At 43.5% G+C, this 144,179-nt stretch overlaps 4 protein-coding genes and 1 long non-coding RNA gene across 5 annotated transcripts; 2 read left to right on the top strand and 3 right to left on the bottom strand.

The window, feature by feature from the left end:
* The first annotated feature begins 3,887 nt into the window (after window positions 1-3,887).
* LOC139550168 (Krueppel-like factor 2) lies at window positions 3,888-6,370 on the top strand. Its single transcript, XM_071360856.1, has 3 exons — window positions 3,888-4,247; window positions 4,373-5,366; window positions 5,530-6,370. Exons 1-3 carry the CDS (start codon window positions 4,179-4,181, stop codon window positions 5,703-5,705), a joined length of 1,239 nt encoding a protein of 412 aa, XP_071216957.1. The 5' UTR covers window positions 3,888-4,178; the 3' UTR covers window positions 5,706-6,370.
* A 1,032-nt stretch (window positions 6,371-7,402) lies between these two features.
* Window positions 7,403-71,162, bottom strand: LOC139550186 (epidermal growth factor receptor substrate 15-like 1). Its single transcript, XM_071360888.1, has 23 exons — window positions 71,057-71,162; window positions 70,635-70,723; window positions 69,855-69,896; window positions 67,652-67,741; window positions 67,429-67,476; window positions 67,242-67,337; window positions 66,076-66,147; window positions 64,060-64,185; window positions 63,793-63,852; window positions 63,080-63,433; window positions 51,457-51,620; window positions 47,639-47,798; window positions 40,964-41,049; window positions 39,771-39,843; window positions 38,747-38,908; window positions 38,022-38,219; window positions 35,371-35,550; window positions 34,266-34,383; window positions 33,822-33,955; window positions 33,267-33,339; window positions 24,554-24,639; window positions 24,219-24,279; window positions 7,403-9,494 (listed from the first exon to the last, which is right to left on the bottom strand). Exons 2-23 carry the CDS (start codon window positions 70,659-70,661, stop codon window positions 9,484-9,486), a joined length of 2,421 nt encoding a protein of 806 aa, XP_071216989.1. The 5' UTR covers window positions 70,662-70,723; window positions 71,057-71,162; the 3' UTR covers window positions 7,403-9,483.
* Window positions 71,163-72,664: 1,502 nt separating this feature from the next.
* LOC139550189 (uncharacterized) lies at window positions 72,665-74,314 on the top strand. The gene is made up of 2 exons (XR_011669989.1): window positions 72,665-72,780; window positions 73,945-74,314. It is a non-coding gene; the product is annotated as an uncharacterized lncRNA (long non-coding RNA).
* A 7,684-nt stretch (window positions 74,315-81,998) lies between these two features.
* calr3b (calreticulin 3b) lies at window positions 81,999-92,087 on the bottom strand. The gene is made up of 9 exons (XM_071360889.1): window positions 91,863-92,087; window positions 91,187-91,288; window positions 90,640-90,843; window positions 89,352-89,446; window positions 89,037-89,246; window positions 85,404-85,517; window positions 84,152-84,295; window positions 83,426-83,518; window positions 81,999-83,151 (listed from the first exon to the last, which is right to left on the bottom strand). Exons 1-9 carry the CDS (start codon window positions 91,948-91,950, stop codon window positions 82,966-82,968), a joined length of 1,236 nt encoding a protein of 411 aa, XP_071216990.1. The 5' UTR covers window positions 91,951-92,087; the 3' UTR covers window positions 81,999-82,965.
* A 10,247-nt stretch (window positions 92,088-102,334) lies between these two features.
* Window positions 102,335-111,779, bottom strand: LOC139550169 (retinal homeobox protein Rx1-like). The gene is made up of 4 exons (XM_071360858.1): window positions 111,559-111,779; window positions 109,818-110,277; window positions 105,979-106,235; window positions 102,335-103,686 (listed from the first exon to the last, which is right to left on the bottom strand). The coding sequence occupies exons 2-4, from the start codon at window positions 110,110-110,112 to the stop codon at window positions 103,192-103,194; spliced, it is 1,047 nt and encodes a 348-aa protein (XP_071216959.1). The 5' UTR covers window positions 110,113-110,277; window positions 111,559-111,779; the 3' UTR covers window positions 102,335-103,191.
* Window positions 111,780-144,179: the final 32,400 nt, after the last annotated feature.

Below are 144,179 nucleotides of genomic sequence, written 5' to 3' on the forward strand. Positions count from 1 at the left end.
GTCGTTTGTCTCCCGCTCAGAGAGCCGTTTGTCTCCCGCTCAGAGAGCCGTTTGTCTCCCGCTCAGAGAGCCGTTTGTCTCCCGTTCAGAGAGTCGTTTGTCTCCCGTTCAGAGAGCCGTTTGTCTCCCCCTCAGAGAGCCGTTTGTCTCCCGCTCAGAGAGCCTTTTGTCTCCCGTTCAGAGAGTCGTTTGTCTCCCGTTCAGAGAGTCGTTTGTCTCCCGTTCAGAGAGCCGCTTGTCTCCCGTTCAGAGAGTCGTTTGTCTCCCGTTCAGAGAGCCGCTTGTCTCCCGCTCAGAGAGCCGTTTGTCTCCCGTTCAGAGAGCCGTTTGTCTCCCGTTCAGAGAGCCGTTTGTCTCCCGTTCAGAGAGCCGTTTGTCTCCCGTTCAGAGAGCCTTTTGTCTCCCGCACAGAGAGCCATTTGTCTCCCGCTCAGAGAGCCGTTTGTCTCCCGTTCAGAGAGTCGTTTGTCTCCCGTTCAGAGAGCCGTTTGTCTCCCGCTCAGAGAGCCGTTTGTCTCCCGCTCAGAGAGTCGTTTGTCTCCCGTTCAGAGAGCCGTTTGTCTCCCATCCCAAATGGTACCCACTCCCTATTCCATTACTGTTGAAAAGAGCCCATACCGCTCTGGTCACAAGAAGTGCACTATGTAGGGAATAGGGTGGAATTTGCAACGGAGATGTCTGATTCACACTCTGAGAGAAGGTGGTCCGACAGCAGAACACTCTCATTGGTGGTTGGTCGGGAAGAAGTGGTGGTGTGAGAGTTAGGGCCACGGGTCAGGTGGTCACACACATGCTCACACACGCACACACACACGCACACACACACACGCTCACACACACACTTCCTCTTCCTTTCCAGGACTACTGGAACTCTGTAGGATGACACACGTTCCACAGAACAGACTCCAGCACAACAAAGAAAGTTCACTTTGACCTTCTGGCAAGCCGTAAAGCTGTTCAGAGAGATTGTATAATACCCGAGCACATTTTTATACATTATAATGTTTGAATTAATTATATAATGTAAATGTTATCAATGGATTTTTTGGTAGAATGAGCTTAATTCCAGATGCCATCCCTATCAGTTTAGGGAACTGGTAACATCAAAGTTTTACTTTATGTTGCTCTTATGCCTGTGTAGTAACATTGTAATAACAATATTATTACAAAGTATAATATTATTATTATTATTACAAAGTAATTAGCTATTGCAATGACAGTTAGCCCAAACATGTACAATCAATGCATAGGCTATGTGTCAGTTGGGCCTAACTGATTATTTATGAGATAATATTATGATTATGTAATCATGTCCTTCACGAGGCAATAGCATGAGCTAGATACTCATTTAGATTCTGCATTTTATTTTCTACAATAACATGAGCGAGATACTAATTTAGATTCTGCATTTTATTTTCTACAATAACATGGAGTGTGTGTGTCACAATAACAAGATATCTGAGATAAGAATGAGTGATAAGTATGGCTGTTGCAATAGGACGACTCATTAGACTAGTCTATTGCTCTTAAAAGCAGAATAGGCTTGGTGTTAGACTTCTGGTTACAAAACACAGGGAAACAAAACAATTTACCTTGTACAAGGTAAGGTAGGGTCAGGTAAGGTAGGGTAGAGTAAGGTAGGGTAAGGTAGGGTAGAGTAGGGTAAGGTAAGGTAGGGTAGCGTAGGGTAAGGTAGGGTAGGGTAAGGTAGAGTAGAGTAGAGTAGGGTAGAGTAGGGTAGGGTAAGGTAGAGCGGGAGGTAGGGTAAGGTAGGGTAAGGTAAGGTAAGGTAAGGTAGGGTAGGGTAGGGTAGGTAAGGTAAGGTAAGGTAGGGTAGGGTAGGGTAGGTAGGGTAGGGTAAGGTAAGGTAGGGTAGGTAGGGTAAGGTAAGGTAGCGTCAGATAAGGTATGGTAAGGAAGGTAAGGTAAGGTAGGGTAGGGTAGGTAAAGTAGGTTAGGATAAGGTAAGGTATGGTAAGGTAGGTAAGGTAAGGTAGGGTATGGTATGGTAAGGTAGGGGAAGGTAAGGTAGGGGAAGGTAAGGTAGGGTAAGGTAGGGTAAGGTAAGGTAAGGTAGGGTCAGGTAGGGTAGGGTAGGGTAAGGTAGGGTAAGGTAGGGTAGGGTAAGGTAAGGTAAGGTAAGGTAAGGTAAGGTAAGGTAGGGTAAGGTAAGGTAAGGTAAGGTAAGGTAGGGTATGGTAAGGTAAGGTAAGGTAAGGTAAGGTAGGGTAAGGTAGGGTAAGGTAAGGTAGGGTCAGGTAAGGTAAGGTAGGATCAGGTAAGGTAGGGTAAACGTCATCAACCCCATCAACATTCCAACCACCGTTTGTTATTTACACCTGAATAGGATCGCTCATAGGAGAGTTAGATCATGTTAACATCACGTGTCTAAAAGCAGTTAAAATCTGTGAAAACATCAGTGAAAACATCAGTGAAAACAACTGTGAAAACAACTGTGAAAACAGGTGAAAACATCAGTGAAAACATCAGTGAAAACAACTGTGAAAACATCTGTGAAAACATCTGTGATAACAACTGTGAAAACAACTGTAAAAACATCTGTGAAAACAACTGTGAAAACAACTGTGAAAACATCTGTGAAAACAACTGTGAAAACAACTGTGAAAACAACTGTAAAAACATCTGTGAAAACAACTGTGAAAACAACTGTGAAAACATCTGTGAAAACATCTGTGAAAACATCTGTGAAAACATCTGTGATAACAACTGTGAAAACAACTGTAAAAACAACTGTGAAAACAACTGTGAAAACAACTGTGAAAACATCTGTGAAAACAACTGTGAAAACATCTGTGAAAACAACTGTGAAAACAACTGTGATAACAACTGTGAAAACAACTGTGAAAACAACTGTGAAAACAACTGTAAAAACAACTGTGAAAACAACTGTGAAAACATCTGCGAAAACATCAGTGAAAACAACTGAAAACATCAGTGATAACAACTGTGAAAACAACTGTGATAACAACTGTGAAAACAACTGTGATAACAACTGTGAAAACAACTGTGAAAATAACTGTGAAAACAACTGTAAAAACAACTGTGAAAACAACTGTGAAAATAACTGTGAAAACATCAGTGATAACAACTGTGAAAACAACTGTGAAAACAACTGTGAAAACAACTGTAAAAACAACTGTGAAAACAACTGTGAAAACATCTGCGAAAACATCAGTGAAAACAACTGAAAACATCAGTGATAACAACTGTGAAAACAACTGTGATAACAACTGTGAAAACAACTGTGAAAATAACTGTGAAAACAACTGTGAAAATAACTGTGAAAACAACTGTAAAAACAACTGTGAAAACAACTGTGAAAACAACTGTGAAAACAGTTTCCAAGCGCCTGGTATAGTTGCATTTAGACACGCATGCTGAGGGGACAATAGTCTTCTAGTAGGGTTAAACAGGTTTAAGATAAATTAGCTCACTGAGCACGGAAACTTTCAATAGTCCTACAATAAATTAGATGTAAACATGTTTAACATGTAATAAGATATCTAATGTAGCATCGTTACATATATGTTCTGAATGTTTATCTCTATCCCAAACCCTATTTTAAATATTTGTTTAATAGTAATTCAAGGTTCAGTGTAAATTGTGAGTTGAATTTAGATTTAAATTATTGACAAAGTACAACTAAATTGTAAGAAATTAAATGGGCTAATCAAACATTTGGCCTTTTCTCAGATGTAACTTAATTCCTTTGGCCACATTATGTACGTGTAATGATGACATATTGTATGTTTTTGACAAGTACGCGCCACGCTCGCACTCCCTCCGCCTCCAGGTGGGTTGGTCTATCAATCGCCCGCGTGGAGGGAGGTTCCCCAATGCTTTATAGGCTCGGCTGAACAGCGGAGTGGAGAGAGACAGAGAGAGACAGAGCGGAGTAACTTAGCTCACCGGAGGACAGCTTTATATACCGGAGCTAAATTTACCATCATCCTGAACGTATTTCCTCGCTGGCGCACAATTGGTCCAGCTACTCGGCTACCATATTTATAAGCTTGGACGACCTACTGCTTGGCTGGTATCTTTCAAGCGCAGCTTTGGAACAGTTAGATAGAACTGTGGAAGGTGTGCTCAAAAGGGCACTCACTCACTGAATCAACTTTGACAAGAAACAAATAAGCATTTATTGTATCTTTTAAATGGCTTTATCCGGTGTGATTTTGCCACCCATCTCGACATTCGCAAACCAAACCAAAAGTTTAGAAGATGTAAGTACAGACCTCAAACTTGTATGATCATGTGTGTGTTTCGGTGTCGCCTTCTGCTTGGAGATTCACCTCTGTGTGTATTGTGTCATATATCTAATGTCTTTTTTTCCTATTGGTTGTTGCAGAGGTGGAAAAGCGACATGGACAAACCGATGTCTTCCAACTGCTCCATGCTTGATATGGTACAGAACATGGACTGTCGGAGCATCGAAAGGACAGACGACGAAGATCTGAGTAACTATTTAGATTTGGACTTCATTCTGGCAAACACCACTGGATCAGACAGCATGCCTACCGCTGCGCTGGGAGCAGGTGTAGCGTTGTATAACATGCCCTCGGTGGATTATCCAGGCAACCTGTTCACCACCGGGAGCCCTATGCCATCCTACCCGTCCAGCGAGCATAGCTCCCCGCCTCCCCCCTACAGCACCAGCCTGATGGCGGAGCTTCTCAGGTCCGACGGAGAGAACAACTACGGAGTCGATATTACGCGTAATACCTATAGCGTCCAAGGACGGTTTTATGTCAACTCTGCACTTATTCCCATCAGACAGGACATTATTGATAACATCAAAGTGGAGCCGTCCATGGACGGTTATGGACCAGTTATGAGCATGGGCCCCCAGAGCTGTACAAAAATCAAGCAAGAGGGAAACGTGTCGTGCATGATGTCCTTTGAGCAGCCGAGAGTAGCCGTCTCTCCGCGGACAGCCAGTAACATGACGCCACCGCTCAGCCCCAACGACCAGGGGAGCTCCGAGTGCCACCAGCAGGTACCGATGTGTCACTCCATGAGCTTTCCACAGAACTACCACTCCTCCGCGACGTACACACACCAACGCCCCGGTGCGCCTCCAGCCGCACAGATGCAGCTTGGACCATACCAAGGCGCTCACCAGTTCGGCATGTACGAGGAGGGACTGAGCATGCAGCCGAACACACAGAGGGTACTGCTGACGCCCCCGTCCTCTCCGCTGGAACTGCTGGAGACCAAGCCCAAGAGAGGTCGCCGCACCTGGCCGCGGAAGCGCACGGCTACGCACACCTGCACATTCGCTGGGTGCGGTAAGACTTACACCAAGAGTTCACATCTGAAGGCGCATCACAGAACGCACACTGGTAAGGAATATATATCGTAGTGTTTTGTTGATGAATTACGCAACATTACGTCTAACATTGGGCATATATGCTATTACACAGCCGTATACATATAGTTGCTTGACTGTTGACGTTATCCCAACGGAAACTTATGCTGACGTTTCTCTCTTCTTTGTCTCTGCAGGTGAAAAGCCATACCATTGCAGTTGGGACGGTTGCGGCTGGAAATTCGCTCGCTCCGACGAACTGACACGGCATTTCCGCAAACACACCGGTCACCGGCCCTTCCAGTGCCACCTGTGCGAGCGCGCATTCTCCCGGTCCGACCACCTTGCGCTTCACATGAAGCGACACATGTGAATGTGATGTACACGACTTGGAGTGATGATGGGTTGTTATTAAAGGGAGGACCTTCAGGCCTATTTTGTTTATCTGTTTTTTATATTTAAGATGTTTTACAACGTTTTAATTTTTTTACAAATATTTTTTAAATATGTATATTGATAAATGTTTTGTGTGATTTATTTTCTAGTAATGTAGCTGGTACTACCTTGGTTATTGTTATATTAAAGCTTTAGAAACGCTTGGTAGGGTGTTTGGTTGTATGTGGGGCTGGCCCTGCATTTCTTCTCTGTCCTTGGAAAGAGGGCTGTGTTCAAAACAAAAGTGTCTTTCTTTTATTCTACCTGTAAAAGTGTCCACTGCAGAACTAGAAGGGCACCAAAATAACACACGTTTACATAGTCTGCTATTAGTGAAATACGTTTTGTTATTGAAAACTGCCTCAATGATTTGAACGGCCCAAATACTGTAGCTTACCTTACCCTCAACTGTTTTCTGTTCTCATGGAAATCTTTTGGATGAAATTGTGTGGTATGATTTTGGGTGCAAAAAGATGGGTCCAGACTCATTGTACACTACCAGGGCTAGATGTCTTGTGTGTCCTTATTTTTGACTGAAGTCTGTATCCATTTTATACTGTAAATGGTGTATTTATTGTAAATATTAAAATACATTGAAATATATTATTGATTTTGTATTTCATTCTTGACTGATATCACGATGTGTGCAATGATGCATTTAGTCCGATAGTCAGCAGACATCTTCCTTGTTTTGAGAAAGTTGTTCAGACATTGTACTTGTTTAATAAACCACATCCAGCCCTAAATATGGGCTTTATATTTACACTGTAGATGGATGTAGTAGGACAGACCTAAAATCCTACATACAATCTATCACACAGTTCATTAGACTATAAGCGTATACACACTGCTACTCTATACACCTCTTCTCAACCTCAAAGACTTGGTTAAATTGAAACAATGTCTGCCAGCTGTTACTCTGACAAGGCCAGTATCTTTTTGTGGGTTCAGCCTATAAATACAAAACATATTTTCATAATTAGATGTTGACTGGGCTGGGGAGATGTCTGGAAGGGACAGGGGGACACAGCAGTCCCAAATAGCACTGTCTTTATTCTCTTATTTGGTGGACTACTTTTGTTATGTTATGGAATAGGGCTCCATATCTCCGAGGGCTAAATTACACATGGACGTCGGAGGTCCTTACATTCACCCGAAATGATACACACTCCTTCAAAACATATTACCTGAGCTGCTAACTGATCACGCCTCCCATTAGAAGTGACACTACTCTGTCGCTGAAAGAGACAGGCTAGACAGGTAGGAGCAGGCAGCTGCACTTGGTACCTCTCACTCAATATCTGCATCTAGCTACACTGCATTGACTATTGGTCCATTTGAGAGGATTTGACCATTTGCAGAGGAAAAAGGTTAATCACAGATTTCAGTTCAAGAGGAGGAGAAAAGAGGAGAGAGATGAGAGAGGGAGAGATGAGAGGAGAAAGGAGAGAGGAGAGGAGAAAGAGGAGGTAGAGGAGAAATAGGAGAGAGGGAGAGGAGAAAAGAGGAGAGAGATGAGAGAGGGAGAGAGGAGAGAGGAGAAAGAGGAGAGAGGAGAAAAGAGGAGAGGAGAAAAGAGGGAAAGAAGTGAAAAGAGGTAGAGAGTGTTTCTCTTTGAAACAAGACACCAACCACTTCCTGGAATGTTACATGACGTTTTATTTATATTCAAAGATATACACAGGATTACAATTATTTCTACCTTGAAGGAATATTTATAATCATATATACCGTTACACATGAAATTAGCCATTTTGGTTGTGGATAAGTAAGACAGACATCATTGTGGACATTACTTCTTAATGCATCTCAGTGTGACCAATACAATACTCCTTCAGGTCAACACTGGAGAATGAGCTGCAGCACAGAGTTCCTTGAATATACACACAGACACTGTGTATGTGGCCCAAATGGCACCCTATTCCCTATATAGTGCACTACTTTTAATCAGGGGCCCCCATAGGGAATAGGGGTGCAATTTGAGACAACCATAGGAGGTCATAAACACACATTGTATGTGCCAAACAACCCATATCATCAGTGAATTACAAGGCATTAGGATAGCACATCCTTGCGCCAGGTAGTGGCCAGGATCAAACTGAGTTATTATTGAGCGTGGTGCTTATGAGTGTAACAAGAAATTGTCTTCTGAAAATGAATTAAATATAAAAGATACATAGTAATTCTAATGCCCTAGTTGAATAAATCAATAACAGCCGAAACACTTCAAAATCAACCCACTAAATGCATTATAGAGTTTAGCATTAAGAGATTACAACAAAAATACAATCTAAATGTTGACAGTGAGAGGTGAAAGGTCAACCCCCCCCCCCCCTCATATCCTTTAAGGCAGGAGAGTTTTTGAATTTGTCATTCTTCTGTTGTGGTGGAAGGCAATAAAAGTAGAGAACCCAGAGACAAGAAAATAACAAAGAATATCGGTATTTCCATCATCTAAACATTTCCTTACCAAAAAGAGACTTTCACCAGAAATCAGGAACACAAGCACACTCACTGACAGAGAAAGAGTACGCTATAACTTTAGACTTTTAGCATGAATGTTTTGAAGCAGTTCTTTAAGGGTATATTATACAGTTATAACAGCGCGTTGTACAGATACTTCATAAACCGTAAGTGCATGACTTTTCCCCTATATAAATAATAAAAATTAAATAAAATGTTAAAATCTTGGCTATTTCCTCACAACAAACGATGAAGAAAAAAACAAAGTTAAGCACCCAGAGTCTCCCCATAGAAGAACTACGGGGTCTCCTAGAGTCAGAACGACCCCTGACCTTAGCCAAGTCAGAGGTAAGTCACTCTTGATTTAGGCTGTCAGGTCAGTCAAGTCGGACTAAAGTCGGGCTAAAAAAAGGAGCTGAGCTGTAGCTGATTTTAGTTGTGATGCAGCTAACTGGAATGAACCATTGAGGCTGACGATGACTAAGAGGTTAAAGAGGCTTTGGTAGGTTAGTGTTGATAAAGTCCGGCTTCAGTGGAGCTGGATCGGTAGAGGGGCTGCCATCCCATCCTCAAGTCCTAGGCCCAATCCCAAATCCACCCCTAAACCCTACACCATATGCACTTGTAGAGATCGGAGAGGATTTGATCGGTATAAGCAGTATAGTGAAACTTCCACCTAGCCTATCAGAGAGCACGCTGGAGCTATTGCCAGATTACTTACACCTGTCAAATCCTCTCAGATTAGCACAGGGTTTAGGGGCCGATTCGGGCACAGGGTTTAGGGGCCGATTTGGGCACAGGGTTTAGGAGATGATTGGGCCACAGTCTAGAGGGGCTGTTGTCAGAACGTCACAGAGCCGAAGCGGGAGGCTGTTGTCAGGGTGAAGTTGTAGTTGTCGTTAGGGTGTACTCTGGTTTATATTGGGGGGTGTATAAGCGTTGTAGTCTAGTCTGAAGACACACTGTCCCTCAGGCTCTAGTCAGACGGTAGTATTTGGGCTGTTAAGGAACTGTTGCTCGTGGTGAAGCTGTATGTTGTGCTGTACTGTATGATATCAGTCAGTTGCATTGTTTCATTCAGCTTGTAACAGGACTGTGGTTATTGTCGTGAGTCTAATAGGGTTTTTAGTTTTCATCCTTGCTGAGGGCGATGGCCAGGTCCGGGTCCTTCTGTTCCTGTGGGCGGAGTCTCCTCAGTCTCTCCTGTTCCTGTGGGCGGAGTCTTCCTCTTCGCCCACGCCAGCTGCTCTGACTCACTTCCTGACTACAGGAAGGTAGAGGGACAAGTTACACACTGGATACAAGGGGAGAGATACCCACAGACACCTGAAGCCCACGTGTCAAAGGGTCTCATACTCAACTTTTACATTTGGAGACAATAGTGAGCGACAAAAACATTTGAGATCAAATGATGGTTTTTGAACTCAGAAGTTGAATTTGAGTAAATATGAACAAAAAAATTAAACAGTGAGTTCCAACTGTGGTAAAACCAGCTCATGGTGATTTATTTAATTAATGCTGATTGATAAAATATTGAATTCTTCAAATCAGTGAGGAAAGAAATAATAATAAATGATACATTTCAGAGGATTTCTGGTGCTACCAACTGTAACGTACCTCCATTTCCTATTCAGTGTGTAAAGACACCTTTATAGAAGATGTTAATAGTGATCACCAATCAGAGTGCTCATCCCTTCAGGATGTTAATAGTGACCACCAATCAGAGTGCTCATCCCTTCAGGATGTCAATAGTGACCACCAATCAGAGTGCTCATCCCTTCAGGATGTCAATAGTGATCACCAATCAGAGTGCTCATCCCTTCAAGATGTTAATAGTGACCACCAATCAGAGTGCTCATCCCTTCAGGATGTCAATAGTGATCACCAATCAGAGTGCCCATCCATTCAGGATGTTAATAGTGATCACCAATCAGAGTGCTCATCCATTCAGGATGTTAATAGTGATCACCAATCAGAGTGCTCATCCCTTCAGGATGTCAATAGTGATCACCAATCAGAGTGCTCATCCATTCAGGATGTTAATAGTGATCACCAATCAGAGTGCTCATCCCTTCAGGATGTTAATAGTGATCACCAATCAGAGTGCTCATCCCTTCAGGATGTCAATAGTGATCACCAATCAGAGTGCTCATCCATTCAGGATGTCAATAGTGATCACCAATCAGAGTGCTCATCCATTCAGGATGTTAATAGTGATCACCAATCAGAGTGCTCATCCATTCAGGATGTCAATAGTGATCACCAATCAGAGTGCTCATCCATTCAGGATGTCAATAGTGATCACCAATCAGAGTGCTCATCCATTCAGGATGTTAATAGTGATCACCAATCAGAGCGCTCATCCATTCAGGATGTTAATAGTGATCACCAATCAGAGTGCTCATCCATTCAGGATGTTAATAGTGATCACCAATCAGAGTGCTGATCCATTCAGGATGTCAATAGTGATCACCAATCAGAATGCTCATCCATTCAGGATGTTAATAGTGATCACCAATCAGAGTGCTCATCCCTTCAGGATGTTAATAGTGATCACCAATCAGAGTGCTCATCCCTTCAGGATGTTAATAGTGATCACCAATCAGAGTGCTCATCCATTCAGGATGTCAATAGTGACCACCAATCAGCGCTCATCCATTCAGGATGTCAATAGTGATCACCAATCAGTGTGCTCATCCCTTCAGGATGTTAATAGTGATCACCAATCAGTGTGCTGATCCATTCAGGATGTCAATAGTGATCACCAATCAGAATGCTCATCCATTCAGGATGTTAATAGTGATCACCAATCAGAGTGCTCATCCCTTCAGGATGTTAATAGTGATCACCAATCAGAGTGCTCATCCCTTCAGGATGTTAATAGTGATCACCAATCAGAGTGCTCATCCATTCAGGATGTCAATAGTGACCACCAATCAGCGCTCATCCATTCAGGATGTCAATAGTGATCACCAATCAGTGTGCTCATCCCTTCAGGATGTTAATAGTGATCACCAATCAGTGTGCTCATCCATTCAGGATGTTAATAGTGATCACCAATCAGAATGCTCATCCCTTCAGGATGTCAATAGTGATCACCAATCAGAGTGCTCATCCATTCAGGATGTTAATAGTGATCACCAATCAGTGCGCTGATCCATTCAGGATGTCAATAGTGATCACCAATCAGAGTGCTCATCCATTCAGGATGTTAATAGTGATCACCAATCAGAGTGCTCATCCATTCAGGATGTCAATAGTGATCACCAATCAGTGTGCTCATCCATTCAGGATGTCAATAGTGATCACCAATCAGAGTGCTCATCCATTCAGGATGTTAATAGTGATCACCAATCAGAGTGCTCATCCATTTAGAGAGTGGAATTTAGAAAAGGTTCTTTGTATGCAAAGAATTCCATTTGATCATCACACCCTTCTCTAGTAACCTTACCGTGACACTTTCCAGTCCTGGGAGAAAAACACATTACAATACAACGCTAAACATACAAATGATTTAAAAAATAACAAGCACCTACGCAAATAACGCAGGGCAGATCTCACACACACAACACACACACACACACACACACACACACACACACACACACACACACACACACACACACACACACACACACACACACACACACACACACACACACACACACACACACACACACACACACACACACACACACACACACACACACACACACACACACACACACACACACACACACACACACACACACGTTGGCACCAGGACCTAGGTAAACAGTATCAACAAAAAAAGGTAGTAGAATGCAACAAGAAACGCTAAAGAAAATGCAAAACATCAGATGTACCAGACAGCGTGGAGACTAAAAAACAGAGATTCTGACAAGACTACTTACTGTACGTCTTGACAGAGAGTCACACGGTACGATGCGCAAGCAGAACACCGACTGAGGGAGCGAAAGCCACCACAGAACTATTACACAATAGATGATTGACATTTGTGTCGCGTTGAACTTTATGAACAATCAACCGTGCTCTAGACACGTTTTTTATTTGATTTTTAAGTTTGTTTAGCCAGATGTCAGAGACGTCGCAGGAACAGCTAGCAACCAGCCTCCTATTGCTCGACGACGCAATAGGGGAGAGACTGGCAGGGTTGGGGTCAATTCCAATTCAATTCAGAAAGTAAAACAACTTTCAAATCCTAAACTTTCCGCATTGAAAAGTATTGATGAGAATTGGAATTTCAAGTGTCCTTCAGTGAATTATCTGGAATTTGAGCCTAAAACTGGAGACTGGCGACTAGAGGAGGAACAGGAACTGATAATTTAAACAAGACGAAGGCGGGTATTCTGATGTCTGCTGAGCTTTCTCAAGAGGTTTCCTCGTCAACACCAGGGTACAGGTGATCCCATTGTTACATTCTCAAGAGGTTTCCTCGTCAACACCAGGGTACAGGTGATCCCATTGGTACATTCACATCATCTCTTGGATGGTGAAAGGTTGCATAGCAACAGCTACTCCATCTTCGAGGTGCTGAATGATTTGCAGAAGAAAACAACAACTTGAATTCTGCTCTAGATGTTCTGAGATGACCACTACAAGCAGGAAGCAGAAAGGAGCAACGGCAGAGACTGGACAGTAGGAGAACCATTGAGCTCAAACTTACAGAACAAAACCCTCTAGAAGTAGCTTTGCTGGAGAGGAAGGAAGAGCAAAACTATATTTTCTGCTGCCAAGTGAATCTCCAAAGGTGTTTTGAATTTGCAAAGGGTCCCTTGGCTTTACCAAAGTACTAGCACCGTCACCACCCAACCCAAGTCATGAGATAACTCTTGACAGGTTTGAAGAAGTCAAAGCAATACAGGAATGTTGCTGTAAAGAGTACAGATCCTACATACAGGAATGTTGCTGTACAGAGTACAGATCCTACATACAGGAATGTTGCTGTACAGAGTACAGATCCTACATACAGGAATGTTGCTGTACAGAGTACAGATCCTACATACAGGAATGTTGCTGTACAGAGTACAGATCCTACATACAGGAATGTTGATGTACAGAATACAGATCCTACATACAGGAATGTTGCTGTACAGAGTACAGATCCTACATACAGGAATGTTGCTGTACAGAGTACAGATCCTACATACAGGAATGTTGCTGTACAGAGTACAGATCCTACATACAGGAATGTTGCTGTACAGAGTACAGATCCTACATACAGGAATGTTGCTGTACAGAGTACAGATCCTACATACAGGAATGTTGCTGTACAGAGTACAGATCCTACATACAGGAATGTTGCTGTACAGAGTACAGATCCTACATACAGGAATGTTGCTGTACAGAGTACAGATCCTACATACAGGAATGTTGCTGTACAGAGTACAGATCCTACATACAGGAATGTTGCTGTACAGAGTACAGATCCTACATACAGGAATGTTGCTGTACAGAGTACAGATCCTACATACAGGAATGTTGCTGTACAGAGTACAGATCCTACATACAGGAATGTTGCTGTACAGAGTACAGATCCTACATACAGGAATGTTGCTGTACAGAGTACAGATCCTACATACAGGAATGTTGCTGTACAGAGTACAGATCCTACATACAGGAATGTTGCTGTACAGAGTACAGATCCTACATACAGGAATGTTGCTGTAAAGAGTACAGATCCTACATACAGGAATGTTGCTGTACAGAGTACAGATCCTACATACAGGAATGTTGCTGTACAGAGTACAGATCCTACATACAGGAATGTTGCTGTACAGTACATCTAAAGTGCCGTGAACAAATATTTGCCCCCTTTCTGATTTTCTTTATTTTTTTGCATATTTTTGATAATGTTATCAGATCTTCAAGGAAAATATTAATATTAGATAAAGGGAATCTGAGTTTACAAATACCCCCCCCCAAAAAAAGATACTTATTTTATTTATTTAATTAACAAAGTTATACAACACCCAGTTCTGCATGGAAGAGTTGGCCAAAATTCGTGAGTGACTGATCAACAGGAAGTGTTTGGTTTGAATCATTGCAGCTGAAGGTGGCACAACCAGTTATTGAGGAGTGAAAGGGGACAATTACTTTTTCACATGGGGGCACTGTGTGTTGCATAACTTTGTTTATGAAATAAGTGTGTAATGGTTGTGTTATTTGTACACTCAGGTTCCCTTTATCTAATATTAGGTTTTGATTAAAGATCTGATTAACATTCAGTATCAAAAACAATGTATATTTTTCACAGCACTGTGCTTCTTGAATATGTTTAAAGAGTACAGTACTTGAATGACATAACATTGTCACATTAGTTCCAGGCTACCGTTAAACATTTTGTGCCAGAAATGTATTCGTTACAAGCACTACACAAATAATATTTGTTGGAACTTAAATTGATTGATAATTGACTGACGTTACAAAATTAAATTGTGTCTCGTTATATACAGAAACCACGGCATCAAAAAAGTGTGTAGATTAAAATGTCTCAACTACATTGAGCCACATTAGGAGAAGTAACGTGTTGCAGTAACGTTATGAAAGTAGTAGAAGGAAGCCTAGAGATGCCTGAGTGAGCGCCTGGCACTGAGACACTGGTTGTGTGTGTGTGTGTGTGTGTGTGTGTGTGTGTGTGTGTGTGTGTGTGTGTTCGTGACTGAGACACTGGTTGTGTGTGTGTGTGTGTGTGTGTGTGTGTGTGTGTGTGTGTGTGTGTGTGTGTGAGAGAGACTGAGCCACTGGTACTAGGGCAGTAGGCATTGTGGGGGGAGTACTGGTTACATAAGGTGTTAACCACAAAGTAGCGAGGAAACATACTGAGGATCTGCCTCCAGTATGTCTCAAATGGCACCCTATTCCCTATAAAGTGCACTACGTAGGGATTAGAGTGGTGCCATTTTGGACACCGACAGACTCCATCACTTACTCTCAGTACTGACAGTAGCAGCAATACACCCTGTAGTTGTCTACAGTTGAATTACTATACACATTAACACAACGACAGAGAGATCATCCACCCACTGTTTTCTCTCATTTAAAATGACCTTGAAAATGTACAAAATAACATATGTCTGGAAAACGGAGGGATGTCCATTAATTGTGCAAATAAAAACAGCTTCATTGTCCAACCTAGTATTTGTGTGTTTTTATATTGTTGTAATGATCAGACTGGGTCTCTCTGTTCCCTCAGTCCTGACATACAACACTTAACACCTGATCACTAACGACATCAACACAGACGGAGCCTTGACTCAACATCAGATAAATACTGAAGCTGAACATTGCTGTCAGTCAGAATTGTGGCCTTAGAAAGAAACCTAGAAAACCATCAGACTACTACCATCATGCTAGCTACTGTGTTAAACAACGACACTGTTGTTGTGGGCTTTTGTAGTCAGCTTTTCTATGCATCAAGCCCTATAAAGTGTGTTGATACCCATGTGAAATGCATGAGTACAATTTTAGATGGATAGAAGTCCATTTGTAACACGCTGAAGGTACAGCTGGGTGACCGAAGGAGCAGCTGTAAAGACTAGCTATACTCCACCCCCTCCTCTCAGAGATAAGAGGTTGAATAGTTGACTCCACCGGTCTGTCGTCCTCACTCGCTTCAAGATGGCCACCGTTGTTCCTGTACCCAGGACAAGCTAAAAGGTAACTGAACTGTCTATCTGCCCAGTAGCACACGAGTACTCACTTCTGTCATCATCAAGTGCTTTGAAAAGACTCGTCAAGGACCACATCAGCTCCACCGTACCCGATACCCTAGACCCACAACAATGTTGTATACCGCCCCAACAGGCAGCATGGAGGACAGGCAGCATGCTCCTGATGATGTGTTGGTCTAACCGCATCACCCTCTGGTGTGCCTTGTGGTTGAGGGCAGTGCAGTCGCACAACGCCCTATCCCACCTGGACAACAGGACTACCTACGTGAGAACGCTGTTCATCGACTATAGCTCAGCTTTTAACACCATAGTGCCCTCCAAGCTCGTCACTAAGCTCAGGGTTCTGGTTCTGAACTCCTCTCTGTGCAACTGGGTCATGGACTTCCTGACGGGCCGACCCCAAGCAGTGAAGGTAGGCAACACCTCCGCCACGCTGATCCTCAACACTGGGGCCCCACAGGGGTGCGTGCTCAGCCCCGTCCTGTACTTCCTGTTCACCCACGACGGCGTGGTCACGCATGACTCCAACTCAATCATCAAGTTTGCTGACGACGCTACAGTGGTAGGCCTGATTACCAACAACGACGAGACAGCCTACAGGGAGGAGGTGAGAGCCCTGGTGGAGTGGTGGCAGGAAACTAACCTGTGCCTCAACGTCAACAAAACAAAGGAGCTGATGGTGGACTACAGGAGACACAAGAGGGAGCACGCCCCGATCCTCATTGAAGGGGCACCAGTAGATAGGGTCAAAAGCTTCAAGTTCCTCGGCATACACATAACTGAGGACCTGACATCAAACAGTGCCTCTATAACCTCAGGCGGCTGAAGAAATTTGGCATGGCCCCTAAGACCCTGACAAAACTTCTACAGATGCACCACCGAGAGCATTCTGTCGGGTATGCATCACCGCCTGGTACGCCGGACTGCACTGCCCTCAACCACAAGGCACACCAGAGGGTGATGCGGTCAGACCAACACATCATCAGGAGCATGCTGCCTGTCCTCCAGGACATTTACAGCACTCTGTGTCACAGGAAGGCCAAGAAGATCATTAAGGACCTCAGTCACCCGAGCCAAGGAGTGTTTACTCAGCTACTTAATCGGTGTTATTTGGTTTTTTAATTGGAGTCGCTGTACTTTTTTTAAACATTTTAATTATTTGTGTACTTGTTTGACATTTTATTGAGCGAGAGGTGTGAGATAGCGAGAGACAGAGAGAGAGGTGAGATCGATAGAACGAGATGTGCGAGAGAGCGAGATGCTAGAGGAGAGAGAGAGGCGAGGGAGACAGAGAGAGAGGCGAGAGAGAGCGAGAGACAGAGAGGCGAGAGAGAGAGAGACAGAGAGAGACGAGAGAGACAGAGGGAGAGGCGAGAGGGAGAGGCGAGAGAGACAGAGAGGTGAGAGAGACAGAGAAGGGAGAGACAGAGAGGCGAGAGAGACAGAGAGGCGAGAGGGAGAGGCGAGAGACACAGAGAGCGGCGAGAGAGCGAGAGGGACAGAGGCGAGAGAGACAGAGAGAGGCGAGGCGAGAGAGAGGCGAAAGAGACAGAGAGGTGAGAGAGAGGTGAGACGAGAAGTGAGATAATGTAGCGAGGGTGAATAGTTGACACCATCACCACATCTGAACTGTGGCTTCTGCTATGAGAGTCACACAGGAAGAGAAACACAGGGCACACACACACCCACCGTGGGAGATGTGGGCAGAACACACACCCACCGTGGGAGATGTGGGCAGAACACACACACACACACACACACACACACACACACACACACACACACACACACACACACACACACACACACACACACACACACACACACACACACACACACACACACACACAGGGAGATGTGGGCAGTAGAGGTTGACACGGGTCTTGCAGGAATATGGCAGGAATGTGAGTCAAGTTATGGACAGGATAAACAATCTACAGGTACGGGCAGTACAGGACAGGATCAACAGTCTACAGGACAGGATCAACAGTCTACAGGACAGGATAAACAGTCTACAGGACAGGATCAACAGTCTACAGGAACGTGCAGGACAGGATCAACAGTCTACAGGACAGGATCAACAGTCTACAGGACAGGATCAACAGTCTACAGGACAGGATCAACAGTCTACAGGACAGGATCAACAGTCTACAGGACAGGATCAACAGTCTACAGGACAGGACCAACAGTCTACAGCACAGCTGTCAAACTCATTCCACGGAGGGCCGAGTGTCTGTGGGTTTTCGCTCCACCCTTGTACTTGATTGATGAATTCAGGTCACTAATTAGTAAGGAACTCCCATCACCTGGTTGTCTAGGTCTTAACTGAAAGGAAAAGAAAAAAAAACAGCAGACACTAGGCCCTCCATGGAATGAGTTTGACACCCCTGGTCTACAGGAACGGCAGTACAGGACAGGATCAACAGTCTACAGGACAGGATCAACAGTCTACAGGAACGGCAGTACAGGACAGGATCAACAGTCTACAGGACAGGATCAACAGTCTACAGGACAGGATCAAAAGTCTACAGGACAGGATCAACAGTCTACAGGACAGAAACAACAGTCTACAGGACAGGATCAACAATCTACAGGAACGGGCAGTACAGGACAGGATCAACAGTCTACAGGACAGGATCAACAGTCTACAGGACAGGATCAACAGTCTACAGGAATGGCAGTACAGGACAGGATCAACAGTCTACAGGACAGGACCAACAGTCTACAGGAACGGCAGTACAGGACAGGATCAACAGTCTACAGGACAGGATCAACAGTCTACAGGACAGGACCAAAAGTCTACAGGACAGGACCAACAGTCTACAGGAACGGGCAGTACAGGACAGGATCAACAGTCTACAGGACAGGACCAAAAGTCTACAGGACAGGACCAACAGTCTACAGGAACGGGCAGTACAGGACAGGATCAACAGTCTACAGGACAGGATCAACAGTCTACAGGACAGGACCAACAGTCTACAGGACAGGACCAACAGTCTACAGGACAGGACCAACAGCCTACAGGAATAGTTTGAGTTTAAGGTGAGTTTTCTGGGGCGGAAATACGTCATTTGTGGAGCATTTCATAAAAACAACTGTGTCCTAATACAGTTTAAATAAATAATAAATGGTGACTTCCCTCACTCGCGCCTCGCTCCAGTTGTTGCCAGTCATTAGGCTACCTCAGTCAGATGCCAACCTACGTCAGTGTACAAGGAAGAAACCGAGTACACGGCTTGTAAAAAAATGCTGCGGTTTAACCAAATAGTTTACCAACCAGAGAGTGGGACAAGTGTCCTAAAGCGGCACAGCTTCTCCACACCTAACAATCTTACCGCCCAATCGTTTGTTTATTTAACTAAACCCGTGATAACTTTTTTTTCACCTTCATTTAACCAGGTAGGCCAGTTGAGAACAAGTTCTCATTTACAACTGTGACCTGGCCAAGATAAAGCAAAGCAGTGCGACAAAAACAACAACACAGAGTTACACATGGAATAAACAAACGTACAGTCAATAACACAATAGAACAATCTATATTGTGTGTGCAAATGGAGTAAGGAGATAAGGCAATAAATAGGCCATAGTAGCGAAGTAATTACAATTTAGCAGATTAACACTGGAGTGATAGATGTGCAGATGATGATGTGCAAGTAGAAATACTGGTGTGCAAAAGAGCAAAAAAGTAAATAAAAACAATATGGGGATGAGGTAGGTAGTTGGATGGGCTATTTACAGATGGGCTATGTACAGCTGCAGCGATCGGTGAGCTGCTCAGATAACTGATGTTTAAAGTTAGTGAGGGAGATATAAGTCTCCAACTTCAGCGATTCTTGCAAGTCGTTCCAGTCATTGGCAGCAGAGAACTGGAAGGAAAGGTGGCCAAATGGGGTGTTGGCTTTGGGGATGACCAGTGAGATATACCTGCGGGAGCGCGTGCTACGGGTGGGTGTTACTATGGTGACCAGTGAGCTGAGATAAGGCGGAGCTTTACCTAGCAAAGGCTTATAGATGACCTGGAGCCAGTGGGGTGAAGAGGTGAAGAGTGAAATTAAAATAGGTTGACAGACTATGCAGTCCCGCCGCTCAGGCTTTTCTAAATATGTTGTAAATGTTAATGTGCTGTAAAATGTTCCTATGTGCTCAGCCGTAGGCTACAGTTTAATGTGCTCAGCCGTAGGCTACAGTTTAATGTGCTCAGCCGTAGGCTACAGTTTAATGTGCTCAGCCGTAGGCTACAGTTTAATGTGCTCAGCCGTAGGCTACAGTTTAATGTGCTCAGTGCTCAGCCGTAGGCTACAGTTTAATGTGCTCAGTGCTCAGCCGTAGGCTACAGTTTAATGTGCTCAGTGCTCAGCCGTAGGCTACAGTTTAATGTGCTCAGTGCTCAGCCGTAGGCTACAGTTTAATGTGCTCAGTGCTCAGCTGTAAGCTACAGTTTAGTGTGCTCAGTGCTCAGCCGTAGGCTACAGTTTAATGTGCTCAGTGCTCAGCCGTAGGCTACAGTTTAATGTGCTCAGTGCTCAGCCGTAGGCTACAGTTTAATGTGCTCAGTGCTCAGCTGTAGGCTACAGTTTAATGTGCTCAGCTGTAAGCTACAGTTTAATGTGCTCAGTGCTCAGCCGTAGGCTACAGTTTAATGTACTCAGCTGTAAGCTACAGTTTAATGTGCTCAGCTGTAAGCTACAGTTTAATGTGCTCAGTGCTCAGCCGTAGGCTACAGTGTAATGTGCTCAGTGCTCAGCTGTAGGTTACAGTTTAATGTGCTCAGTGCTCAGCCGTAGGCTACAGTTTAATGTGCTCAGTGCTCAGCCGTAGGCTACAGTTTAATGTGCTCAGCCGTAGGCTACAGTTTAATGTGCTCAGTGCTCAGCCGTAGACTACAGTTTAATGTGCTCAGTGCTCAGCCGTAGGCTACGGTTTAATGTGCTCAGTGCTCAGCTGTAAGCTACAGTTTAATGTGCTCAGTGGTCAGCTGTAAGCTACAGTTTAATGTGCTCAACCGTAGGCTACAGTTTAATGTGCTCAGTGCTCAGCCGTAGGCTACAGTTTAATGTGCTCAGCGCTCAGCTGTAAGCTACAGTTTAATGTGCTCAGCGCTCAGCTGTAAGCTACAGTTTAATGTGCTCAGCCGTAGGCTACAGTTTAATGTGCTCAGCTGTAGGCTACAGTTTAGTGTGCTCAGTGCTCAGCCGTAGACTACAGTTTAATGTGCTCAGTGCTCAGCCGTAGGCTACAGTTTAATGTGCTCAGTATCAGCCGTAGACTACAGTTTAATGTGCTCAGTGCTCAGCCGTAGGCTACAGTTTAATGTGCTCAGTGCTCAGCCGTAGGCTACAGTTTAATGTGCTCAGTGCTCAGCCGTAGGCTACAGTTTAATGTGCTCAGTGCTCAGCCGTAGACTACAGTTTAGTGTGCTCAGCCGTAGGCTACAGTTTAATGTGCTCAGTTGTAGGCTACAGTTTAATGTGCTCAGCGCTCAGCCATAGACTACAGTTTAATGTGCTCGGTGCTCAGCTGTAAGCTACAGTTTGATGCCAGTGCTGTGCTGAGCAGACCATCCTGCTGTGGTCTCTGTCCTCATCCTCCAGCCTTAATGATCTACATCCAGGTCATATAGAATACACTCTCATCCAGAGAGACGGCCCACATTCAGTACATTTAACTAAAATAGGTAAGACAACCACATATCACAGTCGTATATTGCATTACTGAAATGATTTTCAATACGTCCTAAACAAACACAATAGCCTACATATTTGTGTGTGCAAAAATGAGGACGGGACGGAGTGATTTTTCTCAGGAAGGGACAGGAAAATTCCGGGGTTATAGAAAGGACTGAATTTTCACTCCCGTGTCAACCTCTAATAGGCAGAACACACACTGAGGTAGAGGTGGTCAGACCGCACACTGAGGTAGATGTGGGTAGACCACACACTGAGGTAGAGGTGGGCAGACCACACACTGAGGTAGACCTGGGCAGAACACACACTGAGGTAGAGGTGGGCAGACCACACACTGAGGTAGACCTGGGCAGAACACACACTGAGGTAGAGGTGGGCAGACCACACACTGAGGTAGAGGTGGGCAGACCGCACACTGAGGTAGAGGTGGGCAGACCACACACTGAGGTAGAGGTGGTCAGACCACACACTGAGGTAGAGGTGGTCAGACCGCACACTGAGGTAGAGGTGGTCAGACCACACACTGAGGTAGAGGTGGTCAGACCGCACACTGAGGTAGAGGTGGGCAGACCGCACACTGAGGTAGAGGTGGTCAGACCGCACACTGAGGTAGAGGTGGTCAGACCACACACTGAGGTAGAGGTGGGCAGACCACACACCTTCAGATTCTCACACCTTTCTGTTGACCTGCTGGCAGCCTAACTTTGACCTGCCGGCAGCCTAACTTTGACCTGCCGGCAGCCTAACTTTAACCTGCTGGTCATCCATTCTAGCCACTGGTTAATTCCTATCTTAATCTGGACACTGGGTTTGGATGGTAAACTATACAATCCGTATCAGTAATCAGTCTGTGCTCAAGCAAAAACAGACCTTATCTGTTCCAACAGCTTTCCTGTTTACCAGCTCCTTCGAAAGGAGAAGAAACTGAGGGCCCCGCACCCTCACAAGACGACCACACTGAGCAGGAGAGAAAAAGGGGAAGTACTAACATGACACACACACACACTCACATACACACACACACACGGGCACTCACACAAGTTTAATAAGACAGTGTTAGACCACAAATGAATCGTTCTGAAAAACTGATGCTACAAACTGTTACTTACCTCAATCTCTAATCCTTCTAACTAACTAACTCCTCCTCCTTCTAACCAACTAACTCCTCCTAACTAAATATCTAACTAACTCCTCCTCCTTCCAACTAACTAACTCCTCCTAACTAAATATCTAACTAACTCCTCCTCCTTCTAACTAACTAACTCCTAACTAACTAACTAACTAACTAACTACTAACTAACTAATTCTTCCAAACTAACTCCTGGCACTGCGTAGGGAATAGGTGGTACTGCGTAGGGAATAGGTGGCACTGCGTAGGGAATAGGTGGCACTGCGTAGAGAATAGGTGGCACTGCGTAGGGAATAGGTGGCACTGCGTAGGGAATAGGTGGCACTGCGTAGGGAATAGGTGGCACTGCGTAGGGAATAGGTGGCACTGCGTAGGGAATAGGTGGCACTGCGTAGGGAATAGGTGGCACTGCGTAGAGAATAGGTGGCACTGCGTAGGGAATAGGTGGCACTGCGTAGGGAATAGGTGGCACTGCGTAGGGAATAGGTGGCACTGCGTAGAGAATAGGTGGCACTGCGTAGGGAATAGGTGGCACTGCGTAGGGAATAGGTGGCACTGCGTAGGGAATAGGTGGCACTGCGTCGAGAATAGGTGGCACTGCGTAGGGAATAGGTGGCACTGCGTAGGGAATAGGTGGCACTGCGTAGGGAATAGGTGGCACTGCGTAGGGAATAGGTGGTACTGCGTAGAGAATAGGTGGCTCTGCGTAGGGAATAGGTGGCACTGCGTAGGGAATAGGTGGCACTGCGTAGGGAATAGGTGGCACTGCGTAGGGAATAGGTGGCACTGCGTCGAGAATAGGTGGCACTGCGTCGAGAATAGGTGGCACTGCGTAGGGAATAGGTGGCACTGCGTAGGGAATCGGTGGCACTGCGTAGGGAATAGGTGGTACTGCGTAGAGAATAGGTGGCACTGCGTAGGGAATAGGTGGCACTGCGTAGGGAATAGGTGGCACTGCGTAGGGATTAGGTGGCACTGCGTAGGGAATAGGTGGCACTGCGTAGGGAATAGGTGGCACTGCGTAGGGAATAGTTGGCACTGCGTAGAGAATAGGTGGCACTGCGTAGGGAATAGGTGGCACTGCGTAGGGAATAGGTGGCACTGCGTAGGGAATAGGTGGCACTGCGTAGAGAATAGGGTGCCATTGAAGACACAGCCACAATAAACAAGAGACTGACTACAGAACTTGGATTCGTTTTTTAAAGAAAATGAATTCGATAAACCGATTTAATAATAGAAGCGTCTATTTTAGTCTTGTGGTATTACCCTAGAAAGGTGTTTTAAACCTAGCTTCTTCGCCTACGTTTTTACAGTTTATTTTCTGTTCCTTTGATTTAACTAAGAGTATCACTTGTTTTGTTTTTTGCTAACTAAAGGAAGAACTGTGTTTTATAAGTACCATCACATTGACTTCCTTCTCATATTAGTGTGAGCACAGAAACACGTGCATGACTGCTCACACACACACGCACTCACGCACACGCACAAACACGCACACCTACCATAAGGAGGCGCAGGCCTGTTAGGTGTGTTCTTCGGTGGCAGCACAGGGTTGATTGGTTTCTGCTCACAACGACCAGAATAAAGACAACAAAAAAAAACATCCAAAATTAAGTTTTTTTTACAACAGAGGTACTATATTATACACAAGCTTTTAGTTAAGAGCCTACATCTCGTTGCCTTGACAGTCATACGGTGGGTTTACTGCAAGGCCTCGCTGGATTCAGGTGGAAAATAACATCATATCAATGGCAGTTATTTTATTTATATGGGAATATATTGATATAAAGCAGGACTTATATAGTATTTACATCCACAAAGCTTCCCGGTAACCTACCTTTTTAGACATTTCACTGAAGTCTGCAAATTCACTCTTTCCTCCAAAAGTGTTGCCACCGAAAGGGTCCACTGTTCTGAAGCCATCTACAACAGAACAACAACCATAAAAACACTTAATATGGAAACCTCCAGGAAACAAACTAGCTACTGAAGCTGCCTGGGAAACCACACAGAGAGCATCCAGAGAAAAGGGTATGCAGTATTTACTAGGACTTTCCAAACCGAAATATTAGAGCTTGAAGACTGATGTACGCATCTGATTAACTAATTACAGAACTAAGCGGCGTTACTGTGAGCAGCACTGAGCTGGGTTACTGTGAGCAGCACTGAGCTGGGTTACTGTGAGCAGCACTGAGCTGGGTTACTGTGAGCAGCACTGAGCTGGGTTACTGTGAGCAGCACTGTGGTGGGTTACTGTGAGCAGCACTGAGCTGGGTTACTGTGAGCAGCACTGAGCTGGGTTACTGTGAGCAGCACTGTGGGGGGTTACTGTGAGCAGCACTGAGCTGGGTTACTGTGAGCAGCACTGAGCTGGGTTACTGTGAGAAGCACTGTGGTGGGTTACTGTGAGCAGCACTGTGGTGGGTTACTGTGAGCAGCACTGAGCTGGGTTATTGTGAGCAGCACTGTGGTGGGTTACTGTGAGAAGCACTGTGGTGGGTCACTGTGAGCAGCACTGAGCTGGGTTACTGTGAGCAGCACTGAGCTGGGTTACTGTGAGCAGCACTGAGCTGGGTTACTGTGAGCAGCACTGTGGTGGGTTACTGTGAGCAGCACTGAGCTGGGTTACTGTGAGCAGCACTGTGGTGGGTTACTGTGAGCAGCACTGAGCTGGGTTACTGTGAGCAGCACTGTGGTGGGTTACTGTGAGCAGCACTGAGCTGGGTTACTGTGAGCAGCACTGAGCTGGGTTACTGTGAGCAGCACTGTGGTGGGTTACTGTGAGCAGCACTGAGCTGGGTTACTGTGAGCAGCACTGTGGTGGGTTACTGTGAGCAGCACTGAGCTGGGTTACTGTGAGCAGCACTGAGCTGGGTTACTGTGAGCAGCACTGAGCTGGGTTACTGTGAGCAGCACTGTGGTGGGTTACTGTGAGCAGCACTGAGCTGGGTTACTGTGAGCAGCACTGAGCTGGGTTACTGTGAGCAGCACTGTGGTGGGTTACTGTGAGCAGCACTGAGCTGGGTTACTGTGAGCAGCACTGAGCTGGGTTACTGTGAGAAGCACTGTGGTGGGTTACTGTGAGCAGCACTGTGGTGGGTTACTGTGAGCAGCACTGAGCTGGGTTATTGTGAGCAGCACTGTGGTGGGTTACTGTGAGAAGCACTGTGGTGGGTCACTGTGAGCAGCACTGAGCTGGGTTACTGTGAGCAGCACTGAGCTGGGTTACTGTGAGCAGCACTGAGCTGGGTTACTGTGAGCAGCACTGTGGTGGGTTACTGTGAGCAGCACTGAGCTGGGTTACTGTGAGCAGCACTGAGCTGGGTTACTGTGAGCAGCACTGAGCTGGGTTACTGTGAGCAGCACTGAGCTGGGTTACTGTGAGCAGCACTGAGCTGGGTTACTGTGAGCAGCACTGAGCTGGGTTACTGTGAGCAGCACTGTGGTGGGTTACTGTGAGCAGCACTGAGCTGGGTTACTGTGAGCAGCACTGAGCTGGGTTACTGTGAGAAGCACTGTGGTGGGTTACTGTGAGCAGCACTGTGGTGGGTTACTGTGAGCAGCACTGAGCTGGGTTACTGTGAGCAGCACTGAGCTGGGTTACTGTGAGCAGCACTGAGCTGGGTTACTGTGAGCAGCACTTAGCTGGGTTACTGTGAGCAGCACTGAGCTGGGTTACTGTGAGCAGCACTGAGCTGGGTTACTGTGAGCAGCACTGAGCTGGGTTACTGTGAGCAGCACTGAGCTGGGTTACTGTGAGCAGCACTGAGCTGGGTTACTGTGAGCAGCACTGAGCTGGGTTACTGTGAGCAGCACTGTGGTGGGTTACTGTGAGCAGCACTGTGGTGGGTTACTGTGAGCAGCACTGAGCTGGGTTACTGTGAGCAGCACTGAGCTGGGTTACTGTGAGCAGCACTGTGGTGGGTTACTGTGAGCAGCACTGAGCTGGGTTACTGTGAGCAGCACTGAGCTGGGTTACTGTGAGAAGCACTGTGGTGGGTTACTGTGAGCAGCACTGTGGTGGGTTACTGTGAGCAGCACTGAGCTGGGTTATTGTGAGCAGCACTGTGGTGGGTTACTGTGAGAAGCACTGTGGTGGGTCACTGTGAGCAGCACTGAGCTGGGTTACTGTGAGCAGCACTGAGCTGGGTTACTGTGAGCAGCACTGAGCTGGGTTACTGTGAGCAGCACTGTGGTGGGTTACTGTGAGCAGCACTGTGGTGGGTTACTGTGAGCAGCACTGTGGTGGGTTACTGTGAGCAGCACTGTGGTGGGTTACTGTGAGCAGCACTGTGGTGGGTTACTGTGAGCAGCACTGTGGTGGGTTACTGTGAGCAGCACTGAGCTGGGTTACTGTGAGCAGCACTGAGCTGGGTTACTGTGAGCAGCACTGAGCTGGGTTACTGTGAGCAGCACTGAGCTGGGTTACTGTGAGCAGCACTTAGCTGGGTTACTGTGAGCAGCACTGAGCTGGGTTACTGTGAGCAGCACTGAGCTGGGTTACTGTGAGCAGCACTGAGCTGGGTTACTGTGAGCAGCACTGAGCTGGGTTACTGTGAGCAGCACTGAGCTGGGTGAGCAGCACTTTGGTGGTTTTCAAACACTGCGGTATGCCTTTTTGACTGAACAAATACATTTCCAACTGTAGGTTTCAGAAAAATAAATAAACCATTTTAACAACATATTTGTTTGTTGGGTCGTTCCACCTCAAAAAGCACAAGAAAAAAGGACTGACACCCACCATCTCAGATTGGTGTTTTACTAACTACAGAAACGATTCCAGAACAGTCTCAACGTCAACAGTGAAGAGGCGACTCCGGGATGCTGGCCTTCAAAGAAAAAGCCATATCTCAGACTAGCAAATAAAAATAAAAGATTAAGACGGGCAAAAGAACAGACACTGGACAAAGAAATTCTGCCTAGAAGGCCAGCATCCCGGAGTCACCTCTTCACTGTTGACATTGAGACTGGTGTTTTGAGAGTACTATTTAATGAAAGTGCTAGTTGAGAACTTGTGAGGTGTCTGTTTCTCAAACTAAACACTCTAATGTACTTGTCCTCTTGCTCAGTTGTGCACCGGGGCCTCCCACTCCTCTTTCTATTCTGGTTAGAGCCAGTTTGCGCTGTTCTGTGAGGGGAGTACTACACAGCGTTGTACGAGATCTTCAGTTTCTTGGCAATTTCTCACATGTAATAGCCTTCATTTCTCAGAACAAGAATAGACTGACGAGTTTCAGAAGAAAGTACTTTGTTTCTGGCCATTTTGAGCCTTTTTGAACCCACAAATGCTGATGCTCCAGATACTCAACTAGTCTAAAGGACAGTTTTATTGCTTCTTTAAATCAGCACTACAGTTATCAGCTGTGCTAACATAATTGCAAAAGGGTTTTCTAACGATCAATTAGCCTTTTAAAATGATAAACTTGGATTAGCTAACACGACGTGCCATTGGAACACAGGAGTGATGGTTGCTGATAATGGACCTCTATACGCCTATGTAGATATTCCATAAAAAATCTGCTGTTTCCAGCTACAATAGTCATTTACAACATTAACACTGTTTTCCTGATCAATGTGATGTTATTTTAAACTGACAAAAAAAAAGAAGCAAAAACAAGGACATTTCTAAGTGGCCCCAAACTTTTGAACAGTAGTGTGTACACACAAAAAATATATATGGGGGATTGGAAGTGATGCAGACAATTACATTGATGGAAGCTACAATCTATCTGCAATATAAAAGCTGATCTACCCCCTAAAAGATGTTTAAATAATAAACTCCAAGCGAGCTGTCATGTGCCTTTTACTGAGGAGTGGTCATCTCCCTGACCAAGACCGAGGCCCTTCTCCCCCGATTGCTCGGTTTGGCCAGGCGGCCAGCTCTAGGAAGAGTCTTGGTGGTTCCAAACTTCTTCCATTTAAGAATGATGGAGTCCACTGTGTTCTTGGGGACCTTCCATGCTGCAGAAATTTGTTGGTACCCTTCCCCATATCTGTGCCTCGACAGAATCCTGTCTCGGAGCTCTACGGAAAATTCCTTCGACCTCATGGCTTGGTTTTTGCTCTGACATGCACTGTCAACTGTGGGACCTTTTATAGACAAGTGTGTGCCTTTCCAAATCATGTCTAATCAATTAAATTTACCACAGGTGGACTCCAATCAAGTTGTAGAAACATCTCAAGGAGGATCAATGGAAACAGGATGCACCTGAGCTCGATTTTAGTTCTCATAGCAAAGGATCTGAATACTTATGTAAATAAGGTATTTCTGTTTTTGAATTTTTTATAAATTTGCACAAATTTCAAAAAATCTGTTTTCGCTTTGTCATTATGGGGCATTGTGAGTAGATTGATGAGGAAAATGTTTATTTCATCAATTTTAGAATAAGGCTGTAAAAAAAGTCAATGGGTCTGAATACCTTCCGAATGCACTGTAATTTGATATTTGAAATTAAGTTAATTAACTGCACCCAAATTGGCCATTTTAAATTTACAGGATTCAGACAATATTCAAACAATATAGTACCCAACATCCGAGTTGGACCAAACTTCATCCTACCAATGAGTAAGACATGAGGTATCCCATTTTTTGGGGTCAAAAGCCACCCACGGACCATCCACATCCTATGCCAATCGCAAACCAACAACCAGTATACAGTATCAGTTCTCTATGAAGTAGTATAAAGCTGTGGCTTGGAGCATTGCTTCTCTATACTATGTAATGTATTCCATGTGAACCTGGTGACAACCCAAATAAAATAATTAATTGCATGACAGTCTTGTGTTTTTCAATAAAATTCTCAGGAAAAACCTATGTATATGTATTGTGATTAGTGACATTTACAATTAAACCCAACACGACCCAATACCATAACAATTGAAAAACCCTAAACAGTGTGTGTTTGAGACTTTGACCATTGAAGACCACAACAGTAGCTAATCCAGACCTTTCTGGAAGGGAATAAACCACACACAAAGGCAGTCGTTTCATGGACACTGATTAAGCGTAAAAGAAGGTCAAACTGAATTGCTTCATGAAGGAGTGGCTTGAATTGTGAGGATGACCACACAATTTATTTTCATCATGAGCCAAATCTATTGGTTTTCTACCCAAAATTGCTTAGAAAACGTTGTGATCTAGTTAATAAACACAAGAGACCAGCAAAATGGATAAAAGAGTGTACCGGTATATCAGGAACAGGGGCATCTAGCGGCCAAAACCTGGTACTTTCACACTACTTTATGGTAAATAATGCAAGCAACATAAATTACTAATTTCTCTGAACAGGGAAAAAAAACACATCACCAGATTCGAAGGGAATACATTACATATTATGAAGAAGCAATACTCCAAGCAGCAGCTTCATGCTACTTGTCAAACATAGAGAACTGATACTGTATACTGGTTGTTGGGGTGGGATTGGCATGGGGTGTGGGGGGTTCCGTGGGTGGTCTCTTGGAGATTCCTAATGTCTGATTCATTGGTAGGAAGAAGTTAGGTCCAAATCAGATTTTGGGTACTATATTTATGGAATATTATCTGAATCCTATACATTTGAATAGCCAATTTGGGTGCAATCAAATTAGCTTAATGTCAGAAATAAAATTACAACTGAAATAATGTTTTAGAAATGCCAATCTACCTGATTCTAACTACAGAAACAATTTCTGAATATTCTGAGATGGTGGGTGTCATGGCTTGCTGAAATGGCATGAAACGACTCTGTTGTGACTTGAGAATGTGTGTGACTCACGATAAAGGGGCAGTATGATGAGTGTTACACAGTGTTTTCCTTCTCGTGGCATAGCTCTAAGTTTCCCCCACAGTGTGTCCCTTATTCCTGTGGAGGGGTCTCGTTTCACTGGTGCGTAGGAGTGTTGGCCCAAACTTAAACCAACTTCCTCCTCTCTCAGTGACTGAGGCATAAAGGCCCGCAGTTCAATAGCGGAGGATGAAGGGAATGAACAGGGGATGGAGAGGAGGGGAGGAGGAGAGGAGGAGAGGAGGGGAGGAGGAGAGGAGGAGAGGAGGAGAGGAGGAGAGGAGGAGAGGAGGAGAGGAGGAGAGGGGGGAGGAGGAGAGGGGGGAGGAGGAGAGCTGAACTGGTTAAAGCAGGGGTGAGAGTGTTCTGGTTGTTCGTTTTCAAGTCACACACACACACGCGCAGACACAAACACAGACACACACACGCAGACACCCAGACACACGCAGACAAAAACACACGCAAACACACAGAGTTTCTGTTATGTTTGGCCTCCACTGCAACTCCTGTTTTTCCAAGGTTATTTTTAGTTGGCCAGCAGTTAAATGCGTAGGTAGCCTACTAAATATAGACCTCCGCCACAGGAAAATATGAAGTTACAGTGAGTTTTAAGTTGTATTCCACAAACTAATGCCCAGAAATAAAGTCTAAATGTGCAGGAACACGTCACCTGGGCAGCAGTGAATGAGGGCTTTTATTCAGAAGTCTAGCACAACTTTCCTTTTCTCTTAACGATATACAGATATATGTATCTTAGAGATATACAGATAGATGTATCTTAGCGATATACAGATAGATGTATCTTAGCGATATACAGATATATGTATCTTAGCGATATACAGATAGATGTATCTTAGCGATATACAGATAGATGTATCTTAGCGATATACAGATAGATGTATCTTAGCGATATACAGATAGATGTATCTTAGCGATATACAGATAGATGTATCTTAGCGATATACAGATAGATGTATCTTAGCGATATACAGATAGATGTATCTTAGCGATATACAGATAGATGTATCTTAGCGATATACAGATAGATGTATCTTAGCGATATACAGATAGATGTATCTTAGCGATATACAGATAGATGTATCTTAGCGATATACAGATAGATGTATCTCAGTGATATACAGATAGATGTATCTCAGTGATATACAGATAGATGTATCTCAGTGATATACAGATAGATGTATCTTAGCGTGTATCTTAGCGATATACAGATAGATGTATCTTAGCGTGTATCTTAGCGATATACAGATAGATGTATCTCAGTGATATACAGATAGATGTATCTTAGCGATATACAGATAGATGTATCTTAGCGATATACAGATAGATGTATCTCAGCGATATACAGATAGATGTATCTTAGCGATATACAGATAGATGTATCTCAGCGACATACAGATAGATGTATCTCAGTGATATACAGATAGATGTATCTTAGCGTGTATCTTAGTGATATACAGCTAGATGTATCTTAGTGATATACAGATAGATGTATCTCAGCGATATACAGATAGATGTATCTCAGCGATATACAGATAGATGTATCTTAGTGATATACAGATAGATGTATCTTAGTGATATACAGATAGATGTATCTTAGTGATATACAGATAGATGTATCTTAGTGATATACAGATAGATGTATCTTAGTGATATACAGATAGATGTATCTTAGCGATATACAGATAGATGTATCTTAGCGATATACAGATAGATGTATCTTAGCGTGTATCTTAGTGATATACAGATAGATGTATCTTAGCGATATACAGATAGATGTATCTTAGCGATATACAGATAGATCTTAGTGATATACAGATAGATGTATCTTAGCGTGTATCTTAGTGATATACAGCTAGATGTATCTTAGTGATATACAGATAGATGTATCTTAGAGATATACAGATAGATGTATCTTAGCGATATACAGATAGATGTATCTTAGAGATATACAGATAGATGTATCTTAGAGATATACAGATAGATGTATCTTAGCGATATACAGATAGATGTATCTTAGCGATATACAGATAGATGTATCTTAGCAATATACAGATAGATGTATCTTAGCGATATACAGATAGATGTATCTTAGCGATATACAGATAGATGTATCTTAGCGATATACAGATAGATGTATCTTAGTGATATACAAATAGATGTATCTTAGCGATATACAGATAGATCTTAGTGATATACAGATAGATGTATCTTAGCGTGTATCTTAGTGATATACAGATAGATGTATCTTAGCGATATACAGATAGATGTATCTTAGCGATATACAGATAGATCTTAGTGATATACAGATAGATGTATCTTAGCGTGTATCTTAGTGATATACAGATAGATGTATCTTAGTGATATACAGATAGGAGTTTGATTATCCTTTTCTGCTTCTAAATCTTGTGAAATTCAGAGTACTTAATGACCTGGTTGTAAATGTTCTCTGACATAGCAGAAAACAGCGTTAGAAAAACAGATATTTTGATAGCCGCTGCTTTTTGAAAGATACAGAACATTATCCTCATAACTGATAGGATGCTGAAAAGTCCGAAAAGTTTTATCTCGTCTTTTTGGTTGTTTTTTTTACTCTAAATGTCACTTGCAGCTAAAGTATCTGGAGTGCAACTACACTGACTAAAAACAGTCATTATAATGTAGATACAAAAATAGCAAGTGTGTGTGTGTGTGTGTGTGTGTGTGTGTGTGTGTGTGTGTGTGTGTGTGTGTGTGTAAAAGAGGTTGTGTATTGCAGAAGTGAGGTACCTGTAGGCTTGGGGCTGGGCCGGGGGCTGTGGGAGGTTAAGAGATTCCTGCTACCAGACAGACTGCCACCAGGCTGAGACAGAAACAGGAAGAGAAACACCACTAAGATCAACTCCATCAAGATACATTCCTTCAACTGAAAACAGGATGTCATTTCAATACCAATATATTCAATAAATATGAACAAAATTACATCCAATGTAATTTAAGCAATAAGGCCAATATACCACGGCTAAGGGCTGTTCTTAAGCACGACACAACGCAAAGTGCCTGGATACAGGCCTTAGCATATTGTCCATATACCACAAACCCTCGAGGTTCCTTATTGCTATTATAAACTGGTTACCAATGTAATTAGAGCAGTAAAAATAAATGTTTTGTCATACCCGTGGTATACGGTCTGATATACCACATTTGTCAGCCAATCAGCATTCAGGGCTCAAACCACCCAGCTTATAATTCAATATAAATGTATTCAAATATGACATACTGTAAATAAATTACCATAGAAAATAATACGTTAAATAATTCTGTCAGTAATTCAACATGTATTACCTTGATGGGGGGAGTAGGTTTTCTACTGAAGGGATCTGCTGAGGCAAACAGATCGGTTGTTTTCTTGAAGAAGTCTGAGGAAGCACCCTTGAATGGATCACTCTCTTTGAAGGGATCATCTGCTTCAAATGGATCTGAGAGGATTGAGACAAAATGTGACAAAGATCCTTGTGGATGGAAACATTTGTCATTAAAAAGGGTGGTAATATGGAGCATATACCACGTGGAGACCTTTCTGTTCTGTTCAGGTGTACTTCATTAGCCAAGCACATGTGCTTATAAACCACACACTTTTCTCTAAAGGAATAGAACCTCATAGCCTCTGGAACATACAGTCCAAGCCATGGAATTACAATCATTCCAGAATTCTTCCAACAATATGGTTCCGATAACACAACTATTTTGCATAAACATTCATTTGGTATAATACACTTATAACGTTACCGTTGAAGGGATCTGCTTTGAAGGGGTCCTCTGTCTGGAAGGGGTCTGCGGCAGGAAGAGGTTCTGGTGTCGATTTGTTGCTGCTGAACATGGCTATCCTCGATTTGAAAGAGTCCTCCTGATTTGGGGGGATTTTTTTTGGGGGGGGGGGGGGGGGACAAAATATTCAGATTGTTCAACCTCAAAAGATAAAAAAAAATCTTCTCCACTTCCATTCAAATCAACTGGATTGCCCAATGTTGGGACAACAACGCTTTACCAAGCGGAGCTGAGTGTAGACGCTTCTTAATCTCTAACATAATGAACATTGATTAAAAAGGTATCAAGTCTGTCAAGTGTGAGCAACAGGAAGTGAGGTCACACTAAACACAGTGAGAGCTCCAAATGAATAGCTGGGTATATAAATATACACTGAGTGTAGAAATCATTAAGAACACCTTCCCAATATTGAGTTGCACCCCCCCTACGTTTTTCCCCTCAGTAGAGCTTCAATTCATCGGGGTATGGTGTTGAAAGCGTTCCACATGGATGCTGGCCCATGTTGACAGCAATGCTTCCCACAATTGAGTCAAGTTGGTTGGATGTCCTTCGGGTGGTGGACCATTCTTGTTACACACAGGAAACTGTTGAGCGTGAGAAACCCAGCAACGTTGCAGTTCATGACACAAACCGGTACGCATGGCACCTACTACCATACCCCGTTCAAAGGCATTTCAATCTTTTGTCTTGCCCATTGACCCGCTGAATGGCACACATACACAATCCATGTCTCAATTGTCTGAAAGCTTAAAAATCCTTCTTTAACCTGTCTCCTCCCCTGATTGAAGTGGATTTAACAAGTGACATCAAAAAGGGATTGTAGTCTATGTCATGGAAAAAGCAAGTTAGATTATTCATGTTTTGTACTCTCAGTGTATATTCAAGTATAGGCAAGCTCTTTCCAGTCTTCGGTCGTCTTCATTAAGCCACTACTTAGCTAAATGTTTTGCAACGGAAAACAAAAATGAGCATTTCTTATTCAGGTAGTCACTCCCCGTTTCAAAACAGTTTTATTCCATTTGATGCCTAATGAACACGACCCTGGTATCATGACAACACTACTCACCCTGGCTCCAAATTCTCCGTTCTCCCTCTCTGAGAATCCTACTTCGCTCATGTCTGCCAGGTTGGTCATGCTGCCAGCATGAGTCTGGCTGTGGGTTCCGTTCAGAGCGTTGTTGTATTGCTCTATAGTCTTAGTCACCTCCTGTTGACTGTCCTGGATCTGAGAAAGCTTACTACGAGCCTAAAGGGATAAAGGGATGTCAGTGGGTCTCCAGTAACACCGGTTGTTCTAGTAAAAGAGAGTAAGTATATAGGGTTGTTACGGTGACCGTATTACCCGCCACACCGCCAGTCACGAGTCACAAAGGCAGTTAAATTCCACATGACTGTTTAGTCACGGTAACAAGGCTTCTTGCAAGCTCTGATGCTGCTGATGGTCATTAGAAACCTACCAAACTTGCCAACTGACTGGTACTCAGCACTCTATTGTCCCTCTAATCACTCTGACATCAATACAAATGTAATGGAACATCTAAATCAAACACTTCATGAGAGCCCATTGTGACGGCCCTGTCACACCATGAGCTCATGTTGCACAACATTTCTATTGGCTATGCAATTGTGGGAGAAAACAGAGTGATGGCATGTTAATGGTCCATTCTAAATCAAAATTAATTTCACACATATATTATTTAAACAAGATTAAATTAAAAATAGTTTGATAGGCTAATACTGTCACCCATCACTTGTGAATGGCGTATTATCACCTGTGAATGGTGTATTATCACTTGTGAATGGCGTATTATCACCTGTGAATGGTGTATTATCACTTGTGAATGGCGTATTATCACTTGTGAATGGTGTATTATCACTTGTGAATGGTGTATTATCACTTGTGAATGGTGTATTATCACTTGTGAATGGTGTATTATCACTTGTGAATGGTGTATTATCACTTGTGAATGGAGTATTATCACCTGTGAGTTATGTATTATCACTTGTGAATGGAGTATTATCACTTGTGAATGGCGTATTATCACTTGTGAATGGAGTATTATCACTTGTGAATGATGTATTATCACTTGTGAATGACGCCCAGCGTAAGACCAAGAACAGCGGATGCCTTTTCTTTTTTTTTTGCAACTATTTAAAATCATAGTGGCATACCTCATACCACAAGATTAGGGAGTATCATTTACACCATAAAATTGCACCTTTATAATAAAGCATTACATGCATAAATCGCATTTGCGGTCACTTGAGGAAGGTGTTTTCCAGCTAATTGATTGCATTTTGGAACATTTTAGTCATTTAGCAGATGCTCTTATCCCGAGCGATGTACAGGAGCAATTAGGGTTAAGTGCCTTGCTCAAGGGCACATCGGCAGATGTCCACCTAGTTGGCTCGGGGATTCGAACCAGCGACCTTTCGGTTACTGGCTCAAAGTTCTTAACCACTAGACCACCTGCCGCCCCTTAAATAAATATAAAATAGTTTGTCAACATTTTAAGCTAAATGCGCTAAATCGGTTGCGTAGAAATGGTTTTTTGATGCTAGTGGTTGTATTAATTTGGGATCTATCGCATCCCACAACTTTCCCAGACTATGCATGAAATATTTATTTCTCGCACAGAAGGACAAATTGACCAATAGAAAATGTCAACTTTTGTACTATGGTGCTTAATTTACTATAACTGTAAACTAAGCACGTAGGAATACCTCTTTCTTTGTTAACCGCTCAACACAGAAGAGCCACGTGTGCGCACTCCCTCCGAAAATCAGTTGAAAAAAATATCCTTTCTATTTTATTCAGCTTTGTTCAATTGTATTCTTCATACTATAAAATAACGCCATGGAATTCTAAGCAAATCTTGTCTGCTGAAAGCCCCAGCGTAGCCCACAGCCATATGACATAGCCAGTTAGGCAGATCAGGGACTAACATAAGGACAACTCAGAGCATTATAATAATTCACTGTATTAGACTACACTTTCTTCATACCATGTTTCTTTGGATATGTCTAAAATAAATCATGGATTTATTCAACTTTAAAAAAAAATATATATATGTAGATGTTCAAAAGGTCTGCATCAGTGGCTTGTAGGCTATACGTGGATGGCAGGAGATGCTAAACGTGTTTATGTTCATTAAATGGTCAATTACCGTTAGACCGACAGTTATTTTGCTTAACAATTACCGGCTGACAAAATGTGATGGCCGCCACAACCCTACATTTAAAACTTTATTAATAAAAGCCTGCAGGGACAATGGGTTGTCAGTCTACAAAAAATAATACTGTCTGTTCTTGTGAAAGTCCCATCCAAAAACAAGCCCTAGCCCGTACCCTTTAGTCCAGGGTTTTTTAAACTACGGGCAGGGGTCTCAATTTGGGCCCTGGGCATGTGAGAGGTGGGTAGCGAGTCATGAGAATACATCTAGAAATCACACACAGTTTCTTCTAAATTGGGGTCGTTGTAGGACGATTTGGGTCACGGGAGAAAGGTCAATTTCTCATTTGGTTCTTGAGCTGCAAAAGTTTAAGAACCCCACGCTAGATCTGAAAGCATCGGATAGGTAGAAGCAAAAAAGGGAACATTTTCATTTTCCAGATGGACATTAAAAAGTTACATTCTACTCCAAACGTGACGCCATCTTCATTTAATACAACATTTTGTCGATGATAATGAGCTATAGCATCTCTCTATCCACGTACCTGGTTGATCTCATCCTGGGTGGCCTTCAGTGACTTGATGATGGAGTCTAGCTGCATGCGTCCGGCCAGTAGGTTCTGCTCTAGCTGCTTCTCCTCCAACTGCAGTTTGTTCAGGTCAGACTTGGTACGGCTCAGCTCATTCTCCTGACTATGCAGGTCAGACTCCTGGCTGTGGATCTGGGTCTGTAAGGATGAGATCTGGAAGGAGGGAGAAGAGGAATCCTATGTAAATAAGATGCGATAAGCGCTAGTGACGGCCTGTAAATGGGGACAATCGTTTTGGACATTCAGATAAGCTTCTATAACTGGGATTAGGGGTGGCACATATACCATATAACCGTGTAACCAATGAAGATCACCATGGAACAAACAGCTGACTGAAGACGGGACAGTTGAGTCCGTTTCTGCTGTAACATGGACTCTACAACGTCCTTAACTTTGTGGCTCCTTGCTGAAACAAGCAAGGTGTTGTAGCAAATGAGTCTTCGGATGCCTAGGCAACACCCCGCTCCCTGCAGAAGCAGCACATGCAGTCAGGAGCGGAGGAGAGGAGAATAAAATAAAAAAGTACAACAAATGAATAATTGGCTAGTCGAAACGGTTATAACGGCGATCATTTGGTTGACCAATAACCGGCATCCAAAATTCTATGGCCGTCACAGCCCTAAGCGGGACAGAGTTGTTCCGGTCTAAACCATGATCGTATAGGTGTGTTGCTGACTGACCAGCGTGGACTGATCCTGACACTTCAGATGGACGTCTGTCAGCATGCCCTCCAGCTTGTTCCTCTGCTGGTCCATCTCCTCCAGCTGCTGCTGAGCATCCTGCTTCTGGGCCTCCAGGTCCTGCAGACCACCACTCTCCTGGTCCAGGTCCCCCTGCATCTCCTGTTAAAATACATACAGTAAATCAGACCAGACCACCACTCTCCTGGTCCTCCTGCATCTCCTGTTGAAATACATACAGTAATCAGACCAGACCACCACTCTCCTGGTCCAGGTCCCCCTGCATCTCCTGTTGAAATACATACAGTAATCAGACCAGACCACCGCTCTCCTGGTCCCCCTGCATCTCCTGTTAAAATACATACAGTAATCAGACCAGACCACCGCTCTCCTGGTCCTCCTGCATCTCCTGTTGAAATACATACAGTAATCAGACCAGACCACCGCTCTCCTGGTCCTCCTGCATCTCCTGTTGAAATACATACAGTAATCAGACCAGACCACCGCTCTCCTGGTCCTCCTGCATCTCCTGTTGAAATACATACAGTAATCAGACCAGACCACCACTCTCCTGGTCCCCCTGCATCTCCTGTTAAAATACATACAGTAATCAGACCAGACCACCGCTCTCCTGGTCCTCCTGCATCTCCTGTTGAAATACATACAGTAATCAGACCAGACCACCACTCTCCTGGTCCAGGTCCTCCTGCATCTCCTGAGGGAATGGTGGGAGGGAAGGAGAGCGGCGCAGACCTCAGCAATAGAGATATAGGCGCTTTCTCAATTTGTCTTTCCTTGATTCCTTGCATCTTCTCTCCTCACCTCCATCCCAAAAAGCATTGGAAGTTCAGGTTTGAGGGGAGATTTGGAGTCAGATATTTTCCTCCAATCTGTTTTGAGTAGTTGTGGTTGAACAAGCTGTGTAGTCCATGAGACACTTCAGGATGAGAGTTCCTTTCCCCTGGATTAGACCCATTAAGAATGATTCATCCATAAAATGGGTCCCTGACTCCCTGTGTCTCACCTGAATTTCCCTGTTCTTCTGTCTGATGGCTTCCTCTTTGTCCCTGATGTCCTGCTCCAGAGTGTACTTCTCTCTGCAACAGCACACACACACACACACACACACACACACACACACACACACACACACACACACACACACACACACACACACACACACACACACACACACACACACACACACACACACACACACACACACACACACACAGAGAGCTAGGTGAGAAGGTGATCATGTCAAATTGTACGTTATTACCGCCCCCAAGTGCTTGGAGATTAGTTGACTGTGCAGTGTCTGGGGGATCTGCGAGGTATGGATCGAGAAACACTCCCCTAGCCAATGCTAGACACGGCAACAAGGCCTTTGTGTCACCAGGTTACCTGAGTGTATCCCACTGTAAAATATAAGAGTGATGAGGAGGCAGTATGAAGAGGACACGGTTTACAGAACACACATCAGGGAAACCCACAAGGCACGACATAGAGGATCAGTAGGGAAACCAGAGAGACTGTCTGTCCCAAAACATAGCTTCCTATCCTCATCTCCTTGGCTGTGCTTCATAGTCATTGGGCAAGGATTCTGTACACAAAGTACATTTCTGTGAACAACAGACAATAAAAGTAGATTTAATCCAACGAAGATCTCCCCCTGGCTGTTAAAAGAAATTACAAACAAAGATGTCCTCCAGCCGAGCAATAGGGGTTAGGGTTAGTGATCTAGGCTTAGTGATCTAGGCTTAGAGTTCTAGGCTCAGTGTTCTAGGCTCAGTGATCTAGGCTTAGAGTTCTAGGGTTAGTGTTCTAGGCTTAGAGTTCTGGGCTTAGAGTTCTGGGCTCAGTGTTCTGGGCTCAGTGTTCTGGGCTCAGTGTTCTAGGCTCAGTGTTCTAGGCTCAGTGTTCTGGGCTTAGTGTTCTAGGGTTAGTGTTCTAGGGTTAGAGTTCTAGGCTTAGAGTTCTAGGCTTAGAGTTCTAGGCTTAGAGTTCTAGGCTTAGAGTTCTAGGCTTAGAGTTCTGGGCTTAGTGTTCTGGGCTTAGTGTTCTGGGCTCAGTGTTCTGGGCTCAGTGTTCTGGGCTCAGTGTTCTGGGCTCAGTGTTCTGGGCTCAGTGTTCTGGGCTCAGTGTTCTGGGCTCAGTGTTCTGGGCTCAGTGTTCTGGGCTTAGTGTTCTGGGCTTAGTGTTCTGGGAGGGGCTCACCTCTGCAGCTGGGCGATTTCCTGACTGATGCCATCCAGCTCTTTGATGCCTGTCAGGTCAGCTGACTCTGTAGAACTGCTGCTGTCCTGGGGAGGGGGGGGGCAGAGGATGAGGAAGAGAGGGGAGGGATGAACAGGGTGACAGAAGAGAGATAAGAGAAGGAAAGGCAAAAAAGGGGTAGAGAGTGGGGTGTGGAGAAACAGAGGAGAGAAGAAGAGTGTGTCAGAGAGATTCTGCTCTGAGGGAGAGAGAGGAGCTCCCTACCGCTGCATCACCACAACGTTAACACAGGAAGGAGCTCTGTCGCATGCTGGGTATGCAGTACATAGTCAACGGTAGGCTTCGGGGGGACTCCTACGGTAGGTACACCTATAGCTCATCTCTTCGCAGTAGTACTGTAGACTACTTTATCACCGACCTCAACCCAGGGTCTCTCAGAGTGTTTACAGTCAGCCGACTGACACCCCTATCAGTTCACAGCAAAATCACAATCTACTTGAACGGAGCACAATCTACTCAGTCAACCATGAGCCATCGAAGCCCAACAAACTGCATACTATTAAGGAATGTTATAGATAGACAGAGGGTATTGTAGAATCCTACCAAACCTGGCCAACAACAAATCTAATCCCTCCTCGACAACTTCCTGGACAAAATGTTTTCCTGCAATAGTGAAGATGTAAACTTAGCAGTAGGAAGCCTGAATAATATATTTTACCTATCAGCTAACATATCAAATTTAAATTCAGGCAGAAAACCTAAGACAACTAACATCAATGAGAAATGGTTTGATGTTGAATGTAAAACCCTAAGAATTTTTGGGGGAGAAACCTAATCCAACCAAAAACATAGAGAAGCAGAAAAGCTGAGCCTATGGCTTCACTATGCTGAATCACTAAAACTGTAACGGCTGTCGTCTTCCTCCTCCTCGGACGAGGAGAGGAGAGAAGGATCGGTGGACCAATACGCAGCGAGGTATGTTGACATAATGAATTTATTGAAAAAACGAAGACTGACACGAACTATACTTGACTTATACAAAATAACAAACAAACAACGTAGACAGACCTGATCATGGAACTTACATAAAACACGCAGAACTCACGAACACACTACAATAAACGAACCGAACAACCAAAACAGTCCCGTGTGGTGCGCAGACACAGACACGGAAGACAATCACCCACAAACAAACAGTGTGAACAGCCAACCTATATATGGTTCTCAATCAGAGGAAAACGTCAAACACCTGTCTCTGATTGAGAACCATATAAGGCTAATTTCAAGTGCTCTAAACATAGAAAACACAAAACATACAATGCCCACCCCAACTCACGCCCTGACCAACTAAACATATACAAAAATAACATAAAATAGGTCAGGAACGTGACAAACACCCAATTGCGATTCTGCATGCAGAAATCTGCAAAAATATACTTTGTGTACAATGCAAAATCCCGAACAATGCAGGCATGCAGAATTAGGACTATACCCACTAGTTATCAACATCCAGAGAAGAGCCGCTAAATTCTACAACCACCTAAAAAGGAAGCGATGCCCACACATTCCACCACAAAGCCATCACCTACAGAGAGATCAACCTATAGAAGAGTCCCCTCAGCCAGCTGGTTCTGGGGCTCTCTGTTCACAAACACAAACAGACCCCACAGAGCCCCAGGACAGAAACACATTTAGACCCAACCAAATTATGAGAAAGCGAAAAGATAATTACTTGACACACTGGACAGAATCAACCAAAAAACAGAGCAAACTAGAATGCTATTTGGCCCTAAACAGAGAGTACACAGTGGCAGAATACCTGACCACTGTGACTGACCCAAACTTAAGAAAATCCTTGACCATGTACAGACTCAGTGAGCATAGCCTTGCTATTGAGAGAGACCGCCATAGCCTGTCTTCTCTTGAGAGCCAGGCCTGCTTATGTGCACACTGCTCACAAAATGAGGTGGAAACTGAGCTACACTTCCTTACCACCAGCCAAATGTATGACCACATTAGAGAGACATATTTTTCACAGATTACACAGATCCACTAAGAATTTGAAAACAAATCAAACATTGATAAATTCCCATATCTGTTAGGCTACATACCGCAGTGTGAAATCACAGTTGCATGATTTGTGGGCCATTGTCATGAGAAAAGAGCAAAAAAGTGGAGCACAAACATTGCAAATACAACCTATATTTATCTGTTTATTTATTTCCAACTACTTACACATTGTTACAACACTGTACATAGCCAATAATATAACATTTGAAACATCTATAAACTTTTGTGAGTGTAATGTTCACTAATGTTTCCCTTGTTTGTCTATTCCATTTGCTTTGGCAATGTAAACATGTTTCCCATGCCAATAAAGCCCTTTGAATTGAGAGAGAGAGAAAGAGAAAGATTCCACAGTGAACTGAATCAGACAGTGGTGTTATCACTCTAGATCACCACAAGGTGGCAGTGTTCGCCTTGAAAACAGTAACATTCTGAGGTGAGGCTGGAAATACTAGAATGCATTCATCCCTTCCTTGGCATTGGTAATACATAAACAATAGGTCATGACACACCAAAGGAAATACATCTGTACAAATCTTGTGCATTACACTGTGAAACAAAGGACAGTGACACAACACCAGATAGTAACACGACACAGTAACACGACACAAGACCAGACAGTAACACGACAGAGTAACACGACACAACACCAGACAGTAACACGACACAGTAACACGACACAAGACCAGACAGTAACACGACACAGTAACACGACACAACACCAGACAGTAACACGACACAACACCAGACAGTAACACGACACCAGACAGTAACACGACCAGACAGTACCACGACACCAGACAGTACCACGACACGACACCAGACAGTAACACGACACGACACCAGACAGTAACACGACACCAGACAGTAACACGACACGACACCAGGCAGTAACACGACACCAGACAGTAACACGACACCAGACAGTAACACGACACCAGACAGTAACACGACACCAGGCAGTAACACGACACCAGACAGTAACACGACACCAGACAGTAACACGACACCAGACAGTAACACGACACCAGACAGTAACACAACACAACACCAGAGAGTAACACAACACAACACAGTAACACAACACAACACCAGACAGTAACACCAGACGGTAAAACAACACCAGACAGTAACACCAGACCAGTAACAGTAACACCAGACGGTAAAACAACACCAGACAGTAACACCAGACAGTAACACCAGACGGTAAAACAACACCAGACAGTAAAACAACACCAGACAGTAAGACAACACCAGACAGTAACACAACACCAGACAAATAAACAGTAACGTATGTGATGTGTCAAAAAAGTTTGTGCAAAAAAGGGTCAATGCAGAGAGTTAAATAGTTAACCAAATAGCTACCCAAACTGGCTTGGAGGTAAAAGCAGTTCAGGGTCCTGTTGGTTCCAGAGTTGGTGCATCCGTGCAGCTTGCCATGCAGTAGCAGAGAGAACGGTCTATGACTAGGGTGGCTGGAGTCTGAACATTTTTAGAGCATTCCTCTGACACCGCCTGGTATAGAGGTCCTGGATGTCAGGGAGCTTGGCCCCAGTGATGTACTGGGTTGTGGGTTGTAAGCAACACCCGTTGTAGCGCCTTGATGTCAGATGCCTTGCAGTTACCATACCAAGCGGTGATGCAGCCAGTCAAGATGCTCTCAATGGTGCAGCTGTAGAACTTGAGGATCTGAGGGCCCACGCCAAATATTTTCAGCCTCCTGAGGGGGAAGAGGCGTTGTGTTGCACCTCTTCACAACTGCGTTGGTGTGTGTGGACCATTCCTTAGTGATGTGGACAACGGGGGAACTTGAAGCTCTCAACCCGCTCCACGACATCCCTGTCGATGTGAATGGGGGCGTGCTCGACCTTCCATTTACTGTACTCCACGATCAGCTCCTTTGTCTTGCCGAAGTTGAGGGAGAGGTTGTTGTCCTGGCAACACACTGCCAGGTCTCTGACCTCCTCCCTATAGGCTGTCTCATCGTTGGTCACCGTTGGTGACCAGGCCTACCACCGTCGTGTCTTCAGCAAACTTATTGGCGGTGTTGGAGACGTGCGCGGCCACGCAGTCGTGGGTGAACAGGGAGCCACCCTGATGGGCCCCTGTGTTAAGGGTCAGCGTGGCAGATGTGTTGTCGCCTACCCTTACCACCTGGGGGCGGCCGGTCAGGAAGTCCAGGATCCAGTTGCAGAGGGAGGTGTTTAGTCCCAGGGTCCTTAGCTTAGTGATACGCTATGAGGGCACTATGGTGGTGAACACTGAGCTGTAGTCAATGAACAGCATTCTAACATAGGTGTTCCTCTTGTCCAGGTGGGAAAGGGCAGTGTGGAGTGCAATAGAGATTGCTTCATCTGTGGATCTGTTGGGGCGGTATGTGAATTGGAGTGGGTCCAGGGTGTCTGGGGGATGATGGTGTTGATGTGAGCCAAGACCAGCCTTTCCAAGCATTTAAAGATAGCAGTTCACATTAATCTCAGATCAGAACATGACAAACAGTTGGAGGAGGCAGCAGGTCTATGAACATGTCAGACAGTTGGAGGAGGCAGCAGGTCTATGAACATGACAGACAGTTGGAGGAGGCAGCAGGTCTATGAACATGTCAGACAGTTGGAGGAGGCAGCAGGTCTATGAACATGACAGACAGTTGGAGGAGGCAGCAGGTCTATGAACATGACAGACAGTTGGAGGAGGCAGCAGGTCTATGAACATGACAAACAGTTGGAGGAGGCAGCAGGTCTATGAACATGTCAGACAGTTGGAGGAGGCAGCAGGTCTATGAACATGACAAACAGTTGGAGGAGGCAGCAGGTCTATGAACATGACAAACAGTTGGAGGAGGCAGCAGGTCTATGAACATGTCAGACAGTTGGAGGAGGCAGCAGGTCTATGAACATGACAGACAGTTGGAGGAGGCAGCAGGTCTATGAACATGTCAGACAGTTGGAGGAGGCAGCAGGTCTATGAACATGACAAACAGTTGGAGGAGGCAGCAGGTCTATGAACATGACAGACAGTTGGAGGAGGCAGCAGGTCTATGAACATGACAGACAGTTGGAGGAGGCAGCAGGTCTATGAACATGACAAACAGTTGGAGGAGGCAGCAGGTCTATGAACATGACAGACAGTTGGAGGAGGCAGCAGGTCTATGAACATGACAGACAGTTGGAGGAGGCAGCAGGTCTATGAACATGTCAGACAGTTGGAGGAGGCAGCAGGTCTATGAACATGTCAGACAGTTGGAGGAGGCAGCAGGTCTATGAACATGTCAGACAGTTGGAGGAGGCAGCAGGTCTATGAACATGACAGACAGTTGGAGGAGGCAGCAGGTCTATGAACATGACAAACAGTTGGAGGAGGCAGCAGGTCTATGAACATGACAGACAGTTGGAGGAGGCAGCAGGTCTATGAACATGACAGACAGTTGGAGGAGGCAGCAGGTCTATGAACATGACAAACAGTTGGAGGAGGCAGCAGGTCTATGAACATGACAGACAGTTGGAGGAGGCAGCAGGTCTATGAACATGACAGACAGTTGGAGGAGGCAGCAGGTCTATGAACATGTCAGACAGTTGGAGGAGGCAGCAGGTCTATGAACATGTCAGACAGTTGGAGGAGGCAGCAGGTCTATGAACATGTCAGACAGTTGGAGGAGGCAGCAGGTCTATGAACATGACAGACAGTTGGAGGAGGCAGCAGGTCTATGAACATGACAGACAGTTGGAGGAGGCAGCAGGTCTATGAACATGTCAGACAGTTGGAGGAGGCAGCAGGTCTATGAACATGACAGACAGTTGGAGGAGGCAGCAGGTCTATGAACATGTCAGACAGTTGGAGGAGGCAGCAGGTCTATGAACATGTCAGACAGTTGGAGGAGGCAGCAGGTCTATGAACATGACATACAGTTGGAGGAGGCAGCAGGTCTATGAACATGACAGACAGTTGGAGGAGGCAGCAGGTCTATGAACATGACAGACAGTTGGAGGTGGCAGCAGGTCTATGAACATGACAGACAGAGCTGCCTAAAGCACACATTGGGAAGTAAAGTGTTTTGAGAGAGTTTGAAATGCAGTACAGTAAAGCTAAAGATAGGAGGCGCTGGGGAGATGGGAGAGGGTGCAGAGAGAGGGATGAAGACAAGAAAGTGGAGAGGAGAGCGGTAGAGGGTTGGTGAGAGGGGTAGGAGGGGGTATCTCACAGGAGGGCGGTGGCAGTCCTCTCAGAGGGGAGGTATCACTTCGGGGGAGAGGGTACGAGGAGGGGGACAAGGTGAGGAACTAGGGGTGAGGGAGTGACTCACAGGAACAGACGTGGTGGTCCTCTCAGAGGGGGGGATCATGTCAGTTGTGAGGGTCTGGGGAGGGGGAGAAGGTGAGGAACTAGGGGTGAGGGAGTGACTCACAGGAACAGACGTGGTGGTCCTCTCAGAGGGGGGGATCATGTCAGTTGTGAGGGTCTGGGGAGGGGGAGAAGGTGAGGAACTAGGGGTGAGGGAGTGACTCACAGGAACAGACGTGGTGGTCCTCTCAGAGGGGGGGGGATCATGTCAGTTGTGAGGGTCTGGGGAGGGGGAGAAGGTGAGGAACTAGGGGTGAGGGAGTGACTCACAGGAACAGAGGTGGTGGTCCTCTCAGAAGGGGGGATCATGTCAGTTGTGAGGGTCTGGGGAGGGTCCAATCCCTTGGTGACTTTCTGCTGGATCAGCCACATAGCCAAAGAGAACTGCTCTCTGGACAGCTTTCCTGTCTGCTTGGTGTCAGCCAGACCCCTAGGAACAAGATACATTACATTTAGGGTTTGCTAAATTACTGTCACTTGTTTAAATTTTGCTGCTTTTCCCGAAATTCTGGTTGCAGGATTGCAGGTTTTGTGCTTATTCCCTCTTGATTACAGCAATGTCCCAACCGGGATTTCCGTAAAACCAGGTAATTTGGGGCAAGTTAAAAGATAATTTTGCTACCCTCATTACATTATAGTCAAGTTAACAGGTACTGTGTATTCTAATCCAGAGTCATTTACCATTATGCATTCACATTCAGTAGGAAAGAAAACGACATATCACGATCACTGCAAGTAACATTTTGTTAACGTGTACTGTACTGGTCCAACAAGACAATGCCCAATATGTCACTGTATGATTGGCAAATAAAAATAGTTTTTCTTTATTTTGCCCAAAAATGTTATGATGAGAGATACATCTGTTATTATACACTGAGTGTACAAAACATTAAGAACACCTTAACATTGAGTTGCACCCCCCCCCCTTGCCCTCAGAACAGCCTTATTTGTCGGGCATGGACTCTACATGGTGTCAAAAGCGTTACACAGGGATGCTGACCCATCTTGACTCCAATGCTTCCCACAGTTGTGTCAAGTTGGCTGGATGTCCTTTGGGTGGTTGACCATTCTTGATACACACAGGAAACTGTTGAGCGTTAAAAAAACAGCAGCGTTGCAGTTCTTGACACAAACCAGTACGCCTGGTACCTACTACCATACTACTACTATACTACTACCACACTACTACTATGCTACTACCGTACTACTACCATACTACTACCATACTACTACCATACTACTACCATACTACCACCATACTACTGCCATACTACTAACATACTACTACCATACTACTACTACCATACTAGCACTACCATACTACCACTACCATACTACTACCATACTAGCACTACCACTGCCATACTACTACTATACTACCACCATACTACTATTACCATACTACTATTACCGTACTACTAACCCTACTACTACCCTACTACTACCCTACTAATACCATGCTACTACCATACTACTACTGTACTACTACCATACTATTACTATACTATTACCATACTACTACCGTACTACTACCACTACTACTACCATATCACTACCATACTACTACTACCACACTACTACCATACTATTACTACCGTACTACTACTACTACCATACTACTGCTATACTACTACCATACTACTACTACTACTACCACCACCATACTACTACCACACTACTACCATACCACTACTACTACCATACTACCACCACACCACTACTACCATACTACTACTATACTACCACCATACTACTACCACACCACTACCATACTACTACCATACCACGACCATACTACTACCATGCTACTACTATACTACTGCCGTACTACTACCATATTACTACCATACTACTGTGCCACTACTATAATACTGCCATACTACTGCTATACTGCTACCACACTACCACCATACTACTACTATAATACTACCGTACTACTACCGTACTACTACCATACTACCACCATACTACTACTATACTACTGCCACACTACTACCATACTACTACTACTACCATACTACTACTACCATATTACTGCTATACTACTACCATACCACTACCATACTACTACTACTACCACCATACCACTACCATACTACTACCACACTACTACCATACCACTACTACTACCATACTACTACTACCATACTACTGCTATACTACTACTGCTATACTACTACTGCTATACTACTACCATACCACTACTATACTACTACTATACTACTACCACACTGCTACCATACTACTACCACCATACTACTATCATACTACTACTATACTACTACCATGCTACTACTATACTACTACTATACTACTGCCATGCTACTACCATACCACCACCATACTACTATCGTACTACTACCATATTACTACCGGGCTACTACTATAATACTACCATACTACTGCTATACTACTACCACACTACCACCATACTACTACTATAATACTACCATACTACTACTATAATACCACTACCATGCTACTACTATACTACAACCATACTACTACTATAATACCACCATACCACTGTCATGCTACTGCCATGCTACTACCATAATACAACCATACTACTACTATAATACTATCATACTACTACCATACTACCACTATACTACTATCATACCACTCCTATACTACTAACATACTACTACCATACTACTGCTATGCTACTACCATACCACTACCATACTACTACTATACTACTACAGTACTACTACTACCATACTACGCCCATACTACTACCATACTACTACCATACCACTACAATCCTACTACTACCATACTACTACCATACCACTACCATACCACTACTACACTGCTACCATACTACTACGAATATACTACTACAATACTACTACTACCATACTACTGCCATACTACCACCATACTACTACTATACTACAACCATACTATCACCATACTACCACCATACTATTACCATACTACTACTATACTGCTACTATACTACTACCATACTACCATACTACTACTATACTACTGCCATACTACTACTACCATACCACACTACTACCACACTACTACTACTATACTGTTACTATACTACTACCATACTACACTACTACCATACTACTACTATAATACTGCCATACTACTACTACCACCACACTACTACCATACTACCACCATACTGCTACTATACTACTGCCATACTACTACTACCATACTGCTACCATACCACTACCATACCACTACCATACTACTACCATACTACTACCATACTACTACCATACTACTACCATACTACTACCGTACTACTACCATACTGATACTATACTACTACCATACTACTACCATACTGATACTATACTACTACCATACTACTACCATGCTACTACCATACTACACCACTACCATACTACTACTATACTACCGCCACACTACTACTACCATACTACTACCATGCTACTACTATACTACCGCCACACTACTACTGCCATACTGCCACCATACTACCACTATACTACTACCATGCTACTACCATACTACTACCATGCTGCTACTATACCACTACCATACTACTATACTACACTACTACCATGCTACTACTATACTGCCGCCACACTACTACTGTCATACTACTGCCATACTACTACCGTACTACTACCATACTACCACCATACTACTACTATACTACAACTATGCTACTACCATACTACTACTATACTACTGCCATACTACTAACATACTACTACCATACTACTACCGTGCTGCCACTATACTACTACCATACTACTACCACGCTACTACCATACCCCGTTCAAAGGCACTTAAATATTTTGTCTTGTCCATTCCCCCTCTGAATAGCACACATACACAATCCATGTCTCAATTGTCTCAAGGCTTAAAAATCCTTCTTTAACCCGTGTCCTCCCCTTCATCTCCACTGATTGAAGTGGATTGAACAAGCAACATCAATAAGGGATCATAGCTTTCACCTGGATTCACCTGGTCAGTCTATGTCATGGAAAGAGCAAAACGTGTTCCTAATGTTTTGTCCACTCAGTGTGTTTGTAAGGTGTTAGATTAACAATATGTAAGTCTAAGGTGCAGGCCATTCTGTCTCTCACCAGATCTGTGCCAGCATGGTCTTAGAAAGGCTGGATAGCATGAAGATCTCCATGACTTCCCCTCCGGTGACAAGACCGTCCATGTCTGTGTCTGTCTTCAGGAAGATGTCATTATAACGTCCTCTGTCTGCCACCGGGACCACCCAGTTCACTACTGCAGGTGACTAGCACACAGGAGAGAGGACAGGACTATCAACCCAGTTCACTACCGCAGGTGACTAGCACACAGGAGAGAGGACAGGAGAGAGGACCGGAGAGAGGATAGAAAAACAGGACCGGAGAATAGGAGATACAATCTTTCGACAGAATCCTAATCCCTAACTATGTGTGCATACCTTGCCTTTTCAGAAATCATGCATTCATGTCAATCAATGGGCATTAAACACTCTTTGATGGTATGCATATGTACGCAAATTAAGGAGTGTAGCTTTAAAGCCAGGACACTATGTCCTATGATTGTTCGCATGCCTTCTTAAAAAAGTGTAATGTTTTTGTGTCTGATGTTATGATGACACATTGTGGGTCTGGCATCATTTCCCTTTCAATGAAACCTGTTCCTCTAAATCAACAGACAAATTCCTTTACAACAAACAGATGACTAAGAAAGGAACCACTCAGGGATAGAAGACAATTCAGAGAATGTTGCCAAACAGGTCTACTTTTATGACAGATTAACCAATGGGTGAAGAGTTAGGGTTTATGACAGATTAACCAATGGGTGAAGAGTTAGGGTTTATGACAGATGAACCATTCCAGTGGGTGAAGAGTTAGGGTTTATGACAGATGAACCAGTGGGTGAAGAGTTAGGGTTTATGACAGATGAACCAATGGGTGAAGAGTTAGGGTTTATGACAGATGAACCAGTGGGTGAAGAGTTAGGGTTTATGACAGATGAACCAATGGGTGAAGAGTTAGGGTTTATGACAGATGAACCAGTGGGTGAAGAGTTAGGGTTTATGACAGATGAACCAGTAGGTGAAGAGTTAGGGTTTATGACAGATGAACCAATGGGTGAAGAGTTAGGGTTCATGACAGATGAACCAGTAGGTGAAAAGTTAGGGTTTATGACAGATGAACCAGTGGGTGAAGAGTTAGGGTTCATGACAGATGAACCAGTGGGTGAAGAGTTAAGGTTTATGACAGATGAACCAGTGGGTGAAGAGTTAAGGTTTATGACAGATGAACCATTCCAGTGGGTGAAGAGTTAGGGTTCATGACAGATGAACCAGTGGGTGAAGAGTTATGGTTCATGACAGATGAACCAGTGGGTGAAGAGTTAAGGTTCATGACAGATGAACCAGTAGGTGAAGAGTTAGGGTTTATGACAGATGAAGCAGTGGGTGAAGAGTTAGGGTTTATGACAGATGAACCAGTAGGTGAAGAGTTAGGGTTTATGACAGATGAACCAGTGGGTGAAGAGTTAGGGTTTATGACAGATGAACCATTCCAGTGGGTGAAGAGTTAGGGTTTATGACAGATGAACCAGTAGGTGAAGAGTTAGGGTTTATGACAGATGAACCAGTAGGTGAAGAGTTAGGGTTTATGACAGATGAACCAGTAGGTGAAGAGTTAGGGTTTATGACAGATGAACCAGTGGGTGAAGAGTTAGGGTTTATGACAGATGAACCAATGGGTGAAGAGTTAGGGTTTATGACAGATGAACCATTCCAGTGGGTGAAGAGTTAGGGTTTATGACAGATGAACCATTCCAGTAGGTGAAGAGTTAGGGTTTATGACAGATGAACCAGTGGGTGAAGAGTTAGGGTTTATGACAGATGAACCAGTGGGTGAAGAGTTAGGGTTTATGACAGATGAACCAGTGGGTGAAGAGTTAGGGTTTATGACAGATGAACCAGTGGGTGAATAGTTAGGGTTTATGACAGATGAACCAATGGGTGAAGAGTTAGGGTTTATGACAGATGAAACAGTAGGTGAAGAGTTAGGGTTTATGACAGATGAACCATTCCAGTGGGTGAAGAGTTAGGGTTCATGACAGATGAACCAGTGGGTGAAGAGTTAGGGTTCATGACAGATGAACCAATGGGTGAAGAGTTAGGGTTCATGACAGATGAACCAGTGGGTGAAGAGTTAGGGTTCATGACAGATGAACCATTCCAGTGGGTGAAGAGTTAGGGTTTATGACAGATGAACCTGTAGGTGAAGAGTTAGGGTTTATGACAGATGAACCAGTAGGTGAAGAGTAAGGGTTCATGACAGATGAACCAGTGGGTGAAGAGTTAGGGTTTATGACAGATGAACCAGTGGGTGAAGAGTTAGGGTTCATGACAGATGAACCAGTGGGTGAAGAGTTAGGGTTTATGACAGATGAACCATTCCAGTAGGTGAAGAGTTAGGGTTTATGACAGATGAACCAGTAGGTGAAGAGTTAGGGTTTATGACAGATGAACCAGTAGGTGAAGAGTTAGGGTTTATGACAGATGAACCAGTAGGTGAAGAGTTAGGGTTTATGACAGATGAACCAGTAGGTGAAGAGTTAGGGTTTATGACAGATAAACCACTAGGTGAAGAGTTAGGGTTTATGACAGATGAACCAGTAGGTGAAGAGTTAGGGTTTATGACAGATGAACCAGTAGGTGAAGAGTTAGGGTTTATGACAGATGAACCATTCCAGTAGGTGAAGAGTTAGGGTTTATGACAGATGAACCACTAGGTGAAGAGTTAGGGTTTATGACAGATGAACCAGTAGGTGAAGAGTTAGGGTTTATGACAGATGAACCATTCCAGTAGGTGAAGAGTTAGGGTTTATGACAGATGAACCAGTAGGTGAAGAGTTAGGGTTTATGACAGATGAACCAGTGGGTGAAGAGTTAGGGTTTATGACAGATGAACCATTCCAGTAGGTGAAGAGTTAGGGTTTATGACAGATGAACCAGTAGGTGAAGAGTTTGGGTTTATGACAGATGAACCAGTAGGTGAAGAGTTAGGGTTTATGACAGATGAACCAGTAGGTGAAGAGTTAGGGTTTATGACAGATGAACCAGTAGGTGAAGATTTAGGGTTTATGACAGATGAACCAGTAGGTGAAGAGTTAGGGTTTATGACAGATGAACCAGTAGGTGAAGAGTTAGGGTTTATGACAGATGAACCATTCCAGTGGGTGAAGAGTTAGGGTTTATGACAGATGAACCAGTAGGTGAAGAGTTAGGGTTTATGACAGATGAACCATTCCAGTGGGTGAAGAGTTAGGGTTTATGACAGATGAACCAGTAGGTGAAGAGTTAGGGTTTATGACAGATGAACCATCCCAGTAGGTGAAGAGTTAGGGTTTATGACAGATGAACCAGTAGGTGAAGAGTTAGGGTTTATGACAGATGAACCATTCCAGTAGGTGAAGAGTTAGGGTTTATGACAGATGAACCACTAGGTGAAGAGTTAGGGTTTATGACAGATGAACCAGTAGGTGAAGAGTTAGGGTTTATGACAGATGAACCATTCCAGTAGGTGAAGAGTTAGGGTTTATGACAGATGAACCAGTAGGTGAAGAGTTAGGGTTTATGACAGATGAACCAGTGGGTGAAGAGTTAGGGTTTATGACAGATGAACCATTCCAGTAGGTGAAGAGTTAGGGTTTATGACAGATGAACCAGTAGGTGAAGAGTTTGGGTTTATGACAGATGAACCAGTAGGTGAAGAGTTAGGGTTTATGACAGATGAACCAGTAGGTGAAGAGTTAGGGTTTATGACAGATGAACCAGTAGGTGAAGATTTAGGGTTTATGACAGATGAACCAGTAGGTGAAGAGTTAGGGTTTATGACAGATGAACCAGTAGGTGAAGAGTTAGGGTTTATGACAGATGAACCATTCCAGTGGGTGAAGAGTTAGGGTTTATGACAGATGAACCAGTAGGTGAAGAGTTAGGGTTTATGACAGATGAACCATTCCAGTGGGTGAAGAGTTAGGGTTTATGACAGATGAACCAGTAGGTGAAGAGTTAGGGTTTATGACAGATGAACCATCCCAGTAGGTGAAGAGTTAGGGTTTATGACAGATGAACCAGTAGGTGAAGAGTTAGGGTTTATGACAGATGAACCATTCCAGTAGGTGAAGAGTTAGGGTTTATGACAGATGAACCAGTAGGTGAAGAGTTAGGGTTTATGAAAGATGAACCATTCCAGTAGGTGAAGAAATAGGGTTTATGACAGAGGAACCATTACAGTGGGTGAAGAGTTAGGGTTTATGACAGATGAACCATTCCAGTAGGTGAAGAGTTAGGGTTCATGACAGATGAACCATTCCAGTAGGTGAAGAGTTAGGGTTTATGACAGATGATCCATTACAGTGGGTGAAGTGTTAGGGTTTATGACAGATGAACCAGTAGGTGAAGAGTTAGGGTTTATGACAGATGAACCATTCCAGTAGGTGAAGAGTTAGGGTTTATGACAGATGAACCAGTAGGTGAAGAGTTACGGTTTATGACAGATGAACCAGTGGGTGAAGAGTTAGGGTTTATGACAGATGAACCATTCCAGTAGGTGAAGAGTTAGGGTTTATGACAGATGAACCAGTAGGTGAAGAGTTAGGGTTTATGACAGATTAACCATTCCAGTGGGTGAAGGGTTAGGGTTTATGACAGATGAACCAGTAGGTGAAGAGTTAGGGTTTATGACAGATGAACCAGTAGGTGAGGAGTTAGGGTTTATGACAGATGAACCAGTGGGTGAAGAGTTAGGGTTTATGACAGATGAACCATTCCAGTGGGTGAAGAGTTAGGGTTTATGACAGATGAACCAGTAGGTGAAGAGTTAGGGTTTATGACAGATGAACCATTCCAGTGGGTGAAGAGTTAGGGTTTATGACAGATGAACCAGTAGGTGAAGAGTTAGGGTTTATGACAGATGAACCATCCCAGTAGGTGAAGAGTTAGGGTTTATGACAGATGAACCAGTAGGTGAAGAGTTAGGGTTTATGACAGATGAACCAGTAGGTGAAGAGTTAGGGTTTATGACAGATGAACCAGTAGGTGAAGAGTTAGGGTTTATGACAGATGAACCATTCCAGTTGGTGAAGAGTTAGGGTTTATGACAGATGAACCAGTAGGTGAAGAGTTAGGGTTTATGACAGATGAGCCAGTGGGTGAAGAGTTAGGGTTTATGACAGATGAACCAGTAGGTGAAGAGTTAGGGTTTATGACAGATGAGCCAGTGGGTGAAGAGTTAGGGTTTATGACAGATGAACCAGTAGGTGAAGAGTTAGGGTTTATGACAGATGAACCAGTAGGTGAAGAGTTAGGGTTTATGACAGATGAACCAGTAGGTGAAGATTTAGGGTTTATGACAGATGAACCAGTAGGTGAAGAGTTAGGGTTTATGACAGATGAACCAGTAGGTGAAGAGTTAGGGTTTATGACAGATGAACCATTCCAGTGGGTGAAGAGTTAGGGTTTATGACAGATGAACCAGTAGGTGAAGAGTTAGGGTTTATGACAGATGAACCATTCCAGTGGGTGAAGAGTTAGGGTTTATGACAGATGAACCAGTAGGTGAAGAGTTAGGGTTTATGACAGATGAACCATCCCAGTAGGTGAAGAGTTAGGGTTTATGACAGATGAACCAGTAGGTGAAGAGTTAGGGTTTATGAAAGATGAACCATTCCAGTAGGTGAAGAAATAGGGTTTATGACAGAGGAACCATTACAGTGGGTGAAGAGTTAGGGTTTATGACAGATGAACCATTCCAGTAGGTGAAGAGTTAGGGTTCATGACAGATGAACCATTCCAGTAGGTGAAGAGTTAGGGTTTATGACAGATGATCCATTACAGTGGGTGAAGTTTTAGGGTTTATGACAGATGAACCAGTAGGTGAAGAGTTAGGGTTTATGACAGATGAACCATTCCAGTAGGTGAAGAGTTAGAGTTTATGACAGATGAACCAGTAGGTGAAGAGTTACGGTTTATGACAGATGAACCAGTGGGTGAAGAGTTAGGGTTTATGACAGATGAACCATTCCAGTAGGTGAAGAGTTAGGGTTTATGACAGATGAACCAGTAGGTGAAGAGTTAGGGTTTATGACAGATGAACCATTCCAGTGGGTGAAGAGTTAGGGTTTATGACAGATGAACCAGTAGGTGAAGAGTTAGGGTTTATGACAGATGAACCATCCCAGTAGGTGAAGAGTTAGGGTTTATGACAGATGAACCAGTAGGTGAAGAGTTAGGGTTTATGACAGATGAACCATTCCAGTAGGTGAAGAGTTAGGGTTTATGACAGATGAACCAGTAGGTGAAGAGTTAGGGTTTATGAAAGATGAACCATTCCAGTAGGTGAAGAAATAGGGTTTATGACAGAGGAACCATTACAGTGGGTGAAGAGTTAGGGTTTATGACAGATGAACCAGTAGGTGAAGAGTTAGGGTTTATGACAGATTAACCATTCCAGTAGGTGAAGAGTTAGGGTTTATGACAGATGAACCAGTAGGTGAAGAGTTACGGTTTATGACAGATGAACCAGTGGGTGAAGAGTTAGGGTTTATGACAGATGAACCATTCCAGTAGGTGAAGAGTTAGGGTATATGACAGATGAACCAGCAGGTGAAGAGTTAGGGTTTATGACAGATTAACCATTCCAGTGGGTGAAGGGTTAGGGTTTATGACAGATGAACCAGTAGGTGAAGAGTTAGGGTTTATGACAGATGAGCCAGTGGGTGAAGAGTTAGGGTTTATGACAGATGAACCAGTAGGTGAAGAGTTAGGGTTTATGACAGATGAGCCAGTAGGTGAAGAGTTAGGGTTTATGACAGATGAACCAGTAGGTGAAGAGTTAGGGTTTATGACAGATGAGCCAGTGGGTGAAGAGTTAGGGTTTATGACAGATGAACCAGTAGGTGAAGGGTTAGGGTTTATGACAGATGAACCAGTAGGTGAAGAGTTAGGGTTTATGACAGATGAACCAGTGGGTGAAGCGTTAGGGTTTATGACAGATGAACCAGTGGGTGAAGAGTTAGGGTTTATGACAGATGAACCAGTGGGTGAAGAGTTAGGGTTTATGACAGATGAACCATTCCAGTAGGTGAAGAGTTAGGGTTCATGACAGATGAACCAGTAGGTGAAGAGTTAGGGTTTATGACAGATGAACCATTCCAGTAGGTGAAGAGTTAGGGTTCATGACAGATGAACCAGTAGGTGAAGAGTTAGGGTTTATGACAGATGAACCATTCCAGTAGGTGAAGAGTTAGGGTTTATGACATATGAACCATTACAGTGGGTGAATAGTTAGGGTTTATGACAGATGAACCATTACAGTGGGTGAAGAGTTAGGGTTTATGACAGATGAACCATTACAGTGGGTGAAGAGTTAGGGTTTATGACAGATGAACCATTACAGTGGGTGAAGAGTTAGGGTTTATGACAGATGAACCAGTAGGTGAAGAGTTAGGGTTTATGACAGATGAACCAGTAGGTGAAGAGTTAGGGTTTATGACAGATGAACCATTACAGTGGGTGAAGAGTTAGGGTTTATGACAGATGAACCACTAGGTGAAGAGTTAGGGTTTATGACAGAGGAACCACTAGGTGAAGAGTTAGGGTTTATGACAGATGAACCAGTAGGTGAAGAGTTAGGGTTTATGACAGATGAACCAGTGGGTGAAGCGTTAGGGTTTATGACAGATGAACCAGTGGGTGAAGAGTTAGGGTTTATGACAGATGAACCAGTGGGTGAAGAGTTAGGGTTTATGACAGATGAACCATTCCAGTAGGTGAAGAGTTAGGGTTCATGACAGATGAACCAGTAGGTGAAGAGTTAGGGTTTATGACAGATGAACCATTCCAGTAGGTGAAGAGTTAGGGTTCATGACAGATGAACCAGTAGGTGAAGAGTTAGGGTTTATGACAGATGAACCATTCCAGTAGGTGAAGAGTTAGGGTTTATGACATATGAACCATTACAGTGGGTGAATAGTTAGGGTTTATGACAGATGAACCATTACAGTGGGTGAAGAGTTAGGGTTTATGACAGATGAACCATTACAGTGGGTGAATAGTTAGGGTTTATGACAGATGAACCATTACAGTGGGTGAAGAGTTAGGGTTTATGACAGATGAACCATTACAGTGGGTGAAGAGTTAGGGTTTATGACAGATGAACCAGTAGGTGAAGAGTTAGGGTTTATGACGAATGAACCACTAGGGAAGAGTTAGGGTTTATGACAGATGAACCACTAGGTGAAGAGTTAGGGTTTATGACAGAGGAACCACTAGGTGAAGAGTTAGGGTTTATGACAGATGAACCAGTAGGTGAAGAGTTAGGGTTTATGACAGATGAACCAGTAGGTGAAGAGTTAGGGTTTATGACAGATGAACCATTCCAATAGGTGAAGGGTTAGGGTTTATGACAGATGAACCAGTAGGTGAAGAGTTAGGGTTCATGACAGATGAACCATTCCAGTAGGTGAAGAGTTAGGGTTTATGACAGATGAACCAGTGGGTGAAGAGTTAGGGTTCATGACAGATGAACCATTCCAGTAGGTGAAGAGTTAGGGTTTATGACAGATGAACCAATGGGTGAAGAGTTAGGGTTTATGACAGATGAACCATTACAGTGGGTGAAGAGTTAGGGTTTATGACAGATGAACCAGTAGGTGAAGAGTTAGGGTTTATGACAGATGAACCAGTAGGTGAAAAGTTAGGGTTTATGACAGATGAACCACTAGGGAAGAGTTAGGGTTTATGACAGATGAACCAGTAGGTGAAGAGTTAGGGTTTATGACAGATGAACCAGTAGGTGAAGAGTTAGGGTTTATGACAGATGAACCATTACAGTGGGTGAAGAGTTAGGGTTTATGACAGATGAACCACTAGGTGAAGAGTTAGGGTTTATGACAGATGAACCATTCCAGTAGGTGAAGAGTTAGGGTTTATGACAGATGAACCAGTAGGTGAAGAGTTAGGGTTTATGACAGATGAACCATTCCAGTAGGTGAAGAGTTAGGGTTTATGACAGATGAACCATTACAGTGGGTGAAGAGTTAGGGTTTATGACAGATGAACCATTACAGTGGGTGAAGAGTTAGGGTTTATGACAGATGAACCATTACAGTGGGTGAAGAGTTAGGGTTTATGACAGATGAACCATTACAGTGGGTGAAGAGTTAGGGTTTATGACAGATGAACCATTACAGTGGGTGAAGAGTTAGGGTTTATGACAGATGAACCAGTAGGTGTAGGTTAGGGTTTATGACAGATGAACCACTAGGGAAGAGTTAGGGTTTATGACAGATGAACCACTAGGTGAAGAGTTAGGGTTTATGACAGAGGAACCACTAGGTGAAGAGTTAGGGTTTATGACAGATGAACCAGTAGGTGAAGAGTTAGGGTTTATGACAGATGAACCAGTAGGTGAAGGGTTAGGGTTTATGACAGATGAACCATTCCAATAGGTGAAGGGTTAGGGTTTATGACAGATGAACCAGTAGGTGAAGAGTTAGGGTTCATGACAGATGAACCATTCCAGTAGGTGAAGAGTTAGGGTTTATGACAGATGAACCAGTGGGTGAAGAGTTAGGGTTCATGACAGATGAACCATTCCAGTAGGTGAAGAGTTAGGGTTTATGACAGATGAACCAATGGGTGAAGAGTTAGGGTTTATGACAGATGAACCATTACAGTGGGTGAAGGGTTAGGGTTTATGACAGATGAACCAGTAGGTGAAGAGTTAGGGTTTATGACAGATGAACCAGTGGGTGAAGAGTTAAGGTTTATGACAGATGAACCAGTAGGTGAAAAGTTAGGGTTTATGACAGATGAACCACTAGGGAAGAGTTAGGGTTTATGACAGATGAACCACTAGGTGAAGAGTTAGGGTTTATGACAGAGGAACCACTAGGTGAAGAGTTAGGGTTTATGACAGATGAACCAGTAGGTGAAGAGTTAGGGTTTATGACAGATGAACCAGTAGGTGAAGAGTCAGGGTTTATGACAGATGAACCATTCCAATAGGTGAAGAGTTAGGGTTTATGACAGATGAACCAGTAGGTGAAGAGTTAGGGTTTATGACAGATGAACCAGTAGGTGAAGAGTTAGGGTTTATGACAGATGAACCAGTAGGTGAAGAGTTAGGGTTTATGACAGATGAACCATTCCACTAGGTGAAGAGTTAGGGTTTATGACAGATGAACCAGTAGGTGAAGAGTTAGGGTTTATGACAGATGAACCATTCCAGTAGGTGAAGAGTTAGGGTTTATGACAGATGAACCAGTGGGTGAAGAGTTAGGGTTTATGACAGATGAACCAGTAGGTGAAGAGTTAGGGTTTATGACAGATGAACCAGTAGGTGAAGAGTTAGGGTTTATGACAGATGAACCATTACAGTGGGTGAAGAGTTAGGGTTTATGACAGATGAACCAGTAGGTGAAGAGTTAGGGTTTATGACAGATGAACCAGTAGGTGAAGAGTTAGGGTTTATGACAGATGAACCAGTAGGTGAAGAGTTAGGGTTTATGACAGATTAACCATTCCAGTGGGTGAAGAGTTAGGGTTTATGACAGATGAACCAGTAGGTGAAGAGTTAGGGTTACTGACAGATGAGCCAGTGGGTGAAGAGTTAGGGTTTATGACAGATGAACCAGTAGGTGAAGGGTTAGGGTTTATGACAGATGAACCACTAGGTGAAGAGTTAGGGTTTATGACAGATGAACCAGTAGGCGAAGAGTTAGGGTTCATGACAGATGAACCATTCCAGTGGGTGAAGAATTAGGGTTTATGACAGATGAACCAGTAGGTGAAGAGTTAGGGTTTATGACAGATGAACCACTAGGGAAGAGTTAGGGTTTATGACAGATGAACCAGTAGGTGAAGAGTTAGGGTTTATGACAGATGAACCATTCCAGTGGGTGAAGAGTTAGGGTTCATGACAGATGAACCAGTGGGTGAAGAGTTAGGGTTTATGACAGATGAACCAGTGGGTGAAGAGTTAGGGTTTATGACAGATGAACCAGTGGGTGAAGAGTTAGGGTTCATGACAGATGAACCAGTAGGTGAAGAGTTAGGGTTTATGACAGATGAACCATTCCAATAGGTGAAGGGTTAGGGTTTATGACAGATGAACCAGTAGGTGAAGAGTTAGGGTTCATGACAGATGAACCAGCGGGTGAAGAGTTAGGGTTTATGACAGATGAACCAGTGGGTGAAGAGTTAGGGTTCATGACAGATGAACCAGTAGGTGAAGAGTTAGGGTTCATGACAGATGAACCATTCCAGTGGGTATAGGGGGTAGAGGAAATTCAGGTTGGTATATAGCAGCTGTAACCCTTAACAGACTTTCTCAGGAACAGGGAGGAAACTGAACGGTGCCCTGGCTTTACTAAGAAAAGCACTTACACTTTCTGAGATGCTTTACCCCCGCGACAGTCTGAGGATGAACCCTAATGCCTTCTCAATGTGCTAGTCAAATACATAGAGGGAATCAAGGACAGTCTGCAATAACATTAAAGGCGAAACTCGTAAAATCTCACAACCGCATAGGGTTCTCGACAAAAAGAGTGCACTACATAGGGATTAGGGTATAGTGTGTCAATTGAGACACAGATGTGACAGAGTAATAGCATTCCTACCCATTCACCAGGCAGGGTGTGGATTGAAGAGGCTCTATACTGTACTCTATACTGTACCTGTGAGGGGGCTTTGAACGAGTGTTTAGGAGAGAGACTGCCAGTGCTGTTGATGGAGGTGATGCTTCCGTGAGATGGGGTGGAGTGTAGGGTGTCTTTGAGAGGAGGAGAGTTTGCTGTCCGAGACAGACCAGACAGACCAGACAGAGCCGCTACAGCGCCGGGCAGGGGAGGAGAGCTGGCTGTCCGAGACAGACCAGACAGGCCTGACAGGGCAGACAAGGGAGGCAGGACGGAGACGGCGCCAGGCAGAGCCCCCGCAGACTTCTTCCTCTTGGATGGAGGGATGAGGGAGGAGGGCAGGACAGAAGGGACAGGCTCCTTCTCCATAGCCCTGTACACCAGGTGCATGGCCTGGAGGGGAATGGAGAAAACAGCAAACGTCATTCGCCCCATTTATACCTTGCATAGGTGTGTCTTAGTGATTGGATTGTCATGAAAGGATGTCGAAAACCACATGTTAATGCAAGGTGTAAGCAGGCTAATTGGCCTCATTCAGGAATGCGTCTTAACTTAACAGGAATGCTTAAATGACTTAAATGTGAAATGTGAATGCGTGCTTCTACACCTGCATTGCTTGCTGTTTGGTGTTTTAGGCTGGGTTTCTGTACAGCACTTTGAGATATCAGCTGATGTACGAAGGGCTATATAAAATAAACTTGATTTGATTTGATTTAACTCAATGAGCTCAAGATACAAGACAATCAACTTACCACTGAAAACTCCTCTCTGTCCAAGTGTCCATCTTTATCCACGTCACCGAGGTCCCAAATCTACGGAACAGAATATAACTAAAATATGACCAAACTGTCACAATATCTGTTATAGCTAACTTCTTAGTATACGGGAACACATAGTAGTAGCGCCAGCTTTCCCACTGTTACCACATACCTATCCAACGAAGTGGCTAGAGGGTAGGGGGTGGGGTAGGGGCTAGGGGGTAGGGATTGTTTCTGGACAGGACCTTGTCATGTGCTTACCCTTCCTAACACATCCAGGGGTAGTTTGGAGTTGATCAGGACAGGTTTGACTTGGTCTCCAGACAAAAGACCATTGACTGGTAGAAGACTTTCAAAGATGCCATCAAACTTCCTTTTCTCATCAGACTGGAGGAAAGGCAAGACAGGGAAAGAGAGACAGGGAAAGAGCGAGAGACAGGGAAAGAGAGAGAGACAGGGAGAGAGAGAGAGACAGGGAGAGAGAGAGAGACAGGGAGAGAGAGAGAGACAGGGAGAGAGAGAAACAGGGAGAGAGAGAAACAGGGAGAGAGAGAAACAGGGAGAAAGAGAAACAGGGAGAAAGAGAAACAGGGAGAGAGAGACAGGGAGAGAGAGACAGGGAGAGAGAGACAGGGAAAGAGAAAGACAGGGAAAGAGAAAGAGAGGGAGAGAGGGAGAGACAGGGAAAGAGGGATACAGGGAGGGAGACAGGGAAAGAGACATGGAAAGAGACACAGGGAAAGAGACACAGGGAAAGAGACACAGGGAAAGATGTTACATGGGGTTACTCCTCGCCTCCTTCTCAAAACCCATTGGAAGAGAAGCTCAGAGGGCCCATCTACCAATGGTGCAGTGTTGACTTATGCCTGTTTATAATCATCATAATTCTGGTCATCACTTTGTGGATTTAAGCTCACTGCATTTCTCCAACATGAAAATAATACATTGTCAAACATGTATAGGTCAATTGTTAATAAAAGGTATGTGTTCTACAAACAATGACTTCAAACATTATTCATACCCCTGGGCTTTTACCACATTTTATTGTGTTACAGCCTGAATTAAAATTTTAAAAAATACTGGCCTACACATAATAGCACATAATGTCAAAATGGAATCATGTTTTTAAAATTTCTTTGCAAATTATTTAAAAATGAAAAGCTGAAGTGTCTTGAGTCAATAAGTATTCAACCCCCTTGTTATGGAAAGCCTAAATACATCCTGGAGTGAAAATGTGCTTTTACCAAGTCACATAATAAGTTACATGGACTCAATAATAGTGTTCACAAGTGTTGGTGGAAAGAAGAATGATGAATACATGCTAATAATAGTTAAACAGTCAACTAGCGGGTACACGCTATGGTTTGAAATGGCTACCTAGCTATTACTCTGTTCCCTATCATATTTAATAGGCTAGGCCTACCTGCTGCTGCAAATTCTGACTCTCCTTGAACAACTGCTCACTTGTCTCATACACGCAGGTGATGCGCGGAGTGACTCTCCGATCCTGGCTGATACGTTGATTTTTATTTGATTGATTAAACTATTTTAAAACTGTGCCTAAATAAATTACATTAACAGAAATTAATTTCCATTACTTTCCTGATTTTATAATTTTCCTAAACTTTTCCAGGCATGGTAAACACAATAAGAAAAATCCATGACTTATCCAGGATTTTCATGACCGTAAAACCTGGTTCAGTCTGCTTTCCACCAGACACTGGGAGTTGAATTCACCTTTCAGCAGGATAATAACCTAAAACACAAGGCCAAATCTACACTGGAGTTGCTTACCAAGAAGACAGTAGACAGGTTTGACTTAAATCTGCCTGAGAATCTATGGAAAGACTTGAAAATGGTTGTCTAGCAATGATCAATATCCAATTTGACAGAGCTTGAAGAATTTTGAAAAGAATACTGGGCAAGATGTTTACAATGCAGGTGTGCAAAACCTCTTACAGACTTACCCAGAATGACTCACAGCTGTAATCGCTGCCAAAGGTGATTGATTCTAAGACGTCTTGACTCAGGTGTGTGAATACTTACAGTGTATGTAAATGAGATATTTCTGTATTTCATTTTCAACCCAAAAAAATCTAAAAACATGTTTTCATTTTGTCATCATTACCCAGCTAGCTGGGGAATCCATTTTGAATTCAGGCTGTAACACAACAAAATGTGGAAGAAGCTAAAGGATATGAATGCTTTCTGAAGGCACTGTGTATCTATCATTGATTGATTGATTAATTTCTACGTACAACAGGTATGAATGCTCACCCTTACAGCCCAGTGGGAATCAGATGAAGATGTACTCAGCGGTGTGCTGAGCAACGGAGTATTTGTGTCTCTCTGCAACAATACAAATACAACTTAGATGGTTTCAATAAAGACCACTGTAGTTCTCAACTGATATGATGCCTGAGATTACCCCAATGAAGATTAGATCACAGAGGGGTATCAACGCAAGCTAACTTTAATAAACAACCAGAAATAACTGTTGATTTTTAAGAAAGCTAAACTTATACCCTGACTACACCGCTCGCGTCTCGTGCAAATCTATGTTATTCAATTATTGCACCCACACTGCTCGCGAGCGTCTGCGTTGCCAAGGGCTAAAATAGAAGTCATTCCTATTTCTGACGCAGATCGCGCTGCAAGTCCTGCCTCTCCCATCTCCTCATTGGTTTATAGAAGCAGGTACCCACGTGCCATCTCCTCATTGGTTATACCCACGTGGGTGATTGAAAGACGAGCTTTGTTGCCGGTCGTCGTGGTAATACTATGAAAGTTTAGATGCCAATCACCATATAAATTCCAAGATGAAAAAGCCTGGAAGGAGGAGAGACGACTAGAAACGATTCGGTTGGCCGTTTTATGTGTGGATTAATTGTCGGAGTAGAGGACCTTGTGCATTTCAGGTAAAATAACTCTATGGTTATATCCCAGGACAAATTAGCTAGCAACAGCAAGCTAGCTAAATAGGACAAATTAGCTAGCAAGTGCAAGCTAACTAGCTAAATTGCCATACATGTTTAATTTTTTCGACCTGTCCCCAAATTAATGTAATTGGTTCAGAGTTTGTTTTGATATTTTAACCTGCGTGTCGTGATCATGTTTGGTGTGGGGGGGACAAAATAAATTAATGCACTATGGCGCACACGCGCAGCCGGTTTTGGGTTCCGTGTTAAACATGTTTTTTGGTTGTTGAGTCAATTAGACCATTCCTATTTAAAGCTTAACCTTCTAAAACAAAGTTATTTCAGAATATTTAGGCAACTTAGCTGGCTAACTCATTCATCTTGTTTTCATTGCTGAAATGATTGAGAAGATCAAGTGCAAGTTTCTACTTTTCTTTTAAAACATAACAATACATGTGATACTGCAACCACATGTTCCCTACGAGGACAATATAGTTGGTGGTAAGTAAGTAAAGTATCACTCACAAACTTGGGTGCTGCTAGAGTCTGGTTGAGGTTGTTGAGACTGATGTCGTTGCCACCCTGAGCTGAAGCCACCAACCTCAACGCTACAAAGAAACCCTGGGAGGAACAGAGGAACTGGTCAGTGGTTCATGTGGGAAATCATTCAGTAATTGGTAGTAAGAAGTAATAAGAGGTTCATTTTATTTACCCGTTTGTCCAAGAAGCCCCTCCTTTCTGGATCGGCCAAATCCCAGATCTGAAAATAGTCAAATAATATGATGTAACTGTACTGTATGTAGTTGGAGTTTTGGATTTGTCTAGAAGTGTGCAGTTTACTGAGCGTGGTGTGTGCGTGTGTGTGTGTGTGTGTGTGTGTGTGTGTGTGTGTGTGTGTGTGTGTGTGTGTGTGTGTGTGTGTGTCTGCTACTCACTTTTCCTAAGGTACTGTCTGATAGGCCTGATTTCTTCAGGAACTGAGCAGCATCTGCAGCTCCTACTGTCCCAGTGTCTCCCAGATCCACCTTCAATGGGGGAATGGAATGGAGGCAATGTAATCAGCTGGTTGTGCTTCTGGATACAGCCACTCTGCTCATTAGCCCTGTATACAGCCACTCTGCTCATTAGCCCTGTATACAGCCTCTCTGCTCATTAGCCCTGTATACAGCCTCTCTGCTCATTAGCCCTGTATACAGCCTCTCTGCAACATTAGCCCTGTATACAGACACTCTGCTCATTAGCCCTGTATACAGCCACTCTGCAACATTAGCCCTGTATACAGCCACTCTGCAACATTAGCCCTGTATACAGCCACTCTGCTCATTAGCCCTGTATACAGCCACTCTGCACATTAGCCCTGTATACAGCCACTCTGCTCATTAGCCCTGTATACAGCCACTCTGCAACATTAGCCCTGTATACAGCCACTCTGCAACATTAGCTCTGTATACAGACACTCTGCAACATTAGCCCTGTATACAGCCACTCTGCAACATTAGCCCTGTATACAGCCACTCTGCAACATTAGCCCTGTATACAGCCTCTCTGCTCATTAGCCCTGTATACAGCAACTCTGCTCATTAGCCCTGTATACAGCCACTCTGCAACATTAGCCCTGTATACAGCCACTCTGCTCATTAGCCCTGTATACAGCCACTCTGCACATTAGCCCTGTATACAGCCACTCTGCACATTAGCCCTGTATACAGCCACTCTGCTCATTAGCCCTGTATACAGCCACTCTGCTCATTAGCCCTGTATACAGCCACTCTGCTCATTAGCCCTGTATACAGCAACTCTGCTCATTAGCCCTGTATACAGCCTGTATACAGCCACTCTGCAACATTTGCCCTGTATACAGCCACTCTGCAACATTTGCCCTGTATACAGCCACTCTGCTCATTAGCCCTGTATACAGCCACTACACTCATTAGCCCTGTATACAGCCACTCTGCATTTGAACTGCAACACTTACGGGTGTAAAAGTTTAAACATTGGGATCCTTAGCGTTAAAAAAAATCCCTAACTGAAAAACCATGTATTTTCCCCCACTTAATTATAAATCACAGTTCAGTTATAACAATACATCATTTTCTGTGTTATAGCCAATAGGCTGGAAAGGCCTGGGGAAGTTGTGCAATTCAAATAAAACCAGAGAGGAAGAGCCAAAAACGTAAACTACTTGGGAATTTGGGGGCGGCAGCGTAGCCTAGTGGTTAGAGTGTTGGACTAGTAACCGAAAGGTTGAAAGTTCAAATCCCTGAGCTGACAAATCTGTCGTTCTGCCTCGTCATTGAACATAAGAATTTGTTCTTAACTGACATACAACGCTTGACGAAACAAAAAAACAAAAAGATGACGATTACCAAAACAGCACGCTTCTGTCTCCCTCTCCCTGGCCTGCCTGCTCGGTATCTTCGCTAATGATGCAAGTCTGTTGTCTTAGAGGGAGGGGTAAGCTTAGTTTTGGTCTCATATGAAATTACAGTAGTATCGATTACGCTTTTCAGACGTATTGGGATGTAGCCCCTTGAAAGCGTCTCCGCTACGGCATGTTTGATTGTCTGTTAGGGTAGGCTACACTGCGGGGTTTCAAATGCCGACACGAAACATTGTCTGGTGATATGAACGGATGCTGTACTTGTCTGTAAAGGAATGTCGCCTCTGAAGTGGGACTCAATCAGCACCGTCAACCAAATAATATCGAGCTGCGGCGCGCAAAGGTACAGACCTAATGTGGCACTTTTTTTAATTGTCTGAAAAGTTATCAATTGTCACTATCGACATGTTATACTGTAGCTGCGTTCTATCTGTAAAGGGTTGCGGTAGATATAACTTCACTAATCTTGCCCTAGGTCATACATGTGTAATAGCGCCCTTATTCTGCATTGTAAATTGATGTGGAATTGTATGATGTTTTCTTATCGTTTAAACGGAAAAACGATTGTTTTTAAATGGCCGTTTAAACCTTAAGCAAGATTGTCCATTTGTCACATCCCTAATTAGAACTGCAATGTAATGCATTGTAGAACGAAGGAGCAGAGTGGCTATAGCTTATGTAGAGACATACCAAATAGATTGACAACATTTTAGGCGTAACAAACAAAACATGAATGGCACAAATGATCATTCATTCACCTGTCTGTAGTAGACTTCGTAAACTGGGTTTCCACTCGATAACTGCAGAGAAATCAAGAAACGTTAGGGGAGAAGTCGTTTTTTTTTTTTTTTTTTAAATAGCACGTTTACTTACACATTTTGGTCTACTTACATTCAACACATTTTGGGAAGACTTGAAAGATGTAGCCTATGTTGTCACAGGTGAAGTTACAGCGAATCAACAGTGTCTAAATCTGTGTCACTGTCAGTATGAAGTGGTTTCAAGTCTGCCATGATCATCTCTAACTGGAGCAACCCACATTACTTGCAATAAAGATAAGCAAGTCAAAAGCCATAAGAAACAGTGTGAACAGTGACGATTAGGAAGATAAACAAGGAAATTACAGCTGAGCTAACAAACACTGGATAACAGCTAGCAGTTCAACTTTTGGTGACTTGGCTGCAAGCTAACTTCAAATAGAATAGTAGCTAATTGTTTGACAGTGACAGTGTTACTGACACAACTACGATAGTGAACATTGATTGTCAATGGGATTCATGATATTAGGAAAATATAGCTACAGCTAGATAGCAATCATTTAGCTACACCAACTGAGCTACATTGTCGGCTTCTTTCCTGTTGTTAGCGAAAATGCTAGCAGCTAGCTAGATAGCTAACAAGGGGACATGCGTCAATCTTTGACTTCTCGCCTGGTGGCTACCATATAATTCAATCACTTTCAAGATTTGTGAATAACTAGCTAACGTACACCATTTAACCATAGCAAAGACATCTGGAAAGTACGTATTTGGAGTTACCTGGGTGAGAGTCATGAGCGCCGCCATATTTCCTGCTGTGTCGAGAGCGCGCACACCCTTGAAGCTACAACGCGCCTCAACACTGACAGCTCCACATTGTTGACATCAGTGGTGTGGAGGAGCATGAAGGCATGCGGAGGGAAAACTTATTATTAGTAACACCGAATACAATAACACAATAGAATAGAACTAGCTACACCCTTTTCCATTGTTCACCCTTTTCTATTCAGTGCCAAGTCTAGGACAAAAAGGCTTCTCAACAGTTTTTAGCCCCAAGCCATAAGACTCCTGAACAGGTAATCAAATGGCTACCCGGACTATTTGCATTGTGAGCCCCCCCCCAACTCCTCTTTTTACGCTGCTGCTACTCTCTGTTTATCATATATGCAAAGTCACTAACTATACATTCATGTACATACTACCTCAATTGGGCCGACCAACCAGTGCTCCCGCACATTGGCTAACCGGGCTATCTGCATTGTGTCCCGCCACCCGCCAACCCCTCTTTTACGCTACTGCTACTCTTTGTTCCTCATATATGCATAGTCACTTCAACCATATCTACATGTACATACCACCTTAATCAGCCTGACAAACCGGTGTCTGTTTGTAGCCTCGCTACTGTTTATAGCCTGTCTTTTTACTGTTGTTTTATTTCTTTACCTATTGTTCACCTAATACCTTTTTTTTGCACTATTGGTTAGAGCCTGTAAGTCAGCATTTCACTGTAAGGTCTACACCTCTTGTATTCGGCGCACGTGACAAATAAACTTTGATTTGATTTTCCATTCCTTATAACTTTTATTAAAAATATATTGGCAAAGAAATGATGGTCATTATAGAACACAGACATTCAATAAATGGGAATAAACACTCAAGTTGGATCACTTATTGCCGAGACATTTTGCTAACTTTCTGTGCTCATTATTCAACAGGCGCACTATTTTAGTAATTTATTGTCTGTCTTTATTACCGTTTTTTTTGGTATTGCTTTGGTACTATTTTCACAAGTATGTGGTGAATTTTAGTAGTACAAAACTACAAACTGGTAACACTTGTAACGCAGCTAGTCATACATATTGTGCCTTTCATTGTGCATTCTTTTTGTTTGTAGACGTCTTTCACCACACAACCATTGATCCAAAATATACGTTAACTGTGAAATATAATGAGTACATTGGTTAAATCAGAAAAACACAAAATAATGATATCGTCTCAATTTAGTTATTTTAACAACCAGTTCATCCAATAGCAAAACATTTACGATACATGTTTCAAAATTGCCCTTTGAATGTAATATGCGACAGTACATTACAGTGTTTTCACATTAGACAACGCACTTGCAGTACCCATTAAAATTGACTGAACATCAAATGTCTATAATTTCCATCCCATGTGTGATAAAATGTGTGATGATTGAAGACATCTTTCACAATGTAATCACAGTGCGAAATCGCAGTAAATATCCTCATTGTTCATGCAGCTGGGGAAATACTTTTGGCATGGCGAATTCAGGCCTGACATACTGTAGGTCTGGATGTAAATCATTGCATGGCTCATCTGTGGGGGATGATATGTGCCAGAATTAAGCCTAGACAACTGCACCACCGTGTGGCTGTCGCCTACCATTGAACGTCTGACTGACATGACATGATACCAACGCCTTACTAACGTCTGCGTGACGCCTGCGTGTTAATGAAAGTCACAAGGTGCATAGTTTATATTTAAATGTATTAAACCATAAATGTTAGAAACGTAATGTTTTTCCTGTGCACGCCGACATGCCAAAGTAGCCACCTTGAGCTAGGGCGTGTGTATTTCCTGTTATAGCTAATGGCCTAGAAAAGATTATGTCCAATCTATAGGTCATCTGTCTTTCCCTCAACAACTCATGGCATGGTATGTTGTCTTATCTCGCTGTATACAGATCTAAATATTGTTAGCCAATCACAGACTGTGTTGTTACCAGCTCCCAGTAGCCTACATCAGACAACCAATAAGAGTTGGGTCTGTGGCTTTCAGTCGAGTAGAGTTCATAGGCTTTCCCAGGGGGTCCGTGCACTCGATTTTCGAGAGTGTCTGGCCAAGATAGTTTCCTTAGAGACGATGAAAAGAATTACCAAGATGTCCTTGATCCGACTGAGGAGTAAGCAGGTTATATTTAAGTTGTGATATCACTAGGAAATATTTAGCCCTCCTGTGTTGCTAAGGCAAATTTGGTTGATTTGAAAATACTAACTTTTTGTCTACAACGAGTTGTATTCTTTCGGCGTATTGTTGAAAGCACATAGGCAATATATTTTACTATGTCGATAGTGGAGTAGACTAGTGTACAAAAATAACGTAGTTGTCACGCCCTGACCATAGAGAGCTTTTATTCTCTATGTTGGTTAGGTCGGGGTGTGATTTAGGGTGGGTCATCTAGGCGTTTATATGTCGATGTTGGCCTGTTATGGTTCCCAATCAGAGGCAGCTGTTTATCGTTGTCTCTGATTGGGGATCATATTTAGGCAGCCATTTCCCCTTTGTGCTTTGTGGGATCTTGTCTATGGATAGTTGCATGTCAGCACTATTATTTAGCTTCACGTTTCGTTTGGTATTCTGTTGTTTTTGTTCGGTATTCATTTAATAAAGGAAAATGTACGCCTACCACGCTGCACCTTGGTCCATTCATAATGACGAGCGTGACAGTAATTTGATGTGCTAGTATTATTTTTTTCATGGATGAATGAAATTGTAAATTAAAATATACACACATGTGGCTATAGGATATATACATATTTTACATTGTAATACACTATCCCAACATACCACTGTGTGCTGGAGCTATGGATTTATTCAAACAGAATTGAATGGGGGATGCATAACTACTTTTCACTGAAGAAGGGAACGAGGTACAACATATAATTTCGATCGAAGACCTTAAAATCATGCCTGACAAGACAAATGAAATCATAACGATATCTTAATATAGTGTGGATAACAGAGTAGCCTATTCTACAATAATGTAAGTCTATGGGCTAGTATTAAATTAAATTGTAAATGTGTATGGGTACGCTACTTCATTCAATGATTATGGTATTGTACAAGGTAGATAGAGGAGCAGCCTATTCTACAATAATATTGTAATTGAATGTGCTATAGTATGATTTGTGTAATCGATGAATGAAATTGTGAATGGGGATGGAGAGGCTACTTCATTCAGTAAATACTAAATGTCTTGCTATCTCTGGGAGTACGTTAGTGAAGGCTTTTCAGCTGTTGAACTATGGCAAGGTTGAAATCATTTCTAAATCTATCTTTCTTTTAGTCAAGAAGTGATGAGCCAGAGCAACCAATCCCCGTCCCTGCAGCTGTTCTACCCACCACCCACACTGCTCTCCCTCCACAAGCAACCTCATCCTCTTCTCCTGTTCAACTCATTTGACACCAGACTAAAAAAGACTGTACATACATACCTCTGTGCCCATCTCATTGCAACATGATCCATCCAAGGCCAAAGATGGACGCCTAAAATGTTAGAAATGTAAACAAGATGCTACAGTTGTGTGTGTGTGTGTGTGTGTATGTGTGTGTGTACGGAGTTCCAAGAAAAGACATAGGGAGGATGGCAAAGGAGATAGCGATGAGAGTGAGAGCATACAGTATGAAAATACAGACCCCTTGGGATCTAAAATGAATATGGGGTGCACTCTTGTGTCTCCTTTTTGTCCATTTGAGGATACTACAGCACCCCTGGTGGAGGTTCTTGGAACACTGCTATTTAAATCTGAACAGAGGTTGACGAAAACCTTTAAAGTTGGTGGTGCTACCAGGCAGATGTATGAGAAAGGGGTTCCAAAAGGGTTCTTTGCCTGTCACGAAAGGACAACCCTTTTTGGTTCCAGGTAGAAGTCTTTTTGGTTCCATGTGGAACCCTCTGTGGAAGGGAGCCCGAAAGAGTTCTACCCGGAACCAAAAGGGATTCTCCTATGGGGACAGTGGAATAATCCTTTTAGGTTATAGATAGCGCCTTTTTATCTGAGTATAGGCCTATATTGCAGTGGTGGTTCTGTGGTTTTCTGTAATAAAATAAATAACAAATACTATAAATATCAGAAATACTATGAAACAGACCCACTTTTAGCACACATTTTCAAGCAGGCAAAGTAACCTTCTATGTGTGCTGAGGCATGTGTGATCCCTCAACATTGGCAGGATTGACAAAAAAACACATGCTCACATGCAAACAAAAGTTAACATGTCTAACTTGCACCGTTATGCAATTATTAGGAGACTAGATACAAATAGCTAATACTGGCTACCAATGTTCTAGTATTAATTTATTGAGGCAAGCAGATCAGAGATGTCAAGGTGGTACCCAAGTATATGCCATGTGTATATGTGACACATACATATGTATGGTCATATTTTTGATGTTTTATTTCATTTGTTATTTTATGAACCCATTTATTGTAGCATAATGGAGGTTGGCTAGGTTGCTAATGGTTTACATGTAAGAGAAGGGATTAAGATGGCGTCTGAACATTCTGTACTTTTTTTCAACAATGTTTTAGATCCAATTTGTTTTATTTTCTATGAACAAAAGCTCAGTTTACTTTATGTAATATATGTAAATATGTGATGTCAAGAGAAAATGTGGTAGTGTTAATATTTGTACAAAAATAGCGTTTAACAGTTCGCTAGCTTGATGCTAACCAAATTTAGCTTGGCTAAGCGCTTGTTAGCTCTAGGCTAGTTGGTTTCAGTCAATGTTAGCTTACATGTTAGTGGTTAATAATGTAATGGTTGTAGCATTGTTTTGCATAGGCCTCCAGTAATTTGCAGTGTTTTCGAAATTGACACTAATAGTACAGTGAGTTATATATATAATGTGAATGTGTAGATGTATGGTGACTCCAGGTTTGGATGAACGGACCAACGGGACTGCCATGTGCAAGTCCCTTGATGGGTACCAGGAATGGTGGGAGGACAACCTGAAGGTAATTATATTTGCACACAACAGCAGCGTCCAGGCGTCCCGAGTACTCACCCTATCGCCTGCTGTACGGACGGGATCAGCAGATGTTTACTGAGGTAAACAATGCAATTGTATATACAATTATTGCATATACTCTAGTATAAAAAATGTGTGATTGACTTAGTGTTTGTCTATTGCTATTTTTGTATAACGTACTTTGAGATCACTTCAATTTTGATCAAATTTCGACCTGATGTGGTGGAAGTTGTCGAACCAAATCAGAACGCCTTTGTGGACCACCTTCAGGCATGGGCTGAGAACGATGAAGAGGTTTTTGACCAGGTAAAAAGTATTGTCCACTGTTAATTTATTTTCTGGCCTTCCTTAGTTCTATATAAAATATGTATTTTAATATAATATGAAATATAATTGCATTTATTTCTATTATCAATCAAAGTGAGACTGAACATGGACAAGGTGTACGAGAAACAGAAGGAGAGCCACCGGAGGAGAATCAAGCAGACCAAGTGCTTCGACATCCGGGCAAATTACTTCGCTTGGAAGAAGGACAAAAGGAAGGCGAGGAATCTCAGTTCCACAATAAATGTTTGTTTTGTTCGATAAAGTCCATAATTTATGTCCAAATACCTCGTTTTGTTTGCGCGTTTAGTTCACAAATCCAAATTCACGAGGCGCAGGCCAGACTAAAAGTCCCAAAATTCCATTACAGTTCGTAGAAACATGTCAAACGATGTATAGAACCAATCTTTAGGATGTTTTTAACATAAATAATGTTTCAACCGGAGAATTCCTTTGTCTTTAGAAAGGAAAAGGAACGCAGCTACCTCTCACAGGCGCATGCCTGACTGAGCTCATGGCATTCTGCCAGACCTCTTACTCAATCAGCTCTTATTGTCCCCTCCTTCACAGTAGAAGCCTGAAACAAGGTTTAAAGACTGTTGCCATCTAGTGGAAGCCTTAGGAAGTGCAATATGACCCCATAGACACTGTATATTGGATAGGCAAAGACTTGAAAACCTACAAACCTCAGATTTCCCACTTTCTGGTTGAATTTTTTTCTCAGGTTTTTGCCTGCCATATGAGTTCTGATATACTCACAGACATCATTCAAACAGTTTTAGAAACGTCAGAGTGTTTTCTATCCAAATCTACTAATAATATGCATATCTTAGCTTCTAGGTCTGAGTAGCAGGCAGTTTACTCTGGGCACCTTATTCATCCAAGCTACTCAATACTGCCCCCAGCCATAAGAAGTTAAACAGGTCAACATTCAACATCATAGTTCCCTCAAAGCTCATCACTAAGCTAAGGACCCTGGGGCCAGACGGATTACCAGGACGTGTACTCCGAGCATGCGCTGACCAACTGGCAAGTGTCTTCACTAACATTTTCAACCTGTCCCTGACCAAGTCTGTAATACCTACATGTTTCAAGCAGACCACCATAGTCCCTGAGCCAAAGAACACCAAGGTAACCTGCCTAAAGGACTACCAACCCGTAGCACTCACGTCTGTAGCCATGAAGTGCTTTGAAAGGCTGGTCATGGCTCACATCAACAACATTATCCCAGAAACCTTAGCCCCACTCTAATTTGCATACCGCCCCAACAGATTCATAGATGATGCAATCTCTATTGCACTCCACACTGCCCTTTCCAACCTGTACAAAAGGAACACCTATGTGAGAATGCTATTCATTGACTACAGCTCAGCATTCAACATCATAGTTCCCTCAAAGCTCATCACTAAGTTAAGGACCCTGGGACTAAACACCTCTATCTGCAACTGGATCCTGGACTTCCTGATGGGCCGCCCTCAGGTGGTAAGAGTAGGGTAACAACATATCTGCCACGCTGATCCTCAACACTGGGGTGAGTGCTCAGTCCCCTCCTGTACTCCCTGTTCACCCATGACTGCATGGCCAAGCACAACTCCAACACCATCATTAAGTTTGCCGACGACACCACAGTGGTAGGCTTGATCCCCGACAACGATGAGACAGCCTATAGGGAGGAGGTGTCAGAAGAAGGCCCCCAAAAATTGTTAAAGACTCCAGCCACCCTAGTCATAGACTGTTCTCTCTGCTACTGCACAGCAAGCAGTGCCAGAGCGCCAAGTCTATGTCCAAAAGGCTTCTTAACAGCTTCTACCCCCAAGCCATAAGACTGCTAAACAGCTAATCAAATGGCTACCCAGACTATTTGCATTGTCCCCACCCCACCCCCCATTTTTAACTGCTGCTACTCTCTGTTTATTATCCATGCATAGTCACTTTACCTCTACCTACATGTACATTACCTCAATGACCTTGACTAACTGGTGACCCCCGCCCATTGACTCTGTACCGGTACCCCCTGTATACAGCCTCCACATTGACTCTGTACCGGTACCCCCTGTATACAGCCTCCACATTGACTGTGTACCGGTACCCCCTGTATACAGCCTCCACATTGACTGTGTACCGGTACCCCCTGTATATAGTCTCCACATTGACTGTGTACCGGTACCCCCTGTATACAGCCTCCACATTGACTGTGTACCGGTACCCCCTGTATATAGTCTCCACATTGACTCTGTACCGGTACCCCCTGTATACAGCCTCCACATTGACTGTGTACCGGTACCCCCTGTATATAGTCTCCACATTGACTCTGTACCGGTACCCCCTGTATACAGCCTCCACATTGACTGTGTACCGGTACCCCCTGTATATAGTCTCCACATTGACTCTGTACCGGTACTCCCTGTATATAGCCTCCACATTGACTCTGTACCGGCACCCCCTGTATACAGCCTCCCTCACGACGCCAGGTCAGCGGAGTCAATCACCACCTTCCGGAGACACCTGAAACCCCACCTCTTTAAGGAATACCTAGGATAGGATAAAGTAATCCTTCTAACCCCCCCCTCCCTTAAAAGAGTTAGATGCACTATTGTAAAGTGGTTGTTCCACTGGATATCATAAGGTGAATGCACCAATTTGTAAGTCGCTCTGGATAAGAGCGTCTGCTAAATGACTTAAATGTAAATGTAAATGTACCGGTACTCCCTGTATATAGCCTCCACATTGACTCTGTACCGGTACCCCCTGTATATAGCCTCCACATTGACTCTGTACCGGTACCCCCTGTATATAGCCTCCACATTGACTCTGTACCGGTACCGCCTGTATATAGTCTCCACATTGACTCTGTACCGGTACCCCCTGTATATAGCCTCCATATTGACTCTGTACCGGTACCCCCTGTATATAGCCTCCACATTGACTCTGTAACGGTACCCCCTGTATATAGTCTCCACATTGACTCTGTACCGGTACCCCTATATATAGCCTTGCTACTGTTATTTTATTGTTGCTCCTTTATTATTAGTTATTATTCTATTTTTCATATATATATATTTTTTTGTAAAAACATTTTTAACTTCAGTTTATTTTAGTAAATACTTTCTAAAACACATTTTTTTCTTAAAACTGCATTGTTGGTTTAAGGGCTTGTAAGTAAGGTATTTCCCTGTGATTTGATTTGATTCAATGCGATTCTCCTGAATAAAAAAGTATCTGTTAAACTGTATAGTGTTTGCATAGACCCATACGATTCTATATATTTTTTGGGGTCTTTTGCGGTAGGCATAGGCTACCACTAATATTCTAAATTGCGGAGCATTTAATAAACCAACCACATTTTCCTGTGATGTTGAGGCTGAGCAATACCTTTGATAGGCTTGTAGACTACGGAAATAATCGTGGAGTTAATCATTGTTATTACCGAGATCACTTTATATAATCTGGACCGTTGTTTTTTCTAAGGTTAAGCAAACAAGCGGTAGCATATGTTTTTTGCCCATCTCTATAACAAGGTTTAGGCCTATATCCTCACATACCCCCTCAGTTCAGGCCCTGTTTTTAACCATAAGGCATCGCCACAGAAATGTATTGCATGGTGACAGTGGTTGTGTCTGTTAAACTGGGAACTCTTGGGGGAAAAAACTAGGTCAAATCATGACATCAGTGATTTTCAGGTCAGAGAAAGATGCCCGAGTTTCTGAATTGGAATTCCGAGTTGGATGGCCGTTATAAACTATTTTTCCCATTCTGAGCTCGTTTTTTCTTCTTCGAATTCCCAGTTGTCTGAAGTCGGAAGTCAGAGATTGCCGAGTTCCGAGTTGTTTTGAATGCGCCACTAGAGACCTAGGCTACCTCTTATTTCTGAATAGGGCTACCTCCAACAAAGAAGCCATTGTGTCTGTACTGATGTGAGAAAGTAATGGTAATCTACACAGTAATGGTGGCTGGCTGCCTATGGTGGCTGGCTGCCTATGCCTATTTTAGCATGATCGACTAATTTAATTGATTAGATTACTCTGGCAATGGAAAATATTTTTTACAAAATCATGTACATGTAGTCGTTTGTAAGCCGTTCATGTTGCGATCTTTAATAATAAACTAAACAGACACTTAAACTAACATGTGACGCGTAACACATATAGATGTTTTTAAGGCATTCATGGTAAGATCTGTCATAATAAACTAACACATAAGATGACTAGAACACCACGTCTGCATGACATGTACGTGTCACGTGACATGAACATGACGTAAACGCGTCGGCCGTATGACGCCTTAGAAAACAACTTGCCTCCATTGACAGTCCATGTTAATTCAAGGGCGGTATTTTATGGCGCTAGGAAGACATTAGGTGACTTGGTGAGAGGTATCAGTAACTTCACGAGGTTTAAAACTGGCACCTATCACCCCCCATATCATCCATGGCCTGAAGGAGGGTGGTTCGCTCATGGGGGTGGCGATCATACATCTTCCACCTGTATTGTAATCAAGTATTGTATTGTACGTATGTATTGTAGTGGTCCTGTACGTGGCTCAGTTCATACATATTATGAACATTTGAACATCTTGGCCATGTTCTGTTATAATCTCCACCCAGCACAGCCAGAAGAGGACTGGCCACCCCTCATAGGTTCCTCTCTAGGTTTTGGCCTTTCTAGGGAGTTTTCCTAGCCACTGTGCTTCTACACCTGCATTGCTTGCTGTTTGGGGTTTTAGGCTGGGTTTCTGTACAGCACTTTGAGATATCAGCTGATGTACGAAGGGCTATATAAATAAATGTGATACTGTAAGAGCATGGCACTAGCAGCGCCAGAGTTGTGGGTTCGATTAATACCAAAATGTGTGGATTATTTTCACTTTCAATAAAAGCGTCTGCTACGTAAATATATTACGGTATTACAGTTCTCTATTAGCAACTTCGTTTTTGGATACATGTTTACTGTAAAGGGGATGCATTTATTTGTTTTTTACTTTTTTAAATTTATTATTACTGCACTGTAAGAGCGACAAACAAAAGAAAGTCGCTGCACCTGTTGTAACATCGGCATATCTGTGTACGCGACCAATAAACGTTGATTTGTTACATACAGCACGTCTCTGATATTGTCAGATTTTTGAAAAACGTATTGTGAAGTAAAATCATAATAGTCATCATAGTAGATTCGAGTATATATATATATCATACTTTTTGTTTCTACTTTACATACATTTTCATTATGTAGTTCTCAAAATCTGTAGGAGACAAACCAGATATATTAATCTATAGGTTTACCAAATGTTTAAAATGAGCAGTCGGATTAATAGTAAAATCTATATTAACAAAAGAGAATCTTATCAAAAGTAATGTGAGCGTTGCATTGTGTTTGGCAACTACTTTATATGAACATGTATTGCAATGTGAAAAAGTGACTGTTGTACTTAGTCAATTGAAAATGTTCTTAAGAGTTTTGAAACTGCCCTTTTGATCAGTTTAGAGTTTTGTACTACGTTGTGAAAATGTACCACATGTAAAAAATTGCACCAAAGAGATAAAACTCTCCAGTGTTATTCATTGTGTTGTCACCCACGTGGCAAAATGGTTTAATTATTTTTGTATTTTTAATTAATCTAATTGGTTGATCATGAGTCAGACCCTTCTCAGATTATTTTTTCTATTGTGTCTAATATCAAACAATATTTTCAGTATAATATGTAGGGGTCAATAAGACCTCAGTTAACTTATTTTAATACAACTTTGGTATCAATAACATTGTTATAAGACAAGTGTGCATTCCTAGGTGACATTGCTGTACAACATGGGGTTGACATGACAGCATTTATATGTTTGGTGTCCCAACAGACCCATGGCATTGTTAGGATGGAATTCCATTCAACTACCATAAACAATCACCATACTTTCAAGGGGGGGAAGGAATGTTTGCAAATAAATATTTCAAATTCAAAGCAGAAACTAAAACTGTATTTGACAGTCACAGCATTGAACAGGAGGGACAATTTATAAATGACTAATCTTTCACAATATTCATCAAAACACAGAGAACCCAACAACTGTTTTAATGGCCAAGCAAGTAATCTCATTGAACACGTATGGAAACAAACAGTAAAGACACACAAACAGTGAGGAAAATTCAGTGCGAAACAAATTGATGTAATGTGAACACAGTAGAATAACAATGAGCTGATCTGAATGACAAAGTGCCAGGTCTATGAGAAGGCATGTTGAGAAATCTGTTGCACTTTACAAACATTCAGTGGTACAAGAATCAATTTATTTCCAAACGATGACAAACAGTGACTTTGTGAATCACTTCAGAGCGGAGAACATCTTGGTGTTTTAAGTTGATTCGGGACAAAAATGGCAGAGCAGATGACAAGGGGAATATAGCAATGTTATACGGTACAAAAGTAAATTAACTGCTGTTGGACATAAAGACACTGAACATACTACACAATTAAGCATGACATATTGGATTGGGAGGACCTATGAATGTCATATCTGGATAAGGGAAACAAAATCCACCTAAAAACATACAAGCTGATGTGTGAATCACTAAGTCCAATATCACCCCAATCTGTAGCCCAAATGGCACTCTATCACCTAATATATATAGTGCATTACATTTAACCAGGGGTCCTGGTCAAAAGTGCACTATATCAGAGATAGGTGCCATTTGGGATACACACTTCAGTCAAGCTTGTAACTCTCAATGGACCCATTGACTTCTCAGGGGATGGATGCATAGCAGCCATGATAACTCCCTGGTTAGTAGAGCCAGAGTGGGAAACACACCCTAAATCACAAGTCAACCCCTAGCTCCTACCCCATTAGGTACTTGTGTAGATCTCAGAGGATTGGATAATTGGCAGATCCATTTTGCCCTCTGTTGGAATTGTAGCCAAATTGTGGACATCCTTCCCCAATCTCTCAGATCTACACCAGACACTAGGATGTAGTGGCTAGGGGTTGAATTGGGATTCAGACAGACACTCCGTGTCCAGGCCAGCCTATAGCTCATCTTTCTCTGGAGCCTCCTCTTCCTCAGTTCCTTCCTCTGGCGTCTCCTCCTCCTCCTCCTCCCCTTCCTCCTCCTCACCTTCCTCTTCTGCCTCAGTGGCTTGTTCTTTGTTTTTCTCATCCTCCTCTTTACGTTTCTTGTCATCTTCCTCCTGTTTCATTTTCTTCTCTGGCTCCTGTGACGGGTATAAAGAGGGGTGGTAACAGTAGATGGACAGGTATTGACAGTGAACTGGAAGCCTTATTGTGGTAGGTGGCATGTTCACCATTTCTGCTCAAGCCCAGCACTAGGACACCCGATTCAACTAACCAAGGAGTTGATTGCTTGATGAATTGAAACAGGTGTGTTAATATTGGGAATGTACAATACACATGTGAGTGACAAATAGGTAACAGACTCATAGGAGAATAGAGGACCAGCCAGTTCAACACAGTATAGTTATTACATACCTTAGTAACACCCCATGTCTCAGCTCCAAACTCCTCTGCTTCCTTCACATCATCTGAGACCAGGAAGTTGTCAAAGATTGTGCCAGATTTCACCTGAAAAGAAACTCATGATGTTGGTGTCTTATCTACATTGATAAAATCAAATAAAAAGCTATTTATTTTTCACGTGACCAGGAAAAGGCCCTACTATCTACAATTAGCATTACTGTAGATAGTCATAAGGCCATAGGGGTATAGTACAAAGGAAGCGAGATCTACTCCGGGTCTCCTAAAGCTAACCAGCTTCAGTTAGCTTAGCTTACTACAAAGCAGCTTCAAATGGGGTTCGCCAGCTAACATTGATAAACAACCAGAACCAATCTTCAGGGTCATTAATAAAAGCTAAACTTCAATGTGTGTTTTTGATTGTCGAGTATGCTATATCATTCCCATTTCAAGCTCATCTTTTTATATATTTAGGCACGTTAGCTGGCCAGCTCATTGACCCTGCTTTGTAGTAAGCAAACTGAAGTCAGCTAGCGTCGAAGACCCTTAGTAGTATACCCCTCAGGAGTTTCTTGGCAAGGTCACATGTTTAGGTAAAACGTCAGGGTAAAAATATGAGTTTCTCACCGGTGTCCAATATTAAAATGCATACATTTTATTAAATAAATCATATTAGAAATATGTAGCATCTATGCATAATGTATTATGTTATATTTAAAATTCTGTGGTGTCCAGTCTCACCTGCCACAGATCCAGGCCCAGGACACTGATGTCATCAAACTTGTAGATGGTAGAGTCAGCGGCGTACTCTGGGTTATCGATCTCAGGATGGACCCAGGCTCCTTTGTAGTTAGGGTTGTCAATCTGCTTGGGCTTCCACTCTCCCTGCAGACACAAAGCATGGATGTTGCTTTAGCCATTGTTTTTAAAAGCCTTAGGCGCATTCTCCCTGCACCTTAGCCCAGGGCTAAGGAAGACTTTAGCCTGTGGCTAAGCGAATGTTCACCCATGCACATTTTAGAAGTGGGCTAGTTGGCCCTGTTCCGGAGCACGGTTAGCGCCGACTTTTCGGAGTTAGCCCCAGAAACACGGTGCCAAAATAGCCAGTGTGAAACAGGGTCAAGAACAATGCCTTGTAACATTGGTCGCACGTCAGAGATAAAAAGGTAGTCTAGCAGTTAGCGGTTCAAATCCCCGAGCCAACTAGGTGAAAAATATGTTAATGTGCCCTTGAGCAAGGCACTTAACCCTAATTGCTCCTGTAAGTTGCTCTGGAGAAGTGTATCTACCAAATGACTAAAATGCTAAATACAAATTTTGGTCGCTTGTCCGTTATCCCAGGGCTTTGGAATACGTGTGAATACTTACCCCAGTGTAAAAAAATGCTCGTGTGAACACAGGCTAAGCTAGCCTGGGGCTAAGAACAATGCAGAGTGATAATGTCTAAAGAGTCTTCCTCAACTTGTGCCAGTTGCACAAAGGTTAAGTCCTAGCCAGTTTTAAGCCTTTTCTTTTTTTATGGTCAGAGGCCAGTTTTGCAACAAACGGTCCAAATTGTGTGGCATTATTTCAGGAAACAACCTCCTCCATTCCACTTCACAAAAACTGAATGGCAACAAAAGCTGTTGCAATGTTGCTAGAACTTCCCTTTCAAGAATAACATGTTTCTCACAACGTTGCGGTCTTGAATGGCACTCTGGCTAAGCACATCTCATTGACAAATTAGCTGAAAACACACTCCTCTTGGTTCAGTTTGATAACAACACCCCCCCACCCCCCCTAAGCTGATATTAGTTGAGAAACACTGTCCTTGTGTACCATCCATTACACATTTTTGTCCTAGAACCACACTAACAAATCTGAGTCAAACTACTTATAGCAAGCCTTTGATTAGTTGAATTAGGTACACTTGTGCTGGGCTTGTAGACTGGAGTTGAGTAACACTGGTATAGTGTGATCACTGATCACCGCCCCAGCCTAGTTTAACACAAACCTTGTACTCTGGGTTGGTGATCACAGGTGGCTCCCACTCTCCATCCATGTCCACGTCCCAGTCGTCAGGCTTCTTGGCATCAGGGTCAGGGATGTTCTCAGCCACATCCCAGTCCTGGAAGAATACAATACAGTCATTTACTACTACAGTATAGCTTACTGTACCAATCCTAGAAACATAGCTCACAATATAAAAATCGCTTCCTGCTATGGCACGTCGAGGTCAACCTCACTATATCATGGTAAAACCAATAATATATGACTTAGACGAAAATAGGTGTAGGTACTCTGGTCACTGGTACCGCTTATATTTAAGAGCAGGAGCTCCACAATACGTTTAAGTTAATAGTCTATCAGAGGAACAGGAAGTCAAACAGTGAAACATCTGAGGAGGTGCTGCTACTCGCTCCTCCCGAGTGTCACAGCGGTCTAAGGCACTGCATCTCAGTGCTAGAGGCGTCACTACAGACCCGGGTTAGATTCCAGGCTGTATCACAACCGGCCGTGATTGGGAGTCCTGTAGGGCGGTGCACAATTGGCCCAGTGTCGTACGGGTTTGGCCAGGGGGTAGGCCATCATTGTAAAATAAGAATTTGTTCTTAACTTCTTATGGCTGCAGGGGCAGTATTGAGTAGCTTGGATGAAAGGTGCACAGAGGTGCCCAGAGTAAACGGCCTGCTCCTCAGTCATAGTTGCTAATATATGCATATTATTATTACTATTGGATAGGAAAAAACTCTGAAGTTTCTAAAACTGTTTGAATTATGTCTGAGTATAACAGAACTCATATGGCAGGCAAAAACCTGAGAAGAAATCCAACCAGGAAGTGAGAAATCTGAGGTTGGTCGATTTTCAACTCATCGCCTATTGAAAACACTGTAGGATATGTATCTGTTTGCACTTCCTACGGCTTCCACTAGATGTCAACAGTCTGTAGAACGTTGAATGAAGCTTCTACTGTGATGTTGAGCCGGATGGGAGCTGTTTGAGTCAGTGGTCTGGCAGAGAGCCAGGTCCTGGTCATGCGCATTCCACATGATATTGACTTGCGTTCCATTACTTCGATAGACAAAGGAATTCTCCGGTTGGAACGTTATTGAATATTTATGATAACATCTTAAAGATTGATTCTATACTTAGTTTGACCTGTAATATAACTTTTAGAAGTTGTCGTCCGACGTTCACCTGGACCTGCACGAGCGTTTGGACATGTGTACTAAACACGCTAACAAAAGTAGCTACTTGGACATAAATGGACATTACCGAACAAAACTAACATTTCTTGTGGAAGTGGGAGTCCTGGGAGTGCATTCCGACGAAGATCAGCAAAGGTAAGTGAAGATTTATAATGCTTTTTATGAGTTTTGTTGACTGCACAATTTGGCGGGTAACTATGGTTTACTTTTGTGGCTGAACGCTGTTCTCAGATTATTGAATATTCTGCTTTTGCCGAAAAGATTTTTGAAATCTGACACAGCGGTTGCATTAAGAACAAGTGTATCTTTAATTATATGTAAAACATGTATCTTTCAAAGTTTATGATGAGTATTTCTGTTATTTGACGTGGCTCTCTGCAATTTCTCCGGATATTTTGGAGGCATTTCTGAACATGGCGCCAATGTAAACTGAGGTTTTTGGATACAAATATGAACTTAATCGAACAAAACATATATGTATTGTGTAACATGAAGTCCTATGAGTGTCATCTGATGAAGATCAAAGGTTAGTGATTCATTTTCTCTATTTCTGCTTTTTGTGACTCCCGTCTTTGGCTGTAAAAATAGCTGTGTTTTTCTGTGATTTTGCGGTGACCTAACAATCGTTTGTGGTGCTTTCACTGAAAAGCCTTTTTGAAATCGGACACTTGTGGGATTAACAAGATTACCTTTAAAATGGTATAAGATACATGTATGTTTGAGGAATTTTAATGAGATTTGTTTTTTGAATTTGGCGCCCTGCACTTTCACTGGCTGTTGTCATATCATCCCGTTAACTTCTTAGGGCTGCAATCCCGTTAACTGACTTGCCTAGTTAAATAAAATAAACTCCGCTCAGCTCCTGCACTGACTATAGTAATAATGAGGCATCTGTTCTCTACTTTCTTTTACTGGGTGTATTTTACAGTAAAGTGTCTTCATATGACCTAAATGCAGTTTAACTTCTTATGGCTGGGGGCAGAATTGAGTAGCTTGGATGAATAAGGTGCCCAGAGTAAACTGCCTGCTACTCAGTCCCAGAAGCTAAGATGTGCATATTATTAGTAGATTTGGATAGAAAACACTCTGAAGTGTCTAAAACTGTTTGAATGATGTCTGTGAGTATAACAGAACTCATATGGCAGGCAAAAATCCAACCAGGAAGTGGGAAATCTGAGGCTTGTAGGTTTGCCTATCCAATATACAGTGTCTTTGGGGTCATATTGCACTTCCTCAGGCTTCCACTAGATGTCAACAGTCTTTAGAACCTTGTTTGATGCTTCTACTGTGAGGAATGAGGGAAGGAGAGCTCTTTGAGTCAGGTGTCTGGCATGAGCTGGTCACGCCCTCTCCCGTGAGAGCGACCTGCGTTCCATCGCATTTCTGAAGACAAAGGAATTCTCCGGTTGAAAGATTATTGAAGATTTGTTAAAAACATCCTAAAGATTGATTCTATACATCGTTTGACATGTTTCTACGAACTGTAATGGAATTTCTTTACTTTGTCTGACCTGCGCATCATCAATTTGGAACTAAGCGCAAACAAAAAGGATGTATTTGGACATAAATTATGGACGTTATTGAACAAAACAAACATTTATTGTGGAACTGGGATTTCTGGGAGTGCATTCTGATGAAGATCAAAGGTAAGTGAATATTTATAATACTATTTCTGACTTCTGTTGACTCCACAACATGGCGGATATCTGTATGGCTTGTTTGGGCTCTGAGCGCTGTACTCAGATTATAGCATGGTGTGCTTTTTCCGTAAAGTTTTTGAAATCTGACACAGCAGTTGCATTAAGGAGAAGTTTATCTAAAGTTCCATGTATAATACTTGTATCTTTTATCAATGTTTATTATGAGTATTTCTGTAAATTGATGTGGCTCTCTGCAAAAATCACCAGATGTTTTGGAGGCAAAACATTATTGAACATAACGCGCCAATGTAAACTAAGATTTTTGGATATAAATATGAACTTTATCGAACAAAACATACATGTATTGTGTAACATGAAGTCCTATGAGTGTCATCTGATGAAGATCATCAAAGGTTAGTGATCAATTTTATCTCTATTTCTGCTTTTTGTGACTCCTCTCTTTGGCTGGAAAAATGGCTTTTCTGTGACTAGGTACTGACCTAACATAATCGTTTGGTGTGCTTTCGTTCTAAAGCCTTTTTGAAATCGGACACTGTGGCTGGATTTACAACAAGTTTATCTTTAAAATGGTGTAAAATAATATGTTTGAGGAATTTTTATTATGAGATTTCTGTTGTTTGAATTTGGCTCCCTGCACTTTCACTGGCTGTTGTCAAGTCGATCCCGTTAACGGGATCTCAGCCATAAGAAGTTAAATAAAAGTTTGATTTGAATAGGCTGAATAGGGAATACGTGGTGTTTAAAGACAGCGGTTGTGTTTAAAGACAGCGGTTGTACCTCTGGCTTGGTGTCTTCAGCATCGTCCATCTTGGGGCGGTCGTCCCAGTCCTCGGGCTTCTTGGCCTCGGGGTCCTTGATGGTCTTAGCCGGCAGGAAGTCCCAGTCCTCCTCCAGAGTGCCTGACTCAACCTTCTCGTTATCGATCTTCACCTCGTAGGTGTGGTTTGGGTTCAGGATCAGTGTGTACAGGTGGGTCAGCTCGTCATCCTGAAGAGGGGGAGAGATCGCTTAGGTTAAAGTAGGTGTGTGTGTGAGAGAGTGAGTGAGACAGAAGGTAATCAGAGAACAGAACTCAAAACGTGAGCACCTTACCTTGCACTTGACTTCCTTCTTGATGAGGTGATTCTTGCCCTTGTAGTTGAAGATAACGTGGACCTTCTTGGTGCTGTAGCCACAGATGTCAGGGCCTGTACAGGTCGCAGGACAGAGTATGATCAAATAAGCACTAGATGTCGACTGATTAATTAGGGCCGATTTCAAGTTGTCATAACAATCGGTATTTTTGGACGCCGATTACAATGCATTCCAATAGGAAACTGCGTGGCAGGCTGACCACCTGTTAAGTGAGTGCAGCAAGGAGCCAAGGTAAGTTGCTAGCATTAAACTTATCTTATAAAAAAACAAACTACACATGGGTGATGAGATTACTAGGTTAACTAGCTTGTCCTGCGTTGCATATAATCAATGCAATGCCTGTTAATTTATCATAGAATCACAGCCTACTTCGCCAAACAGGTGATTTAACAAAAGCGCAATCGTTGCACTAATGTACCTAACCATAAACATCAATGTCTTTCTATTAGAACATCCAATAGTCAAGGTATATGAAATACAAATGGTATAGAGAGAAATAGTCAACGTGTCATAATTCCTATAATAACTACAACCTAAAACTTCTTAACTGGGAATACTGAACCACCAGCTTTCATATGTTCTGAGCAAGGAACTTAAACGTTAGCCTTTTTACATGGCACATATTGTACTTTTACTTTCTTCTCCAACACTGTGTTTTTGCATTATTTAAACCAAACTGAGCATGTTTCATTATTTATGAGACTAAACAGATTTTATTTTTGTATTATATTAAGTTAAAATAAAAGTGTTCATTCAGTATTGTTGTAATTGTCATTATTACAAATATACACACATTTAAATAAATAAAAAATAATAATGAAATCGGTATCGGCTTTTTTTGGTCCTCCAATAAATCGGTATCAGCGTTGAAAAATCACAATCAGTCGACCTCCACCAGAGACCTTCCATCCAATCACCACAAAGTTTTTCAATATAATTGAGTCATCGTCACACACACACCAGTCCTGATGTTCCTGCCCACGTTATTAGACTAGGAAATAAACCTACTCATAGATTACAATAAGGACCCAGAGTTTTCCCTGGTCATGTCACAACGTGTTCAATTTAGGAAAAACTCCTGTGTGTATTCACTAACCAAATGGAACAAAAACAGGGAGGGACCTACCTGAATTTGTATAATATAAAAACTTGTGTTTGTTGCAAAATGTTTGCCTACAATTTTCTATGATGTGCGCTAATGAAAACACCCCAGTGCACTGCCCATAAGACCAGACAGAGTACCCACCGAACATAATATAGTACTGGGAGTCTCCGTGCATCTCAGCCTGGTCAAGGGTGGAGGGGAACACCTTGACATAACCGCCACCACAGTCAATTTTCTGCTCGTGTTTCACAGTGAACTGGATCACCAGAGTCTTTCCCTCGTTGCTGAAGGGTTCGAAGCGGGCCGACGCGGCATAGAAACGGGCGTCCTGGCTGGTCTGTAGACCTGGGGACACAGCCAGAGTGATGCATGGTGAACACTGATGAATACTCACTGTATAACAGTCATAAATGACTGACAACACCATAGTCACAAATCACAATACACCCCCAACAGCCATTATCAGTATCTCAGTTAACAGAACATGTTTAAGACCCCAGCCATACAGCAGGCTGCAGGTTTGTGGTAAATTCCATCAATCCAGGAAGTAAACCGAAAAGCTACAACCAGTGTAGGAATTTTCGTTCACTTCCTGAAATGACCCCAACCCTGGTAGGCAGCACTGACCCAGGAGACAAAGAAACTGACCCAGTAAGGTCATCGACCCAGGAGGCAATAATCAACTAACCTTTGTCCTTCTCAGCATCGCCATAGAAGTTACCAGCTGTCAGTTTCCACTCTCCGTAATCTGCCTTGTGCTTAGAGTCCAGCCAGCGAGTCTTCCAGGCATCTGCAGAAAGATACACCAACCAATGAACAGTCAGAATCGTAAAAAAATGAAGACCAGTCACTGATATCACCTTACAGTGTAAAATATGGCATAAGGCCTTCTCCATCTCAAACACAGTAATTTTACAGTCTGGACACCATCTGATAAGGGCAAAAACAGTAATTTCAATTTTAATTAAAACAAAAAGGTGTCACTAGCCACTTCTCAGATGACATAGACAAAAACAAATGGCTTGATGATTAGGTATGGTCAGTCAAATGTTACAAATGGAATTCATGATTATGGCTGAATAGACCAGTGTAGCCTAACTAACGTGACTGTAGTTAGCTAACTAAGTCTGCAAATGTTGCATTGTCAAAGCTAACTTTCTTTCAATAGGTAGCAATATAGCTAGCATTAACATGAAAGTAATGAATTTGAAACAAAATCTGCAGTATGCAGTTATATTGAAGAGAAGGAGGCAGTGTGACAACACATTTCTAGGTCCATCTTTGAAACTCGTGCATGGCCTAAGTAGGCTAACTAGCTAACGTTTCCAGACGAGGGTGGAACGTCAGAAATAAAACGAACTTACCTCCATCAAGGAATTGTTCTTGGAAGTAAACGGTAGAATGAACAGAAAATATGGACAGAATTATCGCGAATGATCCCAAGACCTGCATTTTGACCGCCTAAAGCTTAAACGTTGTCCTCAAAAGAGACTCTTCCAGGAAATGTCTTGTGATTTCATTGAATGACAAGGAAGGGAAAGCAATTTCGGAGTTGCTCGAGTGAACAGATGTCTGCCTCTCATTGGTTCAAACGCTATCAGCCTTAACCAATCAGATGAGCCCACGAAACACACGCTCGGTCATTCCTCTTCCGGTGAACTAAATTCCGCTGAACCAGTGGTAAATTGTTTTGATTTGATAGTACAGAGTTTATGTCAAAATTTACTTTTCATAGCAGGTTAGGATAACTTATGCAGCAGGTTAGGATAATTAACGTAGCAGCTTAGGAAAAGGGTTAGGGTTAGCTCAAATACAAAATTGCCTAACTTTTAAAATCGATTTCATGGTCAGATTGAGCCTTATTCTACAATGTATAAAATAGTAAAAAATAAAGAAAATACTTGAATGAGTAGGTGTGTCCAAACTTTTGACTGGTACTGTATGTATGTATGTACATTACCAGTCAAAAGTTTGGACACACCTACTCATTCCAGGTGTTTTCTTTATTTTTTACTATTTTATACATTGTAGTTTAACAGTGAAGACATCAACACTGTGAAATCACACATGGAATCATGTAGTAACCAAAAAAGTTTTAAACAAATCCAAATATATATTATATTTGAGATTCTTCAAAGTAGCCAATGTTTGCCTTGACAGCTTTGCACACGCTTGGCATTCTCTCAACCAGCCTCATGAGGTAGTAACCTGAAATGCATTTCAATTAACAGGTGTGCCTTGCTAAAAGTTTATTTGTGGAATTTCTTTCCTTCTTAATGCGTTTGAGCCAATCAGTTGTGTTGTGACAAGGTAGGGGTTGTATACAGAATATAGCCCTATTTAGTAAAAGGCCAAGTCCATATTATGTCAAGAACAGCTCAAATAAGTAAACAGAAACGACAGTCCATCATTACTTTAGGACATGAAGGGAAGTCAATCCGAAAAATGTCAAGAACTTTGAAAGTTTCTTCAAGTGCAGTCGCAAAAACCATCAAGCACTGTGATGAAACTGGCTCTCATGAGGACTGCCACAGGAAAGGAAGACCCAGGGTTACCTCTGCTGCAGAGGATAAGTTCATTAGAGTTACCAGCCTCAGATTGCAGCCGGAATAAATGTTTCACAGAGTTCAAGTAACATACACATCTCAACATCAACTATTCGGAGGAGACTGCATGAATCAGACTTTCATGGTCGATTTGCTGCAAAGAAACCACTATTAAAGGACACCAATAATAAGAAGAGACTTGCTTGGGCCAAGAAACACGAGCAATGTACATGAGACTGGTGGAAATCTGTCCTTCGGTCTGATGAGTCCAAATGTGAGATTTCTCGTTCCAACCGCCGTGTCTTTGTGAGACGCAGAGTAGGTGGACGGATGATCTCCGCATGTGTGGTTCCCACCGTGAAGCATGGAGGAGGAGGTGTGATGGTGTGGGGGTGCTTTGCTGGTGACACTGTGATTTATTTAGAATTCAAGGCACACTTAACAGGCATGGCTACCACAGCATTCTGCAGCGATACGCCATCCCATCTGGTTTGCGCTTAGTGGGACTATGATTTGTTTTTCAACCGGACAATGACCCAACACACCTCCGGGCTGTGTAAGGGCTATTTGACCAAGAAGGAGAGTGATGGAGTGCTGCATCCGATGACCTGGCCTCCAGTATCACTCAACCTCAACCCATTTGAGATGGTTTGGGATGAGTTGGACCACAGAGTGAAGGAAAAGCAGCCAACATGTGCTCAGCATATATGAGAACTCCTTCAAGACTGTTGGAAAAGCATTCCAGGTGAAGCTGGTTGAGAGAATGCCAAGAGTGTGCAAAGCTGTCATCAAGGCAAAGGGTGGCTACTTAGAAGAATCTCAAATATGTTTAACACTTTATTGGTTACTACATGATTCCATATGTGTTATTTCATAGTGTTGATGTCTTCACTATTATTCTATAATGTAGAAAATAACCTTTAGCTCAATGCGAATGTTGCCTGTAATCCATGGCTTCTGGTTGGGGTATGTACGTACAGTCACTGTGGGGACATATGCACATATTGATAAAGCCAGTGACTGATGTGGTGTACTCCTCAATGCCATCGGAAGAATCCTGGAACATATTCCAGTTGTGCTAGCAAAACAGTCCTGCAGTTTAGCATCTGCTTCATCTGACCACTTTTTTATAGACCGAGTCACTGATGCTTCCTGCTTAAATTTTTGCTTGTAAGCAGGAATCAGGAGGATAGAATTATGTTCAGATTTGCCAAATGGAGGACAAGGGAGAGCTTTGTACGCATCTCTGTGTGTGGAGTAAAGGTGGTCGAGATTTTTTCCCCCTCTGGTTGCACATTTAACATGCTGATAGAAATTAGGTAAAACTAATTTAAGTTTTCCTGCACTAAAGTCCATGGCCACTAGGAGCGTCGCCTCTGGATGAGCATTTTCCTGTTTGCTTATGGTGGTATACAGCTCATTGAGTGCGGTTTTAGTGCCAGCATCGGTCTGTGGTGGTATGCAGACAGATACGAAAAATACATGAGAAAACTCTCTAGGTAGATAGTGTGGTCTACAGCTTATCATGAGATACTCTACCTCAGGCAAGCAAAACCTTGAGACATCCTTAGTTATCGTGCACCAGCTGTTGTTTACATATATGCATAGGCCCCCGCCCCGTGTCTTACCAGAGGCTGCTGTTCTATCCTGCCGTATGAATGTATAAGCTGCCAGCTGTATGTTCTTAATTTCGTCGTTCAGCCACGACTCAGTGAAACATAAGATATTACAGTTTTTAATGTCCCGTTGGTAGGATATATGTGCTTTAAGTTCGTCCCAATTATTTTCCAGCAATTGAACGTTAGCTAGTTGGACAGAAGGCATAGGCAGATTAGCCACTCATCACCTGATCCTCACAAGGCACCCTGATCTTTTCGCCAAAATCTGTTTCCTTCTCCAGCGAATGACTTGGATCTGGGCCTGGTCGGGAGTCTGTAGTATATCCCTCCCTTCCGACTCATTGAAGAAAATCTATTCGTCTAATCGCAGGGGAGTAATCGCAGTCCTGATGTCCAGAAGCTCTTTTCAGTCATAAGAGACGGTAGCAGCAACATTATGTACAAAACAAGTTACGAACAATGCGAAAAAACAAACAAAATAGCATGGTTGGTTAAGAGCCGATAAGATGGCAGCCATCCCCTCCGGCGCCATCATTCATCTTGTCTATATAAGGTCCCACAGTTGACAGTGCATGCCAGACCAAAAACCAAGCCATGAGGTTAAGGGAATTGTCCGTTGAGCTCCGAGACAGGATTGTGTCGAGGCACAGATCTGGGGAAGGGTACAGCACCAAAAAATGTCTGCAGCATTGAAGGTCCCTAAGAACACTGTGGCCTCCATCATTCTGAAATTGAAGTTTGGAATCACCAAGACTCTTCTTAGAGCTGGCCGCCCGGCCGAACTGAGCAATCGGGGGAGACGGGCCTTGGTCAGGGAGGTGACCAAGAACCGATGGTCACTCTCACAGAGTTCCTCTGTGGAGATGGGAGAACCTTCCAGAAGGACAAGCATCTCTGCAGCACTCCACCATTCAGGCCTTTATGGCCAGACGGAAGCCACTTTTCAGTAAAATGCACATAACAGCCCACTTGGAGTTTGCCAAAAGGCACCTGAATACTCTCAGACCATGAGAAACGAGATTCTCTGGTCTGATGAAACCAAGATGGAACTCTTTGGCCTGAATGCCAAGCATCACGTCTGGAGGAAACCTGGCACCATCCCTACGGTAAAGCATGGTGGTGGCATGATGCTGTGGGGATCTTTTTTAGCGGCAGGGACTGGGAGACTAGTTAGGATTGAGGCAAAGATGAACGGAGCAAAGTACAGGGAGATCCTTGATGAAAACCTGCTCCAGAGCGCTCATGGCCTCAGACTGGGGTTAAGGTTCACCTTCCAACAGGACAATGACCCTAAGCACACAGCCAAGACAACGCGGGAGTGGCTTCGGGACAAGTCTCTGAATGTCCTTGAGTGGCCCAGCCAGAGCCCGGACTTGAACCCGATCAAACATCTCTGGAGAAACCTGAAAATAGCTGTGCACCGACACTCCCCATCCAACCTGACAGAGCTTAAGCGGATCAGCAGAGAAGAATGGGAGAAACTCCCCAAATACAAGTGTGCCAAGCTTGTAGTGTCATACGGAAGAAGACTCGAGGCTGTAATCACTGCCAAAGGTGCTTCAAAGTACTGAGTTAAAGGGTCTGAATACTTATGTAAATGTGATATTTCCTTTTTTTATGCATTTCCCCCCAATACATTTTTATTTATTTTTTGCTTAGTCATTATGGGGTATTGTGTGTAGATTAATGAGGGTGAAAAAAAACAACTTAATCACTTTTAGAATAATTCTGTAACGTAACAAAATGTGGAAAAGTCAAGGGGTTGGAATACCTTCAGAATGCGCTGTATATGTAGCAAAAGGGGTGTAGAACCATTGCTTTACTATTGTCACTGGGTTATAATATCTTTGTTTTCAAATGAATGTAGCCAACAGTACAAGTTTTTGTAAACTGGGGGGGAAAATGTACAAGCATCCTTGATGGTGTTAGATTTTTCCCTCAATCTGTCTGTGTGTGTTCCTCTCTGACTGACACAGTGAACATCTCCACAGAAGAAACTGGCGCCAGGCATCAAATCGCAAATTACGTCAACGCTAACGTTCAGAGCCCCAGAACCAGTGAGTGTCTCTTTGAAAAGCATTCTTAATCAGACCACATTAATAACGCTCCTCTTCCTTATTATTTCCAGCGTGGAACACGTCCTCTGTCAGACCACTGAGCCCAGGGCCTCGTACCGCCAAGCACAACACAACATCATTAATGTGGCTGGTTAATTAATGAGTGGTATAGTAGTTACAGGTGTTCTGTTCTGGTATCTTTCCACATTGTGACTTAGGGGCTACATGGGGAATTGGGATGGCGGTGGCTAGTTTAAATAAATCACAAAGTATCGATTGCATTCACTCCCTTGTCCATAGATTGTTTTCAAGGTGAGAAAACAAATATCTAAATATGAAGAATGGCGGAGCTATCTCTTTAATGTTGGGCAAGTACCAACCGCCCCCCTGTGGTGAAAGGAATGTACTACATTCAAACAGGTGGTTAAGCCATAGTTGGATCTCAGTTTGATATAATAAAATCAATAAATAACTCATCACCCATAACTCTACTTTGACAAGTTACTGACCTAGAAGGGACCTTCCATCTGTCCTCCTGAACTATGGGGAGATCACACACACACACACACACATTACTCCGCTACAGTGACCCACACATGGTATAGCCCCCCCCCCCCCCCCCATGCCTCCTGACACCCCTGGGGAGGCCTGATGGAGTGGAGCTTCATCTGCCTAACAGGCTGGCAGGTCTCCATGCACCAGGCTGCAGAGACACAAAAGCTCGCTGCTCCCTCTCAGCCCTAATCCCCAACCAGTCCCTTCCTGCCAGGGCTGACATGGTGCTATTGTCCAGCAGACACACTCATTACCAGCATCAAGTCATGTTCAGAGTAGTCTAGAGAGTTGTACATTTGAAAGGATAATATACAAGTTGCTGGGAGGAACTTCTGTCACACTGTTTCTAGTGTGTCTTTATTACAATCAATCAAAGAACATTGAATCTAAATACAACAAAAATAATGTCAAAATGTCAATAAATGAATTCAAGGTATAGCACAGAGCACAGCATAAAATGCATTACAAATGACTGAACAGAGAATCAACGTGAACAGTACACCGAGTTTACAAAACATTAAGAACACCTGCTTTTTCCATGACATAGACAGACCAGGTAAACCCAGGTGAAAGCTATGATCCCTTATCACCTTTTTTAAACCACTTTAATCAGTGTAGATGAAGGGGAGGAGACGGGTTAAAGATTTTTAAGCCTTGAGAGATGGATTGTGTATGTGTGCCATTCAAAGGGTGAATGGGCAAGACAAAACATTTACAGTTGAAGTCAGAAGTTTACATACACTTGGGGTGTATGGGGTCATTAACACTCGTTTTTCAACCACTCCACAAATTTCTTGTTAACAAACTATAGTTTTGGCAAGTCGGTTAGGACATCTACTTTGTGCATGACACAAGTAATTTTTCCAACAATTGTTTATAGACAAATTATTTAACTTAATCACAATTCCAGTAGGTCAGAAGTTTACATACACTAAGCTTCTGATAGGCTAATTGACATCATTTGAGTCAATTGGAGGTGTACCTGTGGATCTATTTCAAGGCCTACCTTCAAACTCAGTGCCTCTTTGCTTGACATCATGGGAAAATCAAAAGAAATCAGCCAAGACCTAAAACATTTTTTTTGTAGACCTACAGAAGTCTGGCTCATCCTTAGGAGCAATTTCCAAATGCTTGAAGGTACCATGTTCATCTGTACAAACAATAGTACGCATGTATAAACATCATGAGACCATGCAGCCGTCATATCGCTCAGGAAGGAGACGCGTTCTGTCTCCTAGAGATGAACGTACTTTGGTGTGAAAAGTGCAAATCAATCCCAGAACAACGGCAAAGGACCCTGTGAAGATGCTGGAGGAAACAGGTACAAAAGTATCTATATCCACAGTAAAACGAGTCCTATATTGACATAACCTGAAAGGCCGCTCAGCAAGGAAGAAGCCACTGCTCCAAAACCGCCATAAAAAAGCCAGACTACGGTTGGCAACTGCACATGGGGACAAAGATCGTACTTTTGGGAGAAATGTCCTCTGGTCTGATGAAACAAAAATAGAACTGTTTGGCCATAATGACCATTGTTATGTTTGGAGGAAAAAGGGGGAGATTTGCAAGCCGAAGAACACCATCCCAACCGTGAAGAACGGGGGTGGCAGCATCATGTTGTGGGGGTGCTTTGCTGCAGGAGGGACTGGTGCACTTCACAAAATAGATGGCATCATGAGGAAGGTGGAGGATGTGGATATATTGAAGCAACATCTCAAGACATCAGTCAGGAAGTTAAAGCTTGGTCGCAAATGGGTCTTCCAAATGGACAATGACCACAAGCATACTTCCAAAGCTGTGGCAAAATGGCTTAAGTACAACAAAGTCAAGGTATTGGAGTGGCCATCACAAAGCCCTGACCTCAATCCTATAGAAAATGTGTGGGCAGAACTGAAAAAGCGTGTGCGACCAAGGAGGCCTACAAACCTGACTGTCAGGAGGAATGGGCCAAAATTCACCCAACTTATTGTGGGAAGCTTGTGGAAGACTACCCGAAATGTTTGACCCAAGTTAAACAATTTGAAAGGCAATGCTACCAAATACTAATTGAGTGTATGTAAACTTCTGACCCACTGGGAATGTGATGAATGAATTAAAAGCTGAAATAAATAATTTTCTCTACTATTATTCTGACATTTCACATTCTTAAAATAAAGTGGTGATCCTAACTGACCTAAGACAGAGAATTTTTACTCTGATTAAATGTCAGGAATTGTGAAAAACTGAGTTTAAATGTATTTGGCTAAGGTGTATGTAAACTTCCGACTTCAACTGTAAGTGCCTATGAATGGGATATGGTAGTAGGTGCCAGGCGCACCGGTTTCTGTCAAGAACTGCAATGCTGTTGGGTTTTTCACGCTCAACATTTTACCGTGTGCATCAAGAATAGTCCACCACCCTAAGGACATCCAGCCAACTTGAGACAACTGTGGGAAGCACTGGAGTCAACATGGGCCAGAATCCCTGTGGAACGCTTTCAACACCTTGTAGGTGGGGGTGCATCTCAATATTATGAAGGAGCTCTTAATGTTTTGTACACGCAGTGTATATTAGACAATGTTTTACAAATACTTATAATAGATTTTTTTTGGGGGGGGGTTTTCCAATAAAAAAAAAAAACTTTTTTTTGTTTTTTCTAACTACTATATCCCACAAAAATACAAAATGCACTTCTGTGTGTAGGAATGTATCAAGAAGTATCCCATGAATACTTAATTTAAAAAATATATAAAATCAAAATGTTGATCTCCGTATTTCTGTTATATTTCCAGATGTAACTCCCCGAGAGGGCCCATCCATGGTTTGGTGGGTTTTACGAGAAAAAGAAGGTAACTACACTCTATTGCTAAGATGCAAAACACTTAATACTAGTTAACCAATGTTTCAACAGCAAGGTGCTTTCATCAGGATTTCAGGTGCAGTGTTGAAGGCAGTCAAACAAGAAGTAAACTGAACAAAGGGCATATATTTTCAGTGACTTCTCAATAGACTGAAAAGTAGAAGCTGTGTGTATGTGTATCAAAAATTTTTTATATTTTTTTATTAAAATCACCTGAATTGACTGCCTTCCATTTGAATTGACCCCAACCCTGTTCTGGTGGATTTTATGACCATTAGGTAGTCCAGCCTCTAAACCTCTCTAACCGTTTGGTTCCAGGAGCTTCAGACCAAGAGGAGAATCAATAGTCCTGAACAATGAATCAGTCAATCCACTGAAGTGTTACATCAGACAGGCAGGCAGCTCTCATTCTGGGGCTACACACACACACGCACACACGCACACACGGAAACGCACACACACACACACGCACACACGCACACGGAAACGCACACACACACACACACACACACACACACACACACACACACACACACACACACACACACACACACACACACACACACACACACACACACACACACACACACACACACACACACACACACACACACACACACACACACGGAAACGCACACGGAAACGCACACGCACACGTACTCAGTATGTGACCCCTCATTTCCGAATAACCATAATGCATAGAAAGAACACCCTCTTGTACTTCCTGTGCCCTATAGTAACTGCTGCCACTTAATAAAGGGGCAATCAGCAGTTGCTACATCCATTTTTGGACTTCTACATTAATGATATGTACCCATTGATTCTTATAAATGCCTAATGAGCTAAGTTCAACTGTCGTACCTCGTCAGAACCCAAAATATAAGATTGTTTTACTCCAACGTTTGTAAACAAAGTCAATGTAAACAAACACTATATAGCCTCAAAACATGGTGAAAACTTGCATCCATAGCTCTGTCTATGAATTTGAGAGTGATTATATTTATCCAGCCCCATTCCTCTGAAACAGGGGCGGGGAAAACGCTTAGTTATTGTTTGAACTGCTGATTGCCGCTTTAAGCCATGTAAAAAACTGAACAGCACTGAGAAGAAGAGACTGCCTGCCTCCCCTGTTGTCAACAATACATCAAGGAGCAGCACTAACTAATACGATGTGTTAGAAGGATGTATACAGTACAGTGCAGTACAGTGCAGTGCAGTGCAGTGCAGTACAGTACAGTGCATGACAGACTATCACATGTGTGGTGGTGCACAGGGTTGTGTTCCATTTTGAGAATTTAGGACGTAAACTCAAATTTCAATTCAAATCTTCCTCAATGCTTTGGAATTTCAGGAAATGAGGATTTGACTGAATTGAAATGGAATTAGCCCCAACGCTGTGACCACGCATGTAGTAGTCTGTCAGGCACTCTACTGTATAAATCCTAGTGTGGTGTATGTACGAACAGAAACGAACAATCTAGCAGCATCTCTGTAAAACAGTGGGAGAGGAATAGAGAAGGAGGAAAGGCGAGGAAAGGAAATTAGGAAAGGAAAAGAGGAAAGGATGTGACTGACTATCAGGCCTTGAATAGGATCTAAGGGGTTTCAGGGAGACTCTGAGGGCAGCTGTCCGTCAATTGTTAACCTGAGGTTAATCGCTTTAAAAACTGTTAATTAGGTGTTAAGTGGTACGGTTGTCCGACCAAATTAGCAGGCGTGACAGATTACCCAAGATAGAGGATTTTGTCAACTCAACCTCGATCCGCCAGGACTCAGTCTTCTGAGGACATTCTGGAGTCACTGCCTCAGCACATACTGCCTCATCTAGGCCAGGAGATTTCCCTGGTCAGGTCATACTGCCTCATCTAGGCCAGGAGATTTCCCTGGTCAGGTCATACGGCCTCATCTACGCCAGGAGATTTCCCTGGTCAGGTCATACTGCCTCATCTAGGCCAGGAGATCTCCCTGGTCAGGTCATACTGCCTCATCTAGGCCAGGAGATTTCCCTGGTCAGGTCATACTGCCTCATCTAGGCCAGGAGATTTACCTGGTCAGCTCATACTGCCTCATCTAGGCCAGGAGATTTCCCTGGTCAGGTCATACGGCCTCATCTAGGCCAGGAGATTTCCCTGGTCAGGTCATACGGCCTCATCTAGGCCAGGAGATCTCCCTGGTCAGGTCATACTGCCTCATCTAGGCCAGGAGATTTCCCTGGTCAGGTCATACTGCCTCATCTAGGCCAGGAGATTTCCCTGGTCAGCTCATACTGCCTCATCTAGGCCAGGAGATTTCCCTGGTCAGGTCATACGGCCTCATCTAGGCCAGGAGATTTCCCTGGTCAGGTCATACGGCCTCATCTAGGCCAGGAGATTTCCCTGGTCAGGTCATACGGCCTCATCTAGGCCAGGAGAATTTCCTGGTCAGGTCATAATATTGCCTCATCTAGGCCAGGAGAATTTCTTATTGTAGTCAGCTCACATGGTCAGGAAAAGTCCTGGCCCTAATATGGAATTCCGCAGTATTAGATGTCTCTGCTGTCCCTTTCCACTGATAGGGGGACATATTGGTCAACAATCCAGCCCGCAAGACCACTACAGTGCGAGTTCAATTGAATCCGGAGTATAAATCGATCATCAAAGCTTGGTGATAAATTGATCATCAGTTCTGTTTTCACAAGTCACTCAACAAGTTGACAAGGTGCCACATATCCTCTCCATCAGGATGTGTGCCCCCCCATTCATTTGATATCCAGGAAAATAGAGACCATCTTTATACAGAATGTCTTTGTTTTTGTGATTACAATCACACGTGTTGAAATTGACCATCCTTTATACAGAATGTCTTTGTTTTTGTGATTACAATAACGTGTTGAAGTTGACCATCCTTTAAACAGAACGTCTTTGTTTTTGTGATTACAATCACGTGTTGAAGTTGACCATCCTTTATACAGAATGTCTTTGTTTTTGTGATTACAATCACGTGTTTTAGTTGACCATCCTTTATACAGAACGTCTTTGTTTTTGTAATTACAATCACATGTTGACAGCCTTCATACAGAACATCTCCTCTCCAATGGATCACATGTGCTGCCAGGTTTTATCCAAGGAATGAAGGTGCTCCTTAGCCTTCATCCTCAGCGCTGCGATGCTGGAGCTACGTTCCACTTCCTCATGCATAGGGTAGTTATCATTGAAGCTAGGGTGACACTGGTAGGGAGGCGGAGCCATTGACTGCATGCTTTGCCTCCCTTGCATTCCTTGCACCATCCCCTGGTGCACCACACCATGTACTGGGGGGCTGTTGAGGAAGCTGTGGGAGTGGCTGGGGTAGGCAGGCTGAAGGTGAGGGCCCTGCCCTGGGGCCCTGTAGCCAGGGATAGTGTGCATGGGGGTGGCACTGGACATGGGCGAGGCCAGCCAGGGGTCCAGGGGTAATGGGTGGGACATGGGCCCCATGTTGGAGGGCATGGGCGACCGGTTGAAGGACAGCATGGGGGAGTCGTGGAGCTTCATGGAGATGGAGTCCATCTTCTCCTGACGTCTCCACTTAGCCCGACGGTTCTGGAACCATACCTGGACACGGACAGAGAAGATACAGTAATATTAGTCTACGGTAGTCTCCAAGGTAACATAATTACGCTTTAACTTGAAAAGGTATGCCAAACAAAGTTTAACAAACCATACAACTATACAGTGCCTTCAGAAAGTATTCATACATCTTGACTTATTCCACATTTTGTTGTGTGACAATACCACAAAATTAGGGAGAAAATAAAAATAAATAGATTTAAGTCAAAACTGTAACTCGGCCACTCGGAAACATTCATTGACTTCTTGGTGAGCAACTCCAGTGTAGATTGTAGGTTATTGTCCTGCCGAAAGGTGAATTCATCTCCCAGTGTCTGGTGGAAAGCAGACTCAACCAGGTTTTGCTCTAGGATTTTGCCTGTGCTTAGCTCCATTTCATTAATTTTTTTATCCTGAAAAACCTCCCTAGACCTTAACGATTACAAGTATACCCCAACTCTTTTCACTGTCGTTTAGGTTAGTATTGTGGAGTAACTACAATGTTGTTGATCCATCCTCAATTTTCTCCTATCACAGTCATTAAACTTTGTCACTGTTTTAAAGTCACTATTGGCCTCATGGTGAAATTCCTGAGCGGTTTCCTTCCTCTTCAGCAACTGAGTTAGAAAGGATGCCAGTATCTTTGTAGTGACTGGGTGTATAAATACATTTTAGATTTTTATTTTTAAATTAATTTGTAAACATTTCTAAAAACATAATTCCACTTTGACATTATGGGGTATTGTAGTTAGGCCAGTGGCAAAACATCTCAATTGTAACACAACAAAATGTGAAAAAAGTAAATGGGTGTGAATACTTTTTGAAGTCACTGTACGCACAATGACAGCTTTTAACAATACCCACAAAAAAAAGGTACAAACACAAATTTTGTGGAATAACTGTGCAGATGGAAACTTTGGTAAGGGAATTATTATGAAATATCCATCAGGTTTTTATGTGACAACTGTGATGGAAAAATTAATGTAGGTGCTTTTCTATTTCATTCATTTCTGTGTTCTGTTTGTGCTTTTCTAATAACCAATTTCTGTGTTCATGCGTGATTGAACAAACCCTCAATATCAGTATCTGCAATTTGGCAGTACGCCCAGACCCTTGTTTTGAGAATGAAAGATATCTCAGTTTCAAGGTCTCAGCTTAGAGAGAAGAAGCCTGGATGGCCACCGCAGCAGATGTAACTCTGGGTCTTCCTTTCCTGTGGCGGTCCTCATGAGAGCCAGTTTCATCATAGCGCTTGATGGCAGTAGTAGTAGTATTAGTATTAGTAGTAGTATTAGTAGTAGTAATAATAATAGTAGTAATAGTAGTGGTAGTAGTAACTTTAGTAGGGATAGTAGTAATAACTTTAGTAGTAGTAGTAGTAGTAGTAGTAACTTTAGCAGTAGTAGTAGTAGTAGTAGTAGTAACTTTAGTAGTAGTAGTAGTATTAGTAGTAGTAGTAACTTTAGTAGTAGTAGTAGTAGTAGTAACTTTAGTAGTAGTAGTGGTGACTTTAGGAGTAGTAGTAGTAGTAGTAGTAGTAGTAGTAACTTTAGTAGTAGTAGTAGTAGTAGTAGTAGTAGTAGTAGTAGTAGTAGTCATAGTAGTTGTAACTTTAGTAGTAGTAGTAGTAGTGGTAGCAGTAACTTTAGTAGTAGTAGTAACTTTAGTAGTAGTAGTAGTAGTAGTGGTAGTAGTACCTTTAGTAGTAGTAGTAGTAGTAGTAGTAGTAGTAGTAACTTTAGTAGTAGTAGTAGTAGTAGTGGTAGTAGTACCTTTAGTAGTAGTAGTAGTAGTAGTAGTGGTAGTAGTACCTTTAGTAGTAGTAGTAGTAGTAGTAGTAGTAACTTTAGTAGTAGTAGTAACTTTAGTAGTAGTAGTAACTTTAGTAGTAGTAGTAGTAGTAGTGGTAGTAGTACCTTTAGTAGTAGTAGTAGTAGTGGTAGTAGTACCTTTAGTAGTAGTAGTAGTAGTAGTAGTAGTAACTTTAGTAGTAGTAGTAGTGCTTTAGTAGTAGTAGTAGTGCCAGTGTTAATGCTAGTGCTTGCTGTTTGGGGTTTTAGGCTGGGTTTCTGTATAGCACTCTGTGACATCGGCTGATGTAAAAAGGGCTTTATTAATACATTTGATTGATTGATTGATTGATTGATTGATAGTATAGTGATAGTAGACAGCAGGAGGCTCCACACCTGGACAGTATTATTAATGTATTGTACTAGATAGGCAAAGGCAACAGTACATACAATATAATTAGTACTCGTTAATTGGTACTGGTAGTAGTAGTAGCCGGATGTGCCATACCTGTACGCGGACCTCTGGGAGGTTAACCTTCATGGCCAGCTCTTCTCTGCTGTAGACGTCGGGGTAGTGGGACTTCTCAAAGGCCCGCTCCAGCTCATGGAGTTGGTAGGTGGTGAAGGTGGTGCGGTTACGGCGGTGCTTCTTCTTGGGGTGGTCTTCCTCTGGGGGCTCAGGTGACTTCCCCCTGTCGGTGTCCAAACCCCTCTGGAGGTCCCCCAGGTCCCCATCACACGTATCACTGGAGAAAAGGCCTGACTCTGCAGGTAAACAGTAGAAGAGGATGTTTGTCATGAGCCTTTCTGTTAATCCGGCAGTGCCAGTTCTACTTACTGTACCAAACGTGAACATTCCATGTTTAAAGAAAGGCCTCTCTTTAACATGGTTAGAAAGGTGGACTATATGCTATTTTGTTTCCCTTTAGTGTAAATGGTGTAAGGTATTGAATATACAGTGTATTTCAGCACTAGCATGCTACTTAAGATATACCGTTGAAGTTGGAAGTTTACATACACCTTAACCAAATAAATTTTAACTCAGTTTTTCACAATTCCTGACATTTAATCCTAGTAAAGGTTAGGATCACCACTTTATTTTAAGAATGTGAAATGTCAGAATAATAGTAGAGAGAATGATTTATTTAATATTTTATTTCTTTCATCACATTCCCAGTGGGTCAGAAGTTTACATACACTCACATAGTATTTGGTAGCATTGCCTTTAAATTGTTTAACTTGGGTCAAACATTTTGGGTAGCCTTCCACAAGCTTCCCACAATAAGTTGGGTGAATTTTAGCCCATTCCTCCTGACAGAGCTGGTGTAACTGAGTCAGGTTTGTAGGCCTCCTTGCTCGCACACGCTTTTTCAGTTCTGCCCACATATTTTTTGTACGATTGAGGTCAGGGCTTTGTGATGGCCACTCCAATACCTTGACTTTGTTGTCCTTAAGCCATTTTGCCACAACTTTGGAAGTATGCTTGGGGTCATTGTCCATTTGGAAGACCCATTTGCGACCAAGCTTTATCTTCCTGACTGATGTCTTGAGATGTTGCCTCAATATATCCACACAATTTTCCTACCTCATGATGCCATCTAATTTGTGAAGTGCACCAGTCCCTCCTGCAGCAAAGCACCCCCACAACATGATGCTGCCACCCCCGTTCTTCACGGTTGGGCTGGTGTTCTTCGGCTTGCAAGCATCCCCCTTTTTCCTCCAAACATAACAATGGTCATTATGGCCAAACAGTTATATTTTTGTTTCATCAGACCAGAGGACATTTCTCCCAAAAGTACGATCTTTGTCCCCATGTGCAGTTGCCAACCGTAGTCTGGCTTTTTTATGGCGGTTTTGGAGCAGTGGCTTCTTCCTTGCTGAGCGGCCTTTTAGGTTATGTCGATTTAAGGACTCGTTTTACTGTGGATATAGATACTTTTGTAACTGTTTCCTCCAGCATCTTCACAATGTCCTTTGCTGTTGTTCTGTGATTGATTTGCCCTTTTCGCACAAAAGTACATTCATTTTTAGGAGACAGAACGCGTCTCCTTCCTGAGCGGTATCACAGCTGCATGGTCCCATGGTGTTTATACTTGCGTACTATTGTTTGTACAGATGAACGTGGTACCTTCAGACATTTGGAAATTGTTCCCAAGGATGAACCAGACTTGTGGAGGTCTACAATTGTTTTATGAGGCCTTGGCTGATTTCTTTTGATTTTCCCATGATGTGAAGCAAAGAGGCGCTTAGTTTGAAGGTAGGCCTTGAAATATATCCACAGGTACACCTCCAATTGACTCAACTGATGTCAATTAGTCTATCAGAAACTTCTAAAGCCATGACATCATTTTCTGGAATTTTCCAAGCTGTTTAAAGGCACAGTCAACTTAGTGTATGTAAACTTCTGACCAACTGGAATTGTGATACAGTGAATTATAAGTGAAATAATTTGTCTGTAAACAATTGTTGGAAAAAATACTGGTGTCATGCACAAAGTAGATGTCCTAACCGACTTGCCATAACTATAGTTTGTTTACAATAAATGTGTGGAGCGGTTGTAAAACAAGTTTTAATGACTCCAACCTAAGTGTATGTAAACTTTCGACTTCAACTGTATATTGCAACAGAGCCTAAAGGCAATGCAAGCTGCAGGCCTCTTCTCTCTCGGCCGGTGATGTCATATTGTCTTCACTGCATTCCTCAGGCCCAGTAATCCCATGCGGACAGATGCCACCTGTTAAACCCGAGTGTCCCCGTGTGCCCTAGGCTGGCCAGTTCTAATCTACACAAAGACTTTACTTGGCTTCTCCACTCACCCAAGTACCAGATCTAATTTTGTAAGAAAACAGGATGAGGTTGAAGCCCCACTTCACATGGTTGACGGATGGTAGATCCCATCAGAGTTTGTTAATTCATTAATCCAAATCAATTGAGGCTCAATTGAGATTATCATCAGATCATTGGCTCGGTAACAAGCGTGCGAAGGAGGCAGCAGAAGTGGTTTCCTTAATTCACTATGATGTAATGATCATGTGATAGATAATTGTTATGTCATGCCAGTATTGTTCTGGGAGAAATACTCAGTACAACAAGTATAAAAGTAGCTAGAAATGTCAAGTCCAGCATTGTGGTTGTACTGTAGTGTTCTAGTCTCTGAATCTTTGCCAAAAATAAGAACCTGAGCATAGTGTGCTTTCAACTATCCCAGCCTTTCCTCCTGGATGAGGTTACCACAGTGTGCTTTCAACTGTCCCTGCCTTTCCTCCTGGATGAGGTTACCACAGTGTGCTTTCAACTGTCCCTGCCTTTCCTCCTGGATGAGGTTACCACAGTGTGCTTTCAACTGTCCCTGCCTTTCCTCCTGGATGAGGTTACCACAGTGTGCTTTCAACTGTCCCTGCCTTTCCTCCTGGATGAGGTTACCACAGTGTGCTTTCAACTGTCCCGGCCTTTCCTCCTGGATGAGGTTACCACAGTGTGCTTTCAACTATCCCTGCCTTTCCTCCTGGATGAGGTTACCACAGTGTGCTTTCAACTGTCCCTGCCTTTCCTCCTGGATGAGGTTACCACAGTGTGCTTTCAACTGTCCCTGCCTTTCCTCCTGGATGAGGTTACCACAGTGTGCTTTCAACTATCCCTGCCTTTCCTCCTGGATGAGGTTACCACAGTGTGCTTTCAACTATCCCTGCCTTTCCTCCTGGATGAGGTTACCACAGTGTGCTTTCAACTGTCCCTGCCTTTCCTCCTGGATGAGGTTACCACAGTGTGCTTTCAACTATCCCGTGCCTTTCCTCCTGGATGAGGTTACCACAGTGTGCTTTCAACTGTCCCTGCCTTTCCTCCTGGATGAGGTTACCACAGTGTGCTTTCAACTGTCCCTGCCTTTCCTCCTGGATGAGGTTACCACAGTGTGCTTTCAACTGTCCCTGGACTATGCCTTTCCTCCTGGTTGAGGTTATCTAAGCAAACATTATGACTACTCCTTCGACTGGAGAAAAGGGAAAGTCTTTACTGGTCCAACTATTGTTTTCCAATCTGTGACCAACATATATTCCCCATTCCCCATTACCCCCCCCCCCCCCCCCATGTCATTGTCCTTGTGCTATTATAGTTCGTCTCTCGTGGCACGTCAGATATCACATCATTATCACATCAATATCACATCATTATCACATCAATATCACATCATTATCACATCAATATCACATCATTATTACATAAATATCACATCATTATCACGTCAATATCACATCAGTATCACATCAACGAAAATTGACATAAGTCTCTGAATATGTGACTTAAATGATGTAATAAATGCAGTCAATCAATTAAAACCAGCGTACTGACCCTGGAAGTCAGAGTGCTGTGTGCTGTCCCCCAGGCTGGCCAGCTGTCCGTAGGGGTCTGACTTGACCTGCTTCCCCTGGTGGTCCTCCAGGCCCTCAGGGGCCACATTATGGGCCCCCACGTCCCCCACAGGGGTCAGCAGAGGGTCCTGGTCCTTACTGAAGCCCAAGATCACATCGATGCTGTGGACCCGGCCTCCTCCGCTAGACCCCCCTCCCTTCAGCATGTCATGGTAGTTGTCTGGTGACAGGCAGCCGTCGTCAACCATTCCCAAGGTATCCATTGACAAATGCATCCAGAGGAACTCTTCCTACTGCTGAGGGGCTACCCTCAGATATAGTTGGACACGTGACAGACAGACAGACAGCAGTACAGGTTGTCATTTGTCACATAGGGATTATATCAAGAGAGAGCAAGCCAGAGCAGAATTGGAGATCGTGTCCTTGGATTTCCTGTCAGTCTGCAAAACAGAGTTTGGAGAGTTAGACATGTTGGTATCATCGTCACCCTACTTGCTGAACTGACAGTTTGGTTGTGAATTTGCATATATGCCTCTGCATATTCATATGCCACTTGTTAATATTGTGCATATGCAATGATATAATGGTTAGAATGTTACTTCAGTAACAAGCCCTTTAATTGGAAAACTGTGGACATTTTTCTTTGATTTGCATAATTCACATCTGAAATTCCTGGCCATTCTTCATTCTTTATGATCCATGCACGACTGAAAGAAAACAAACCTGAACTTTTTTCTGTATTGTTTTCATGCAAAAGTTATTTTTCAGCAGAATATTTTTACTTAAGGGTCAAAATCTGACTCATGCATCAGTAAAGAATTGTGTTTTTTTAAATGAAAAAGCATATATTGATATATGTAATTTATTTAAATAAATATGTTTAAAAACAACACACATTTTCTGGTTAGTTAATAAAAAAGTATGATCTGAAATTATGAACAGGTGTTTATTTTATTTTATTTTTTTAACAAGGCAAGTCAGTTAAGAACAGATTCTTATTTTACAATGACGGTCCATCCCAGCCAAACCCTCCCCCAACCAGACGACGCTGGGCCAATTGTGCGCCGCCCTATGAGACTCCTGAACACGGACGGTTGTGATATTGCCCAGAATCGAACCAGGGTCTGTAGCAATTCCTCTATCACTGAGATGCAGTGCCTTAGACCTCTGTGCCACTCGGGCTATAATCATATGTTATAGCTAGCTACATTTATCGGCAAAACGGATATAAAATTAGATGGTACAATACATTATATTTTATATTTTGGTCTATGAATAAATATGATAGTTAATTCCACCCCCAAAATGTATTTGACAGTTTTTAAAGATTGTAGGACAAGCAATTTTTTATTTAACTAGGCAAGTCAGTTAAGAACAAATTCTTATTTACAATGACGTTCTAGGAACAGTGGGTTAACTGCCTTGTTCAGTGGCAGAATGACAGATTTTTACCTTGTCAGCTCTGGGATTCAATCTAGCGAACCTTTCAGTTTACTGGCCTAACGCTCTAACCACTAGGCTACCTGCCGCTCCACGACATATGCATTCAGATAAAGTAATCCTTATGAAATTGGAAAAACATTACGGCAATTAAATAAAATTAAGAAATATCTTAACAATAATGGTATCTTCAACAACAAGTAGTTGTAACCAAGTAGTAATACTACTATCAAGTCAAAATAAACAGCAATATCACCAGCGACATTTATAAATGTACTTACCTCTATACAGGTAGCTTAGTTATAGTACACGCATCCTCTTCCAGTGCTTAGCCGTGAGTTGTGGTTCCTCTGTCTGACAAGTTGCAAAATGACAGCGGATGGGAGTTCCGTTAGCTGTGTACCTGCTCCTCCCAACCTCCCCGGATAAAGTCCTTCAAAGTCTTCAACGATAACTACTAAGTAGGAACGCTCAATGGAGTTCCTCCCCTCTGGCTATACCCGCTGTCTGTTTCACTGTTCAGTAGATACTGAGGGAAACCAAAGTATTTAAGAGGTTTATTAATTGGAATCCTTCCCCTTTAAGAATGATTGGCAGTTGTTTTCTGGTCAAGTAATTGCTGCAAAATGTGGCCTGTATTCAGACCACAGAGGGAGGCCTCGGCTAATGAAGGCTTTGACAAAACTTTCTTTCAGAAAATCTATTGTTTAAAAGATAATGGTTCTTGTAATCCCTTCATTACACACAATATATGAGAGAATATACAGAGATGTAGTATGCTTTGGCTGGACACAAACTGGCCTGTACAGGAAAGACATGAAGCAAATGTATTCTAATAAACCCTTGTTTTAGCGCTTGTGGATTGTGAAAAGAAAGCTAGGATATAAGAGAAATGAACAATGACTATGTATACATGTGTATTTATAAATGTATATTTCCTTGAAAATGATTATACTCTGAGTACGGCCCGTGTCATGTAAACACTATATAAATATATCATTTTTAAAGGAACCTGGAATAAATTAAGTCAAAGGTTAGCTTTTTCAACTTAAAAATAAATACACCATTGATGTAAAATGTTAAGCTTTAAAAGCTTAAAACAATGTATGGAAAATTGTGTTACCTAGAGTTATTAGCTCACTTAGCACGACATAAGTCAGTGTTAAGTTAACATCAGTAATGAACTTAATTATCTTAAGTTCATGGCACCAAAGTAACATTATACATGTATAAGAAACATGACACCTCTCTATCACTTCTCACACTCTATTCCGAGGGTAGGCTCTTGATTTTGGCACAGCTTTTCTGAACCCTGATATGGCTTGCTTCCATTATGGTTTCTATAAATTGGCTTTATTCTGCTGTAGCCAGGCTGGTTTGTTTGAACATGACCAGGATAGAGTTGCTCAGCCCTTGTTTTGAGTACTTGTGAATTTTGAAAAGAATGTTAGAATATAAGAGAAATGAGCAATGCCTGCTTGCATTTACTTCCACACTAATAATTATATATTATATCGAATACGGCAATACTCTGACTAAGGCAAGAGTAATTTAAACAACATTTTGTTGCTTTTTTATACAGTACCAGTCAAAAGTTTGAACACACCTACTCATTCAAGGGTGTTTCTTTATTTTTTTACTATTTTCTACAATGTAGAATAATAGTCAAGACATCAGAACTATGAAATAACACATATGGAATCATGTAGTAACCAAAAAATATATTTCACATGTGAGATTCTTCAAAGTAGCCACCCTTTGCCTTATTGTACGCATATGTACATAGTTATATTTAAAAAAAAACAGAGTTACTTTGCTAATGTAACATGTGAAGTTGTATGAGCTTGTATTTTATTGTATGGAATATTATTACCTAGCTTTGTTAGCTAAATTTCCTGAGTTGAGACGAAATAAGTCAGTGTTAAGTTAGCATCATTAGGTTATATTTAGCATCAGTAACTTGTATTTGGGATCATAACTATGTAAGTAAATAGCAATGTAAATACTAGCTATGTGTGTAAGCAAATAACAGTTCATATATTTTAATAACAATACATATATTTTAATTACAATGTATATACTTATCTTGACCACCAATGCCGTCCCAACACAGTCAGGTGGCATGTAATAATGTAATTTCACCATAGTAACCCACTTTTGGCCTCCCAGCCCTGGTACCTTGTCAAAGGTGGAATGGGCTGGACCTTTATTGCTCCTAAGGCCTATCTCCTTCTGGCCCCGGCTATGAGTTTCCCTGCAGCCAGCTGGCTGGCCTAAGGCTGAGGAAGCTAAGTGTCACAAAGATCAACCCTCACCTTAATGAGCCTAAGGACTTCACCAGAGATTTGCTCTTATGTCATCTATCCAAATATATGTTTAAGACGTTCAAAACAGAACATCCAGCATGGAGAAACACACAGGATCATGTGAAATGTGTATCCCTATGCCTGACCACTGCAATTTCATGTTTTGGTAAAGAAAGGTATATTTCTGACAACTCTCCTGATGCTGTATGTTTACGGTTGATCTCAAACCCTAAACCTCAACTAAATCTTGCAATAAATAATGTGGAAATTGAGCAAGTTGAGGTGTCTAAACTGCTTGGAGTGTAAGTTTCTGGGTGTAGCTGGTGCAGAGGAGTCAGGTGCAGGACAGCAGAGATGAGTAACACAATGAACTTTACTCAAAATTTCCAAATACATGGAAGTAATACCAAGCCCACAAACATCGGACCGAACATACAAAAAACAATCACTCACAAAAACCATGGGGAAAACAGAGGGTTAAATAATGAACATGTAATTGGGGAATTGAAACCAGGTGTGTAAAACAAAGACAAAACAAATGGAAAATTAAAAGTGGATCGGCGATGGCTAGAAGGCCGGTGACGTCGACTGCCGAACGCCGCCCGAACAAGAAGAGGGACCGACTTCGGGGGAAGTCGTGACATGGAGTAGTCCTGGATTTTAAACGGCCATGGTCAAAACAGTAGCTAAGATGGGGAGAAGTCGTGACAGTACCCCCCGCTGACACGCAGCTCCAGCAGCACGTTGACACCAACCTCGGGGACGACCCGGAGGACGAGGCGCAGGGCGATCCGGATGGAGACGGTGGAAATCCCGCAGCAACGAAGGGTCCAAAACGTCCTCCACCGGCACCCAGCATCTCTCCTCCGGACCGTACCCCTCCCACTCCACGAGGTACTGACAGCCCCTCGCCCGACGCCTCGGGTCCAGTATGGCTCGAACAGCATACGCCGGGGCCCCCTCGATGTCCAGAGGGACCTCCCGCAACTCAGACTCCTGGAGTGGACCAGCCACCACCGGCCTGAGGAGAGACACATGGAACGAGGGGTTAATACGGTAATCTGGGGGAAGTTGTAACCTGTAGCAAACCTCGTTCAGTCTCCTCAGGACTTTGAATGGCCCCACAAAACGCGGGCCCAGCTTTCGGCAGGGCAGGTGGAGGGGCAGGTGGAGGGTCGAGAGCCAGACCCGGGCACCGGGGCCTCACTGCGGTGGCGATCGGCGCTCACCTTCTGACGTCTCACGGCCCGTTGCAGGTGCACATGAGCGGCGTCCCAGGTCTCCTCCGAGCGCTTAAACCATTCGTCCACCGCAGGAGCCTCGATCCGGCTCTGATGCCAAGGTTCCAGAACCGGCTGATACCCCAGTACGCACTGGAAGGGGGAGAGGTTAGTGGAGGAGTCGCGGAGCAAGTTTTGGGCCATCTCTGCCCAGGGGATGAACGCCGCCCACTCCCCCGGCCGGTCCTGGCAATAAGACCGCAGAAACCTACCCACATCCTGGTTTACTCTCTCCACCTGCCCGTTACTCTCGGGGTGAAAGCCCGGCTGACCGAGACCCGCAGACGTTCCATGAACGCCCTCCAGACCCTTGACGTGAACTGGGGACCTCGATCAGACACGATATCCTCAGGCACCCCGTAGTGCCAGAAGACGTGTGTAAACAGGGCCTCCGCAATCTGTAGGGCTGTAGGGAGACCGGGCAAAGGAAGGAGACGGCAGGACTTAGAGAACCAATCCACAACGACCAGGATCGTGGTGTTACCCTGTGAGGGAGGAAGATCCGCGGGGAAATCCACCGATAGGTGCGACCACGGCCGTTGTGGAACGGGTAACGGCTGTAACTTCCCTCTGGGCAAGTGCCTAGGGGCCTAGCACTGGGCGCACAACTAGCAGGAGGAAACATAAATCCTCACGTCCTTGGCCAAGGTGGACCACCAGTACCTCCCACAAAGACAGCGCACCGTCCGACCAATGCCAGGATGACCAGAGGAGGGTGACGTGTGGCCCAATAGACCAAATGGTCGCGGACAGCAGATGGAACGTACAGACGCCCAGCTGGACACTGGGAGGGAGTGGGCTCTGTAGGTAACGCCCGCTCGATGTCCGCGTCCAGCTCCCACACCACCGGTGCCACCAGGCAAGAGGCCGGAAGTATGGGAGTGTGATTCATGGACCGCTCCTGTGTCATACATCTGGGACAGTGCGTCTGCCTTAGCGTTCTGGAAGCCTGGTCTGTAGGACAGGGTGAAAACAAAATGTTTAAAGAACATGGCCCACCTTGCCTGGCGAGGGTTCAGTCTCCTTGCCGCCCGGATGTACTCCAGTTTGCGGTGGTCAGTCCAGATGAGAAAAGGGTGTTTAGCCCCCTCAAGCCAATGTCTCCACGCCTTCAGAGCCTTGACAACAGCCAACAGCTCCCGGCCCCCCACATCATAGTTTTGCTCCGCCAGGCTGAGCTTCTTCGAAAGAATGCACAGGGGCGGAGCTTTGGTGGCGTACCCAAGCGCTATGAACGCCAAAGAGGGATCCGGATGAGCCAGCATGGGAGCCGAGGTAAACAGAGCCTTCAGGTGACCAAAAGCCCTGTCCGCCTCAGCCGACCACTGCAGTCGCACCGGTCCCCCCTTCAGCAGTAAGGTAATGTGAGCCGCTACCTGACCAAAGCCCCGGATAAACCTCCGGTAGTAGTTGGCAAACCCTAGAAACCGCTGCACTTCCTTTACCGTGGTGGGAGTCGGCCAATTATGCACGGCTGAAATGCGATCACTCTCCGTCTCCACCCCTGAAGTGGAAATGCGGTACCCTAGGAAGGAGACGGACTGTTGGAAGAACAGACATTTCTCAGCCTTGACGTACAGGTCAAGTTCCAACAGTCAACCAAGCACCCTGCGCACCAGGGACACATGCACGACGTGTGTAGCGAAGTATATCAGAATGTCATTGATATACACCACTACACCCAGCCCATGCAGGTCCCAGAAAATCTCGTCTACAAATGCTTGGAAGACTGATGGAGCATTCATCAACACGTACGGCATGACAAGGTACTCATAGTGCCCTGAGGTGGTACTAAATGACGTCTTCCACTCGTCCCCCTCGCGGATACACACCAGGTTGTAAGCTCTCTTGAGATCCAGTTTTGTGAAGAAGCGCGCCCCGTGCATTGACTCTATCGCACTGGCTATGAGAGCAGCGGGTAGCTGTACCTCACAGTGATTTGGTTGATACCCCGATAATGCACGGGCGCAGACCTCCATCCTTCTTCTTCACTAAAAAGAAACTCAAGGAGGCAGGTGAAGTGGAGGACCGAATGTACCCCTGCCCCAGGGATTCGGAGACATATGTTTCCATAGTCGCCGTCTCCTCCTGTGACAGGTGATACACGTGACTCCTTGAAAGTGCTACGTCTACGAGGAGATTTATCGCACAATCCCCCCGTCGATGAGGTGTTGATTGAGTCGTCTTTTTCTTACAGAAGGCGAGAGCCAAATCAGCACATTCAGAGCATGGTGGAGATCTGGTCTGGACTTTCCACCGTAGTAGCACCGATGGAAACCCGTAAACACCTCCCCGAGCACTTTCGTGACCACCCCTTGAGAGCCCTCTGTTGCCACGAAATAGTGGGGTCATGACAGGCCAACCAGGGTAGGCCCAGCACCACGGGAAATGCAGGAGAATCAATAAGGATAAAACAAATTCTCTCCTTGTGACCCTCCTGCGTAACCATGCCCAGTGGAGCAGTGGCCTCCTTAATTAGCCCTGACCCTAATGGTTGACTATCTAGGGCATGCACGGTGAAGGACATATCAACAGGAACAATGGGGATCCCTAAATTATGGGCAAATGCTCTGTCAATAAAATTCCCAGCTGCGCCTGAATCTACGAGCGCCTTATGCTGGGAATGCGGGGAAAACTGAAAATTGATAAACAAAAACATGTGAGCAACAGGGGGCTCTGAGTGAGCCTGGTGCCGACTCACCTGGGGTGACACGAGAGTGACCTGCCTGCCGCCTCGACTCCCAGAAGAACCTTCCCTGCACCGACCAGCAGTGTGCCCTCTGCGGCCACAGATGGTACAGGGAACGGCCCCTCCTCCGGTCGCCCTAAGCGCAGCACATCCCAGCTCCATGGGCGTCGGAGCGGAGGTGCTGGGGGATGGAACTGACAGGCCCTGATCCGGACGTCCGCGGGTAGCCAGCAGGTTATCCAGCCAGATGGACAGGTCCACCAGCTGGTCAAACGTAAGAGTGGTGTCCCTGCAGCCCAACTCCCGACGGACGTCCTCGCACAGACTGCACCGGTAGTGATCGATCAGGGCCCGGTCGTTCCATCCCGAGCTGGCGGCCAGGTTCCGGAAGTCCAAGGCAAACTCCTGTGCGCTCCTCGTCCCCTGCCTCAAGTGGAACAGACGTTCGGGCAGTTTTCGACCACCCGCCTGAGGGTAGAGCGGCGGGTGAACGCCGCGCAATTGTCCGACACCGCTTCTCCTTCCCCCCATACGGCGTTGGCCCACTCCAGGGCTCTCCCTGAGAGACAGGAGACGAGGGCGGACATGCTCTCACGTCCCGACGGAGCCGGGTGGACGGTCGCCAGGTAGAGTTCCAGCTGTAGTAGGAACCCCTGGCAACCGGCAGCCGTCCCATCATACTCCCTCGGGAGCGAGCCGAATCCCCCTGGGACCGGGTGAAGGAGGGGTGAACGGTGGTGCCTGTTGTAGTGGTGCTGGTGGAGGCGCTGGCAGAACTCCTCCTCTCTCCCATCGGTCCATCGCCTGCAGCACGCGATCCATGGCGGTGCCGAGATGTTGCAACATGGTCGCATGCTGCTGGACACACTCCTCGACCGCCAAAGGGGGTTGTCTGCTCCTGCTGACTCCATTTTTGGGTGAGTGATTCTGTAAGGTTCTGGGTGTAGCTGGTGCAGAGGAGTCAGGCGCAGGACAGCAGAGATGAGTAACACAATGAACTTTACTCAAAATGTCCAAATACATGGAAGTAATACCAAGCTCACAAACATCGGACCGAACTTACAAAAAAACAATCACTCACAAAAACCATGGGGAAAACAGAGGGTTAAATAATGAACATGTAATTGGGGAATTGAAACCAGGTGTGTAAAACAAAGACAAAACAAATGGAAAATGAAAAGTGGATCGGCGATGGCTAGAAGGCCGGTGACGTCGACCGCCGAACACCGTCCGAACAAGAAGAGGGACCTACTTTGGCGGAAGTTGTGACATGGAGTAGCCCTGGATTTTAAACTGTCATGGTCAAAACAGTAGCTAAGATGGGGAGAAGTCTGTCCATACCTTCTTAACAGCACTATCATCAAGGTAGGTCCTTCAGGCCCTAGTTTTTTCGCACTTGGACTACTGTTCAGTCAGTTGCCACAAAAAGAGATTTAGGAAAATTTCAATTGGCTCAGAACAGGGCAGCCCGACAGGCCCTTGGATGTACACAGAGAGCTAATATTAATAATATTAATGTCAATCTCTCCTGGCTCAAAGTGGAGGAGAGATTAACTTAATCACTAGTTGTATTTATGAGAGATATTGACATGTTGAATGCACCGAGCTGTCTGTTTGAACTACTGGCACACAGCTCAGACACCCATGCATACCCCACAAGACATGCCACAAGAGGTCTCTTCACAGTCCCTAAGTCCAGAACAGACTATGGGAGGCACGCAGTACTACATAAAGCCATGGCTACATGGAACTCTATTCCACATCAAGTAACTGATGCAATCAGTAAAATAAGATTTTAAAAATAGATAAAAATACACCTTACGGAACAGCGGGGACTGTGACGCAACAGAAACATAGGAACAGACACATGCATACACACACACGATAACATATGCACTATAAACACACGTACACATGGATTTAGTACTGTAGATATGTGGTAGTTGTGGAGTAGGGACCTGAGGGCACATAGTGTGTTGTGAAATCTGTGAATGTATTGTAATGTTTTTAAAATTATATAACTGCCTTAATTTTCCTGGACCCCAGGAAGAGTAGCTGCCTTGGCAACAGCAAATGGGGATCCATAAAAAATACAAATACAAACAGCTCTGCAATACTATGACTTTAATCGGGGTGTAATTGAATTAGTAGACAATTAAAACAAGATACTGTTAATGTTTCAGTGATATAAAAAGTATGAATTTCTTACACGGGAGGTTACAGTATGCATGAATCAAAAATGAAATGTTGGATGGACAAATAACGTTCATTACTAGTCCTGGATGAGAGATCACGTTTGCCAGGGTCAGTCGGGGACAAGTTTCCCGGGTTTCCTAGATCCCTCTTAAGTTATTTTATTAGATTCCAGGTACTGTAAGGACATTCAATTACACTGAATAAAAATATAAATGCAACATGTAAAGTGTGGGTCCCATGTTTCATGAGCTGAAATAAAAGATCCCAGAAATGTTTCATATGCACAACAAAAAAAAAGCTTGTTTCTCTCAAATTTTATGCACAGATTTGTTTACATCCCTGTTAGTGAGCATTTCTCCTTTGCCAAGATAATCCATCCACCTGACAGTTGTGGCATATCAAGAAGCTGATTAAACAGCATGATCATTACACAGGTGCACCTTGTGCTGGGGACAATGGCCACTCTAAAATATGCAGTTTTGTTACACAACACAATGCCACAGATGTCTCAAGTTTTGAGGGAGTGCAAATGGCATACTGACTGCTGGAATGTCCACCAGAGCTGTTGCCAGAGAATTGAATGTTCATTTCTCTACCATAAGCCACCTCCAACGTCCTTTTTGAGAATTTAGCAGTACGTCCATCTGGCCTCACAACCGCAGACCACGTGTATGGCGTTGTGTGGGAGAGTCGTTTGCTGATGTCAACGTTGTGAACAGAGTGCCCCATGGTGATGGTGGGGTTATGGTACGGGCAGGCATAAGCTACGGACAACGAACACAACATTTTATTGATGGCTATTTGAATGCATAGCGATACCGTGACGAGATCCTGACGCCAATGTTTTTAAAGGTATCTGTGATAAACAGATGCATGTCTGTATTTCCAGTCATGTAAAATCCATAGATTAGAGCCTAATGAATGTATATCAATTTCCTTATTTCCTTATCTGAACTGTACCTCAGTAAAATATTTGAAATTGTTGCATTTTGTGTTTATATTTTTGTTCAGTATAATTATACCTTTGTCTCTCATGTGGCTAGCTTTGCTGATGGTAAAAGCTAGTATGTTGTCCCCATGTCCCCCCTCATCCTGACACCCCGTTGACTGGCTGGGCTGGCAGGTTGACAGGGCAGTAGTAACTAGCGTTAAGCTGGGCTGGCAGGTCGACAGGGCAGGAGTAACTAGAGTTAATTAGTTGCTAATTATGTAATCAATCCAGTACAGCATTTGTAGCTAATGGGCTAAAGAGCCCGACTGAAGTTTGCACTGATACTTTGATTGCAGCGCTCTCACCAACTATGGAAGAGTAAAATCTGACCAATAAATGACATGTTTATATATTAACTTCTATTGTCCTCCAAGAGTTTCACATTTTGCATGTCAATTCAAAAACCATGTGCCATGGAATCGGTACATTGAAAATCTCTTCCCAACTATTTTGCAATTTATATGGCACAGCAGTCAATTTTTTGGTCCTTAAATTAAATTGGTATATATTTTTATTTATCGCAATTTTCTTTAACCATTTATGTTCTTTAATACAGGGCCGACATACAAGTTCTTTACTTTTTTCCCCTTCTACTTGCCTCTTACATTTTTGTGATAATGCTGCAATTAGTTGGTTGTAATTTTGGGTAGAGCAGACATTTACATATGTCTGTGTTAGCTGCATGTGTGACATAACTCCACAAGTCCTATTTATGGTCACCTAATAATCCCCAGTTTACAATTGGCTCATTCATCCCCCTCCTCTCCCCTGTAACTATTCCCCAGGTCGTTGCTGCAAATGAGAACGTGTTCTCAGTCAACTTACCTGGTAAAATAACGGTAAAATAAAAAATAAAATAAAAAAATGATATAATTTACAAAAATTCTTAAAAAGTTTTATTGAAAAATATATATATTTTTTTTTAAATCAATTAGTATATTTGAGTTTAACCACAATATTTGTTGTATTATTTGTTCTGTCTTTTCAGGTGGACTAAACTGAAATTGCAACCAACTTTCTAAGGCTTGTTTAAAAAATAACGATATTTTGGAGATTATTTTGTTTTCAAATAACCAAAAGTGAGCAGTTGTAATCTGAATAAAGGGAAAAAGGCCATTCTTGAACATGGGGTGAGACATTTTTACTAATTTACTAGAGAACCATTTCAGATTTAAGTATAACTTTTGTATGACTGATGCCTTTAGTGAGAGGTCTAATGCTTTAAAATGTCATAATTTCTGCCCTCCGAATTCATATTCGTTATATAAATAGGCCCTTTTAATTTTGTCTGGCTTGCCATTCCAAATAAAATGTAATATTTTTTGTTCATATAATTTAAAAGGCAGGTCACTAGGTGTAGGCAAAATCATAAGCAAATAGGTAAACTGTGATATGACTAAAGAGTTAATCAGGGTGATTTCTCCACAAAGAGACAGGTATTTTCCTTCCCATGGTAGCAAGATCTTATTTATTTTTGCTAAGTTTCTATTCAAATTTATTGGAGTGAGATCATTTCTTTCTTTCGTGAGATGTATACCGAGTATGTCCACATCCCCGTCAGACCATTTTATTGGTAAACCACACGGTAATGTAGAAGTTGAATTTTTTAGTGATCCAATCCATAATATAGTACATTTATCATAATTTGGTTTTAATCCAGAGAGGTTAGCAAAAGTATCTAGATCCTCTATGAGTGTTACGTCCGTCGTCGGAATGAGACCAAAGCGCAGCGTGGAAAGTGTTCATCGTACTTTATTTAAATGAACACCAAAAACAACAAAGGGAAAACAACGAACGTAAAGTTCTGCAGGGCTATACAGCTACTGTGCAAAAACAACATCCCACAAACTAGGGTGGAAAAACAGGCTGCCTAAGTATGATTCCCAATCAGAGATAACGATAGACAGCTGCCTCTGATTGGGAACCATACCCGGCCAACAAAGAAATAGAAAACTAGAATGCCCATCCAAATCACACCCTGACCTAACCAAATAGAGAAATAAAAAGGCTCTCTAAGGTCAGGGCGTGAAAAGAAAAGAAAATGTTAAGAAAACTTTTAAAAGAAAACGTTAATCATCAGCATACAATGACAACTTTGTTTATAAGCCACGGATTTCATTTATTGTTGGATCTAATTTTAACAGCTAACATTTCGATGGCAATAATAAATAGATATGCCGATAGTGGACAACCTTGTTTTACTCCTCTTGACAGTTTAAAACTTTCTGAGATGTAGCCATTATTTACTATTTTACACCTAGGGTTACTGTACATAATTTTAACCCATTTTATAAGAGATTCTTCAAAATTGAAATATTCCAGGAATTGATATATAAACTCCAGTCGCACTTTATCAAAAGCCTTTTCAAAATCAGCTGGTTTCCCCGATATTTCGTAGTATTCTATTGTTTCCAGTACTTGTCTTATATTATCTCCAATGTATCGTCCATGTAAAAAACCTGTCTGATTAGGATGAATAATATCTGACAAAACCTTTTTAATTCTATGCGCCAAGCATTTAGCTAGAATTTCTGCATCACAACACTGAAGTGTAAGAGGCCTCAATTTTTTTCAATGAACTGGATCTTTATATATACCACTTGGATCCTGTTTCAGTAATAATGAAATCAGACCTTCTTGTTGCATGCCTGATAATCTACCGTTTATATAGGAGTGGTTAAAACATGCTAATAATGGTCCTCTGAGTATATAAAAAAAAGTTTGGTATTCTTCCATTGGTATGCCATCCAGCCCTGTAGTTTTCCTGGACTTAAAGGCTTTAATTGCATCAAGAAGTTCCTCCTCTGTAATTTGGCCTTCACATGAGTCTATCTGTACAGATGTTCATTTTACATTATTAATAAGAAAAAAATCCATACAATTAACTTCGGTTAGTGGAGATGGAGGAGACTGAATGTCACGGTTGTCGTAAGAACGGGACCAAGGCGCAGCGGATATTGAGTTCCACATATTTATTTCAAAAGTGAAACTTAAGCCAAAACAATAAATATAATAAACGAACAACGGAACGTGACTACGTGGTGCACATGCACAAACACAAAATAATATCCCACAAACACAGGTGGGAAAAATATCTATTTAAATATGATCCCCAATTAGAGACAACGAATACCAGCTGCCTCTAATTGGGAATCATACAAAACATAGAAAACATAAACTAGAACACAACATAGAAATATTAACCCAGAATACCCCCTAGTCACGCCCTGACCTCCTACACCATAGAGAAACAAGGGCTCTCTATGGTCAGGACGTGACACTGAAACTAAAACATATTCTTAAAGTACTTTACTTCCTCTGTCAAAATATTGTTCGGTGAATCATGCGTGGTGATTCCATCGTTAGTAACAAGTTTCAATATTTTTTTTTTTTTTAGCATTTCTATGTTGAAGATTAAACAAGTAATTTGGTGCATTTTCCCCCATATTCCATCCAGTTCTCTTTATTTTTATCATATATTACACGGGATCTTTCTTGAATAAGTTCCTCCATTTATTTTAGTTTTTTCTCTAACTTATTCTGTGCCTCTATGATACAATTTCTATTACAGCCATTCCACTACGGTGTTTAATTGCTAAATTGTCATTATTTCGCCACTATGGCCTATTTATTGCCTTTACCTCCCTTATCTTCCCTAATTTGCACACACTGTATATAGACTTTTTTTTCTATTGTGTTATTGACTGTATGTTTGTTTTTTTCATGTGTAACTCTGTGTTGTTGTTTGTGTCTCACTGCTTTGCTTTATCTTGGCCAGGTCGCAGTTGTAAACGAGAACTTGTTCTCAACTAGCCTACCTGGTTAAATAAAGGTTAAATAAAAAATAAATTGCTATCTTACTGTACTGTTAGTCCTTCAATTTCCTTTGTTAAGCCTCCGCCATGTATATCTCACTAGATCAGGGTATTTAAGCCTCCATATATCCACTAATTCCAATATATCCATAACATTCATGATTTCCTTAAGTGCCTGACGGTGATAGTTTGTAGTGGGATTTCCTTTACGTTCCATAGAGGTATATAAAACCATATCAAAATCTCCCACCATAATAATAGAGTCTAGCGTTGCTTGTAGAGTTGATAAATTCTTATATATATTTTCAAAGAAGCTTGGATCAGCATTATTTAGGCCGTATAGGTTAATAAGCCATATCTCTTTATGGTCCAATTACATATTTCAAACAATCCATCTACCTTGATGATCTGTTTGGACATTTGCACATTTGGATCAAAATTACTGTTAAAAAACCTGTTATGGCTGCAAGGGAAAGTATTGAGTAGCCAGATAAAAGGTGCCCATTTCAAACGGCCTCGTACTCAATTCTTGCTCGTACAATATGCATATTATTATCACTATTGGATAGAAAACAATCTCTAGTTTCTAAAACCGTTTGAATTTTTTCTCTGAGTGAAACAGAAGTCATTTGGCAGCACTTTCCCTGACCAGGAAGTAGAATGTCAGAAATCTATGCTCTCTTCAACGTTCTGCCTATACATGGTCATGATACGTAGGACCCTACGTACACTTCATACGCCTTCCTCTGGGTGTCAAGAGGATGTGAGAGAAGAAATTTTGTGTTCATCTTGGTCTGAGGTGGAATAAAAGCTATTTCTTTGACGTGACCGTCCACTTCCGGTACTCTGAAGCGCGCGACTTGGAAGTGAGATTGCCTTCTGTTTTGCTGCCGTTTCGGACGACAACTATCTCCGGCTCGGATTTTATTTGATACATGTGACCATATCATCGTAATGTATGTTTTTTCAATATAGTTTAATCAGATTATTTGAATCTTTTCGGGAGTTTTGCCGTGTTCCGTTCTCTGACTTTGTTTACGTTGGAGAGATCCGTGCCACTCGACTAGTGCCCATGCTAAATGAAGAGGGAAAGTTGCCATTCTGAATCCAAACAACGACTCATCTGGACAAAGGACACCTTGATCAACATTCTGATGAAAGATCAGCAAAAGTAAGACCCAATTTATGATGTTATTTCATATATCTGTCGTGCATGCGAACTGGTCGTGGGCGCCCAAGTGTTTCTGGCTATTGTGGCTATGCTAATATAGCGCTACATTTTGTTTTCGCTGTAAAACATTTAATAAATCGGAAATATTGTCTGGAATCACAAGATGCCTGTCTTTCAATTGCTGCACAGTATGTATTTTTCAGAATGTTTTATGATGAGTAATTAGGTATTTGACGTTGGTGTCTGTAAATGTTATGGCTGCTTTCGGTGCAATTTCTGATTGTAGCTGAAATGTAATTTATGATTTATTTATGATTTATACCTGAAATATGCACATTTTTCTAAAAAAACATATGCTATACAATAAATATGTTATCAGACTGTCATCTTATGAAGTTGTTTCTTGGTTAGTGGCTATATATATCTTTATTTGGTCTAATTTGTGATAGCTACTGATGGAGTAAAAAACTGGTGGAGTAAAAAAAGTGGTGTCTTTTGCTAACGTGGTTAGCTAATAGATTTACATATTTTGTCTTCCCTGTAAAACATTTTAAAAATCGGACATGTTGGCTTGATTCACAAGATGTGTACCTTTCATATGCTGTATTGGACTTGTTAATGTGTGAAAGTTAAATATTTAAAAAAAATAGATTTTGAATTTCGTGCCCTGCACTTGAGCTGGATGTTGTCATAAGTGTACCGGTGTCGGGCTGCAGCCATAAGAATTAATTAATATCATCACCCGTTTTAAATGTCTTTGCCCATGGGAGAAATATACAAAACTTAATCTAAAATGGTTGAATGAGTTTCCTGTAAACAATAGATATTATATTCCTTCTCTTTTAGCCAGGTAAATACTGATCGTCTTTTCTTATTATCTGCTAGGCCATTACAATAATAACTGGCTTTACTTATTTCACCATTTACCATAATGAGACACAAGTTTCAATTCTATTTATCATAATATATGTTTGTAAACGTACCATTAAAAAGTAACATGATGATTGAGTGTCTATATAGCTGTACCATGATATTTGCATTGCTACTAAGACCCCCGGAAGCCGAGACCTTTCCCCCCTGCTCCAAAATCAATAGCCCCTCTGCTGTTCGTCCTCTGTTGCCCCGTGCCCTCCGTATACTTCCTACTTTACATATGTCTAGATGTAAACCCATGTCTCACAGCTCTTTGTCTCCTGTTTCCAGGCCCACCCCTCTCCCCCGTCTCATCAACGGCCAACCGGCGTACAGTGTGAGATGTCTCCTGAAGGTTCTACCTCAGTATAGACTGTCTATACTGTCTACACTGTCCATACTGTCTATACTGTCTACACTGTCTATACTGTCTACACTGTCTACACTGTCTTTACTGTCTATACTGTCTATACTGTCTTTACTGTCCATACTGTCCATACTGTCTATACTGTCTTTACCCACCATTACATACAGTACTGTATATTTTCCGTATTCTGATGTTGCTCGTTCTGATAGGAACATATAGATATATATTGTATTTATTAAGTTTGTTTTGTTCTGTTTCTAAATATTACTGCACTGTTGGAGCTAGAAAACACAACCATTTTGCGGCACCTGTGATAACATCTGCAAATCTGTTTACGGGAGCAATAAATATTGATTTGACTTGGTCTACTACTACGTCTAGCTGGCTAGTCATATGACCAATCATATGGCAAATCATATGACCAATCATATTACCAATCATATGGCCAATCATATGGCCAATCACATGACCAATCACATGGCCAATCATATGGCCAATCATATGACCAATCATATGACCAATCATATGGCCAATCATATGGCCAATCTTATGGCCAATCATATGACCAATCATATGACCAATCATATGACCAATCATATGGCCAATCATATGGCCAATCTTATGGCCAATCATATTGTTCCTATGTGCTTTTACCATTGTCTGAGGTTGAGGGGAAAGCCTTGCGTAACCACTCACCAATTACTCTGCCATATAAACCAAGGCAACAGTTGATTGATTCATGAATTGAATGCATTAGACAATAAAAGTAGCAGGCTGCTCCAGCCAGAGACACCATTACATACAGTGCCTTAAGAAAGTATACAGACTCCCTTTCCACATTTTTTATATGTTGCCACGAGCTGCCACCATCTACCACAAACGGTCACGGCATAAGGTCAACACTTTTAAAGGAAGATCCACTGTACACACAATATCCCATAAAAACGAAGCCAGAATTTCTTTGCAAATGTATTACAAATGCAAAACAGAAAGACCTTATTGACATAACTATTCAGACCCTTTGCTATGAGACTCGAAATTGAGATCAGGTGCATCCTGTTTCCATTGATCATCCTTGAGATGTTTCTACAACTTGATTGGAGTCCATCTGTGATCAATTCAATTGATTGGACAAGATTTGAACCTGTTTATATAAGGTCCCACAGTTGACAGTGCATGTCAGAGCAAAAACCAAGCTATGAGGTCGAAGGAATTGTCCATAGAGATCCTAGAGAAAAAAACTCTGCAGCATTGAAGGTCTCCAAGAATAAAGTGGCCTCCATCACTCATAAATGGAAGAAGTTTGGAAAAACAAGACTCTTCCTAGAGCTGGCCGGCCGGCCATAATGAGCAATCGGGGAAGAAGGGCCTTGGTCAGGGAGGTGACCAAGAACTCGATGGTCACTCTGACAGAGCTCTAGAGATCCTCTGTGGAGATGGGAGAACCTTCCAGAAGGACAACCATCTTTGCATCACTCCACCAATCAGGCCTTTATGGTAGAGTGGCCAGATGGAAGCCACTCCTCAGTAAAAGGCACATGACAGCCTGCTTGGAGTTTGCCAAAAGGCACCTAAACACTCTCAGGCCATGAGAAACAAGATTCTCTGGTCTGATGAAACCAAAATTGAACTCTTTGGCCTGAATGTCAAGCGTCACATCTAGAGGAAACCTGGCACCATCCCTACGGTGAAGCATGGTGGTGGCAGCATCATGCTGTGTAGATGTTTTTCAGCAGCAGGGACTGGGAGACTAGTCAGGATCGAGGCAAAGATGAACGGAGCAAAGTACAGAGAGATCCTTGATGAAAACCTGCTCCAGAGTGTGCAGGACCTCAAACTGGGGGTAAAGGTTCACCTTTCAACAGGACAACGACCCTAAGCACACAGCCAAAACAGGAGTGACTTCGGGACAAGTCTCTGAATGTCCTTGAGTGGCTTAGCCAGTTCCCGGACTTGGACCCGATCAAACATCTCTGGAGAGACCTGAAAATAGCTCTGCAGCAATGCTGCCCATCCAACCTGACAGAGTTTGAAAGGGTAAGAGAAGAATAAGAGAAACTCCCCAAAATCAGGTGTGCCAAGCTTGTAGCGTCATACCCAAGAAGACTTGAGGCTGTAATCACTGCCAAATGTGCTTCAAAAAAGTACTGAGTAAAGGGTATTGTGTGTAGATTGATTAGGGGAAAAAGCTATTTAATCCATTTTAGAATAAGGATGTAACCTAACAAAATGTGAAAAAAGTAAAGAGGTCTGAATACTTTCTGAAGGCACTGTACGTAAAAAAATCTTGAGGATAAAAAATACAATAATCCCAGAAGGCTCATGTCCATTGTGTTCCTCTATGACATCGAGATGGCAGGGAGGAAAAACCTCAAACCTTAATAAGGCAATATTTCTGGTTTTCTTAACTCTCCAATGCATGGTTTGATTAAGGTGGTTTTCTAATAAATACATTCTAATGGTTGAGTCCATCCCCAAAGCTTCACCAAAGAACAGGCTCAGAAATTCCTTTCAGAGTGGTTCTCTGAACAAAGTTTCCCTGCAGAAAGTGAACCTGCATCTGAACAAGCTTATCCTTGTGCAGACACTGTTATTAGTTGCGAATTAATATATTCAGCACGGCATTGCCAGCATTTTGACGTTATTCACAATGCAGCATGTTACCAAATTGTGCTCCTACCATTATCCCCCCCCCACACAAATTTGAGGAAACATTGGACAGCATACCCCCCCCCCCCACCCATTGCTCTGGCAAAACTGAACATTGACAACATTGATTTTCTCAACACAGAGGCCTAGCTGTTCAACGCATGGTTTTATTAAATAGATTTTCTCATAAATGCATATTTCTAACGTATGCATTTTGATGGTTGACTCCATCCCCCAAGCTTTTTCTTTACCCCTTTTTCGTGATATCAGTCTTGTCCCATCGCTGCAACTCCCGTACGGACTTGGGAGAGGCGAAGGTCGAGAGCCATGCATCCCGCGAAACGCAACATTGCCAAGTCGCACTGCTTCTTGACACACTGCTCGCTTAACCTGAAGGCAGTGGTGGAAAAAGTACCCAATTTTCATACTTGAGTAAAAGTTTAGATACCTTAATAGAAAATGAATCAAGTAAAAGTGAAAGTCACCCAGTAAAATACTACTTGAGTAAAAGTCAAAGTATTTGGTTTTAAATATACTTAAGTATCAAAAGTAAAAGTAAAAGTATAAATCATTTCAAATTCCTTATATAAGCAAAGGATACGGCACCATTGTCTTGTTTTACAAATGTACAGATAGCCAGGGGCACACTCCAACACTCAGACATTATTTACAGATAGCCAGGGGCACACTCCAACACTCAGACATTATTTACAGATAGCCAGGGGCACACTCCAACACTCAGACATTATTTACAGATAGCCAGGGGCACACTTCAACACACAGACATTATTTACAGATAGCCAGGGGCCCACTCCAACACTCAGACATTATTTACAGATAGCCAGGGGCACACTCCAACACTCAGACATTATTTACAGATAGCCAGGGGCACACTTCAACACACAGACATTATTTACAGATAGCCAGGGGCCCACTCCAACACTCAGACATTATTTACAGATAGCCAGGGGCACACTCCAACACTCAGACATTATTTACAGATAGCCAGGGGCACACTCCAACACTCAGACATTATTTACAGATAGCCAGGGGCCCACTTCAACACACAGACATTATTTACAGATAGCCAGGGGCACACTTCAACACACAGACATTATTTACAGATAGCCAGGGGCCCACTCCAACACACAGACATTATTTACGGAAGATGCATTTCTGTTTAGTGAGTCCGCCGGAGCATAGGCAGTAGGGATGACCACGTGTTCTGTTGATAAGTTTGTGAATTTCAAAAATGTTCTTGTTCTGCTAAGCATTCAAAATGAAAGGATTACTTTTGGTTCAGGGAAAATGTATGGAGTAAAAAGTACAATATTTTCTTTACGAATGTCGTGAAGTTAAAGTAAAAGTTGTCAAAAATATAAATAGTAAAGTAAAGTACAGATACCCCAAAAAACGACTTAAGTAGTCCTTTAAAGTATTTTTACCTAAGTACTTTACACCACTGCCCAGGAAGCCAGCCGCACCGATGTGTCGGAGGAAACACTGTACAACAAGAACATCCAAACCCTTCCCTAACCCGGACAATTTTGCATCGCCTCATTGTTCTCCCGGTAGTGGCCGGCTGCGACACAGTCTTGGATCGAACCCAGGTCTGTAGTGACGTGTGTAGTGATGCAGTGCCTTAGACCGTTGCATCACTTGGAAGGCCCATCCCCGAAGTACGGACTTAGCAATTCCTTGCAAAGTGGTTCTCTAAACAAAATTTCCCTGAAGAAAGTTAACCTGCATGTGAACAAGCTCATCTTTGTGCAGGTTTATCCTTGTGCAGAAAAGGAACAGCTGGGACTCTCACCACTTACCTACCACCGTTCCTAGGTTTAAGGAATCTGTTTCTGAGAAGCTGTACACTGACAAGCCATTAGAAGTGGATATGGGCGCTTAGCTTTGCATCTAGTCCTGATGAAATAGTTGGGTTGAATGGTGTGCACTTTGCAGACCAGGTGTACAGGGGATAATCTCCTCACCTTCTTAACCTTCTAAGTCTAGAAGCTATGGTACTGTACACTGGCAATTGTTTCAGGCATTATTGCCAGTAAGTGTTTGTCTTAGAGGAATTGGTTAAGCTAGTTTCCATCTTGCATAATACATCAGACTCATGCCTTTGTCACGTTCTGACCATAGTTTGCTTTGTATGTTTCTATGTTTTATGTCTAGGTTGTCTATTTCTATGTGTTTGGTCAGGGCGTGAGCTGGGGTGGGCATTCTATGTTGTTTTTTCTATGTTTTGTCACGTTCCTGACCTGTTTTCGGTTGTTTTGTATGTGTGTGATGGTCAGGGCGTGAGTTTTGGGTGGGCAGTCTATGTTTGCTGTTTCTATGTTGGTTTTGGGTTGCCTGGTATGGCTCTTAATTAGAGGCAGGTGTTTTGCGTTTTCCTCTAATTGAGAGTCATATTAAGGTAGGTTGTTCTCACTGTTTGTTTGTGGGTGATTGTCTCCTGTGTCTGTATGTATGTTCGTGCCACACGGGACTGTAGCGTTTGTTTTGTAGTCGTGTACCTGTTCATGCGTTCTTCACGTTATATGTAAGTTCGTGTCCAGGTCTGTCTTCATCGTTTTGTTGTTTTGTAAAATTATCAAGTGTTCTTCGTGTGTTTAGTTTCGTCTTGTTAATAAATCATTATGGCATCATACCTCGCTGCACATTGGTCTTCAGATCCCTCTCTCCTCTCCTCGTCCGAGGAGGAGGAGGAATTAGAGTTCCGTTACAGAATCACCCACCAAACCCAGATCAAGCAGCGGGTTAACGGACAGCCACGACAGCAGCAGTGGGAAAAGGAGGATTGGACATGGGAAGAGATCCTGGACGGTAAAGGACCCTGGGCAGAGCCAGTCGAGTGTCGCCGCCCCAAAGCGGAGCTGGAGGCAGCGAAAGCGGAGAGGCGACGTTATGAGGAGGCAGCACGGAAGCAAGGCTGGAGGCCCGTGAGTAACACCCCAAAATTTCTTGGGGGGGGGGCTAAAGGGGAGTGTGGCGAAGCCGGATTGGATACCTGAGCCAACTCCCCGGGCTTGCCGTGGAGTAAGAGGGCGTCGTACTGGTCAGACACCGTGTTATGCGGTAAAGCGCACGGTGTCCCCAGTACGCGTGCTTAGCCCAGTGCGGGCTATTCCACCTTGCCGCACTGGGAGGGCTAGGTTGGGCATCGAGCCGAGTGCCATGAAGCCGGCCCAACGTATCTGGTCTCCAGTACGTCTCCTCGGGCCGGCGTACATGGCACCAGCCTTACAGGTGGTGTCCCCGGTTCGCCTGCATAGCCCAGTGCGGGCTATTCCACCTCGCCGCACTGGCAGGGCTACGGGGACCATTCAACCTGGTAAGGTTGGGGAGGCTCGGTGCTCAAGAGCAGGTGTCCTCCTTCACGGTCCGGTATATCCGGCGCCACCTTCCCGCCCCAGCCTAGTACCACCAGTGCCGACACCACGCACCAGGCTTCCAGTGCATCTCCAGAGCCCTGTTCCTCCTCCACGCACTCTCCCTATGGTGCGTGTCTCCAGCCCAGTGCCTCCAGTTCCGGTACCGCGCACCAGGCTGTCTCTCCGTCTCCTCCCTACAGAACTGCCCGTCTGCCCAGCGGCGCCTGAACTGCCCGTCTGCCCAGCGGCGCCTGAACTGCCCGTCTGCCCAGCGGCGCCTGAACTGCCCGTCTGCCCAGCGGCGCCTGAACTGCCCGTCTGCCCAACGGCGCCTGAACTGCCCGTCTGCCATGAGCCTGCAAAGCCGCCCGTCTGCCATGAGCCTGCAAAGCCGCCCGTCTGCCAAGAGCCTACAGAGCCTTCCGCCAGACCGGATCAGCCAGAGCCTTCCGCCAGACCGGATCAGCCAGAGCCTTCCGCCAGACCGGATCAGCCAGAGCCTTCCGCCAGACCGGATCAGCCAGAGCCTTCCGCCAGACCGGATCAGCCAGAGCCTTCCGCCAGACCGGATCAGCCAGAGCCTTCCGCCAGACCGGATCAGCCAGAGCCTTCCGCCAGACCGGACCAGCCAGAGCCGTCCAGCCAGGACCTGCCAGAGCCGTCCAGCCAGGACCTGCCAGAGCCGTCCAGCCAGGACCTGCCAGAGCCGTCCAGCCAGGACCTGCCAGAGCCGTCCAGCCAGGACCTGCCAGAGTCCCTCCAGCCAGGACCTGCCAGAGTCCCTCAGCCAGGACCTGCCAGAGTCCCTCAGCCAGGACCTGCCAGAGTCCCTCAGCCAGGACCTGCCAGAGTCCCTCAGCCAGGACCCAGGCCAGAGTCCCTCAGCCAGGACCTGCCAGAGTCCCTCAGCCAGGACTTGCCAGGACTTGCCAGAGTCCCTCAGCCAGGACCTGCCAGAGTCCCTCAGCCAGGACCTGCCAGAGTCCCTCAGCCAGGACCTGCCAGAGTCCCTCAGCCAGGACCTGCCAGAGTCCCTCAGCCCGGTGCTGCCCCTTATCCCGGTGCTGGCCCGTATCCCGGTGCTGCCCCTTCATTTAGGTGGGTTTAGTTGGAGGGTGGTCATTGGGAGGGGGATACAGAAACGGGGAGTGACTATGGTGGTGTGGGGACAGCGTCCGGAGCCTGAGCCACCACCGTGGTCAGATGCCCACCCAGACCCTCCCCTGGACTTTGTGCTGGTGCGCCCGGCGTTCGCACCTTGAGGGGGGGGTTCTGTCACGTTCCTGACCTGTTTTCGGTTGTTTTGTATGTGTGTGATGGTCAGGGCGTGAGTTTTGGGTGGGCAGTCTATGTTTGCTGTTTCTATGTTGGTTTTGGGTTGCCTGGTATGGCTCTTAATTAGAGGCAGGTGTTTTGCGTTTTCCTCTAATTGAGAGTCATATTAAGGTAGGTTGTTCTCACTGTTTGTTTGTGGGTGATTGTCTCCTGTGTCTGTATGTATGTTCGTGCCACACGGGACTGTAGCGTTTGTTTTGTAGTCGTGTACCTGTTCATGCGTTCTTCACGTTATATGTAAGTTCGTGTCCAGGTCTGTCTTCATCGTTTTGTAAAATTATCAAGTGTTCTTCGTGTGTTTAGTTTCGTCTTGTTAATAAATCATTATGGCATCATACCTCGCTGCACATTGGTCTTCAGATCCCTCTCTCCTCTCCTCGTCCGAGGAGGAGGAATTAGAGTTCCGTTACATGTTTGTATTTCTGTGTGTGGCCTGGTATGGTTCTCAATCAGAGGCAGCTGTCGATCGTTGTCTCTGATTGAGAATCATAATTAGGTAGCCGGTTTTCTCACTATGGGTTGTGGGTAGTTATTTTCTGTGTCTGTGTTTCACCATACAGAACTGTTTCGGTTGTTTGTTCGTGTTTTTTTGTTATTTTGTTCCGTGTTCATGTTGATTTATTAAAAATCTAATTATGGACACTTACCACGTTGTACATTGGTCCGACTTTTCCTACTCCTCCTCAGACGAAGAGGAGAATCGTTACAGCCTTGCTGATTACACTGTCTGAAACATATTTTCCTCTCATGTCCTATACAAGTCAGTCAGAATGTTGACAAAAATTACATTTGATTCAAACTTACTCTACCAGTTGTCTGGGCTGTTGGTCCTTGCAGGTTTGTCCTTGTGCAGGTTTATTGCAATGCATGTTTATCCTTGTGCAGGTTTGTCCCTGTGCAGGTTTATCCCTGAGCAGGTTTGTCCCTGTGCAGGTTTATCCCTGAGCAGGTTTGTCCCTGTGCAGGTTTGTCCCTGTGCAGGTCTATCCCTGTGCAGGTTTATCCCTGTGCAGGTTTATCCCTGTGCAGGTTTATCCCTGTGCAGGTTTATCCCTGTGCAGGTTTGTCCCTGTGCAGGTTTGTCCCTGTGCAGGTTTGTCCCTGTGCAGGTTTGTCCCTGTGCAGGTTTGTCCCTGTGCAGGTTTGTCCCTGTGCAGGTCCTGTGCAGGTTTCCTGTGCAGTTTATCCCTGTGCAGGTTTATCCCTGTGCAGGTTTATCCCTGTGCAGGTTCTGTCCCTGTGCAGGTTTGTCCCTGTGCAGGTTTGTCCCTGTGCAGGTTTGTCCCTGTGCAGGTTTGTCCCTGTGCAGGTTTGTCCCTGTGCAGGTTTGTCCCTGTGCAGGTTTGTCCCTGTGCAGGTTTGTCCCTGTGCAGGTTTATCCTTTTGGTTACTACATGATGTGTTATTTCATAGTTTTGATGTCTTCACTGTTATTCTATAATGTAGAAAATTGTAATGACAAAGAAAAACCCTGGAATGAGTAGGTGTGTCCATACTTTAGACGGGTACTGTATACAATGTGTTTTTGAGTGGATCACTACCCTATATAATGCTGTATAAAGTGAATCACTAACCTATATAATGTGGTTTAAAGTGGATCACTAACCTATATAATGTGGTTTAAAGTGGATCACTAACCTATATAATGTTGTATAAAGTGGATCACTAACCTATATAATGTTGCATAAAGTGGATCACTAACCTATATAATGTGGTTTTGTTTGGAACAAAACATAGATTGCTTAGGGCTGACAAAATAACGGTAAACTGTGCAGGCAAGGAGATTGAATCTAAAACAAGTGTATCTTATCTTGGTGTGTGTCACGGCCCTCGTCGTAATGAGGATCGGACCAAAGCGCAGCGTGGTAAGTGTTCATGATTTTATTAGATCACAAAACACTCAAACAAAATAAACAAGAGGGAAAACCGAAACAGTTCTGTAAGGAGCATAAACTATACAGAAAACAACTACCCACAAAACACTGGTGGGAAAAAGGCTGCCTAAGTATGATTCCCAATCAGAGACAACGATAGACAGCTGTCCCTGATTGAGAACCATACCCGGCAAAAACATAGAAACAGAAAACATAGAAATAAAGAAACTAGAATGCCCACCCTAGTCACACCCTGGCCTAATCAAAATAGAGAATAAAAGCCTCTATGGCCAGGGCGTGACAGTGTGTCCCTAGATCAATCCCTTTCTGGAGACCTGATTGCTGCAAAAATTATTTCTAAAATGTCAAACAAAATTGACATTTTTATATCGTAACACTAGATATTTTAACATTAAAATTAAGAAACTGCTTGTCTCAACCTTGATTTAGTGTCATTTTGATTATGCCTGCTCTGCTTGGTATAGTGGGCTATCAAAAAAGCTGAAAAAGAGAATGCAGGTCATGCAAAATAATGTTATCAGGTATTTGCTGAATGTCCCACCTAGGACCCACATAATGTTATTAGGTATATGCTGAATTTCTCCACTAGGACCCACATAATGTTATCTGGTATATGCTGAATGTTCCACCTAGGACCCACATAATGTTATCAGGTATATGCTGAATGTTCCACCTAGGACCCACATAATGTTATCAGGTATATGCTGAATGTCCCCCCTAGGACCCACATAATGTTATTAGGTATATGCTGAATGTCCCACCTAGGACCCACATAATGTTATTAGGTATATGCTGAATGTCCCACCTAGGACCCACATAATGTTATCAGGTATATGCTGAATGTCCCCTCTAGGACCCACATAATGTTATCAGGTATATGCTGAATGTCCCCCCTAGGACCCACATAATGTTATCAGGTATATGTTATATGTTCTCCCCTAGGACCCACATAATGTTATCAGGTATATACTGAATGTTCCCCCTAGGACCCACATAGGGATACAGGAGTTCTGGGAGGTGGGCTTGGTTCCTTTGGAGTCCAGAGTGGACCAACTTAAACTTAATCATATGTTTGACATCTTAAATGATCGTGCCCCAGGTTACGTGAAAAACCACATTGATATGGTCTATCACCAACACAGCTACAATACCAGAGCTAGTGTTATGTCTTGTAAACTCCCAAGAGTAAACAGTACTGCGAGGAGCATGTTTTTCCATACAGGCATTTGTCTATGGAATAGCCTTCCCTTAGAGATCAAGCAAAGAAAATATAAAAATAGCTTTAAAAAGCAGGGAAAGGTTTTCATTTGGACAAGGCTGTCTAAGTAAGATAAACCACTCCACTGCCCCTTGTGGCCCCTACTGCTGTTCAGGTGTATTTATTTGAAGGATCGGTATGATGTGCAACGAATATATTGTTTTAATGTGAAATGAATATGGTTGATTTTTAAGGTTAGGGAGAATTGCAGTGAATAGTGCCACTTTTTAAGATGTCAATATAAATGAATGTATGTGTTGTTGTTTGTAATTTTGTATTGTCTTTTAATCATTATATGTGTTATTGTTTTTACCATCGAGGACCACTTTGGAAACAAGAGTTGTAATTAATACTTTCAAGTGATATCCTCTGGGTCCACATTTTGAATTTTGTTGTATATGTCTGTTGCCCAAAATAAATTCAATTCAATTCAATGTAAAAGATGAGCGACCTGCACAACAATGTTGAGAAAATCAATGTTGCTGTCACGACTTCCACCGAAGTCGGTTCCTCTCCTTGTTCGAGCGGCGTTCGGCGGTCGGCGTCACCGGTCTTCTAGCCATCGTCGATCCACTTTTCATTTTCCATTTGTTTTGTCTTGTTTTCCTACACACCTGGTTCTCATTTCCCTCATTAAGTGTTGTGTATTTAACCCTCTGTTCCCCCCATGTCTTTGTGTGGAATTGTTTGTTGTAAGTGCACATGTTTACTGGTGCGTGTCGGGTTTTGTATCCATGTTGGTTATTTCTTTATGCCGTTGGTTTTGAAATTAAACTACTCCGGCTATTACCTAGTTCTGCTCTCCTGCGTTTGACTTCACTGCCACCAGTTACGCACCCCTTTACAGAATTCCACACCTCACCATGGAGTCAGCAGGAGCAGGTACCCCGGTTATAGGAGTCGAGGAGCGCGTCAGAGAACACGCGGCGATTCTACAACATCTCGGCATCGCGATGGACCACGTCGTCCAGACCCTGGACCGCTGGGTGAGTCAGGGAGTCCCTCCAGTGCCTCCACCAACACAACCGGGGTTACCACTACTCGTCCCTCATGTACCCGGTCCCAGTGGGATGTGTCTCGCCCTTCCCGGGGAGTATGATAGGACGGCGGCACGGTGCCAGGATTTCCTGTTACAGCTGGACCTATATCTGGGCACCGTTTACCCGGCTCCCTCGGGAAGGGAGAGGGTGTCCGCCCTCGTCTCGTGCCTCTCAGGGAGAGCTCTGGAGTGGGCTAACGCCGTGTGGGGAGAAGGAGATGCGGCGTTGGACGACTTCACGGAATTCACGTCTTTTCCACCTGAGGCAGGGGAAGAGGAGCGCCCAGGAGTTCGCCCTGGAATTTCGGACCCTGACCGCAGGAGCAGGATGGAACGACAGGGCCCTTATTGACCACTACCGTTGTAGCCTGCGCGAGGATGCCCGTCGGGAGATGGCCTGCAGGGATACCACCCTCACCTTCGACCAGCTGGTGGACCTGTCCATTCGGTTGGATAAGCTGCTGAGTGTGAAGGTGAACGGAAAGGCTCTGGAGCAACAAACCGCCCTTGCTGTCTCTGCCTGGCCGGTTCCCCTCTCTCCACTGGGATTCTCTGCCTCTAACCCTATTACAGGGGCTGAGTCACTAGCTTACTGGTGCTCTTTCATGCCGTCCCTAGGAGGGGTGCGTCACTTGAGTGGGTTGAGTCACTGACGTGATCTTCTTGTCTGGGTTGGCGCCCCCCCTTGGGTTGTGCCGTGGCGGAGATCTTTGTGGGCTATACTCGGCCTTGTTTCAGGATGGTAAGTTGGTGGTTGAAGATATCCCTCTAGTGGTGTGGGGGCTGTGCTTTGGCAAAGTGGGTAGGGTTATATCCTTACCGTTTGGCTCTGTCCGGGGGTATCATCGGGTGGGGCCACAGTGTCTCCTGACCCCTCCTGTCTCAGCCTCGAGTATTTATGCTGCAGTAGTTTATGTGTCGGGGGGCTAGGGTCAGTTTGTTATATCTGGAGTACTTCTCCTGTCTTATCCGGTGTCCTGTGTGAATTTAAGTATGCTCGCTCTAATTCTCTCTCTCTTGGAGGACTCCTTGCTGTCCCCAGTCCACCTGGTCATGCTGCTGCTCCAGTTTCAACTGTTCTGCCTGCGGCTATGGAACCCTGACCTGTTCACCGGACGTGCTACCTGTCCCAGACCTGCTGTTTTCAACTCTCTAGAGACCGCAGGAGCGGTAGAGATACTCTTAATGATCGGCTATGAAAAGCCAACTGACATTTACTCCTGAGGTGCTGACTTGCTGCACCCTCAACAACTACTGTGATTATTATTATTTGACCATGCTGGTCATTTATGTACATTTGAACATCTTGGCCATGTTCTGTTATAATCTCCACCCGGCACAGCCAGAAGAGGACTGGCCACCCCTCATAGCCTGGTTCCTCTCTAGGTTTCTTCCTAGGTTTTGGCCTTTCTAGGGAGTTTTTCCTAGCCACCGTGCTTCTACACCTGCATTGCTTGCTGTTTGGGGTTTTAGGCTGGGTTTCTGTACAGCACTTTGAGATATCAGCTGATGTAAGAAGGGCTATATAAATACATTTGATTTGATTTGATTTGGTCACCCGCGGACGTCCAGAGAGGGCTCTGTCGATTCCCTCTCCCAGCAACACCGCTCCGGTGCCTATGGAGCTGGGAGGTGCTGCATTCAGGGAGGCCGGAGGAGGGGCTTTCACGTGTACCATCTGTGGCCGCAGAGGTCACACTGCTGGTCGGTGCCGGGTTGGTTCCTCTAAGGGTCGAGGCAGCAGGCAGGGCACTCTGGCGTCACCCCAGGTGAGCATGCACCACTCTCATCCAGAGCCCTCTGTTGTACACCTGTTTGTGCATGTTTACTTTCCTGAGTTTTCCCCGCATTCCCAGCATAAGACGCTCGTCGATTCAGGCGCGGCTGGGAATTTTATCGACAGAGCATTCGCCCATAGGTTAGGGATCCCTATTGTTCCAGTGGTTAGGCCTTTCCCAGTTCACGCCGTGGACAGTCGACCATTAGGGTCCGGGGTAATTAGGGAAGCTACCATCCCCCTGGGCATGGTGACGCAGGGGGGTCACGAGGAGAGAATCAGTCTCTTTCTCATTGACTCTCCTGCGTTTCCCATGGTGCTAGGTCTTCCCTGGTTAGCTCGTCATGACCTCACCATTTCATGGCAACAGAGGGGTCTCATGGGGTGGTCGCGAGAGTGCTCAGGGAGGTGTTTAGCGGTTTCCATTGGTGCTACTACGGTGGAAAGTCCAGACCAGGTCTCCACCGTGCGCATTCCCCCCCGAATATGCCTATTTGGCTCTAGCCTTCTCCAAAAAGAAGGCGACTCAATTACCACCCCATCGACGGGGGGATTGTGCGATAAATCTCCTGGTAGATGCTGCACTTCCCAGGAGTCACGTGTATCCCCTGTCACAGGCGGAGACGGCGGCTATGCCAACATATGTCTCCGAATCCCTGCGTCAGGGGTACATTCGGTCCTCCACTTCACCCGCCTCCTCGAGTTTCTTTTTTGTGAAGAAGAAGGAGGGAGGTCTGCGCCCGTGTATTGACTACCGAGGCCTAAATCAGATCACGGTGAAGTACAGTTACCCGCTACCTCTTATCGCCAAGTCAATGCACGGGGCGCTCTTCTTCACAAAACAAGATCTCAGGAGCGCTTACAACCTGGTGCGTATCAGGAAGGGAGACGAGTGGAAGACGGCGTTCAGTACGACCTCAGGGCATTATGAGTACCTCGTCATGCCGTACGGGTTGATGAATGCTCCATCAGTCTTCCAAGCCTTTGTAGACGAGATTTTCAGGGACCTGCACGGGCAGGGTGTAGTGGTGTATATTGATGACATTCTGATATACTCCGCTACACACGCCGAGCATGTGTCCCTGGTGCGCAGGGTGCTTGGTGGACTGTTGGAGCATGACCTGTACGTCAAGGCTGAGAAATGCCTATTCTTCCAACAGTCCGTCTCCTTCCAAGGGTACCGCATTTCCACCTCAGGGGTGGAGATGGAGAGTGATCGCATTTCAGCCATGCGTAATTGGCCGACTCCCACCACGGTAAAGGAAGTGCAGCGGTTTCTAGGGTTTGCCAATTACTACCAGAGGTTTATCCGGGGTTTTGGTCAGGTAGCGGCTCCCATTACCTCACTGCTGAAGGGGGGACCGGTGCGTTTGCAGTGGTCGGCTGAGGCGGACAGGGCTTTTCGTCACCTGAGTGCTCTGTTTACCTCGGCACGTGCTGGCCCATCCGGATCCCTCTTTGGCGTTCATAGTGGGTAGGCAGGTAGGTAGGAGAGGGGGATTTGACATTTACTTTCTTTGCTTTGGTTCTGTCCAGTCCCTTTTCCCCAAAATGACCGTGAGACGGAATAAATTACCTGTAAACGGTATCCATCACTGCCTTTGTCATCCTTACTGGCACCTACAATCCCATACCTCTTTCACTACACGGGGAGTTGAGTTGTAGCAGGGTGTTGCGTTCCCTCTTCCTAGAGGCGTACGTAACACGTAGTTAAATTTAAAAAAACTTCTATCGCAAATGTGGATGGCCAACATACACGGATGCAGTGGATTGAGACACAGCCAAAGAAAAAAAACAGATATCTCTATCTTAAACTGACGGATTTTGATGGGGATTTTTTTATTACGTTACTTAAATTGACGCACAGTTCCTGTTTATTAAAGGGGAAAGAACAGACCGGTGTTCTAAAGCGTTATTAAAGGGAAAAAACAGACCGGTGTTCTAAAGTGTTATTAAAGGGAAAGAACAGACCGGTGTTCTAAAGTGTTATTAAAGGGAAAGAACAGACCGGTGTTCTAAAGTGTTATTAAAGGGAAAGAACAGACCGGTGTTCTAAAGTGTTATTAAAGGGAAAGAACAGACCGGTGTTCTAAAGTGTTATTAAAGGGAAAGAACAGACCGGTGTTCTAAAGTGTTATTAAAGGGAAAGAACAGACCGGTGTTCTAAAGTGTTATTAAAGGGAAAGAACAGACCGGTGTTCTAAAGTGTTATTAAAGGGAAAGAACAGACCGGTGTTCTAAAGCGTTATTAAAGGGAAAGAACAGACCGGTGTTCTAAAGTGTTATTAAAGGGAAAGAACAGACCGGTGTTCTAAAGCGTTATTAAAGGGAAAGAACAGACCGGTGTTCTAAAGCGTTATTAAAGGGAAAGAACAGACCGGTGTTCTAAAGTGTTATTAAAGGGAAAGAACAGACCGGTGTTCTAAAGTGTTATTAAAGTGAAAGAACAGACCGGTGTTCTAAAGTGTTATTAAAGGGAAAGAACAGACCGGTGTTCTAAAGTGTTATTAAAGGGAAAGAACAGACCGGTGTTCTAAAGTGTTATTAAAGGGAAAGAACAGACCGGTGTTCTAAAGTGTTATTAAAGAGAAAGAACAGACCGGTGTTCTAAAGTGTTATTAAAGGGAAAGAACAGACCGGTGTTCTAAAGTGTTATTAAAGGGAAAGAACAGACCGGTGTTCTAAAGTGTTATTAAAGGGAAAGAACAGACCGGTATTCTAAAGCGTTATTAAAGGGAAAGAACAGACCGGTGTTCTAAAGTGTTATTAAAGGGAAAGAACAGACCGGTGTTCTAAAGTGTTATTAAAGGGAAAGAACAGACCGGTGTTCTAAAGTGTTATTAAAGGGAAAGAACAGACCGGTGTTCTAAAGTGTTATTAAAGGGAAAGAACAGACCGGTGTTCTAAAGTGTTATTAAAGAGAAAGAACAGACCGGTATTCTAAAGCGTTATTAAAGAGAAAGAACAGACCGGTATTCTAAAGTGTTATTAAAGGGAAAGAACAGACCGGTGTTCTAAAGTGTTATTAAAGGGAAAGAACAGACCGGTGTTCTAAAGCGTTATTAAAGGGAAAGAACAGACCGGTGTTCTAAAGTGTTATTAAAGGGAAAGAACAGACCGGTGTTCTAAAGTGTTATTAAAGGGAAAGAACAGACCGGTGTTCTAAAGTGTTATTAAAGGGAAAGAACAGACCGGTGTTCTAAAGTGTTATTAAAGGGAAAGAACAGACCGGTGTTCTAAAGTGTTATTAAAGGGAAAGAACAGACCGGTGTTCTAAAGTGTTATTAAAGGGAAAGAACAGACCGGTGTTCTAAAGTGTTATTAAAGGGAAAGAACAGACCGGTGTTCTAAAGTGTTATTAAAGGGAAAGAACAGACCGGTGTTCTAAAGTGTTATTAAGGGGAAAGAACAGACCGGTGTTCTAAAGTGTTATTAAGGGGAAAGAACAGACCGGTGTTCTAAAGTGTTATTAAAGGGAAAGAACAGACCGGTGTTCTAAAGCGTTATTAAAGGGAAAGAACAGACCGGTGTTCTAAAGCGTTATTAAAGGGAAAGAACAGACCGGTGTTCTAAAGTGTTATTAAAGAGAAAGAACAGACCGGTGTTCTAAAGTGTTATTAAAGGGGAAAGAACAGACCGGTGTTCTAAAGTGTTATTAAAGGGAAAGAACAGACCGGTGTTCTAAAGTGTTATTAAAGGGAAAGAACAGACCGGTGTTCTAAAGTGTTATTAAAGGGAAAGAACAGACCGGTGTTCTAAAGTGTTATTAAAGGGAAAGAACAGACCGGTGTTCTAAAGTGTTATTAAAGGGAAAGAACAGACCGGTGTTCTAAAGTGTTATTAAA

The sequence above is a fragment of the Salvelinus alpinus genome, chromosome 23, assembly GCF_045679555.1.
Source record: "Salvelinus alpinus chromosome 23, SLU_Salpinus.1, whole genome shotgun sequence".
Lineage (NCBI taxonomy): Eukaryota > Metazoa > Chordata > Actinopteri > Salmoniformes > Salmonidae > Salvelinus > Salvelinus alpinus.

Excerpts from the sequence above, each read along its gene's own strand:
- calr3b (XM_071360889.1), bottom strand. The coding sequence starts at position 91,950 with ATGCAGGTCTTGGGATCATTCGCGATAATTCTGTCCATATTTTCTGTT. Across the intron at positions 89,247-89,351 it reads AGAAGGAAGTCAAGTGCAAG|GATGACGAGCTGACCCACCT; the intron begins GTAAGGTGCTCA and ends CCCCCTCTTCAG. Across the intron at positions 83,519-84,151 it reads TGGGCCTGGATCTGTGGCAG|GTGAAATCTGGCACAATCTT; the intron begins GTGAGACTGGAC and ends GTTTCTTTTCAG.
- LOC139550169 (XM_071360858.1), bottom strand. The coding sequence starts at position 110,112 with ATGCATTTGTCAATGGATACCTTGGGAATGGTTGACGACGGCTGCCTG. Across the intron at positions 106,236-109,817 it reads ACAGCACTCTGACTTCCAGG|AGTCAGGCCTTTTCTCCAGT; the intron begins GTCAGTACGCTG and ends GTTTACCTGCAG. Across the intron at positions 103,687-105,978 it reads TCCCAGAGGTCCGCGTACAG|GTATGGTTCCAGAACCGTCG; the intron begins GTATGGCACATC and ends GTCCGTGTCCAG.
- LOC139550186 (XM_071360888.1), bottom strand. The coding sequence starts at position 70,661 with ATGGCGGCGCTCATGACTCTCACCCAG. Across the intron at positions 67,338-67,428 it reads GGGGCTTCTTGGACAAACGG|GGTTTCTTTGTAGCGTTGAG; the intron begins GTAAATAAAATG and ends TGTTCCTCCCAG. Across the intron at positions 66,148-67,241 it reads CTCTAGCAGCACCCAAGTTT|AGAGACACAAATACTCCGTT; the intron begins GTGAGTGATACT and ends GTATTGTTGCAG.
- LOC139550168 (XM_071360856.1), top strand. The coding sequence starts at position 4,179 with ATGGCTTTATCCGGTGTGATTTTGCCACCCATCTCGACATTCGCAAAC. Across the intron at positions 4,248-4,372 it reads AAACCAAAAGTTTAGAAGAT|AGGTGGAAAAGCGACATGGA; the intron begins GTAAGTACAGAC and ends TGGTTGTTGCAG. Across the intron at positions 5,367-5,529 it reads GCATCACAGAACGCACACTG|GTGAAAAGCCATACCATTGC; the intron begins GTAAGGAATATA and ends TTGTCTCTGCAG.